The following is a 144,179-nucleotide window of genomic DNA, read 5'->3' as shown; positions in this document are numbered from 1 at the left end:
TGAAATTTAAAAAATAAAAAATAAAAAATAAGATTAAGTATCTTACATTACTATATTTCCTTATTTTCCTCCTATTTTGCATTTTATGTTGTTTTAAATTGTGAACTTATTGTACACGTGTCATCCTACATTACAATACTCCTCACTATGGTTATATGGCATACATGCTTAATGCGTTTTTAAATTTTGGACTTGTTGGATACTCTTTTTGCATTTTATTATTCTTTTATAATCTTATTCATGGCTTTTATACAAACATAATATTTTGTAAGTGACAATATGCACTTATTTACAAGATATACAAGAAATTTACCTAAATCTGCCTAGGCGCTAGGCGCTAGCCCGCTGCCCGACTTGCGCCTAGTGTTTTTTAGAACCTTGCTATATACCTACTTACAAATGTGGTTTTCCTATATGACGTTTTAGTTACTAAGCTCTGAGCCTATGGGCGAATGATACTTTTATATATGCCTTCGGGTGGGTGCTGTAGGAGCCTACGAGTGATTGATACTTCTATGGCTTCGGGTGGGTGTTGTAGGAGCCTACGGGCGATTGATATTTATATATGGCTTTGGTTAGGTGTTGTAGGAGACTGCGGGCGAATGAAGTGTTCTAAATGAAGTGTTCTATATGCCTTCGTGCGATACTGATACCACTACTTTGTATACTATATATAATATATGTTTCACGAATGTTTTATGGCATGCTAGGGTTTTTGGAAAACCTATTACATATTATACTATTGAGTTTTCATAAACTTTGAGGGTTAGTACGTTGATAAATAACTGTTTTAGTATTACTTATATATTAACTTGGTTTGCTCATGTTTTGTTTTGCGCCCCCTCAGGACTTAGAATCGAGCCGTACAATCATGGCGTCAAAACACTCCTGCGTCGACATCTTCGGGTCCTCTCAGTGTAGGACTCATCTCTTTGGTCGTTCAATTTTATATTATTCCTTTTTAATGTCTCAAATTAGTTGTATGCTTTGAACACGTTCCACAATTGCATAATCATTGTATTTAAATTTATAAGTTTTAATTATGTTTGTTACTTCTCATGCATGTTAGTATGGCTTCGTCAACTTCGGGTGTCGACCAGCGCGTGCCTACCCTAGTGTTTGGAGGATATCAGTGTTGAGCGTGTCAACAAGGTGAGTGGTTGAAGATGAATTTTAGACTCGTATTTCACACGACACGTCATGGGTTCGGCTCCTAGCGCTGGTGAATCGCATTATGTTGGTCATGGGAAGGCTGAAATACTTCTGTGAGTCTTTCCGGTCTCCAGAAGAGAGGACTGTAGTAGCAAGTGACGAACCTACCAGCTGGTCTTTTTTTTTTTTTTTTTATAAAAAAAATCGATATTTACTACATTAAAATAAATAAAAATTGGTCGTTGCAATTTTGCTTTTTTGTTGTAACATATAAATCACTTCCCATAACATCAAACATTGTTCTAATCTTTTTTTTAAAATTGTTTAAGTTATGTATTGTGGTTTAACTACAAATATAAAGTGGCACCATTTCTACTTCCTCATTGTGACAAACTAGGCGTGACACTATTGATACCTTTAGATTAAGAATTTAGTCACCGGAGTTTGTGCACTCATATTGGCACCGCTTGTAACCCATCTCTATTCATTCTTACCGGATCTTTGAGATGTCTTTGTGGAGAACACAATTGCAAATGTAATGGTCAAACTGCCCTCCTTCCCATGTTTTTCTGGTTTGGCTTTGAGTTATATACAGATTGAGGGTTTTCCAATCTCATCGTCCTGCTAATGCTTTATGAAATTATACCTTTCACATCTTGGCGGGAAACTTAGAGATGTCACCATTGAAAGCTTTTACTATTGAATATGTCGAGAAACTTCTTAATCTTAAAATCTGAGGGGGAGAAACGACGTTACAAGCGTTGAAAGATCATTGAGACTTGGTAGGCTATGAAAATGATTGCTTCCAACATCCAAAATTTCCAAAGAGATACCCTAGATCTTTATGGATTTCATCATCTGTTAAACAGCATCGGTTGACATCTAGCTTGCTTCAAGTACAATGATACCATCTCCTTTAACCCCTCAGACAATTCTCTAAGTTACAAGTGAAGAAGAGGAAATTGTAGTAATGATCTTTCAACTTTAACCCAATTGGACTAGTGCTCCCTCAACAAAAAATCCATAACCACTGGATTGTTTTCGTCAACTCCGTCAAAGCTTTCGTCAAAATGACTCATGTTAGAAGAATTATTGCTACAGTTGGGTTAAAATTGAGAGACTATTGCTCCAATTGGGTTAAAGTTGCAGGACAATTTCTCCAATTAGGTTAAAGTTGAGGGACAATTTCTACAATTTTCTCGTTTAGTTTTTCATATTTGCTTCTTGATACAGTCTCACGTGGGTGGCGCATAACTGATTTTCATGGAAGTTTTAACATAGTTGACGAAAAGAACCATAGATGCACGTTTTAATGAGTAAAGGACCATGGTCATGAATTTTTACTTGAGAGACCATTGCGCTCCAATTAGGTTAAAGTTGAGGGATTATTAGTACAATTTTCTGAAAGAAGAAACACCAATACACCATAGTAGTACTAAGGGCCAGTTTGATTGCTATGCTGTGAAAATAAATAGCTGTAAAATAAAGTTGTTAAGTGTTTGGTAAACTTTTATTTTATTTTATTTTTATTTTTTTATAAATTGATTTAAATATGTTAAATGACTAAAAAATGATACGATATTTATTGTGATATAATAATTGTCAAAGACAACAATGTAAGGGCAAATATTGTAATTTTGTAAAACATTTGGGGGTATATTTATCATTTGAAAATTTCATTACATAAGCATTGATTACTATGCTTTGAAAAAAAAAAACACGTTTTTTTAGAAGCATGATAGATCCTACTTTTGTTTTTTGTGCTTTTCTACTTTCATTGACGGTAGTTTAAAAAAAAACATTTCTTTTTTGTTTTACCAACACATTCAATATTCCAAATTTTTTAATAAGTTGTTTTTTTTAAGAGAACTTTAATGAAAAGCTCCAGGTACTGTTCACTTTAACGAAAAACCACATTTTTACACTAAAAAGTCAATCATATTACTATTCACTTTACCCTTTATTTTTTCTTTATCGTTAAAACTCAAAGTTTTCAAGCATTTTTCATTAGTTTTTTTTTTTTAAGCATTACAATCCCAAACCAACCCTAAATAGATATTAACTTTAATTTCAAATCACCAAAATTCCGAAAACAAAACTATAAAGAGCATATATGAGTTGAGGCCCAAATGACAAAGTTAAAGGTGCTAGTAAACCGTCTTGGAAAAGATGAAGGCCGAAGAATCCATCACACAGCCCCAAACTAAAGAGCCAGCCAAGGAGCCACCCAAAGAGCCGACTCCCATTGTCTTCCTTCCCGACTCGAGTCATCGGGTAAAACTCATCTTCTTCCCTGATTTTGACTTCTCTTTAACTCTTGACCTTCACCATGCAGTCACCAGCCTATCTGCCGAGCTATACCAGAAAGACATACCATTTTCTCATTAAGCTCATACATGTATTTAAATTTTTGCTGTGTTTTTCCAAAAATTAGTGAAAAAGTTTCAATCTTTTCCTTACCCACGTCAATGAAACTCGAAATAATTTGTGGGTTTCTTTTTTTTGTGTACTTTTATTTGCTGGGTTTGTTTCTTCGTTGATTTTTATTCAAAAATCAAAACAATTTTTGGTCTTTTGTTGTCTCTAAAAAAAGGTGAAAAAGTTTCAATTTTTCGATACTAGCATCAATGGAACTTGAAAACAAATTGTGGTTTTGTTCTTTTAGTGGATTTTAATTGTGGGTTTTTGATTTGCAGAATGCGGAAGACAATACGAAAAGGGGTTGAACCAACACTGGAATTTGTGATGACAAAGAAGGACATAACTGGGAGTGGAGCTCCGGCTACTCTGCTGGTTTTTAATACTGAGGTTGGATTTTCCATGAAGAATATGGACTCGATCTGTAGTGTAGGACGTTCTACAAAGAAGGGGAAGAGACATCAGGGCTTTATTGGAGAAAAAGGTAAATTAAAGGGTTATATATAAACTTATTTTCAATTTAAACGACATCCTATGTATTTTCATACTGCATGTGTGGGTAACCTCAAACAGATATGTCCAACATTTTTTTTTCTAAATTGTTGTAGTGTTTCCATTTTTTGGTGCAGAGCTCCACGATTGGCTAGCGTGAATCTTGGTATCTTCATATGCATGAAATGTTCAGGGATCCACATGGCTCCCATAGCAGGTTGCATATATCCAATGTAATTACCAATGCTGTTTTACCGGCTTCTTTCCATTCTGGTAGTAAGGTGATATCTCTGTCAAGCGAGGTCGTATTGAGAGTGAGAACACCAAGGGCACTCTCTCTTACCCTCACTGACCCACATTAAAAAAGAGGCACATTATGTTTGCACCCTATTTTCGCATATCTCTGTAAATTTAGGTATTTTTTACCCAAATTTTTTTTTCGTTAAGCTTTCATCTTGTTGTAAATTTAGGAGTTTTCTCTCTGTGTTGGTCCATCAGCTTAAACTTTTCAAATGTTGGTTCATCTTATGCAAATATTGATTTGTTTAACAGCCTGCTGACGACAACAGTGGCGGCAGAAGTGGAGGAAATGACGGTGGTAATTGAGGTGCAGTGGTAACAAGAGAGGTAGCAGGAGGCAGTGACCATGGCGGTGAAGACATTGTTGGTTGCAAAGTAAGTTTCTATTGAGTTTCTTGAGATGTATTGTAATTTGTATTTGTATAACACCATAACACTCCGGTGAGAATATTTAGCTACTAATAGATAGAGGGTAAATAATAGTGTCTCGATAACTGACTATAAATTTGATATCAAATCTAATGACGGATATTTTTTTCAGTCATTTAGCAAATTTTCGTTAATAATTGATTATAGTGTTGTCTGAGAGGTGAACGGTGTAAATTGACTTTAAGACAAACTCTAATCAATGAGATGGTAAAGATTGATTAAAATTCAGACTACGTAATAGGCTATACTAGCAAATTCAGTAATTAAGTACTAAAAGAGTGTTACTAAAATATTAGATGGATAAGATTGAGGATAGCCCGTGAACAAGATTTTAATTATTATTTTCTTCCAACTAATCTTCCAACTAACCTCTCACTTATTTTACTTTTGTATTGAATGGGGAAGCAAGAGGTCGCACTTGGTGCGATGGCAAGTGCCTTCGCCCATAAGCGGTAGGTCTCGGGTTCGAGACTTGGGAGCAGCCTCTCCATAAATGGGGGTAAGGCTAGCCGACATTCACCTCTCCCAGACCCTGTGTAAAGCGGGAGCCTTGTGCACTGGGTACGACCTATTGAATGGGGAAGCAGCATGTGATGAGTAAGACCAAATAAGGTTCAATTCTTTCAAATTTGTCTTAATTTTGGATTGCATCTGCTGAAGAATATTTGAGGCTAAGCTTAATACTAATCAATTTAGCTAAATTATTTTATTTTTAGTCTTCAAATTAAGATTAAAGATTTAACACCCTACAATATAGTTTCAATTGTTAAAGATAGTAGATTGAGGTTCTTTGAATCATGTTGGTATTGGTTTTTGGCTTTCATGAAAGAGAATAAAACTAGCAATTCCACCAATAATAATTTGTATCAAACTCGCCATTTCATAAGAGTCGAACCTCAGAGCTCTATGAAAAAGAATAAAATTGTACCATACCATTTTATTTATGTTTGATTACATTGGTTATTATTATTAATAGTTACATTTTGTGCATTTTAGGGAACTTATGCGATCTATTCTATTGTTTATATCATTAAACTTTCCTCTACTTTCCCTTTCTTACAGGGTTTTATTGAAAACAAACTTATACATCCCAACGCAAAAGGAGAGAGGAGGCAATGGCTGGCATTGTTGATAACGTGAGTAAATTTGTAAACAGGATTTCTAATAGTTTGCTAGCTGTAGAGTTATTTCTTCGTCTCCCACAAGGTTCAACTTTTTATATACACATTCATGATTTCTCCATTTCTCTTTTCAACTACTGAAGCAAAGAGATAGTGTATGTCTACCGAATTCAGAAAATCAATAATGTTTTACACAACTCTTTTAAACGGTTAATTGTTGAGCTATGTCAAATTAGTTGGAGAGTTGAAGATCGAAAATTTACTCATGTCAGTAATTCATCGTGTTCAATTTTCATGCTTTGCCATTCTTATCCACTTTATTACTTCTTTTGATGCAACCTGAATTATATATATATTTTTAATCTTCATCAGGCACTTCTCTTTGGAAAGAAACATGTTTGGTCTTCAATCCACCATTTACATGTGAAAGAGGAAGTTTCCCTCTCACATGGTTTGAGTCGTAGAGGTAAATGATTCTTTTTTCTTTGATCAAGTATTTGGTACTTTACCTTATGTCTAATGCCTTTTGTTGCTGTTTGTTTGTGTTAATTGATATTTTTGAATCTTTGGTAGTATTTTTATACTCTTTTGGAAAGAAATAATTTATTTCATCCTGTGCGATGGCAAGTGCCTTCGCCCATGAGCGGTAGGTCTCGGGTTCGAGACTTGGGAGCAGCCTCTCCATAAATGGGGGTAAGGCTAGCCGACATTCACCTCTCCCAGACCCTGCGTAAAGCGGGAGCCTTGTGCACTGGGTACGACCTTTTGTGTTTTTTTTTCCTCAAATAAATCCATGCTTTCTTAATTGTTAGCTTTTCTTTGCTCACTAAAGTAAGCCATCTTAATTAATTAAGGTCTCTTGCTGCTGTTTTTGTGATAATATTACTATCTTTATTTCATTTTCTTCTTTTCAGTACACATTGACTTCATGTTACTTTTTAAAATTGGTCCTTACTTGGCTGAGCCATGGTAAATTGTCCATAACTCACCTGCATACACTCTCGATTTTGAAGATTACTCAAATGAAATTTGTGATTAATTTTATTGAATTGTTTTTATTTAATTTTAATCTGTAATTTTTTAAAAATATGTAGGGGGAGTTCAAAGTCAAAGAGGAGGGGTGTAAGCACATATTAAGTTTTTGTATCTCAATCTGATTGTTTGATTTTGGGTGTATAGATCATGGGTTGAGTGATGCAGGTGAAGCTTTGTTTTAGGACCATCTTGGAGAAGTATTGTTTGTTGAGTTGCCAGAAAATGGTCACTCAGTCTCTCAAGGGGGCAGCTTTGGATTGCCTTTCCAGAATGTTGAGGAGGTCATATAAATTAAACTAATTGAAACATTATTTGATAATTTTGGCATATGAATTTGAATTGGTATTGATTTTTTTTCACAACTTTTGGAACGACGAGATGAGACTACCAAGTCCAGAGGTCGGATGGTCATCTAAGGTGCTGTTAGTCTTGCTCTCCAAATGACTCTCATGAATGTGAACCTTGATCAAACGTCCAGAATATTTGAGCATATTTGAGCAGATAGTTTATCCGGTAAAGGTTTCCACCTATTTTACTTTATAGATACACTTAATAGTCTTTATAAATCATTGATTTTTATAGAGTTGGTTGGGATGAAACCTTATGAAAATGAATCCAGAACGAAATCGCGCTAAAGCTAGGGCGTCACCCATAAGTGGCGCGCTGTGTGGCCTGAGCACAGTGATAAGTGAGCAAGGGTCGCTGTATCTCCATCGGCACCCGGATGCAGTGTTAAATGAGCAAGGGGGCTATAGAAACTTCTTTTCGAACGACTCCACTCAAAGTTGTTTTGGAGCATATGCTCCTATCAACTTTACACGGGACACACAAAAGAAGTACTTTGATCCTATTAGACGGGGAAGGGTGAAGAAGCTAGGACAGAAGGGTAGAGTTCAAGAGAGCAAAATGCGTTTAGGAACGTGGAATATAGGAACCTTGACGGGAAAATCTATGGAAGTAGTAGAAGTTATGGTGAGGAGAAGGATAAATATTATGTGCCTACAAGAAACTAAGTGGGTTGGTCGTAAGGCAAAGGATCTAGAAAACTCAGGGTTTAAACTATGGTATTCGGGCACAAATAGAACGAGAAACGGTGTTGGCATCATCGTGGACAAGACCTTGACACAAGATGTTGTAGATGTCAAGAGGGTAGGAGATAGAATCATGGCAATCAAGATTGTAATAGGACAAGAACTTATCAATGTGATTAGTGCGTACGCACCTCAAGTAGGGTTGGATACGAGTTCGAAGGAGAAATTTTGGGAAGACCTTGGAGACTTGGTGCAAGGAATTGTTCAGACAGAGAAGTTATTTATAGGAGGAGATTTAAATGGACACGTGGGCAGGGAGACAGGCAACTATGGAGGTTTTCATGGTGGCCATGGTTTTGGGGAGAGAAACGAGGATGGGGAAGCTATCTTGGATTTTGCAATGGCATATGATCTCTTCTTAGCCAACACCTTCTTTAAGAAGAGAGAAGAACATGTGATCACCTACAAGAGTGGGTCGTCAAAAACACAAATAGATTTTCTTCTAATGAGGAAAGGGGATCGTATAACTTGTAAGGATTGCAAAGTTATACCAGGAGAGAGCGTGGCTAATCAACATCGCTTGTTGGTGATGGATGTACATATCAAAAGAGTGAGAAAAAAGAACAAGACTTGGAAGTGCCCAAGGACTAGATGGTGGAATCTAAAAGAAGAAAAACAAGCCATTTTCAAAGAGAAAGTAATCACCCAGTGTGTGTGGGATAGAGAGGGGGAAGCTAACCAAATGTGGGATTGCATGGCTAGTTGTATCCGAAAAGTAGCAAAAGAGGTATTAGAAGAGTCCAAGGGCTTTGCCCCACACCAAAAGGAATCTTGGTGGTGGAATAAGGAGGTACAAGCAAAGGTGAAGGCTAAGAAGGAATGTTGTAAAGCCTTATACAAGGATAGGACCGATGAAAATGGTGAAAGGTATAGAAAAGCGAAGCAAGAGGCGAAGAAAGCTGTGAGAGAAGCTAAGTTAGCGGCTTATGACGATATGTATAAGCGACTAGATACCAAAGAAGGAGAGTTGGATATCTATAAACTAGCTAGAGCAAGGGACAAGAAGACAAGGGACCTAAACCAAGTGAGGTGCATCAAGGATGAGGATGGAAAGGTTCTTGCTACAGAGAACGCGGTTAAAGACAGATGGAAAGGTTATTTTCATAATCTTTTCAATGAAGGACATGAAATGAGTGCTTCTTTAGGGGAGTTGAGTAACTCAGAAGAGTGTAGAAACTACTCTTTTTATCGTAGAATCCGGAAGGAAGAAGTGGGTGTAGCTTTGAAGAAGATGAAGCATAGAAAAGCAGTAGGCCCAGACGATATACCAATCGAAGTGTGGAAAGTTTTGGGAGAGACAGGTATAACATGGCTCACTAACCTTTTCAATAGGATTTTGAAAACGAAGAAGATGCCAAATGAGTGGCGAATGAGCACTTTGGTGCCTATCTACAAGAATAAGGGCGATGTACAAAATTGCATTAACTATAGGGGTATTAAGCTAATGAGTCATACAATGAAGCTCTGGGAGAGAGTCATTGAGCATAGATTGAGGCAAGAGACACGGGTTTCGGACAACCAATTCGGGTTCATGCCAGGGCGCTCAACCATGGAGGCAATCTATCTCTTACGAAGATTGATGGAAAGATATAGAGATGGGAAAAAGGATTTACACATGGTCTTTATAGATTTGGAAAAAGCGTATGATAGGGTCCCAATAGACATTCTTTGGAGGATTTTAGAGAAGAAAGGAGTACGAGTAGCATATATCCAAGCTATACAGGATATGTATGAAGGAGCAAAGACTGCCGTAAGAACTCATGAAGGACAAACCGAAAGCTTTCCCATAACTGTAGGATTACATCAAGGCTCATCCTTAAGTCCTTACCTTTTTGCGTTGGTAATGGATGAGTTAACAGGACATATTCAAGGTGATATTCCTTGGTGTATGCTTTTCGCAGACGATATAGTGTTGATAGATGAAACTCAGGAAGGGGTAAATGCAAAGCTTAACCTTTGGAGAGAAGTGTTGGAATCTAAAGGTCTTCGCCTAAGCCGATCAAAGACAGAATATATGGAGTGCAAGTTCAGTGCAAATGGAGGCCAAAACGAGTTAGGGGTGAGGATCGGAGATCAAGAAATACCAAAGAGCGACCGTTTTCGTTACCTAGGATCTATCTTGCAAAAGAACGGAGAATTAGATGGAGATCTCAACCATAGAATACAAGCTGGATGGATGAAGTGGAAGAGTGCATCCGGCGTGTTGTGTGACCGCCGTATGCCACTGAAGCTTAAGGGAAAATTTTATAGGACGACAATAAGGCCGGCGATGCTGTATGGCACAGAATGTTGGGCGGTGAAGCATCAACACGTACACAAAATGGGTGTAGCGGAGATGAGGATGCTTCGTTGGATGTGTGGGCACACGAGAAAGGATAAGATTAGGAATGAGGATATCCGGGGTAAAGTAGGAGTAGCCGAAATTGAAGGAAAGATGAGAGAAAATCGGTTACGGTGGTTTGGACATGTGCAAAGAAGGCCTACTGACGCTCCGATTAGAAGATGCGACTATGGGACAGAGGTTCATGGCCGAAGGGGCAGAGGAAGACCTAGGAAAACTTTGGAAGAGACCCTAAGAAAAGACTTAGAGTACTTGGATCTAACGGAGGACATGACACAGGACAGAACACAATGGCGTTCTAAGATTCATATAGCCGATCCCACTCAGTGACTTGGATTTTCCAAGTCTTCAACCAAGAAGTTTTCCTCACTCGGGAAATTAAGGGAACACTACCTCAACCTATATGCTCCACTCACAAAGCTTCAACATACAAGCTTCAACAAAAGAAAATTCAAAGAACTTAGCGAAGAAGGCTTTGGTGTATTTAACACAATACGTTGAAATGAAGGAAAGCTTATTTATTGATATCCCCGATAAGTTACAAATATGTACATATACTTGAGTCAAAATAAACAAACAAGAGGGAGCCTTCACAAAGGTTGCTTAGGAGAAGTTTCAGCAGGCGGTAGAGCCCTAGAAAGAGAAGGCACCGGAGGAGGATCATTCGGAGCCTCAGTACTGGACAAAACCCTTGAAGGAGGAGGCATCAGAGGTTGATCATTTGGAGCTTCATTACGCGGTACAGCCCCAGAAGACGAAGGCAATAAATGCCTTTGGAACAAACCCACAAATCTCTGATGATCAAGTAAAACCTGACCATCAGATTCCTTCATCTGGTCAAGCTTCCTCTTCATGTTTGTAGCATAGTCATGTGCGAGCCGGTGCAACTGTTTATTCTCATGCTTGAGCCTTCTAATCTCCTGTTTGAGACTCATCACTTCAGCCGCCAATGATTCAACTTGGCGGGTTCGAGCAAATAGGCGTTGGGCCATATTAGACACAGAACCTGCACACTGAACACTGAGAGCCAGAGAATCCTTAACAGCCAACTCATCAGACCGTTTGGAAAGTAGTCTGTTATCTTTGGGAGTGAGAAGGTTCCTGGCCACTACCGCAGCGGTCATATCATTCTTCATCACGGAATCCCCAACGGTAAGAGGACCAGTAGGGGAGACGAAGGATGGGCGCCATATGTTGTCTGGAGAAGGCGGGGCTGCCTCTTCAACAAGGTTCAAGTCAAAACGACGGTCGGAGGGGCCAGACATTTTCAAAGGTGTTGAAGAGAGAAGAGGTCGGACAAATCAAGATCTTAGAAGTGCAAGAATGGAGCTTCTACTGGTGGATATTCAAGTGTGCTTTGGAATTTAATGTCAGCCCCTATAAAAATCTGCACTCGACGAAGCTTCAGAAATCGAAGAGGCGCCTGCTCAGAAATCGAAGAGGCGTTTGCTTTCTCAAAAGCTGGGCTGCTCAGAGACCACGAGGGTCGATCTCAGAAATCGAAGAGGCGTTTGCTTTCTCAAAAGCTGGGCTGCTCAAAGACCACGAAGGCCGATCTCAGAAATCGAAGAGGCTTGCTTTCTCAAAAGCTGGGATGCTCAGAGACCACGAGGGCCGATCTCAGAAATCGAAGAGGCACCTACTTTTCCAGCCTTGTCAGCACCTGTCACACGCACACTCAGGTTTGCGGAAATTATGGGCATTCTGTCGAAGATTTCTGACGAAGTAGAAAGCACATGAATCGTACTGTTCAATCACCCACTTCCCACACGCAACAGTAGCTCATGGGTACCACAGATAACTTTGCCAAAGTTCTCTGACAAAGTTGAGACACGTGAAGCTTGCAGCTCCCACTACATCGCTCTGACCAAGAAGGGTAAAAGAATTGCAAAGAAACAACACTAACAAAGTTTAAACACATAAATTTTGAAGGTCTAGCTACCATATTATTACCCACAAGGGTAAAGGAACAGTACCACTGCTGGATAATTGGAAAGTCCCGGTGTGTCAACCTCTGTGCTTCGTGGCAAGGTAGACTAGCAAACATGCCCAACCTGTACTCACATTCGAGAAAACACTCCCAACAAGATTGCTTGCTCCAAAATCGAAGAGGCACCGCCCTCCGAATCTCGAGAGCCAGACTCCCAACATGATTACTTTCTCAAAATCGAAGAGAGGGTAAAGGAACAGTACCACTGCTGGATAATTGGAAAGTCCATGTGTGTCAACCTTTGTGCTTCGTGGCAAGGTAGACCAGCAAACATGCCCAACCTTTACTCACATTCGAGAAAACACTCCCAACAAGATTGCTTGCTCCAAAATCGAAGAGGCACCGCCCTCCGAATCTCGAGAGCCAGACTCCCAACATGATTACTTTCTCAAAAATCGAAGAGAGGGTAAAGGAACAGTACCACTGCTGGATAATTGGAAAGTTCCTGTGTGTCAACCTCTGTGCTTCGTGGCAAGGTAGACTAGCAAACACGTCCAACCTTTACTCACATTCGAGAAAACACTCCCAACAAGATTGCTTGCTCCAAAATCGAAGAGGCACCGCCCTCCGAATCTCGAGAGCCAGACTCCCAACATGATTACTTTCTCAAAAATCGAAGAGACACCGCTCTCCGAATCTCGAGAGCCAAACCCCCAGCAGGATTGCTTTCTCAAAAATCGAAGAGGCATCGTTCTCCGAATCTCGAGAGCCAGATCCCCGACAGGATTGCTTGTTCGAAAATCGAAGAGGCACCACTTTCCCAACTTCAAGAGCTGGATCTCCTTGGATAAAGCTTGTCTGTAATCTTCACACGCAACATCAGCTTTCCAGATACCACAGACCACTTTTTCAAAGTGCTCTGACAGGGTTAAAACATGTGAAGCTGGCAGCTCCCACTACCGTGCTATAACCAAGCAGGGTAAAGGAATAGCATTATTACTTGATGTTAGGGAGACTCCTATATATGTCGACCTCCATCCCTAACGGACAGGCAGACCTGCAAAAATGCTCAACCCTTTCTCTTATCTGAGAGGGCACTCCCAACGAAGCCTTTCGAAATATTCAGCTTTCTTTCCCCCCGATAATACCTCTGTAAACAAGCTATACTAGAGCAAGAATATCTCATATCATCAGGGTTAAAAGCAAGAGTATCCCATATCATGCTTTTTCCCTGTCTTTTCCTTTGGCCTTGTTCTTACCTGCAAGACAAGGAGAAAGAGAGCAATCAGTCAGCACTTGGAATCAAGCTTCCAGCCAGGAACTGACTGCCTGGAACCTCTTACCTGATTACTTACCTGGCATTGCTCTCGAGTACTCATCTTCAACATCTTATGCTTCCAGGGAAGATACCGCATCTGCCTGAGGAACAAATAGGGCAAGTGAGAAGGATACAAGGAAGCATGTGGAGACAAGCGTAACAGCACACGTGCCGATACATCCACTACTTTGTCAAAAGCAAAAGCATCCCATATCAGCAGGGTCGAACGTACTCTAGATTTGATGGACTTGTTTTGACCCTCAAATTCTTCAGTCGGCCTTATACTCTGGAGGAAACCAGAAAACCCTCCAGCCCAGTTCAAGAATAAGCCTGTGGAAAGTTACTTCTTCAAAAGCAAAAGTATTCCATATCATCTCTCCTCATTTTTCTTCTCTTTATCCTTCATGCTGACTGCAAGATAGGGAGAATGTGAACAATCAGCCGGAGCTCTGATTGCTTACCTTGTCTGTCACCTCTTTCAGCAGATCCCCTAGCTCGGCGACTTGGGGGACTCCTACTACATGGTTTGTATCGCGCTTGACCAAGCATGAAACTACAAGTAAGCTTCAAGTGAAATTGATACATTACCTTGTGCATCTCCACCAGTTACAGATACCACCCCTGGATGGAGGAAGAGTACTTCCAGAGAAGATGCCACATCTACCTATGAGACAGATAAGGCAAGTCAAGACGATACCACACTCCGGTACTTAGAAGTTTCGTGGCTACGAGATCATTCTCCCACAATATTTCCTAATGTCATTTGTACTAAATCATTCACTTGTACTCACTAAAGGAGAGCTTGAACCTATGTACTTGTGTAAACCCTTCACAATTAATGAGAACTCCTCTATTCCGTGGACGTAGCCAATCTGGGTGAACCACGTACATCTTGTGTTTGCTTTTGTGTAAACCCTTCACAATTAATGAGAACTCCTCTATTCCGTGGACGTAGCCAATCTGGGTGAACCACGTACATCTTGTGTTTGCTTTCCTATCTCTATCCATTTATATACTTATCCACACTAATGACCGGAGCAATCTAGCGAAGATCACAAAAAGTGACCGTTTTCGCTACCTAGGATCTATCTTGCAAGAGAACGGAGAATTAGATGGAGATCTCAACCATAGAATACAAGCTGGATGGATGAAGTGTAAGAGTGCATCCGGCGTGTTGTGTGACCGTCGTAGGCCACTGAAGTTCAAGGGAAAATTTTATAGGACGGCAATAAGGCCAGCGATATTGTATGGCACAGAATGTTGGGCAGTGAAGCATCAACGTACACAAAATGGGTGTAGCGGAGATGAGGATGCTTCGTGGGATGTATGGGCACACGAGAAAGGATAAGATTGGGAATGAGGTTATCCGAGGTAAAGTAGGAGTAGCCAAAATTGAAGGAAATATGAGAGAAAATCGGTTCCGGTGGTTTGGACATGTGCAAAGAAGGCCTACTGACGCTCCGGTTCGAAAGTGACTACGGGACAGAGGTTCAGGGCCGAAGGGGTAGAGGAAGACATAGGAAAACTTTGGAAGAGACCCTAAGAAAAGACTTGAGTACTTGGATCTAACGGAGGACATGACACAAAACCGAGCGCAATGGCGTTCTAGGATTCATATAGCCGACCCCACTTAGTGGGAAAAGGCTTTGTTGTTGTTGTTGTTGTTGTTGTTGGTTGGGATGAAACCTGTTCTGAAACAACTTCTTTTGAAGGTTCTTTGAAATTTCTGCAGGTATTTTTGGAGAAAGAGTGATATGTCAGCATAGTCATGGTATATGACAATGATAATTTGAAGAACCGTTTAAAGTATTTTGGTAATCAGCATACTTAAATTTGAATGTGATATATCCGTTTAGTTTTTTATACACAATGACAATACTCAAGTATAATTTATATCATATATCTTTTGAAGTACATGAAACTATGAAGAAAAAACCCTAATTAATCTGATTATGGGGGTTTTGTTTTATATTAAGATATTGCAGCAGAAGGCAGACTTTGAAGAGTTCACGCTACACAGAAAGATGATGAAATGCTACCCATTGAATCCATCGTTGCTCCACTGGAGGCGAAGCTTAAGCTTGCTGCAGGAGGTATACTTCTGTTCTACATTATGACCCCTATAATTTGTTTGTACATGGGAGGTATAGAGTGTTCAATGTGTATTTGGTTTCCATATTGTTTATGGATCTATCGACTCATTTATTACATGAATAAATAATTATAACGAGTTAAATTTTTTTTACATGAGCACAATCAAGTTGTTTACACCTGAACTCATGATAAAATTTAGGGGTTTTTGAACATTAGTCCTTACAAAAGATTAAAATTTAAAAAAAACCTGATGCTAGATTAAATATTCAATTTAATCCCTTGAGTGTATTTTTATCAAAATTTACATTCAATTTTTCTTATTTAATGTGTATTTTTATTTAATCTCTCCATATTAAATTTTAATTTTATTAATATGCACATATTTAATTTTTTTAATTAGAAATGAACGTAAATGAGAAAATATTAAAAAAAATTTGTGATACAAAAATATATAGATACATAAGTGTACAGAAATGATTGTGCCAAAATATATAAAGTTGACTTTTTTGTACCAAAATATTTGTACCTACATGATTGTACCGAAATATATTATAATGAACCTAAATGTATGTACTAAAATGTATTATATTGAATTAATGTACCTAAATGTTAATACCGAAATGTATGTACCAAAATGTACGAACCTAAATATCAATACCGAAAATGTATGTACCTAAATATCAATACCAAAATGTATGTACCTAAATGTATTTACCGAAATAATAATTGAATTAATGTACCTAAAAGTCAATACTCAAATGTGTGTATCAAAGTGTGCGTAACGAAATGCATTATATTGATCAAAATGCATTATATTGAATCAATGTAACTACATGTTTGTACCGATAGATATACCAAAATATTCAAATGTATTAATGTACCTAAATGAAGAACATACAAAATTGTTATCGGAATATATATTATAAAAAATTTAGTTGCCTAAATGTAGACAATAAAATATATTATGATGAATGAAATAAAAATTAAATTTAAATGTAATTAATACATTAAAATAAAAATAAAAAGATAAAATAAAACATCAAAATACAACTAATAAATGATATGATTAAAAGTGCTAGGGACTAAAATTGGATTTTAATCTTACATATGGTTATAATCTAAAACTCATCTTTTTTAGGGATTAAAATGAAGTTTTCTATAAAATTTATGGACCTGCCATTATGTACACATGAATCTGCTAATAGTGTTCAGTTTTTTACTTGGTCTTTTCTTTTTATTAATTTGTAGATCAATTTTAGTTGCTAATCATTGTTGGAAAGGTTAATTAGTCCCATTATTTAAAAAGGAAAACTAATGAAAAGGGTTTGAAAACTTTGAGTTTTAATGATAAGGACAAAATAAAGGGTAAAGTGAATAGTACAAGGATTGACTTTTTAGTGTAAAAATGTGGTTTTTCGTTAAAGTGAACAGTACCGGATGTTTTTCGTTAAAGTTCCCTACTTAAAATGGGTGTGTTAAATTGTGGTTACGGTTTTAAACCTGCAGCAGAGAGCGGGTTTCTTTGCTTGTAGGGAAACGAAAACTAAAAGCGCTGATGATGATGCTAACCGCGGTGGCCTGGGTTGATCATGATGCAGCACTGCTAATTGTTCATCTTCATCATCTGTAGTACTAATCAATTCATTACTGAGATGATCAGATGCGTCATTGCTTGCTTCTGCATCATTATCACCACTCGACAAGCAGTCTGGATATCACTCAGAACCATAAATAAAAGGGTCATTAATAACCACATTTTCCTTGATAAGTTTGTCCCATATTATATTAACCCCTGTTTTCTTCACTCTCACAGAATAATCATCTGCAGTTTTGACCGACCAAACTTAAAAGTACTGTACACCAACCTTGTCCCCTCCCTACAAATTGAGTTTATCGTTTGATAACTGTCCCTGCCAAATTCTTCGTCTTTATGATGATAATTACCGTCATTGTATTTAGGACGATACTCGTCATCGAGGCATCTTGGTTTGATATATATTTGTTAACGAGGCTCGCAACACACTACATTTGGTAATATTTTTAACAGTAATGCCAAGAGGACACCAATCATCGTCAAATGTTGAGTAAATGTAGAACACGGCCAACTCATCAAAATTACGACCAAAACTTCAAGGAACATCAAAATGGACTACATCACCCTCTTCAACAAAGTCAAACCATTCAAGAACATATTTTCCACTAAAAAAATGCCACCAAACCCACAAGAAGTCCACCTCAATACAACATTGTAACTAGTGTCATATACACTTGAATGTGTGTTTGTGTGTGTAACATAGAGAGAGAGAGAGAGAGAGAGAGAGAGAGACCTATAGGATGTTCTTCCTAGAAGTGAGACACATGCACCCTTCCATACGAATCAATTGCATGGACTTTAATGACTTATCCAAGCCTAAGTCTAGAACTTCAGTGAGTTTGGGCGATCCATTACACTAGTAGGAAAAACTACTTACGCGACAACGAAAAAATCGTCGCGCAAGATAGTTTTGTACGATAGAAGAAGATATTAGTCGCACAAGAAAGGTCAACTTTGTGCGACACATAACTTTGTTGCGCAAAACAACTTTGCGCGACGAAAATAATATACTCATTGTGCAAAGTCAGTAAGAAAAAATGTGTGTAAATTTTTTGGCACGAAAAACATGCCCAACAAAGGGTGAAGCTTTGCGCGACGAATTCTTTGTCGCGCAAGTCACTGTTAGTTTTCCTCCAACAATTTAGTGCATGTGAATTAGAGGAATCAATACTGTATTTAGTGCAGATGTTTGCCCGACAAAGCCTTTGTCGCGCAAAGTCCCTGACATTCCTATAAATATGCGCTTTTGCTTTCCTTATTCTTCACAATTTTGTTCGTGGTCCTACTGTTGAGTGGTGTTCTTGGAAATATGTGCCTAAGAATGTCAAGAAGGTGGTGATGGATGAATTAGTGAGTATACTATTGATGGATCAATAATTAATTTTGTGAATTTTTTTGTTATATGTTGGAATTAATTATTTGCATATATGTTGAACAGTATAAGTATACTCTTGATGATGATAATACGAACGAAGAGTTGATGAAGTTGATGGAGGTAGCATTGGAGGGAGGTTACAACCGGTGGCGTTATGACGTTGAGCAGAATAGAGCACCATTGAAATAGTAGTTTTAAATTTATGTTATTCAGGACAATATTTAAATTTAAGGTTTTTTTTATATAAGTTATGTATTTGGACTTAATTAGGTTTTAATTTTTGTTTAAGTTTTTAAATAATGGAATGGATTAATTCAATTTATTTAAGGTTTTAATTATTTGTAGAATAAATATTATAACTGAAAATTTGTTTGTAATTATTTAAGGTTTAAATTATTTTGCGCAAAGGGTTTATTTATTTATTTTTCTTTTGATGTTTGCGCGACGAACAGTAGTAATCATCGCACAAGACGACTTTGCGAAATAAGGCTTTCATCATGCAAGACCACTTAGTGCGACGACTACTATTGTTTGTCGTGCAAACGGTCAGTCACGCATTAAATGCTCCCATTTACAGCGGCCAGTTATGACAACCTTGCGCGACCAAGGATTCGTCGTGCAAAGTGTGTCCAATTTTATATAAACATAGTTTCAGAACCCTATTTTGCAAAGATTTTATATCAAACGATGGCCGATTCAGTTTCAGAGTCAACAAAATGTTGGGAGGGAGAAGGCTCTTGTGAAGGGAAAGGTTAAAATAAAAAAAAAAAATAAAAATTATTGTTGAGTTAATTGTTTTACATTTGATATGGTTGAAATTATTGTTTTAATAGGCTATTACGTTTTAAATTTTTGTGGTAGGAAAAAAAAATAAAGAACGCTGTGGTGACATTAGAGAGGTACCGACGTAAACATTTAACCTCATTTGCTAACAAAAGTTTGGTTGAAGCGTACGTCAAACTTATTTGCAATATAGGGGGTTTGGTGCGGTAGAAGTGTTCTATTGAGTTTAACTCTTGGAAAATGATGTCTGTAGACATTAAGAACTCATGGTGCAGCATTTATCGGTAAGTTTATATTAAAGAATGTGTAATTGCTTTTGTTTACAAATAATATTTTTGCGATATTTGATTTAATTTTATTGCCATTACAGGTTGTTTGGGATGTTGATGAAACCGATGAGAAGCAGCAGAAGTATGTGGATGACTTTTTCAAGAAGCAGTTCCTGCAGTGGAAGTTTGATGTACAGTGGGCTGCAAAGCGCGCACAAGTTGACAATGCTGTTGTCAATGCCCCTCCTGATGACGCAGAGGAAGAGTGAACCAAATTTGATTTTTTTTATTTATGAAATAAAATTTATTTGAATGTTATGTTGGAGTTTATTTTTAAATTTTATGTTACATGCATGGAAGGCTTAAAGTTTACATTAGTTATAATATATATTTTAGTTAATAACATAGTTTTAATAAATATTTTGGCAATATATAATTTGGTTTGATAATTTTAATTGGATAAAAAAAATTTACATTAGTAAGAAAGAAAACAAAAGAAAAAAAATTAAATAAATAAATAATGTAACTTGCGCGATGAATATAGTGTTCATCGTGCAAATAGATTACATTATTAAATTATAAAGAAGATGTAAAAGAGAATTTTGGAAAGAAAAAAAAGACACTTGAGCGCGTGAAGGGAACTTGCGCTACAAATTCTATGTTCATCGCACAAAGTGGTTCTTCCAAAAGTAGTCTTTATAACTTGATGTTAGTTGCAGAGGGAGAAAACTGCAGTTTTCTGCAGATTTCTCCCCCTGCAATTTTTCCTTTCGATGATCTTCATTTTGGGTTCCGTCAGTCCCATTTTCTCTCAATTTCTTCCTCTAATCTTCATCCATCTAAATCTCTAGGTTGATCGAATTATTTCATTGTGTTTGGTAAGTGTTTTTGTTATTTTCATTTAAAATTATCAATGTCAATTCATACTAACACCGTAAAATTCGTTGTGTATAGGGATATTGTGTGTGACTAGCGCTCGGTGGATAACAATTTGGAAGGTATTTTCTTCGTTTTTTTTTTTAAAATATGAATGAGTTAAAGTATATTGAAATTATGTTGTTAAATTTGTTTATATTAAGTTGTTAAATTATATTAATTTTTATATTATAATTGTGTATAATGTTGAATTGTATATGTACAAATTTGTACGTGACGTACAAATATGTGTTGTGATGTATAGAGTTAATTGTAATTAACTTCATACTTGTTTTTTATAGTAAAACTTAGTTTCCCATTTGAGGATTAGTTGGATGTCACACATGGATGTGAAAGCATGATTGCAGTTCAATTGATTCTTGAATTGTCCCATTATTTGGAGAGTTTGGGAATGCAAAGTTATGCCGTGTAGTTTACGATTAAAGAATTAGGTTTCTGTCATGGGGATTTCGGTGTCATCTCTGTACGTTCTTCGGGTGGCACATAGGTATTTCATATCTATGCCGTGTACTTGAAAAACTGTACAAAGAAACTGCCAAAATTTATCCACGTCGAAATCTAATCCAAAGTAGCCATAAATTACGTGACATAATTTTGCATTCCCGAATGGGATATGGCCCTTACTGGAGGCATAAGGTGACAAGATCATGTAGAAGTTGTTGTGATTCTTGTACTGTTATTGTGGTTGTAGTAATGATGGATAGAACGTGGATGCATTACCTGAATAGATGCGCCAACGAATACTTGAACGAAATCGAGGATTTTATTGACTTTGCACATATACACAACCTATGTGCAACGAGAATTCGGTGTCCTTGTAGGAGGTGTAACAACACGTTAAGGGAAACTTTTGAAAATGTTCGATTTCATTTAGTAAGGAATGGAATGGTAGAGACATATAATATTTGGAACCATCATGGGGAACAATTACACAATGCTTCGTCTTTAAACGTGACAAGAGTGGGCAACGTTGAACCTAATATAGATCCTAAGGAACAAGTAATGGAAATCTTAAATGATGTTTTACCATTTGCGTCGACAAATACCAAATAGGAAGTGGAAGATGACGTGCCTACACCAATGGATATGGGAGAATTTGAAGAATATGAAAAATTATTAAAAAAAAATGCCAACCAAGAGTTATACCTGGGGTGTGAGGGATTTTCCATTCTCATAGCTATTGTGGAACTAATGCACGGGAAAATAAAGTATCGTATGTCGAACCAGTGTTTTGATTATTTTTTGGGGGTCTTCAAGAGAATGCAACCAAAGGACAATTGTTTGCCAAAAGACCATTGAAACACTTAAAAGGTGTTGAATGGTCTCGGATTGGGTTATAAAAAAATTTACCCTTGCAAAAACAATTGTGTATTATTCTATAAGGAGAATGAAGCTTTGGATAAATGTTCTGTATGCAATGAGTTGAGGTTCAAAATTACATCTCAGAATAGATCGATGAAGATCCCACAAAAAGTCATGTGTTATTTGCCTTTGAAGCCTACGTTGCAGCGGTTGTATATGTTAACACATACTACCACCGACATGAGATGGCATAAGGAAAAACGGGTAGATGACGATGTCCTGAGGCATCCTGCGGATGGAGAGGCATGAAAATAGTTCGATAGAACATTCCTTGATTTTACTTCTAATCCTCGGAACGTTAGATTAGGACTTGCCACTGACGGATTCAATCCATTCGGGGTTCTAAACCAACACCACAGTACTTGGCCAATTTTTGTATTTTTGTATAATTTGCCGCCATGGAAATGTATGAAAAAAGAATTCATGATGATGACTCTATTGATAACTGAGGATCCTGGTAGGTCAATCGATGTATACTTACAACCGTTGGTGAATGAGCTAAAGGATTTATGGACACATGATGTGCGCATATACGATAAGTGTACTGGCAAGATGTTCACTTTATGGGCAGCAGTGATGTGGACCGTGAATGATTTCCTTGCATATGCAATGGTTTCCGGGTGGAGCACTAGGAGTTATATGGCATGCCCTGTATGCAAGGAAGGCGTAACATCTAGTTGGCACGTCGAAAAAGTTTGTTACCTTGGTCATTGGAGATGGTTGCCATGCGACCATAAGTGGTGAGAGAAGGATAAAGAGTTTGACGGGGAAAAAAGGCATTGCCTCATACCCAGAGAATGGTCTGGTGGTCAGTTTTTGGAACAACTTAACCGTTTAGATTTTGCTCATTTCGGGACCAATGTCAGTAGGACCAGACCTTATACACATATGAACTGGATTCATAAGACTATGTTTTTTTAGCTCCCCTACTGGTCGAAACTAAAATTAAGACACAACCTTGATGTTATGCATGTTGAGAAAAATATATTTGACACATTGGTTGGCACAATTTTAGATATTAGGGGCAAGACAAAAGACACGATCAAAACTTGCCTTGATTTGGAATGAATGGGAATACGACGGGGTTTATGGATGAATAGGGACAGTGACAAAGCCAAAAGGGATCTTGCATTTTTTTCCCATAAAAAACGAATGACAAAAAAGAATTTTTAAAGTTTTTATTGTTTGTAAAGTTTCTCGATGGGTATGCTTTAAATATCACGCGTTGCATGAATGTTGACGGGGGTAAATTTGTTGGCCTAAAGAGTCATGACTGCCATGTGGTTTTGCAATGCCTACTTCCTGTTGGTATTCGACATCTCTTGCCAGCCGATGTAGTGCCGATGTAGTGAAACCAATAATGTTGTTGTCCATTTTTTTTTTCGCAATTAACGTCAAGAACGTTGCGAAAGACGGACGTTAATCAGTTGTGCCATGACAATGTGAAAGTTCTACGCAAGTTTGAGATGATATTTCCTCCAGCTTTCTTCACAAGTATGATCCACGTGATGGTTCACTTACCGGAGGAGACATTGCTTGCTAGACCAGTCAACTTTCGATGGATGTATCCAATAGAAAGTTATATATTCCTCGTCATTTTTATTAATCAATATCTTATGATTAGTAAAATTTGTATCATATCGTTTTATTTTGGCAAGCTTCTCAAAGACTTGAAGAAAAGTGTACGAAACAAAGCGAAACTCGAATGATCAATTATACAAGCTTTGGTGGCATATAAGGTGCTTACATTTTGAGGAATGTATTTAAAAGATGTTGAGACAACTTTCAATCGTCCTCCTCGCAATAATGACGGGGGTGTGAGAAAGGAGAAACTTTCAGTTTTTGCCCAAATCGCTCGATCATTTGGAGATCCGATACAAGGCGAGTTGTTTTCCAAGAAGGACATGGAGGTAACACATTGTTTCGTACTCAACAATTGTGATGAGACACTGTCATACCTAGACGAGCTTGAAGATATTATGAAGCAGGCACATCCTTCACATTTGTATGCCAAGAAACACTGTGAATTGTTTCTGTGGTGGTTTCTCGAATATGTAGGTTTGAAGTGTTTTGAATTGGACATATATATTGTACCAATTATTTTGCTCAAACTAACAAATTTAAGGGTTTGTGTAATATTAGTTGAATCAATTGAAAGCATCAAATTCCCTGGCGTACAGTGAAGAGTTATATAACTTGGCATTCGGACCGATACATGTTGAATTGTACTCGGGTTGCCATGTCAACGACGTCAAGGTCTTAGCAGGTGCATAAAATGACAAGTTGTGTACACAAAACAGTAATGTTCATGTCCCAGGTGGAGGAGAAAGTGCAGACATTGAATTTTATGGCAAACTAACAAGTGTCGTGCAATTGCTTTACAAAGACCGGTGCCAAGTGATCCTATTTAAGTGTCGATGGTTTGATACAAACGCAAATAGGCAGGGATGTGTGAAAAGAGATCATGGATTACTGTCAGTGAACACTACCAAAACTTGGTACGATGACGACCTTTACATTTTAGTAAACATGGAAAAACAAATTGTGTATCTAGATGACCCTAAAGCCGGGAGGGGTTGGAAAGTTGTTTAGAAGATGGATCATAGGAACGTGTATGCTTTACCAGAACAAGACCCTACTGATGATGACATTGACAATGTTGCTGACCAATGTCTAGAATCTTCGATGGAAATTGGTGCGGAAACGCTCTGAGATACTAATCTTATCCAAGAACCATTTTAGATAGAAGAAGTATCTTCAATCGAAATACCGGTGGTGACGTACCTATCGATGATGAGGAATGAGACACTGAAAATGATGATAGCGTCGAAAGTGAAAGTTATTATAGTTCGGATGAAGATTAATGCAATTTATTTGTAACTTTTTTTTTGTAAAACGCATTAAATGGTTAATGCATTATATACAGTGATGGAAAAAAATGGTATGAATGATTCCCATTTTCTATGTGAATTACTTTGTAAATAACTTTGTTTTATTTGTATTTTATAATAAATTGTAATCAAAATTAAAAAAAAAAACATTTTAAAACATAATTGTGCGATGCACAACAATATTTGGTTGTGCAAGCATTTTAATCTTACGCGGGAAGATTGAATTTTCAGACACTTGCACGACGAATACATATATTTCATCGCTCAAATAGCCTTTGCGCGACGAAATCTATGTATTTGTCGCGCAAGTGTCTGAAAATTCAATTAAGGCATTTTTTTTTCGCGAAAATTTTAAAAAACTTGCGAGATGAATTTTTTAACCTTGCGTGACAAAGCCTTCGTTGCGCAAGATTCTATAATTTAAACCTCGTGTGTCTCATTCCTCCCCTCACTTCCCTCTTCTTCCTTTTTTCCCCGCGCGATACCCTCTCTCTACTTCTTCTATCTCTCCGTCCCTCTCTCTTTCGCTCACCTCGTCTTTTTGTCCCTCTCTCTGGCCGTCGTGTCTTCGTCTCCAAAAGGTAATTTCCTCTTCATTTTTTTTTCAATTTTCTTTATTAACCATGTTAATTAGGGTTTATAGATTGAGGGTTTATTTTTTTTCAAATAGGGGGTTAGAATTAGGGCATGGGGTTACATTTTAGGGTTCGTAAATTGGGGGTTGCATTAAGGTTCTTAAATTGGGGGTTAGATTTTGGGCGCTTCATTGGGGGTTAGATTAAGGTTCTTAAAATAGGGGGTTTTTAATTTCAAATAAAGGGTTAGAATTAGGGCCGTCAACCTTTGGAAACTGGGGATTTGTTAATGTTTTCCTATGTTGTATGTCATAAAATGCTTGTTATAGAATAACGGCCACCTTTGGATACTTAGTTGATTTTGTTATGTGATAGTGTTTAAGCCACGGATTAAAGTGTAGGGTAAGAGACACGTATCACCCCTTTAGTTTCGTAACTGTTTTAAAGTTCCTGCTTTTCTAATATGAAGAAAATGTTAACCTCATGTCCTTAATCAGAATTCAATCGAGGAATTCACAATTGGGTTAGACTTCGGCAAAAAGTAAGTGATGAGTCATGCTTAACTATTCCTTATTCAAATTCAGATTGTATTTGTGTTTCTTCTTGTTTTTGTGTGTGTTTTTGCCTATATGCATGTGAATATGTACATAAATACATGCATATGTATATACATACATATTACATACATACCAAATTGCGAACACATATTACATGCGTGATCTTCCAATATGAACACATTTTTAATTTGAATTCGGTTTTTTATGTTCTTCCAATATGAACAAATCGCAGAGGAAAACAGTTTCTATAACTATCTATGTCCAATGAATTTAGTTTTTATGTTCTTCAAGTAAAGGGTTAGAATTAGGGCCGTGGGGGTTTTTTAATTTGAAGAACATAAATAGCTTAATCAGCCTACTGATGCTTCTCTCTCGAAGGTCTTCACTCCTAAATAGAGAGAAAGTGTTATTTGGTGCTAATCACTCTTTTCTAAATATATTGCATTGTACACAAAATGGGTGTAGCGGAGATGAGGATGCTTCGTTGGATGTGTGGGCACATGAGAAAGGATAAGATTAGGAATGAGGATATCCGAGGTAAAGTAGGAGTAGCCGAAATTGTAGGAAAGCTGAGAGAAAATCGGTTACGGTGGTTTGGACATGTGCAAAGAAGGCCTACTGACGCTCCGGTTAGAAGATGCGACTACGGGACAGAGGTTCAGGACCAAAGGGGTAGAGGAAGACCTAGGAAAACTTTGGAAGAGATTCTAAGAAAAGACTTAGAGTACTTGGATATAACGGAAGACATGACACATGACCGAGCACAATGGCGTTTTAAGATTCATATAGCCGACCCCACTCAGTGACTTGGATTTTTCAAGTCTCCAACCGAGAAGTTTTCCTCACTCGGGAAATTAAGGGAACATTACCTCAACCTACATGCTCCACTCACAAAACTTCAACATACAAGCTTCAACAAAAGAAAAATTCAAAGAACTTATTGATATCTCCGATAAGTTACAAATATGTACATATACATAAGTCAAAATAAACAAACAAGAGGGAGCCTTCACAAAGGTTGCTTAGGAGAAGTCTCAGTAGTCGGTAGAGCCCCAGAAAGAGAAGGCACCGGAGGGGGATCATTCGGAGCCTCAGTACTAGACAGAACCCTAGAAGGAGGATGCATCGGAGGTTGATCATTTGGAGCTTCATTACGCGGTACAGCCCCAGAAGACGAAGGCAATAAATGCCTTTGGAACAAACCCACAAACCTCTGATGATCAAGTAAAATCTGACCATCAGATTCCTTCATCTGGTCAAGCTTCCTCTTCATGTTTGTAGCATAGTCATGTGCGAGCCGGTGCAACTGTTTATTCTCATGCTTGAGCCCTATAATCTCCTGTTTAAGACTCATCACTTCAGCCACTAATGATTCAACTTGGTGGGTTCGAGCAAACAGGCGTTGGGCCATATTAGACACAGAACCTGCACATTGAACAATGAGAGCCAGAGAATCCTTAACAACCAACTCATCAGACCGTTTGGAAAGTAGTCTGTTATCTTTGGGAGTGAGAAGGTTCCTGGCCACCACCGCAGCAGTCATATCATTCTTCATCACGGAATCCCCAACGGTAAGAGGACCAGTAAGGGATAAGAAGGATGGGCGCCATATGTATTCTGGAGAAGGCGTGGCTGCCTTTTCAACAAGGTTCAAATCAAAACGACGGTCGGAAGGGCCAGACATTTTCAAAGGTGTTGAAGAGAGAAAAGGTCGGACAAATCAAGATATTAGAAATGCAAGAAGGGAGCTTCTACTGGTGGAGATTCAAGTGTGCTTTGGAACTTAATGCCAGCCTCTATAAAAATCTGCACTCGACGGAGCTTCAGAAATCGAAGAGGCGCCTGCTCAGAAATCGAAAAGGTGTTTGCTTTCTCAAAAGTTGGGCTGCTCAGAGACCACGAAGGCCGATCTTAGAAATTGAAAAGGCGTTTGTTTTCTCAAAAGCTGGGCTGCTCAAAGACCATGAAGGTCAATCTCAGAAATCGAAGAGGCGCTTGCGGTCTCAAAAGCTGGGCTGCTCAGAGACCACGAGGGCCGATCTCAGAAATCGAAGAGGCACCTGCTTTTTCAGCCTTGTCAGCACCTATCACATGCACACTTAGCTTTGCGAAAATTACGGGCATTTTGTCGAAGATTTCTGGTGAAGTAGAAAGCACGTGAATCTTACTGTTCACTCATCAATTTTCCACACGCAACATCAGCTCATGGGTACCACAGATAACTTTGCCAAAGATCTTTGACAAAGTTGAGACACGTGAAGCTTGCAGCTCCTATTACATCGTTATGACCAAGAAAGGTAAAAGAATAGCAAAGAAACAGCACTAACAAAGTTTAGACACAAATTTTGAAGGTCTAGCTACCATATTATTACCCACAAGGGTAAAGGAATAGGATCACTGCTGGATAATTGGAAAGTCCCTGTGTGTCAACCTCTGTGCTCCATGGCAAGGTAGACTAGCAAACATGTCCAACCTTTACTCACATTCGAGAAAACACTCCCAACAAGATTGCTTGTTCCAAGATCGAAGAGGCACCGCCCTCTGAATCTCGAGAGCCAGACTCCCAACATGATTACTTTCTCAAAAATTGAAGAGACACCGCTCTCCGAATCTCGAGAGCCAGACTCCCAGCATGATTGCTTTCTCAAAAATTGAAGAAGCACCGTTCTCCGAATCTCGAGAGCCAGACCTCTGACAGGATTGCTTGTTCGAAAACGAAGAGGCACCGCTTTCTCAACTTCGAGAGCCAGATCTCCTTGGATAAAGCTTGTCTGTAATCTTCACACGCAACATCAGCTTTCCAGATACCACATACCATTTTTTCAAAGTGCTCTGACAGAGTTAAAACACGTGAAGCTGGCAGCTCCCACTACCGTGCTATGACCAAGCAGGGTAAAGGAATAACATTACTACTTGTTGTTAGGGAGACTCCTATATATGTCGACCTCCATCCTCAACGGACAGGCAGACTTGCAAAAATGCTCAACCTTTCCTCATATTTGAGAGGGCACTCCCAACGAAGCCTCTCGAAATACTCAACTTTCTTTCCCCCCGATAATACCTCTACAAACAAGCTACATTAGAGCAAGAATATCTCATATCATCAGGGTTAAAAGCAAGAATATCCCATATCATGCTTTTTCCCTGTCTTTTCCTTTGCCCTTGTTCTTACCTGCAAAACAAGGAGAAAGAGAGCAATCAGTCAGCACTTGGAATCAAGCTTCTAGTCAGGAACTGACTGCCTGGAACCCCTTACCTGATTATTTACCTGGCATTGCTCTCGAGTACTCATCTTCAACATCTTATGCTTCCAGAGAAGATACCACATCTGCCTGAGGAATAGATAGGGCAAGTGAGAAGGATACAAGGAAGCATGTGGAGACAAGCGTAACAGAACACGTTCCGATACATCCACTACTTTGTCAACAGCAAAAGTATCCCATATCAGCAGGTCGAACGTACTCTAGATTTGATGGACTTGTTTTGACCCTCAAATTCTTTAGTCGGCCTTATACTCTGGAGGAAACCAGAAAACCCTCCAGCCCAGTTCAAGAATAAGCCTGTGGAAAGTTACTTCTTCAAAAGCAAAAGTATCTCATATCATCTCTTCTTCTTTTTCTTCTCTTTATCCTTCATGCTGCCTGCAAGATATGGAGAATGAGAACAATCAGCCGGAACTCGAAATCAAATTTTTGATCTGGGACTGATTGCTTGGAGCTCTGATTGCTTACCTTGTTTGTCACCTCTTTCAGCAGATCCCCTAACTCGGCGACTTGGGGGACTCATACTACATGGTTTGTATCGCGCTTGACCAAGCCTGAAACTACAAATAAGCTTCAAGTGAAATTGATACATTACCTTATGCATCTCCACCAGTTAAAGATACCACCCCTTGATGGAGGAAGAGTACTTCCAGAGAAGATGTAACATCTACTTATGAGACAGATAAGGCAAGTGAAGACGATACCACACTTCGGTACTTAGAAGTTTCGTGATTACGAGATCATTCTCCCACAATATTTCCAAATGTCATTTGTACTAAATCATTCACTTGTACTCACTAAAGGAGAGATTGAACCTATGTACTTATGTAAACCCTTCACAATTAATGAGAACTCCTCTACTCCGTGGACGTAGCCAATCTGGGTGAACCATGTACATCGTATGTTTGCTTTCCTGTCTCTATCCATTTACATACTTATCCACACTAATGACCGGAGCAATCTAGCGAAGATCACAAACTTAATACTTTCTGTTGTACCAAAGTCCTCACTGATTTTGTGCATCAACAATCCTTAAGTCCTTACCTTTTTGCGTTGGTAATGGATGAGTTAACAAGGACATATTCAAGATGATATTCCTTGGTGTATGCTTTTCGCAAACGATATAGTGTTGATAGATGAAACTCAGGAAGGGGTAAATGTGAAGCTTAACCTTTGGAGAGAAGTGTTAGAATCTAAAGGTCTTCGCTTAGGCCGATCAAAGACAGAATATATGGAGTGCAAGTTCCGTGCAAACGGAGGCCAAAATGAGTTAGGGGTGAGGATCGGAGATCAGGAAATACCAAAGAGCGACCGTTTTCGCTACCTAGGATCTATCTTGCAAAAGAACGGAGAATTAAATGGAGATCTCAACCATAGAATACAAGCTGGATGGATGAAGTGGAAGAGTGCATCCGGCGTGTTGTGTGACCGTTGTAGGCCACTGAAGCTCAAGGGAAAATTTTATAGGATGGCAATAAGGCCGGCGATGCTGTATGGCACAGAATGTTGGGCGGTGAAGCATCAACACGTACACAAAATGGGTGTAGCGGATATGAGGATGCTTCGTTGGATGTGTGGGCACACGAGAAATGATAAGATTAGGAATAAGGATATTTGAGGTAAAATAGGAGTAGCCGAAATTGAAGGAAAGATGAGAGAAAATCGGTTACGGTGGTTTGGACATGTGCAAAGAAGGCCTAATGACGCTTCGGTTTGAAGATGTGACTACGGGACAGAGGTTTAGGGTCGAAGGGGTAGAGGAAGACCTAGGAAAACTTTGGAAGAAACCCTAAGAAAAGACCTAGAGTACTTGGATCTTACGGAGGACATGACACAAAACCGAGCGTAATGGCGTTCTAGGATTCATATAGCCGACCCCACTTAGTGGGAAAAAGGCTTTGTTGTTGTTGTTGTTGTTAATTATTCCAGTTAGCAAGCTCTATTTATATCCAATAGGCATATGATTTCTATATGTAATTTGGATGTTTAAAGAGACCGAGAATCACTTTATATGGTCCATTTTCTTGTTACTACCTATGAAACTATTAAGTATTTATGGAGTTGGACTCTGGTGGAAACTGTTTGTATTTATGTTGTTTAGTACATACACACACAGCACACATGCACAACTTGCATACATCAACAAACACACACACACACGCACACAGAGTACATGGATACATAGTGAGCACACACAAAATTAGCACACATCAACACACACACACACACACACACACCCAAAATTAGCATACATGGACACACACACAGACATAGTACATACACACACCCACGCACATAGAGCACGTACATACATACAGACGCACATACACATATAGACTACATACCTATCAATTATTAGATCAAAATTCAACGATGGTAGAACAAATATTAGCTGAAATTCATATATATATATATATATATATATCAAATCCACATATTATTTCACCAAGCAGATTGTGATTTTATCTTTGCAAGTGAACAAATCTATTGTGATTTTAAATGGTTTAGACTTGATACTTCTTTATCAAAGTAAAAGCGTAGTAGCTGCTGCCTCAGAGCATATATATATATCAAATCCACATATTATATCACCAAGCAGATTGTGATTTTATCTTTGCAAGTGAACAAATCTGTTGTGATTTTAAATGGTTCAGACTTGATACCTCTTTATCAAAGTAAAAGCGTAGTAGCTGCTGCCTCAGAGCAATCGATTATACTATTGGTTGGGGATTAATATAGATACCTGCATATATGCATTTTATTATCTAACATATGGAACTATGTAAGTTCCATAAATTTGTATATTTCTTCATAAGATTCCCCATCATTGAAGATTGTCTTCAAATGTTCAAGATGTGCAACTTTTCTTGTTTTTCAACTCGACATTGCAGTTTTATGATTGTGACAGTTTTACGATTGTCTATGACATGCATACATTCTATTGTATCGAAAAGTATTAGTTCAACCTTTTCTATAGTACTCAAATTAGTATTAAACTACACACTCTTCATGATAAGCTGTTGAGCTATGATTTTGCCTCCAACTACTCCTTTATGCTAGTTTCTTCTTATAAGTTATAATTGTTGGGTCTATATCCTATCTGACATTGATTAGTTTGTGTATAGTAGATCAGTTTTAAGTTTTGTTTCAGCCAAACTTGAATTGGGTTTAGAATTAGGGTTTTTAAATTTCGTTTTAAATTTAAGTAGAAATTATTATGCATGTGTACGGTAATTTAAATCTTTGTAATCTAACAAATTTATTTCCAACACTACAAGAAAAATGAGCTTTGGGAACAAAACAAAGGGCACAATTGAGAATTTTGCGTCAGTTTGACCATCAAAAAGCTTAAATAGTTCCCATTCCATAGAGGGCACCATCTATTGTGCCCAATGATAAAAAAGCAGACACAAAACAGTAATGGGCACGAAAACCGTGCCGAGTGAGGTCAGACGACAACTTTTTTACTAAAGATGGGCACAAAAAACTTTTTGTGTCTATAAAAATTGTTCGTTAGCAATACTTTATTTGTTTTTTCGTTTGTCTTGACCTTTACCAGACCAAAAAAAATTAAATTTATAAAATTGTAGTAAATAATGGTATGGAGCTGTTTATTAGTGCAGTGTTATAGCCTCAAAATATGTTAGCAATACTGTTGTTCAAAATCGTTTTTGGCGACAACCGAATCTTAGATCTTTCACTTACAAGTAAATAGGAATACCACTATACCGTAGTACTAAGTGGCGTGTTTTATATTTACAATGGATCATTTCCATATGCAATGAATGTTTGTTAGATTCGTATCTTTTTGAACTGCTTTTTAGATTGTTAGCAAGTTTGTTTTGATACTTGGAGATATGGTTTATGACATTATCGTAAGTCTTTATTTTTTTTTACTGTATTAAAAGTCCTTCCTGCAGTAACACATAACCAATAATTGTGCCCTTAGGGTCATTGGTCTCCGTGCAAAAGTTAATTGGTCTTCAGATATACAAATGAGTTAATAATTATAAATTCCTTTTTTTGACACAAATCTTAGAAATTGTGTCTAGTAATAATTAATAAATAATAAATCACTGTACGTCCCATTGGGTCTTCAGATAGACAATATATCTTGGTAATTAAAAATTATTTTTTATGACACAAATGTTCGAAATTGTGTCCAGTGAATATTAATAAATAATAAATCACTCTATAGCAAAAGAATATGTTGGCACAATTATGCATTTGTGCCTTTCATCTTTGGTGGCTTTAATGTCAGCAATGAGATTTTTTTATTAATTTGCAATGACACTGTAATTGTAATTGTGTCATACAATTTAATATATTTAAAGTAAAGGTAGATTTTTTGTGCCCTTTGTTTAAAACAATGTTTTAAACAAAACACTTTCCAAAATCTTCACGCCTCACTCTCTCCTCATTTCCTTCATTCCACATCTCTGTGTTTCCCCATTCAAACCCAACCTCTCCACAATTCCTTCACCTCTCCTCTCTCTCTGACTTTCCCTTTCCCAATCGAACAGACTCTGCAAATCTTTCTCATTCACACAGAATCTGCAAATCAGTCGGCCTCAACTCTCATCTCATCCCCAGTTCCCCTTCAGTTCAGTGCCTGCATAATGCGATTCCTTCCTCTCCACTTTGTTCTAGGTAAAATGGTAACAATTTAGAACTTGTATTGGTTAATTTAGTTAATAATTTGTGATTAATTTTAGGGTTAGGGTTCGTTTGAAACACAAGGGAATTGAGCTTTTTTCTCTTTTGGGTTATAATCAAAAGAGGATTTGATATGGTTCAGATTCAAACAGACCCATTTTTGCTTTGAATGGAAAGTGACCTACTATCACTTCGAATAGGTTTACACTGGAAGGTGATTGGCTATTTTTATGAATTAAAAAATATTGAGTTGTATATGTACTAATTAATGTATTAGCCAATGGTATATTTGGCTTTGGAAAGCTGTTATTCAATTTGAAGCTTCTATATGTGACATGGTTTTTCGTAATTTTTACTATGCATTTGAGGGTTTATTGTTTTTTTATGTTACTTGGTTGATATAGGCAGCACAGATGAGTATTGGAAGAGGCAAGATGCAACACAAGTTATGGCTCTAGTTAAGTAGACGACTACCAATTTCAATCATTTGAGCAAGTCATTGATACGTCCTACTGTTGGTTTTTTAAATAAATACTTTTCCTCTCTTCGTAATGTTTCTGGTTTTCCCTGAGCTTATAAAGTTTAATAGAACAAACAACTCATGAGAATAAATTGGTGGCAATTTCTATGCTTGCAGTTAGTTTGGAAAGGACTTGGGCTTGGAGGGGGAGCTGTTGTTGGAAACTAGATCGGGTATATTGATTTTCATGAAAAGCTCATGTCTTTGTTTGCAATTTTAACCAAAGTTTGATGCTTCTCTAACTTCATTTTCTATATTATTGGCGCTCTAGGGAGAAGGATAAGAATAAAGTTCTTCTTGGATTAAGCGGTGGACATTATGCTCCTCAACATATGGATATTGTTCTGTAAGTTATAGTCACTTTACAGTTCGTCCATTTTCTTTCAAATATATAACATTGTTTTCTTAGTGGCAATGTGGCATGGCATCCAGCTTTATTCTTTGTTTCCTGAAAATTTAAATTTTTGCATTTCCTTAATTCAGTTTTAGTTTTTGTTTTAAATTTTGATTTTTTTTTATATTTAATTCTTGTTGGCACAATTATAATATAAAGGTCAATATGGCTGGAAAAGGTCTTCTGATAAAGTTGTCAGAAACAGGCACAAATAGTCCACTATTTGTGCCTGCCTCTTTGAGCACCAAACAGTGTATTGTGCCCTTTTAGCAATGGTGACGCCTATAGAGGGCACATATACAAATTTAGTTGCTGCACTGTTGCTATTGGTCTATGAGCACAATTGTTGGTGCTTGTTGGCCTCAAAGGGCACATATAATTTATTGTGCATAGTGACCATTTTTGTTGTAGTGCAATTTTGTAGATGTCATAGCTCATTAGAACCCGAAAGGCGATGACTTCTACACCTCGTTCAATGACTACACCTATTACTGCCACCACTGCTTCGGCAGATCCGGTGAATCTGGTTGACCCAATTGGTCCTCTAGTCCCACAAGTGCTGGCATCTTCAACTTCTTCGGTGGTGTTACCTGTTAGAGCCTGTCGTGCTCACCGACGCCTCCGCACTCCGGACCAGATGTCGCCATCGAGATCTACAACCGATGCCTCTGGTACATAGCCAGGTATATTATCCTAATTTACTCCCTTATTCCCATGTTAACTTAGTCGCATGTGGGGTTTCACATCCTCATAGAGACGTTGGACCAGACTTTCGGTCGAAGGCCAGGGACATATTGTTGGGGATGGGAAATGCCAGGCGGCAAGAGAGTGGAGCCTTTTCATCCTCACAGTCAAAGGGTGAGGTTACGACCTTGACGCAGGAAGTCGCTGGCCTAAGGAGTGAGCTTGCATTGTACAAGTCTCAAATGTCATTGTTTGTATAAGCCCTCAGTTCCTCCGGGATTGGTCTCCCCGGTTTTTCTGCGCCACTACCGTTAGAGTCCCTCCACCCCGAGAATCAGTCTCGTCGACCTCCGACTCCATCCCCAACCCCACCCCCTTCCAGCAACAAAATTACCAAGCACCTCCGAACGACTTGCCCATAAATTATTCCTCATTTTTTCGTAGTTTTTGTTCCCGTTTTTTTTTTTAAACTTTTTATTTGTACGTACATTTTTATTTATATTATAAATAATTTTTTTATTCATTAATTTGTTTTTTTTTGTCAATTGTATGAAATATATTTTTTAATAGTATTCCTTTTATTCTATTTATTTATTTTTTTATTAAAAACTACTCTTGCGTGACGCCAACATGTCGTCACGCAAAACCACACGTGTCTTACACATTTCGTTGTGCAAAATCACGCGCGTCTTACATTTTTGAGATGAATTATAGACGTCCCCAAAAATTTCTCGTTACAAAGCACACTTGTGTTGAGAGTTGTCCCACATTGGTGAGGGACAAGGTTTGCTATGTGCTTATATGATCTTGGGCTACTCCTCATATTGCCAATTGGTTTTATGGTGGAACCCCAATTTCATCAACTTGTACCCTTTTATATCATGCAATGAAAGCCTTTGTCCGTATACCCTTCGCGCAACGAGTACTAAAGTGTCTTGCAATCGTTTAGGTGCACGACGAATTCCACTTCTTTGTCGCCCAAGGTCTTTTTCACGACCTTTGCATGACAAATTCTGTGCAATGATTTGTGCGACCTGAAAATGCTTTGCGCGACAAAGAGTCCCTCGTCACGCAAAGTGTTTAATTTAGTAGTGTTGATATTCAGTTCTATCATATTGACATTTCCGAAAAGTCGGTAATTTTTTCCAATTCAGGAAAACCATTTGCATGCAAGAATTTCAAACTTGTTGGTAATTCGGGAACTGCACGAAGATCTTGGCTCCAACCTCAACATTTTTCAAGCTTTGAAAGACCATCAAGGCTTGGTAGTCTACGGAAACAATTAAATTGAAGACCCAAATTCTCTAAAAGAATTAGACTCCTAAGATCCTCTGGGATTGCATTATCAGTTAATTTGCAGCATGAGAGATCTAATTGCGTTAAAGAGTTTAAACCATGTAGTGAGGGCAACAAATGGCTTCTCGATGGTGACCCATACACGTACACATGCAAACCCCATAGAGATAAAGATTTGAGTTTCTTCAATCTTACTATGGAAGATGGTACTTTTCTTATGGTCGTGTAGTTTGCTTCAAGTGTTGTTAATGATACCATGGCAACTTCCTTAAGCGCTCAGGTAGCTCTGTGAATTGTGAACAACCATTAAGAAGAAGAATCTGAATCGATTTTGACTTATAGAAGCCCCCTGGAAGATCCTGAAGCATTGTGCAGCGGTCAAGATTAACGAAAGAAAGTCTTTCAAGACAACCAATGAATGGGTGAATCTTGAATAAACTTTAACAGTCTTCGAATATCAATTCTTAAGATTTGGAAGATTTACAAAGTCTGGTGATTTTGTTAGGTAATGGGAATGACTGAGATTAAGGATTTTAACTTCTCAAGTAACTGTTACACAAAACAAAAGGTCAAGAGAAATTAGATTCCAATACGAAGGTCTCGTAATAAACAAATTGTGTTGTGCATAAAATATGAAAGAGAGAAAACTAATAACTGGGAATTTGGGTTGTTATACCTTAAAACCCTCCCAAACTTGTGCTAGTTTGCTAAACTGCATGTCTATAGCAACTAGCTATGGTTGATTAAAAAGGTCATTTGGTATGGACGTTAAAGGAGAACCATGCCAGCACAACCATGTTAACTTTTTGGGAAGATATTTGTACTCTCCATCATCAAGCTCGACTTATATAGTTGAGTTGGAGCAATCTTAGTTTCTTCATAGTAGCAAATGCTTCTGTTACTGAAGCAAGCCTTGCCAGAGCCTTGAAAATCTAGAATTAGTCCTTCAATTTCTTCAGTTCCTTGTTAAAGAAAGTGGAGTGTAACTACTATTAGTGGCCTAAATTTTTATGTTTATTATTCACTTGTTTAGTGATAAAAGCGTATAATTGAGTTACTATTGTCATTAATCACAAAAGAGAGCTCTCAAATTTTGTATGGAAGGATATTAAAGTAAGATTTCGAAATTCGATTCACTCACATTGAGATCATCAATGTTTGGTCATTCACGTTAAGGAATGATTGTTTTTGGTAATTTAAATAGAATGGTGATACAAAATCAGTCTAATTTTCCTCAACCGTAGGATATTAAAGTCAGATTTCGAAATTCAATTCACTCGCATTGAGATCATGAATGTTTGGTCATCCACATTATAGAAGGATTGTTTTGGTAATTCAAATATAATGGTAATACAAAACCGGTCTATTTTTCCTAAACCCTAAACCATTCACGTACCATAACTAGAAGCTTGCGTCTCAAAGTCATCGGCGGTTTTCCATCTCCATTTATTTATTAAGAGAATTCTTATTGGCACATTAAAAAAAGTCATCACACAACTTCACATGTATATTTGTTCCTTTTTGTTTTCATTAAGAAGAAATGCACTATACCATTTTTAAAGTGTCAAAAACATCTTATTTTTAGAGTGTCAAAAACATCTTCCTTTATATATTTGAACCGAACTGCATTATTTTCGACAAAACAACAATACTTTTTTTATCAACAAATTCTCCCTTCATATATTTGAACCGAACTCTATCATTTTCGACAAAACAATAATGCTCTTTCATAAAAAGTTAAAGTTACGTAACTACACTAACCAATAAAAATTTTAAATTTACAAAACTTGTTTTTAAAAATCAAGATTAAACAAAAACAGAAAATGCTCCTCTCTTTTCTTAAACAAATACGTGAAACTGATATAATAGGTTAAACCAGGCACATCAACCAAACACACGTGCCAACGGAATCCGGTGAATTGATGTTGCTGAGGCAGCAGATAAGATTAAGCCACCAAACCCTAATACCAGATAGAGGTATTGAAGCCAACAGTTTTTCAAAACCGCCGTCCGCTTATTCTATAAAACTGAGGCAAACACTCCTCAGTTGGTGTGTGTACGAATCTGCCCACCTCTCTCTTTCTCTTATTTCTTATAAGATTTTCAGTTCAATATATCGGGGGAATGGTTTTGGTTTACGGGGCTTTGTGCGAAGCCCAAGATGAAGAGGAAGATGATGCTAAAAGACCGAAGAATTTGACTTATTATCGCATTCATGATTTACCAGAGGTATATACACATGAATTACCCTTTGATCCTTTTTCCAGCAACAATATATAGATCTATGATTCAGGTTTCGTTTTCCTGGTTATCAGATATATTCCCGTTCTATTTCGTCTTTAACCATTATATTTGATTTTGTTTTGTAGAACTTGTCCCAATCGAGTGACCACCAGGTACGAGGAAACGCTGAAAAGTGAAGGCTGCTCAAGTAATTAACCCTTCATATACCGATCTATTTTTTTTTATTTGTTTTTGTTTGGCATTGGCGAGAAACGACCGATGTGCTTTGGTTTGTTGGTAAATTGATCGATCTTCCATCGCTGCCAAATTTACTGAAAAAGGAAAATGAAAAACAGATCTGGAAAACCTTAGTTTTGACATAATTTGAGTGCTAGGGTTTCCTTATCATACGTCATATAATCTGATAATTTTCTCAAGAGCATAGATTTTTGTGCCTTTTCGTAATTCTTCCATGTTCCAAAAAACCGGTTAGCAATTTCGCTTTACAGACTTGTTATTGTGTCCGATATCACAGCTTTTCAAAAGAATGATCCCAATTCGTTGTTTTTCTACCGAGTGATAGCCAATGATTATGATCTCTGGTCCAAAATTTTTCTTAAGAAAATTGTTTTCTTATACCTGAAAAGCTCCCTACCTAGGTTTCTTTCATCTTAAACAAGCCATGTTTTAATTCAGTTTATTATGTTCAATACCTGGTGAGTAAATTGAAACCTGATAAACAAGCCAGATTTTGGTTTTTTTGCCAGCTTTTAATCCTTCTTATTTATTAAAGATAATTTATTTTTATTTGTTTTCCATGAGTGGATGTTTCAGTTTTTTAAATTTCGTAAATGAATTGATCTGCCAAATTTCTCAAAAAAATAAATAAATAAATAAATAAAACAAAAAATAAAAAGTAAAACAGATTTGACAAAGTTTTGATATGAACTTCTTGTGCTAGGGATTCCATATCACTGTTATGTGTCCTATATATATGCGTGGTTACGAATTTCAGAGCATTAATAAAAATTATGTTTGTGATCAACATTTTCAAACCCTAAAACTTTAACGTACTAACGCCCTCATTTCTGGTGCAGACGTTGCCTTCATCAAGACTTCCCTGTATATCCAAATCTTCAAGTACAGGGAGGTAAGATAAAACATTTTTCACTGAGTTGCCTAATTTCAGTGAAAACTTATAGACAAAATGGTGGTCCTCACAGCATATTTCGTTGGAAGAAACGAAAGTATGTGAGAAGAAGCACCACGGCATGACCCACTGGTTAGGAAAAATTTCAGGTTCAAATTTTACACAGTACATTCTGGGTTCGATTCCTGGTTTTGATGAATCACACGATGGTGACTAGGGGACTCTGAAATGCTTCTGTGAGTCTTCCCGAGCCCCGAAATGATGGACTGCAGTGGCGAAGCCACCAGCTGACCCCTTTTTAAAAGAGAAAAAAAAAGAAAAAAAGTATGCGAGAAGAAGATCATTTTGTTAATCACTTATCCTATCACTAACTCCTTGACACTTCGGCAACCCATTTGTACCAGGATACTTAATTTAGACATTTGTATCTCCATTTCAGTTAAAAATGAAAAAAGTATATATATAAACCCTTAGAATCTATTGTAAAAGCGTGAATGCACCAAAATTTTAGCGGTTGATATTTCAAATCTCGAATTCACAAATGAATGACAACAATTTTGCTATTGCAAAACCGTGAATGCACCAAAATTTTAGTATTTGATATTTCAAATCTCGATTTCACAAATGAATGACAACAATTTTGCATTTAACAGTAATCTCCCCCAATGATATATAATTGCCGTGCTGTCACAAATATCTAATTCCACTGTCAAAAAAACTTTATTTCAAGAGAAACAAACATATCCAAGAAGAAAATATTCAATACTGGAACACTTGTGCAAGAAACCTTATTCAATGAGGCAAAAGAAGCAACAAAATAAAAATCTCAGACTTAAATTCTCTATTCATCTATTGTTTACTTTTTCGTAACCAAATAGATGGTAATGTAAGGAAATCAAAATGTTTGAGAATACGTGGTAAAAGCTGAGCTACAACTCTGACGTGTGAGAGTGAAGCACAAGACAATACTTAATTACTTTTCAAATTCATTTGCCACTACAATTAACCGCACAAACTGTGAGTAATTACAAGGCGAAGTTATTTAGCTTTGCGTTTTCTTTTGGAGATGCTGCTCTAATATATTGGCAGTGAAGGCCAGCTTGTATCGTGGACGTATGATTGTGGAGATGCTGCTCTAATATAAAGGGGAGAGAGATTAGGAGGGAAGAGAATAAGATATCTCTGGAGTTGTTAGGACTGCGAACTCTTTGAGTTGATGTATCCTTTTGTTTAGCGTTCTTCTTGGGCATTGGGCATTGGCACCCCTTTGTACCTAAAAAATAATTAAGGAAAATTAGCCAAAAAAATAGAATGATTCAACCACGATCGTGGTGCAGAATTAAAAAAAAATAACTTAAAGACTTTGCTAGTTAGTATAGAAACTTTAAGAGCATGAAAAGTTGAAAAGCCCTTCCTTATAAACTCCTTGTGCAGCTTTTCTTTCACACTACCTGAGTTTCCTCTTTTTGTCGGTCTCAATCGCTCTTCTCTATCTAGGTCTCTCGCAACGCCTACTACCCACAAATCCTCTCCCAGTCTCTCTTATGGTTTTTCAAATGATCCAGTTAGGCAAATATATATATGCATAACCTATCAATTTTCCAATTGCAATTATTCCTCATTTGAAAAAGAATATTGGTCAATGGCCATTTGGTGGTGTTTGGAATTAATTCTACATAATTTCAAGAAAGAAGAAAGGGAGAAATCTTGGTAGGGAGATCTTTGTGCGACTTTGCCTCTCTCACCTAATCAAAGTCATTCTAACTTGTTTTGAGTTCAATTGTCAATCAATCTGAGTTCGTTCTTTGTGGATCCTCCAGCTTGCGATAACGAGCAAATTTTAGTTTATGGTAATAGCAACATGTAGTGGTGAGTGAACAATATTGTGAAAGTATATGTTAAGGAAGATATCTCAATTTAATTTTTGTTTTTTTAACAAAATCTCAAATTAATTAGTCAATATTGTAAATTGATCATGTTTAGTTATTTACCTCTTTGTTTAGCCTCTTATTAGCCTTGTTTGTAGGCAATAGTTTAGGATCATATTGTGAAAGTCATTGTATAAAGATGTAACCTTAGTTGATAAATATACTACGGAGAGTATATGAATGTTGATATGGCATTGGGCGTGCTGCTGACTTCTTGATCTTGCGACTACAGCCAAGGAAAACATCTTTGCCTTCGGGTTCTAGAGCCTGAAGGCAAAGCTACTAGTTCTGCGAAGTTCAATATCAAATTCGCCTTTCAGTGTGCCAAATGTAGTAACCTGGTAACATCTCACTTCACCAATAAGACTATGAGATGACCTCTTCCAACAAGGACTAGGAAATCCTTCATGGCCAAGACTTGCATAGGTAACCAATCAGTCTCGAAGCAGTGTTGTTTATCCAAACTAAAGGTGATCCTCGATCGGCTAATTTTACGACTCAAGTGCTGTTTATCCAAAATGAAGATGTTGCCGGTTGCCACCACAGTGCTGTTTATCTAAGCTGAAGGTGTGTTGGGAGGGCAAAAGGAAAATAAAAATCTTAAAGTCTTTGAAATGTTGTTTGCACAGGGCAATTGTGTGTTGATATGGAGGGGGTTTTGAATGATGTACTCCATTCTCTATTTATAGTAACAATTTCCCAAATAATTGAGTTAGAATTTCACTCGAACTAGAATTCCTTAACCCAATCTGATCAAGTCTCGACCAATTCTAACCCCCATATGATTCTGAATCAAGCTCTCTAATCACCCAAATTCAAACCTTGTCTTTCGACATCTTTTCTAATTCGAATCATCCTTAGCTTCTAAAGAATCCTTATTGTAATAGGATTCGACCACTTCACCCTTATCCAGATAAAACCATTTCTTGATAAGACTCGGCTGAACTCTACTGGGCTCGGCCTATGGTAAAGAATATTCCTGATATTCTTTATTGCACTGAGAACAATTTTGGGCTCGGTCCAAAGTGTTATTTGGGCCCAAACATTGCCCCCTTTCTTCTGAGGTCTTCGGCCTACAGCATCTGGTCGAACTGCGGCCTTAAAGAAGCGATTAGTTATCAACTAAAAATCAAACTTTTGGCCTACACTATACGGCCAAACAAATAATCCTTGCGAATATTCTCCATCCACCTACTTAGATGCATTTATTAGACATGATCTCCCACTCTACATGTCAGTCCTTACTAGTTGTGAATGTCTGACACGCGGTAGCTTCTTGTCATAACTGTCTAGCTTCAGTGATGTACATGCCCCATGTTTGAGGCATGTAGACATTGAAACGTCTTTTCATAATGATTGTACCTTATAATTCACCGTTACACGCAATCATGCAACCCCGATTTGCATGCTTTTCAGCCTCTTCACCTGGATTTTTTATTTTTATAGTGATTACAAAACATTTCAGTCGGATTTACCCCTCAACTTTTGAATTTAAAATCGTCGATCTTCTTCCCCAGTTGCCTATAAATACCAATTCCAGCCTCATTCCTCATTTACGCTTTCAAGAAATCTAAAGCTCTTGCCATTTTGCTTTTAATTGTTCAAAACCCAGAAAAACTTTTGAAACCCAGAAAACTTTCAACCTTTTCTCCAATGGCTTCCAACACCTTCATCACCAAACTCACTGAGGAGTGCAATAAATGTCAAGACTTCATTGACCACAATGCCGTCAAAACCCTCCATTATGAGGATGAAGCAGTCCTAACTCATCATGCTCTAGGACCTCTGTTCAAGGGTGCCATCCCAAAACCTATCACCGAGCTATTAAAGACCAATTGTCTAAATCCTCTATTCTAAGGCCACGGCTGGTTGAAATGGGATTCGGCCAAACCCTAAGGGGCATGGCCTTCTACCCTTGTGAACTGGGCCATTTGGCTCGACCGATTAGAACCTCACTTCGGTGCAGCTTGGAAAGAGCTTGGTATCTTTGACACCATCAAACTTTCAACCATTGAGATTAGTATGAATCAAGAGCTCTTGATGGTTGCTCTAAGTTTATTGTGTTCAGCCACGAACACCATGGTACTCCCTCTCAGCCTTATTAGGTCGACTATATTAGATGTAACGGCCTTCTCGGCACTTTGCTATCTGGCATTTTAATTGATACTGCCCTCTCTAGGTATTAATTCGACCTAGACCTAAAGACGGTCTTCGAGGAATATGCTTACAAGGTTCTGAAGAGAAATGACCAAGAAGTGCTAAATGACGAATACAAACTCCACAAGAATTTCTTCAATCACAACACGCTCATCACCCACTTTGCTGGTCAAAGTGGCCTCAAGAAAGGAGAACATAAGGCCTTTTTATTTTATTGGTACAATAAGTTCATCTTTTGTACCAAATCAAACAATTGCCTCGCCGAGAACATACCGGTTGACAAAGCCAATCTCACACACTGCCTCACTAAGGCCATGGTCGAGAAATCGACCCACACTAGAATGACCCACTATGGGTTTTCTACCTCGTCTTTGATTCTTTCGAAGCAATGGGTTTCCAACTAGCCTCTCGACCAACCCCAACCTACTCGGCTGAAGAAATATTCAAATACTTCTTCAGCCTAGACGACATTTCTGATGATGAATTCCTGATTTGTCATCGAATAAACCATCCCCCTTTCTATCCATCTCTTAACATTAGCTTGGGGAGAAACAGAAGACGTCGCTCTTTGGCAAAACTGGGGATCATTTCTGTTAACTCGTGACTTTCTATTTTGTTGCGACCCACATTGAGCTAGCTGGGAAGTGTACCATCCTCACTTCTTGGCTCGGCAGCTTGGTTACCTTTAGGGTTGCCCCTTGCCTTTGCTCACTTTTCACTCACTTCTGAGCCGAGAACGACTTTCTGGCTCCTCATAAAATGAGTGCAATGAAGCAAAGAAAGAACTCAAAGAACGGTATGCTAAATTTCGTCTTCAACCATATGCCCCTAAAATTCATGGCATTAGTACTTTCATTGACTGGTAAACCGCTTATATTAAGGACTTTGTCGACACACTGGTCAAAGAAAGAATAAAGCAAGCCTTTGGTGATCGGCCTAAAAAAGCTCATGTCTTGAAATCTAAAGAAGTGACTCAAGGTATTTTTCAATTGTTTTTTATATGTATTTTATGCATTCGATTGATTTCCTTCACTACTAATTTCTCATAAGTTTTTTCAGCTAGCCGTTCAATAAAATGGGTCGAAATGATTACGATGGTCGGGACCAAGAAAAAGCTTGCTCCTCCCTCAAAGAAGGTCATTGTTGTCACCGCCACCTCTCCTAAGATAACTTTGACCACCCCAACCCCATCGGATGTTGCTTTTGCGCAGGCCATTACCATTTTGATTGTTCCTCGCAAAGTGGCCTCATCTATGCCAAGTTTGACGGATATTGCTGATGGGTCAACGATAACGGGTAAACGGCCTCTTCCCTTGATCGAGACAACTGTCGACATCACACAACCCTTAAAACGAGTAAAGAAAAAGGCTAAGAAAAGGGTACGTGAGATTTTCGTCATCTCAAGCCAAGACACATAAGCGACCACTCCTAAAACCACTCATTCTCCTGTTACTGCTGAGGTACCCATGGGGACGCTACCGAATTCCTCGGTCCCGAATGTTAATCAAACAACCACTGCACAACCAATAGAAGAACCTGCCATCTTGGTTGAATAGTCAACACAAAATCCGACGGCCGAGGAACCTGTAATTCAACCTCCGGTCGATCCCTAACTTGACGCAGCTGTTGTTGGTCTAGAACCCGACGTCATTCCTGATGTGACAATGGTCGACTCGACCTCGACAGCTCCCTTATCCAATCCAAATATCATCATTGCACAGTTCGTTTTGGATGAGGAGGTATAAGAACGCCCTAGCATTTATCTCATATATCTCAATTGACTTCACTGAATTTTCCAACTCTTGTTATTAGGATGGAGACAACAAGTCGAGTTCTCTGGTGAGACGCTCTCGACCGGCTGGGCATCCGAGTGTTGTTCATTTTCTTCTGGATAAAGGCAAAGTTGTTGCATCTTTCATGCCCAGTCCAGGCCAGGGCAATACCCACTCACTGGCCGAGGTGACTAGCCGTATCGATCCTAAGACGGCCGTTGGAGGGCCAACCGCCTAACCGACAGTTTCTGTATAATAAAAAGAAATCGCAGAGACGCCAGTTCATGCACAAGACCAAGATCTTGGCATCCCTGCCCAAGACATCATCTCGGCCTTTGTAAGTTTCCTTTTATTTTGATTTTGACTTATCTTAGAACGCTAAAACGAAGTAAAATCGTTAATTGTCAGGTGCCCAATCGTTCATTTCATCAAAAATTCTATGCGCTGAAGAGCGTTGTCTATATTTTGTGGCTGCCTCGGTGGCCATCAAACATAGATAACTTCATCGGCCATATGAATTGAAGAGATGTCTTAAACATTGGCCTTGGCTATTGAGCTCTGTGGGTTCAACCAACAGTCCAGAAGATATGTTTGAAGTCACTTCTCGACAGGTCTAAAAACACTTTTCTTTTGTCATTCATTCTTTTAGATTTTCTCGTCTAACCTTACTATTTGTACAGCCTTCATGGGAAACCGAGCTCGACGCTTATCTCGCCAGCACATTTGGGACGATCGACCCTTTTGTAGCCCCGACCCAGTCTAATGCTCTAACCAAACTACAAGAAACTCTATCTCTCTCAACTTTGCAAGCTCTTTAGATGAAATGTCTTGACTCTATTGGAAAATGTCTGAATAACCTTTCAACTGACGGTCTGGTGAGCAATAAAAATGTTGTTTACTTGATGATCGTCTTGGAGCAAACTCGGCTATACTTTGATATTTTTTAAAAGGTTCTTCAAGCTAATGAAGATTTGAAAGCTGCAACGGCTGCTCAGGAGACTATCTTACCAAACCTAGAGGCCAATAAAGCGAAGAAAAAGAAAATGGCAGATCTCGACCGTCAAATCGCCGAGCTTCAATCCCAAAGATCTGCCATTGCTTCTGAGCTTGAGAAGGATTTTGAGGCAAACAAACTTCAGTTGGCAGAGTATGCAGTCAACGTAAAATGGATACAAGCGCTAAAGGGTGACAAGAAGACTCGGCGTGCCGAGATCACCATGGGTGAAGTAAAGTGGCTATAGTTAATAGCTACACTTGAAGCCTTTCTTCCTTTGACCCCATAGATTATGTTCCCAATGTCGACTTGTGGACTAGTTGACTTTTTATGTATATACATATGCACTTTTTGCATCTCCCAAGTAACTAGATAATACGTCTTTAAGAACTTCCCAATAATTGGCAACTTGTATATTAAACCAGTTCGATCTTTGAGATGGCATGCCTCCATACCGAGAACTTTGTGAAAGATAAAAGGTCTTTCCCAATTCGGTGACCATTTTCCAAACCTAGGATCCTTGATCCCAACTGGCAACACCATTTGCCATACCAAGTCACCTTCGTCGAACGTCTTTTGCTTTACTTGTTGATTATAAGCTCAATTGACAATCTTTTAATGTGTTACTAATATATTATAGGCATCAAGTTGAGTCTTCTCTAGATCCTCGAAATCTTGTCTCATTGCTTGGCTATATTCAGCACTAAACAAACTATTTTGTTCGATAATTCGCAATAAGTTTATACTCAACTCAATCGGCAAAATTGCATCGTGCCCACAGGTCAAAGCATATGGATCATCCCTATTGCTGTTCGAAGTGAAGTTCGATATGCCCATATGCCTCATTTAATCTTAAATGCCACATACCAGGTCTTTCCTTCACCATTTTCTCGAGAATACCGATCAAAACTTTGTTACTTGTTTCGGCTTACCCATTCACCTGTGGGTAATACAACATGGATTGTTCGAGCCGAATTTTCAAATTTGTTGTATAGTTTTTGAACCTATCAGCCGTTATCCGTGATAATCATTTCTGGAATGCCGAATCTTGTTACAATATTCTTTTCTATAATATCACAAACTTCTTTGGATGTTACTCGACATATGATTTTGCTTCGACCCACTTGGTGAAGTAATCTGTTTCTACAAGTATCCACGTGTGTTTTGATGATCTAGATGACGGTGTGATTTTGCCAATCACATCCATGGCCCATCCTCTTAATGGCCATAGTTTAGTGACTGAATGAAGCAATTCGGTAGAGACTCTTTGGATTTCGCCGTATAGTCTTTGAACCTATCAGCCGTGAAAATTATGCCATTATCCATGATAATCATTTCTGGAATGCCGAATCTTGTTCCAATATTCTCTTCTACGAAATCAAAACTTTCTTTGGATGTTAACTTGGTATATGATTTTGCTTCGACCCACTTGGTGAAGTAATATGTTGTTATAAGTATCTACATGTGTTTTGCTGATCTAGATGACGGTGTGATTTTACCAATCACATCAATGGCCCATCCTCTGAATGACCATGGTTTGGTGACCGAATGAAGCAATTCGGCCGAGACTCTTTGGATAAGTCTGTGGATTTGACATTGTACACAACTGCGTGCATATTCTATGCAATCCTTTAAAATACTTGGCCAAAAATATCCTTGTCACCGAATAAACCAACATATTTTTCGGCCGGATTGATGGGCACCGCATATTCCTTCATAAATTTCAGCAATCGCCTGAATTACCTTTTATAGGCCATGACATAGCAATAATAAACCATCATCACCCTTTTGGTACAACTTATTTTGATACACCACGTAATTGATTCCATGTACTCTTATCTTGCGGTCATGCTTGCCACTGGATCATCGAGATATCGTATGATCGATCTTCTCCAGTCATCTAGCAATGTTTCAATTGTGCAAATATCCATAAAAGCTTCTCGTTTAAGTAACGAAGGCAAAGAAATAACTCATGTCCAAATTACGTCATCTGGTTTAAGAGCTTGTTAATTAACTAGGGCTGGGCATGGACGCCGATCGACTAATATGACCCGGCATACCTTGCCCCTTAGGAGTTATGTTCTGGAGGCTATTTAAGCCAACTCAGCAACATCAGTATTCTGAATTCGAGAGATATGTTTAAATGTGATGCCTGCGAATGATTCGGCTAAATAGATGGAAACTATATGATAGGGTGCCAAAGTACAACTCATGCAACGGAAAATTCCGTTGAGTTGTTTAATCACAAGTTCTGAATCACTGAGGGCAAGTACGCAGGCTGCCTTCAAGTCTTGAAGAATATGAAGGCCGATAACAAGGGCTTCATATTTGGCCTAGTTGTTGGTACAGTCAAAATCTAACTTGAGAGAAATACCATTTGTTGTGGTCAGGTGATTGGATGAAAATGCCAACATTGGTCGAGGTCGTAGTCCTAGAACCATCAAAATACATCGTCCAATCATTCTCACGTGTTAACATCATATCGATTTTGACATTACCCCCAAATCCATAAGGAGAATGGTGTTGGGGAAAGGAATGCAATGACTTGAGTAACATATGTAATGCCGGAGTTTGGATGCAGCAAAGAATAAAGCCAAGCAAAGTTTCTCGACGGTCGAATAATTTATTCCAACCGAGTTGAGATTTCGGCTGAGGTAAAAGATGGCATGTTCCCGACCGGTATCGTGATCTTGTGCTAGAAGACAACCAATGGATTCTTCGGTAGCTGAGATAAACAACTTGAAAGGCTTGTCGCGCTAAGGCGGCATGAAAACATGAGGGCTAGTGAAAGAAACCTTAATTTGTGTAATGGCATCCTGATGTTCTTCTCACCATTTGCATCAGTTGGAATCTTTGAGTTTTAGGAGCGTGGAAAAAGCTTTCATTTTTCCCGCTGAATTAGAAATAAATCGACGAAGAAAACTGATCTTGCCGAGCAAGGATTGCAACTGCTTCTTTGTCGTTAAAGGTGGAATGTCGATAATCACACAAGCCTTGTTCTTTTGCACCTTGATTCCTCGATGATGCACAAGGAAACCCAAAAAATTTCCTATGGATAAGCCAAAGGCACATTTAGCAAGGTTCATTTTGAGTTTGTGATGGCGCCTGCAAAGAAAAGTTCGCTGAATATCCTCTAAATGTGTTTGACGGCATTTGGACTTGACTACGACATCGTCAAAGTATACTTCAAGAATTGTGCCAATCAGGTCATGAAAGATGGTATTCATGGCACATTAATATGTGGCACTGGCGTTCTTAAGTTCGAAAGGAGACCTATTCGTAGGTCCCTAATGCCCTAAGGCATTGAAAATCAGTTTTATAGACATCTGCCTAAGCGATGAAAATTTAATAGTAACCAACATGACTGTCCACGAAAGATAAAATCTTATGGTTTGTTGCAACGTCGATTAATAAATATGAAATTGGCATTGGGTGTTCATCTTTAGGGGTTGCCAGATTCAGATTACGAAAATCGATGCAAATGCACAAAGCATCACTTTTCTTCAAAATTGGGACAATATTCGCCAACCATTCGATGTATTGAGCTGTCCGAATAAAGCTGACTTTTAAAAGTCAAACAAGTTTGTCTTTGATGCCGAGCTGAACTTCGGTCGAGAATCTTCTTGGGGGTTGGCAGAAAGGTTTACATCTGGTTGTGATACGCAGCTTGTGTTCAACAGTGTTCATCAAGTTCAGGCATCTCATGGTAGCTTCAAGTAAAACAGTCTTTAAATTCCTCAAGTAATTTACAAAGTTCGCCTTTCATAGGCTGAGGCAACAAGGAACTAATAAATAAAGGTCGAGGTTCGTTGGCCATTCCAACATTTATCTTTTCAAAATGATCTTTGACTTCAGGCCGATTATCTTCGAGCTCGATCGGTACAACTTGAATTTTATCGAAAGACAACACTGAGCCGTTATTCCCTTTGGCAAGGAACTCCACTAAGTTCACGCTAGAATTCGGTTGCTTGGAAATGGTGTACCAGTGGGCCAGCAGCCATTCCATAGTAGATGAAACTGCGGCCTTGCGTTTGTCCCGTTGTGTTGTGTCAGTAATTAGGATAATCAACTAAGTCTGCCAATCCAAGTATTGCCGAATCCTATTGAATAGTTTCAGCGCCAACCTCGATAGGTTTTTGGACAGAGATTATGGTCGGCCTTCCTTCCTCATTAAAACCTTGCAAAATGATATAGCTGACATGGTTGTCATAATAACGAGCTTGAATCATGTTAGCCTCGAATGGTTGATTATCGGCCAAATGAACCACATCCGATTTGCCGTCCTAAAAGATAAGGACTTGGTTTAGCAAAGAAGGGATACAACTAGTCTAGTAAATTCAGTCATGACCAAGCAATGCATTGTACTCGGTCTTTGAATCAACTATAAAACAAGGGTCATATGATTTCGACATGCGATATTTACTTCCAAAGGTAGTACTTCTTTAGTCTGAGACTTATCGCCAACAAAGCTGTTCATGGTTACGTCGGATGGAAATAGATCATCTTTGGAGCGACGCAAAGCTTTCATTATAAACACAAGCATTATGTTGATCGTTGCTCCGCAATCAACAAAAACTTTGGAAATCAGGTATCATTCAATATGGGTAGTTACATACAACGACTTCAGATGATGAAGGTTGACGGCCGAGGAACGGGGTAATAACTCGAGTATGGCTGTTTTGAGCTTGTCCTACTTGATAATATGTTCGGCCTTTTTTATAGCCACAAAGTCAACTTGCGTGGTCTCTTCTGCAACCACATCACCATTCAAAAAGCTTGGTTAAGATGTGGTTGGTTTGAACTTTATAGAAAAGACATGGACCATGTTAATTTCCATGTTGTCGAGGACCGAGGGTCCTATTAAGTTACGATCCTTGTCCTCTGGGTCGTTTAGCAGAATATCTTGGTCATCGGCTGCACCAACTATGTCATTTGCAGCAACATATGTCAAAGAATGTTCACTTGGCTTGTCTGGCGTGGTTATTTTAGCTTCAACTTCAGCAACTAGTTCCAATAGCGCTGGGACTTAATCCTGTGTTTGTAGAGCCTTATGATTCCACTCTTGACATGAGATGCAAGCATCTCGTGTGTCTAGTTAGGCATCTAATCTCGTAACACATTCATTTTCTTGGGCCGTGATGCCAAATAGTAAAACGACTGAGAAAACCTCAAAATGATATCACAAATACTGCAGGTCATCTAAAGAAATTGGGAGGTGTGCAGGATCCAGATCAGTGTATAGGTCTACGTTGAAGCCGAGAACATTGGTTTTGCGAATGTGTTTGAATCTAGCATTCATTCCCAAATTTGACAATTTCTAGATGATTTGTTCGGCGTCGGGCCTGTTAAGGCTAAATCAATGACTCTTGACATGTAGTTGGGAGGTCGTATAGATCGTTGGCTGAATATTTCTTATGAAATTCTCATATGTACTCCAGAGCCTCATCTAAAAATGGTGGGTGTCGATTCTGCTTAACCTTGATCAATGGTTCCTACGGCGGCAATGGAGGGAATTTTCTTTCGGCCTCTTTTCCAAAATATTATATGTGAGCTTTCATTTCTCCAGGGTAAAGTCGATTTTTTTTCTTAGATTCTTCAATCTCAATTTTAAAGTTGCAATTAATTACCTTCTTCCCTTAAAGCAACTCAGTCATGATCACCGGAGTTTGTTAGTCATCCTTTTTTTTGCCGTCTCTTTAGGCTGTCATTTTGTGACTGACACTTTATGAGCAGTTCGTTAACGGGCCATGGAGTCTATTCTTTGTCGACGACGTTTTTAAGACTTGGATATAACGGTATATGCGTCGGTAAGGGAATTGTAACTATACCAACGGTGGTTTCATGGCTCATGAGGTTAGAAAGTTCGATGGGCCATAGATAAACTTAAACTTCCACAGTTGTGTACATAGTAATCCTCATCATAAAATGGCCTATTGAAGTCAAGTCGCCGTTTAACTGAAGGCGGTTTGTAGTTGTTGTTGAGGGCCGAGTCTATCGAAAACCCTTTGTTGGCGTTGACTCGAACCGAGCATTGATTGAGACTTTGCCGAAACTATAGGTGCGGGTTGTGGCAATTCAGCCAAAGGTTTCTTCAGTTTTGGCTTAACTATATCAACTTCAAATTATCATCTACTACGTAAGATCGTTTGGCTTTCAGATTTATCTGAACTGGAGTGTCAGACATTGGCTTGGCATAGACTGGATTGGAGAATAAACTAGGCGGTTCATTTTGGGATGAGAAATCAATCTTCAATCGTGGTTGAGAGTTCTGTTTTGGGATGTGGTACGTTGGAATGAACTCAACTTTTCCTTTTTTTTCTTATCTTTTGGCAGATGGGCATCTACCATGTTTACCTTTGACAAAGGAAAAGATCAGCATCAACCAGCATTTGTGTCTTCTCTGGGAACTTCAATTTGCCATTGTCAATCTAGCTTTGAATGGCATCACGGAATATGACGCAATTATTTGTCGTGTGCTTGTTCGAATTATGGTACTTGCAATATGTTTTCCCCTTTAAGTCTTTGGCTTTAGAAATGTCATGCCCTAGCCGAAGCTTGATAATCTTTGCAAGTTGTAACTGGTCTTGGTGATGTCGAAAGTGTATACCTTTGATGTCTTGACAGCTGTTTCAACAGAGGCCGAGCGTGTTTTGACGTTTTGGAACTAGCGTAAGCCAATGCTTTGCATACATAAGGTTTGTCAATTACTATCTCAGCCGTGTCAATACTGACATATTGGGATTCGTCACTCACAGCTAATATGTAGCTCACCATTGGATTCTTGTAAATTGTACCACGAGTTAGAGTTTTCGAGATTTTTTCTTCTCTGAGCAAATAAACATATTGCTCGACATGTTGTGCCAACTCATACAAATCTCGAAAATTTGCTTCCAAAAATTTCTTCTTGTATTCCATATCCAGACCATTTTGGGAGAGCCTAACAAATTTGACTTTATGGAGGGGTACCTTACACCAATTCCTGGCTGATTTAAACCTGGTAAGAAATTCCATTGGTGACTCATCGAACGACTAGGCCACTCTAGCCAAACAAGAAGTCGACACTTCTATTCTAGGTCAATAGAATTGCTCATGAAATTTTTTGACCATTTATTCCCAATTCTATATAGAATTCAGTTGAAGGTTGATGTACCACGCAAACGTCGTGCTCGTTAACGAGAAATAAAACAATCGTAGTTTGTGGAAATAGCTATTGTCATCTCCATATTGGGCAGTGAATCTAGCCACATGTTCCAATGAAGACAGGGATGATTCCCCAGTGAAGAGACTAAAATTTAGAATCTTGAAACCTCGGGGATACTCAAACCTTTCGACAAAGGCCGGATATGGATGGATAAACTTTGAGAATTTTGACCTTTTTTCAAAGCCGAATCGATCATTTTCGAGACTTCACCCATATCAATAAATGTCGTTTCTGTTGTTCGACCAAATTCGGCCTGAACTAGTGCTTGGCTCATCGTATGGTCTTTCGAGATCGATTGCCCTAGTTTGATTGAGTTCTATCTCGGCTTTCACTAGCGGCGGCCTTTCCCCTCCTAAGGGAGTATTCTTCTTTAAAAAGAGATTATGTCTGGGCTGATCGATGGGCCCATTCTCATGAGCTTTGTTAACTAGAATTTCAAGCAACTTATTAGTCACCGAGTTGCTCTTAAGCACCTTGTCATGTAGGCTTTTCACCTTTCAGCTAAAAACTTGCTCAAATTGCTGAGATTATTCTTGCAACCATCATTGAAAGAAAGATTTAGACGGTGCACCAGAGGTCTCATCGTCTTCGTTGTCATAATCATCTACCAAGCCTTCAATAAAACCATATTTTGCCACCTTGGTGGTTTGGGTGAAGACCACAGCATCATGGTTCTGTCCGCCAAGATTAATGTCTATTTCTCAAGGGATTGTGCTTATGGTTTCATGTGTTATGGCAACAGGGATATCATATGCTTGCGACACATTGCCTTGGACTGGACTTCGAACTATAGGTGCTAAACTAGTAGTCGATTTACCTATAGTTGTTTTCTTCTTGATTGACCTTGTTTCAATGGTCATGAACTTCTTAGCTTTAGCACTGAGTCCCAGTGGGCGTGCCAAAATGCTGACCCTAAAAACTACTTAGCCTATGTAGGCTCTAGGCTGAGTAACTAATGAGCTAACTACATCACTCGGTTGAATGCAGGGTGTACCAACTCGTCTGCCGAGCTTGATCGGAGAGTAAATGAATGTTGATGTGCCGTTGGGCGTGCTGCTGATTTCTTGATTTCACTACTGCAGCCGAGGAAGGAACACGCCTCGACCTTTGGGTTATAGAGCCTAAAGACAAGGCTGCTAGTTCTGCGAAGTTCAATATTAATTCGGCTTTCAGTGTGCCGAATGTAGTAATCTGGTAACACCTTACTTCGCCAAGAAGGCTAATGAGATGGCCTCTTCCAATAAGGACTTGAAAATCCTTGCTGGCGAGACTTGGATAGGTAGCCAATCGGTCTTGAAGTAGTGTTGTTTATCCAAACTGAAGGTGTTCCTCGATCAACTGATTCTACAGCTCTAGTGTTGTTTATCCAAACAGAAGATGTTGCCGGTTGCCTCCACAATGTTGTTTATCCAAACTGAAGATGTGTTAGCGAGAAAAAGGAAAATAAAAATCTCAAGGTCCTTGAAAGGTTGTTTGCGTAGGACAATTGTGTGTTGATTTGGAGGGGGTTTTGAATGATGCACTCCCTTCTCTATTTATAGTAGCAATTTCCCTAATGATCAAGTTAGAATTTAACTCGAACTAGAATTCCTTAGCCCAATCTAATCAGGTCATGACCAATCCTAACCCCCATAGGATTCAAAGCATCTTTAGCTTCTAAAGAATCCTTATTGTACTAGGATTCGACCACTTCACCCTTATCCATATAGAACCATTTCCTGATAGGACTCAGCCGAACTTTACTAGGCTCGGCCCATGGTAAAGAATATTCCCGATATTTCTTATTGGATTGAAAACAATTTTGGGTTCAGTCCGAAATGCTATTTTGGGCCCAAACAATTACAGAAAAAATCACCAAAAAATTAAAGAGAACTTTCTTTGCCGATTAATTGGTACCTATGGAAGGATATTAAAGTTAGATTTCGAATTTTGATTCACTCGTATTGGGATCATGAATGTTTGGTCATCCGTGTTAAGGAAGGATTGTTTTTGGTAATTTAAATAGAATGTTGATACAAAACCAGTCTATTTTTCCTAAACCCTAGGACATTAAAGTTAGATTTCGAAATTCGATTCACTCACATTGAAATCATGAATGTTTGGTCATCCATTTATAGAAGGATTGTTTTTGTTAATTCAAATAGAATGGTAATACAAAACCGATCTATATATTTTCCCTAAACCCTAAAACATTCACGTACCATAACTAGAAGCTGATCTTGCTCCTTCTCGAAGTCATCGGCCGGTATCCATCTCCATTTATTTATTAAGAGAATTGTTATTGGCACATTAAAAAAGTCATCACACATCTTTTCACATGTATATTTGTTCCCTTTTGTTATCATTAAGAAGAAATGCACTATGACATTTTTAGAGTGTCAAAAACATCCCCCTTCATATGTTTGAACCAAACAGTATTATTTTCGACAAAACAACAATGCTCTTTTTATCAACAAGTTCTCCCTTCGTATATTTGAACTGAACTCTATTATTTTCGACTAAACAACAATGCTCTTTCATAAAAAGTTAAAATTACGTAACTTACACTAAATAATTAAAATTTTAAATTTACAAAACTTGTTTTTAAAAATCAAAATTAAACAAAAACAGAAAATGCTCCTCTCTTTTCTTAAACAAATACGTGAAATTGATATAATAGCTTAAATCACGCGGATCAACCAAACACACGTGCCAAACGGAACCTGGTGAATTAACGTTGCTGAGGCAGCAGATAAGATTAAGCCACCAAACCCTAATACCAGACAGAGGTATTGAAGCCAATAGTTTTTCAAAACCGCCGTCCGCTTATTCTATAAAACTGAGGCAAACACTCCTCAGTTGATGTGTGTACGAATCTGCCCACCTTTCTCTTTCTCTTATTTCTAATTATTAGAATTTCGGTTCAATATATGGAGGGAATGGTTTTGGTTTACGGGACTTTGTGTGAAGGCCAGGATGAGGAGAAAGATGATGCTAAAAGACCGAAGAATTTGACCTATTATCGCATTCATGATTTACCAGAGGTATATACACATGAATTACCTTTTGATCTATTTTCCAGCAACAACATAGATCTGTGATTCAGGTTTCATTTTCCTGGTTATTAGATATATTGCCGTTCTATTTCGTCTTTAACCATTATATTTGATTTTGTTTTGTAGAACTTGTGCCATTCGAGTGACCACCAGGTACGAGGAAACGCTGAAAAGAAAAGGCTGCTCAAGTAATTAACCCTTCATATAACGATCTATTTTATTTTTTATTTGTTTTTGTTTGGCATTGGCGAGACAACGACCGTTGTGTTTTGGTTTGTTACATGGTAAATTGATCGATCTTCCATCGCTGCCAAATTTACTGAAAAGAAAGAAAAAAAAAAAACGGATCTGGAAGGTTTTGACATGTTCCAAAAAACCTATGAGCAATTTCGGTTTATAAATTTGTTATTGTGTCCGATATCACAGCTTTCCAAAAGAATGATCCCAATTCATTGTTTTTCTACCCTGAGTGATAGCCAATGGCTATGATCTCTGGCCCAAAAATTGTTTTCTTAAGAAAATTGTTTTCTTATACCTGAAAAGCTCCCTACCTAGGTTTTTTCCATCTTAAACAAGCCAGCTTTTAATTCAGTTTATTATGTTCAAGACCTGGTGAGTAAATTGAAACCTGATAAACAAGCCAACTTTTGATTTTTTGGCCAGCTTTTAATCCTTCTTATTTATTAAAGATAATTTCTTTTTAATGAAAATTAATGAAAATGGCTTGAAAACTTTGAGTTTTAACGATAAAGACAAAATAAAGGGTAAAGTGAATAGTCTCATGATTGACTTTTTAATGTAAAAATGTGATTTTTCGTTGAAGTAAACAGTACCAGAAGCTTTTCGTTAAAATTCCCTTCTTTTTATTTGTTATCCATGAGTGGAACGAGTAATGTGTTTCAGTTTTTTAAATTTTGTAAATGAATCGATCTGCCAAATTTCTCAAAAAAAAGAAAACAGATCTGACAAAGTTTTGATGTGAACTTGTTGTGTGCTAGGGATTCCTTATCACTGTTATGTGTTCTATATGGTTACGAGTTTCAGAGCAGTAATAAAAATTTAAGTTTGTCATCAACATTACTAACGTCCTCATTTCTGGTGCAGACGTTGCCTTTATCAAGACTTCCCTGTATATCCAAATCTTCAAGTACAGGGAGGTAAGATAAAACCTTTTTCACTGAGTTGCCTAATTTCAGCGAAAACTTACAGACAAAATGGTGGTGGTCATTTTGTTTATCACTTATCCTATCACTAACTCCTTGACGCTTTGGCAAACCCATTTGTACCACGATACTTAAGTTAGACATTAGTATGTACATTTCAGTTAAAATTGAAAATGTAAACTCTTTATGTAGCTCTACATATATATTGTCACTTAGATTCTATTGTAAAGAATGAATGCTCCAAAATTTTAGCATTTGATATTTTGATTTCATATCTCAAATTCAAAAATGAATGCCAACGATTTTGCATTTAACCGTAATCTCCCCGAATGATAATTTCCGTGCTGTCACAGATATCTAATTCCACTGCCAAGAAAACTTTATTTCAAGGGAAACAAACATATCTAAGTAAATATTCAATACTGGAACACTTGTGCAAGAAACCTTTATTCAATGAGGAAAAAGAAGCAACAAAATAAAAATCTCAGACTTAAATTCTCTATTCATCTATTGTTTACTTGGAAATTTTCTTCGTAACCAAACAGATGGTAATGTAAGGAAATCAAAAGTTTGAGAATACGTGGTAAAAGCTGAACTACCACTCTGACGTGTGAGAGTGAAGCACAAGACAATACTTTCTTTTCAAATTCATTTGCTACGTACAATTAACCGCACAAACTGTCAGTAATGACAAAGCGAAGTTATTTAGCTTCGCCTTTTCTGGTGGAGATATGCTGCTCTAATATATTGGCCGTGAAGGCCAGCTTGTATCGTGGATGTATGATTGTTGAGATGCTGCTCTAATATATTGGCAGTGAAGGCAAACTTTAGAGTGTCTAGTAAAATGTGTTTTGTGAAAAAACAGTTGTATTTGTTTTTCTTTCAAACTGTCCTGAGTTTCCTCTCTTTCTCGATCGATCTCGATCTCTCTTCTCTATCTAGGTCTCTCGCAACCCCTACTACCCACAAATTCTCTCCCAGTCTCTCTTATGGTTTTTCAAATGATCCAGTTAGGCATATATATAACTAACCTATCAATTTTACAATTGCAAATTATTCCTCTTTTGTAAAATAATATTGGTTGATGGCCATTCGGTGGTGTTTGGAATTAATTCTACATAATTTCAAGAAAAAGAAGAAAGCGAGAAATCATGGTAGGGAGATCTTTGTGCGACTTTTCCTCTCTCACCAATTAAAAGTCATTCTAACTCGTTCTGAGTTCAATTATCAATCGATCTGAGTTCGTTCTTTGTGGATGCTCCAGCTTGCGACAGCGAGCAAATTTTAGGTTATGGTAATAGCAACATGTGGTGGCGAGTGACCAATATCGTGAAAGTATATGTTAAAGAAGATATCTAAATTAAATTTTTTTAGAACAAAATCTCAAATTAATTAATCAATATTGTAAATTGATCATATTTAGTTATTTACTTCCTTGTTTAGTCTCTTAGGCAATAGTTTAGGATCATATTGTGAGAGTCATTGTATAAAGATGTAACCCTAGTTGATAAATATACTACGGAAATTATTCTCCCATTCTACGCTTCTTATGATGGTATCAGAGCATCCTTGCAATTGATGACACTCCCTGAGATTTCCTTCGACATGGATCCTAAGAGCCATGTCTTAACCAGATTGTTGCATCGATTCCATTGCTGCAATTCTTCAGGTTTATTTTCACTTGGCTTCTTGACTGTTCCATCAACAAGCCCTAGTTTGTTTTTGAACATTAAGGCCATGCTCATGGATTGAACCCATGTACTGTTATTGTCCTCCACCAGCGGTTGCGGCACAACATTGCACTATGTTGGTCCGAATGGTGGAGATAGAATCGGTGATTAGGGCATTCCCACTTTAGATGTGAAGTCATGCATGAAGAGGTTGAATTTTTGTCTACGTTGTCACACATGGTTGGGTTTGCTAGCGTTTGTATTTATGTTTGTATTTTGCTTTTCAATTTTCCCAGATCAATCACTTTGTTACCATCATAAGAAGCGTAGAATGGGAGAATAATTTCCGTAGTATTTCATCAACTAGATTTACATCTTTATACAATGACTTTCACAATATGATTTTAAACTATTGCCTAAAAACAAGGCAAATCAGAGACTAAATAATGAAGTAAATAACTAAATATTTCAAATTAATTAGTCACTATTGTAAATTGATATTTAGTTTTTTACTTCCTTGTTTAGTCTTTGATTAGCCTTGTTTGTAGGCAATAGTTTAGGATCATATTGTGAGAGATCATTGTATAAAGATGTAACCCTAGTTGATGAATATATCCTACGGAAATCATATTCTCCCATTCTACGCTACTTATGATGGTACCAGAGTAATTGGTCTGGGAAAATAAAAACACAAATACAAACCCTAGCAAACGTAGCCATGGGTGACAATGTAGACAACAAGTCAACCTTGTTAGGCATGATCTGAAGTGGGAAAGCCTTGATCACCTACTGTATCGCCACCATTCGGGCCAACTTTGTACAATGCTTGTGACGCAGCTGCTGGTGGAAGATAATTACACATGGGTTCATTCCATAGCCATGGCCTTAATGGTCAAAAACAAACTAGGGCTTGTTGATGGAACGGTCAAGAAGCCAAGTGAAGATAAACTTGAAGAATTGCAGCAATGGAATTGATGCAACAATCTGGTTAAGACGTGGCTCTTAGGATCCATGTCGAAGGAAATCTTAGGAAGTGTTAACTACAAGGATGCTATGAAACCATCATCAGAAAGCATGGAATGGGAGTCTTTGATTAGCCTTGTTTGTAGGCAATAGTTTAGGTTCATATTTTGAGAGGCATTGTATAAAGATGTAACCCTAGTTGTTGAATATACTACGGAAATTATTCTCCCATTCTACGGTTCTTTGAGTATATATGAGATATCCAACATATCAATAACTATCTATTACCATATCGACAACATTGTGAATATAGACATGGTTTACATACATTATAGATATCATATAAACAATATATATACTACATGCTAATAGCCTAATACTATATCTATGGTATATATCTAAGTTTTATCTATAAGCTTATGTACATAGGGTACTTCACAATTTCAATCTTTCAATACTATATGTTGTTCATGTCTTTCATGTCTTTCTTTCTATTTCAACAACCAAAGTTAGAAATCCTTCTATTTAGCTAATTCCCCCACCCCCCCCCCCCCCCAAAAAAGAAAAAAAAAGATAACGTGGAATTAACCTGGTGAATAGCTAAATACAGGCAGAGGAACCAAACACACGTGCCAAACTGAACATGAAGAATATAAACAATAAGACCAAGGGCGAAGCTAGAAAGTTAGCTCACTGGGGATGCATGACTATTCTCGTTGCATCCCAACAACAAGGCACACAATGCCAAAACCTTTCTCCCATGTTTTTGATGATGCATTTTGTCAGCACTTCACTGACCCATACCATTGTGTGCTTAGCGTACATAATATCCTCACTCTTTAGTGCTCTTTAATTGTGTCTTTTGGTCCATATTGTAATAGGTCAAACAAAGAGTAAAATCATAAATAGGGCCAAGAGATCATATTTATAAGACGAGTAGGCGGAGGGAGGTTAATTGGCCTTTTATTATTTTAAGGAAAAATGACTCTTTAAATTATCTAAAAAGGTGTTGTCTCACTAAATTCATACACGTTTTTTCCTTGGTGGCTATCTTGGATGAGGATCGAGTGATAGAGTTGCACTGGAGATATGTTGATGTTGTTTAGCTTTTGTTGAACTCGTCTGTTTCACGAAAAATGAATAAAAAATAGATATTTGAAGGTAGTTTTGACAAACTACTCAAAACTAAGTGTATTATTTAAACCCAAAAAATTGAGAGGGGCGCTTCATCAAATTCACCCCTAGATAAGACTGACCCATCAAACCCTAATACAAAAAGGGATGCAATATTCACACACCTTTTTTTACTTTCCACACCTTTATTTGCGACCATCGGATCAAATGAATTAAAAAATATCAAATGACATAAATTAACAAGGGTGTGTGAGAAGTAAAAAGGCGTTTGTGGATAACACACCTTATAGAATGTATTGAAGCCAATAGTTTTTCAAGACCGCCGTTCACTTATTCTAATGAATTGCAGTAAACACTCCTCAGTTTCTGTGTGTCAGAATCTGGCCACCATATCTTATTTCTTATTTGATTTTCGGTTCAATATATAGAGGGAATGGTTTTGGTTTACGAGGCTATATCTGCAGGCCAAGAAGAAGAAGATGGTGATCTTAAAAGACTGGAGAGAGTTGGACTTATTATTTAATTGATGATCTACCAGAGGTATATACATTTCAATAAACAACAATTATCCTTTGATCATTTTTCCACCAACAATGTATAGAGTTGTGCTTTAGGGTTTCATTTTCCTTGTTTATTAGACATATTTTTGTTCTATTTCTTCTTTAACAATTAGATTTGAGTTCGTTTTATTGAATTCTTGCCGATCGAATAGTATATGTGGGCAAGCAAGAGTATGACACTAAGGTTGCTCAGGTAGTCCTTCGTATTCATCAAATCTATTTCTTTTTTATTTCTTTGGCAAGAGTGGACAAACGATGTGTTTTAATTTCCTGAATTTAGCAAATCCATCGATCTTCCACTGCCTACTAAAATGTACAAAAAAAAAAAGATAAAAAAACCAATCTGGAACATCATTAGTTTTGATATAAGTTTTATCTTCTAGGGGATCCTTAATCACTGTCATACGTCATATATGGGCACTAGTACAAAAAATACTTTGCGCGACGTAGGACCGTCGTCGCGCAAAGTCAAAAATACGTCGCCCAAAAATTAGCCAAACGAACCTTCGTCGCGCAAGAACCGTCGCGCGAAGGCAGTGAAGGAAGGGTTTGCGCGACGTAGGTGCCTACCTGCGTCGCGCAAAGTAGCTTTGCGCGACGCAGGGATCTACGTCGCGCAAAGCAGCTTTGCGCGACGTAGGTAGGCACTACGTCGCTCAAAGCAGCTTTGCGCGACGTAGGTAGGCACTACGTCGCGCAAAGAAACTTTGCGCGACGCAGGGATCTACGTCGCGCAAAGCTACTTTGAGCGACGTAGTGCCTACCTACGTCGCGCAAAGTTTTATTTATTTATTTATTTTTTGTCATTTATATTTATTTTTTTAATTTTTAATAAATATTATAATTAAATTCTAAAAAATAATTAATAAACCAAGAAAAAGTAAATAATTATAGAATATATGAAAATGTATGTTTGTCCGAACAAAAAAATAAAAAACTACAAGTCTTCTAAGTTTAATACATCATGCTACTCGGTATCGTCTGGGCAAAATGGCTGGGAAGTCGAAGGTGGAGCAACATTAGGTGCTGGCATCGTCGGGATTTGGAGGCCGGACATCGCTAAGGCCTGAACAATCATATTCATCCTCTCGTCCTGGGCCCTAATGTGGTCGCCCTGGGCCGCAACCTGACCTCTTAGGGTTGTCACTTCCTCCTTCAAGGAATTGACCTCTCCTATGGACAATCTGGAAGAAGAGGCACCCGTTTCACGAACCCCCGCCTTCCCCGTACACCGAACAACCTTACCATGACGACGACCGAACTTCTGATCCAAGACCTCAGTCACAATCTGAACATCTGCATCCAAGGGTGGAAATTCAACCTTAAATCTTCTCACCAATACAAACTACATCATGGATGATGATCATAGAAATGTGAAGGAGAGGGAAAAACAAAGGTAGGTAAGACAGGCTACTAAGAATACAATAATGGTGATTCCAGAAAATGGTACTAAAAATTTAAAACGCAGTCGCATTTATATGTTTCTTTGCAAAATGATAAATTGAAATGGCAGGCATTTCATCATAATTAAGCTCATCTAAATATTAAATCCAAATATGAACCTCAACAAAGGTTTCTTCGCAACATAATTTGGACTTCAAACATAAGATGATGGCTGCAAGGAATAACTCTACACACCCACTTCACACTCTTTCACTGAGTCATGAGTACACTTATGAACACAGAATTTTTTCATTTTTTTTTTCTGTTTTAACAGATTAATATTGAATGGACAAAACGGATTGGGCATTCCAAATTGCAGTGGCAAACATTTTGCAATCCATCATCCAACCAACTAATCTTCCAATTATTTGCATATACATACATATATATACACACATATATATGCTTGGAATATGTATTTAATTATTGCAGAGAAGCAAAACGGAGAAACGAGAAAATTAAAGGGAAAAGGAAAAGGGGAGAAGAGAAAGAGAACTGAGCAATCTTTCTTCTTCCCCTGAAAAATTAACAAAGGTTTCAGAATGGTGCTGATAATGATTTCTACAGCTTGCAACTAGTGAACGATTGTGGCTGAATGTATAGAGAGAGTGTTCTCTTAAAAACAATTCTAAGAAATCAATTTCCACATCTTTCAATCAGTGCGAGCATATAGGAAATGGAAAAGACATATAATTTGTTTATACAGAGTTGACATCGGGAGGGCCACATTTTCGGCCTACCACTCCTCCGAATATTTGTGTAAAACGTGTAAGTTCAGGACATGCAGAGCATCAAGAAAGCATTCAACTCAACATCATTTCAAAGACAAACTTATCAGTAAGAAATTTAACAAAAGAATAGAAAACAAAAGGCGAAAGCATAAATCTTTTCTCGCTAAAGAGAAAGCAAAAGGCTTAAAGCATGCCACACAAAATGCTGAAAGAATACATTTTCAGCTTATATAATATTTGCTTAATGGAATATAGGATTTCAAGCTCAACCACCAAGTTCTTGATGAGAAATACGTACAAAAAGAAACCGTGCAAAGGTCTAATTAAACCAAGGTCATAACAATGAAACGAAAAGTTTCACATGCCGAAACTGAAACACACACACAACACTGCTACAACTTAGAAATTAAAATGCCAATTATCTAAAGCTAGTCAATTCTACTTCACATGGCATTGGACAATAACACAGATTTTTCCGACTAATGACAAGTCCGCTTCTAAATGTAATTGGTTTTCTCAAATCATCTTAAACACAGAATACTGAATGTACAATTACAGGGATTGTCGTACCTATGGACTCCTGCAGATGGGTAAGAATGACTTGCAGCAGGACGAGCTCTTTCAAAGGCCAAATGAGGTGAATGCAGCTGCCCTAGAGCTTCAGGCCCCCTATGTTGAAATAAAAATCAATAAGTTTTTAATATATAACGAAACCCAAATGCGCAATGGCTATTCAATGACAGGTGTTTATGCATAACTCAGGCACATTCATGCATCAATAATATATCACAACACTATATTCTTCTCTGATGTGTCATAAATTAAACATGTGCCACAAGAATGTGATCGCATTGAGACAGATACACACAGAAAAAAACATAAAACACTAAGTGAAACACATAATAATGAATTTATATGTTTAATTTACAAGGGTTGTCCTTACCCATGGACTCCTGCAGAAGGGTAAGGTTGACTCGCAGCAGGACGAACTCTTCCAAAGCCTAAAGGAAGAGAATACAGCTGCCCTGGAGCTTCAGGCCCCCTATGTTCAAATAAACCAATAAGTTTTTACCAAAGCCAAATGCTCAATGACCATTCAATCACAGGTTTTTATGCGGGACTCAGCACACTCATACATCAATGATATATCACAGCACCATATTTTTCTATGACATGTACATTAAACATACACCAAATAATTTTGTGATCGCATTGGGACTAATAACAAAGACAGAAATCATTTAACACCAATTGAAACACTTTTAAGGAATTTAAAAGTTTACAGTTCATGCTGTTGTCATTACCTTCGACAAAACATTTACAAAGCCTGTTTATTTCTTAAGAAAAATAAAGGTACGGTAGTTAAGCTTGGCAAGTCAGATTAACAATGCACATAGGATCCCCCCCCCCCCGGGGGAAGCCAGTGCTTAATTTCATGGTGAAGTTTGACATAAGTGCATCAAAGTCACTCCTAAGCCATAGATTATCCTAGTAAAATACATGAGCTTAACGCTTAATTGAGCAGAACGAGTAGCACTTAACGTAAGATAAATCAATTTTCTTCCAATATTAATTCATTCTGGAAATCGAATTTGGCTTCCAAAATTTTCTCACCAACCAAACAGAAAGAGATGGAAAAAGAAAATCTGTGAAATTCTCGCCAATGGAGCTCAACAGATCAACAAAATTGCAAAAACTTTAAACAATCAACTCGAATCACTTCACCGAAAAAGCAATTTGACAAAAACCCAACATGCAATTTGAGCCTAAACCCTAAATAACAAAAACCCATCGAAGATCAGAAACTCTCACCTTGATTTTGGGACTTGATTCGCGTCGGCTTCGAGATTCGCATGGCTGCCAGTCGTTTAGAACGAGAGGGAGAGAGACAACCAACAGAGTAGTGGTGGTGGTTGGATTCGAGATTGTGAAGAGGAAAGCTTGCGAACGAGAGGGAGATAGATGTCCACGGGAAAGAGAGAAGGAGAGATGAGCGAGAGGGAAGAGAGAGGTCTATACGGCAAAGAGGGAAGAGAGAGGTCTATTATACAGGAAAGAGGGAAAGCGGAGAGAGATGTCTACGGGCCGGGAAAGAGGTCCAAACTTAGGAAAATTGAAAAAAACCGCCTATTTTTCACTATTTTACCGCCATATTTATCATAACTTGCGCGACGTAGGTACACTTGCGTCGTGCAAAACTGTTTTGCGCGACGCATGTGTACCTACGTCGCGCAAAGTGTTTTTTTTTTTTTTTTTCTTTTGCTTTTCTCTTGCCCTTTTGCTTATGAGTATAAAATAAATAAATTAAAATATACTTACTAAATATATATACCATTGAACTTGATGGGAAATGCATTGTACGAAATTAGTTTCAACGATCAAACCGTCAAACTTGTTTGTATATACTTCGAGATCACATACGCCAAAAATAAAAATAAAAAAATATTCAGAGATCAAGTAACAGGACAAAACTTTTTTACGGTTATAAATGAAAAATCACGATTTAACGGTAGTTTTAACTTCGATTTTGATAATTTTTTAGAGCTACACTCCTTGACCCTATATTAATACAATGAACTAATTCGATCTTCAATTAAAATATTTACACTAGTGGACACCACAAAATCTTATGTTATAATTGATGAAAGTATAAATAAACTCTAAGTGATAGTGAATGTATTGTTTTGATGGGAGATGCATTGTACGAAACTAGTTTCAACGATCCAACCGTCAAACTTATTTGTATATGCTTCGAGATCGCGTACGCCAAAAATCGCAAAAAACAAACATTCAATGATTAAGTAACGGGACAAAACTTTTCGACGGTTATAAACGAAAAAGCACGATTTAACGATAGTTTTAACTCCGATTTTGATGATTTTTTAGAGCTACACTCCTTGACCCTATATGAATACAATGAACTAATTCGATCTTCAATTTAAAATATTTACACTAGTGGACACCACAAAATCTTATGTTATACTTGATGAAAATATAAATAAACTCCAAGTGTTAGTGAATGTATCGTTTTAATGGGATACACATTCTACGAAACTAGTTTCAACGATCCAACCGTCAAACATATTTGTATATGCTTTGAGATCGCGTACGCTAAAAATCACAAAAAACAAACATTCAGAGATCAAGTAACGAGACAAAACTTTTCGACGGTTATAAACGAAAAAGCACGATTTAACGGTAGTTTTAACTCCGATTTTGATGATTTTTTAGAGCTACACTCCTTGACCCTATATGAATACAATGAACTAATTCGATCTTCAATTTAAAATATTACACTAGTGGACACCACAAAATCTTATGTTATACTTGATGAAAATATAAATAAACTCCAAGTGTTAGTGAATGTATCGTTTTAATGGGATACACATTCTACGAAACTAGTTTCAACAATCCAACCGTCAAACATGTTTGTATATGCTTTGAGATCGCGTACGCTAAAAATCACAAAAAACAAACATTCAGAGATCAAGTAACGAGACAAAACTTTTCGACGGTTATAAACGAAAAAGCACGATTTAAAGGTAGTTTTAACTCCGATTTTGATGATTTTTTAGAGCTACACTCCTTGACCCTATATGAATACAATGAACTAATTCGATCTTCAATTTAAAATATTTACACTAGTGGACACCACAAAATCTTATGTTATACTTGATGAAAATATAAATAAACTCCAAGTGTTAGTGAATGTATCGTTTTAATGAGATACGCATTGTACGAAACTAGTTTCAACGATCCAACCGTCAAACGTGTTTGTATATGTTTTGAGATCGCGTACGCCAAAAATCGCAAAAAACAAACATTCAGAGATCAAGTAACGAGACAAAACTTTTCGACGGTTATAAACGAAAAAGCACGATTTAACGGTAGTTTTAACTCCGATTTTGATGATTTTTTAGAGCTACACTCCTTGACCCTATATGAATACAATGAACTAATTCGATCTTCAATTTAAAATATTACACTACTGGACACCACAAAATCTTATGTTATACTTGATGAAAATATAAATAAACTCCAAGTGTTAGTGAATGTATCGTTTTAATGAGATACGCATTGTACGAAACTAGTTTCAACGATCCAACCGTCAAACGTGTTTGTATATGCTTTGAGATCGCGTACGCCAAAAATCGCAAAAAACAAACATTCAGAGATCAAGTAACGAGACAAAACTTTTCGACGGTTATAAACGAAAAAACACGATTTAACGGTAGTTTTAACTCCGATTTTGATGATTTTTTAGAGCTACACTCCTTGACCCTATATGAATACAATGAACTAATTCGATCTTCAATTTAAAATATTACACTACTGGACACCACAAAATCTTATGTTATACTTGATGAAAATATAAATAAACTCCAAGTGTTAGTGAATGTATCGTTTTAATGAGATACGCATTGTACGAAACTAGTTTCAACGATCCAACCGTCAAACGTGTTTGTATATGCTTTGAGATCGCGTACGCCAAAAATCGCAAAAAACAAACATTCAGAGATCAAGTAACGGGACAAAACTTTTCGACGATTATAAACGAAAAAGCACGATTTAACGGTAGTTTTAACTCCGATTTTGATGATTTTTGAGAGCTACACTCTTTAACCCTATATGAATACAATGAACTAATTTGATCGTCAATTTAAAACATTTACACAAGTAGATACCACAATAGAAAAAGGCAATGCAAGAACCCCAAAAGAAGAGGAAAAAAAAAAAAAAAAACTTTGCGCGACGTAGGTACACCTACGTCGTGCAAAGCTGTTTTGTGCGACGCAGGTGTACCTACGTCGCGCAAAGTTTTTTTTTTTTTTTTTTCCCTCTTCTTAGCTTTTGTTTCCCTAAACCTATCAAAATCCTTCATACTCCTAGTCATTCATTCTACTCGTTCAATTGTTCAAAACCAAAACTCAACTTGTTAAAAATAAGCTAGCATTGACAAAGATAATTAAAGAAAAACATAAATACATAAAAATAAAAAAATCCAAACATAAATGTAATTAATAAATCAAATAAATACAATACTTGAAGGTGAAGATGGTGAAGGTTGAGAGAGGTAGAGAGTCTGAAAGAGAGTGAAGGAGAGAGGTTGAGTGTGAAGAAAAAGGCCCCTATGTGTGGTTATTTAAGAAAAAAAAGTCGTTGACTTTGCGCGACGCCACCCACGTCGCGCAAAGTATCTTTGTGCGACGGAACTTTACGCGACGAAGGAATGCGTCGCGCAAAGAGGTTTTGCGTGACGTAGGTGCACCTTCGTCGCGCAAAGCTGTTTTGCGCGACGCATTCCTTCGTCGCGCAAAGGTCCGTCGCGCAAAGATACTTTGCGCGACGTTTTGTGTTTAGCGTCGCGCAAAGATACTTTGCGCGACGAAATTTGCTGCGTCGCGCAAGTTTCCGTCGCGCAAACATGTTTTTGTACTAGTGGGGGCAGATAATCTTTTCAACTTTTCTGTAGTTAATTTTCCATTGTATATCTCGGTACCTTTTCTTAAATACTCTTCCCATGTTTCAAATAACCTATCGTCAAATTTGATGAGGCTTCGATTGTTGAGTCCCCTTCGAGCTCATTTGGTATTCTCCTATATCAGCGCTGTTTAATAATCCCAATTCAATGTTTTTCTTACCCAGATTGATAGCCAATGGAAATAATCCAGCTTTTAATTTAGTTTACTGCCTTTAATATCTGGTGAGTAAATGGAAACTGGAAAACTTATCGAGCCTTTGCCCTAGCAGTACAGTTGACCAAGTTATGGGTGAATGCAACTATACTCTATGGTGATGGATTAGTTATTTTCTTGTTTAGGTACTATGAATTTATAGATACTGCTTCATACTATTTCTTGGTGGCTAGTTCAACGACAGATTCTTTGAAACCAAACAACTTGGAATAAAAACGTTTTTAAAAGAGTTTTTACATAAATTTGTTGTGCTAGGGTTTCCGCATATATGGATCTGATAATTTTCTCAAGAACTTATTCTGTAGTTTATTATATATAGTGGTGCCCTTTGTAAGTCTTTCCCATGTCCAAATGTTGGTCATGATCTCAATGGAGTCCCTTTGAGGGGAGATCATCCTCGGTAGATTAATTTGGTAATTTATGTGTCTCCGATACCAGTGCTTTCCAAAAGAATGATCCCAATTCATTGTATTATTCCCTTGAGCAGCCGATGGCCATCATCATCTCTGACCCAAAAACTGTTTTCTTGTACCTGCAAAGATAGCTGGCTAGGCTTCTTCCTTCTCTCTACAAGCCAGCTATTAATTACTTTCTCTTTACTGGCATCATGATCTGGCGAGTAAATAGAAATGTGAGCTTCGTTTGCCAAGCTTACCTAGAACATCACATATTTGTATGTACAAATATCCACACATGCGTCTGCACGTAGATGAAACATTGTTAAATTGTTACTTGAGCACTCAGCTTTGCTCCATGGCTATGCGATTACTTTTCTTCCTCTCTAGGCACTATAAGTTCAATCATGCAGTTTTTTCTTCTTCAAAACGAACTTGGAAAAAAATGTTTTTTAAGGCAGTATGCTACACCTTAATACCTTTCAAAGACAGTTTATCCTTCAAGTTTCTGCTATTTATACTTCCGTCTTTTACAGATTGATAAATTTTGATGCATGATAAGAAACCAAATTTATGATTAAGTCGTGGTTGAGGTAAGGCCCGGTGTGCCTTTTCAAACTTTAATTTATCAATTAGTCAGGAGGCAAATGCCTTCGCCCATGAGCGTTAGGTCTCGGGTTCGAGACTTGGGAGCAGCCTCTCCATAAATGGGGTAAGGCTAGCCGACATTCACCTCTCCCAGACCCTGCGTAAAGCGGGAGTCTTGTGCACTGGGTACGACCTTTTTTTTTTTAGTCAGGATGTAGTCGTTACATATGATTCTTAGAATTTCCTTTCCCGTTTAATTTCAACAAGAAACGGCAATTGGCAGCGACAGTTGGCTAAACCTTTTAACAGTAAGTGCATTGCCTTTCAAATATCGATCTGTTCTGTTGTAGCATTTGACAGCGGCAGTTGGTTAAATCTTGTTGTCAAATTGTTCTAGTATTGTCACTACAATATAGAGTGACTAATTTCAAATACTGGTAAATATAGAGTGACTACTTTAGGAGCTTGCGAACTACACATGAAAATACATGAGCAATTGAGAAGTGGATAAACATCTGACATGCAAGCTCATTCGAACAGTTGCAAGTAATTATAGATTATGAGTAATATTCAATCATATGGCGTAGTATACTGTATGGTTAGTTAAAACTTCGCGTACGTAGTTATAATGATTTATGTTTTTCTGTTTTGGTTTACTTTTCTGCGAAAAATTTGCTAATAATTTGTAACTTAAGCTGATCTTTCTACAGTGCTGGTTGTCCCAAGAAGGGGAAGGAAACAGAGCAGATCTGGTCAGTCAGCTAGTGCTACCAGAGAGTACTCACATTGGATCCTAGACAATGCTTTGATGTTTTTCTAATGTTTTAGGCTTGCATCTGCAACTCCCCTTTTCAGGGGCTGGAGGCCTCCGTAGCAGTCAATGGCTCCAGGACCTGCCACTGCCTACCTCGATCGCTAATCTCGCCAAAAAGGCTACAACAAACAATCAAATTGTTTTTAAACAATGCCTCGAACAATTTATTCTTCCTTCAAGTTTCGTGGCTCTTCACTTGAATTCGGTCATAGTTAAAAGGATAAGAGTTTTTGTCATCGTCCGTATCTGCTATGGTACTGCTCTTAATTGCTTTTCTTTTCAATGGAACCGTTGACTTACCAGGATCATGTCAACCTTTTCAATGTATTTATTTGTAGATAACCCACAATTGTTGTATAATTGAAGTTAAAGAAACGTCTATGAAAGGCAGAATTATTTCCACAGAATACTGCATGCCGGTAACCAGGGCTTATTTGAAAGTGCATTTAAAATGTTGTTGGGTTTCAAAAATATTTTGGAAAGAAGCACATGACTTGTGCTTCTTTCACAAAGCACTTGATCAAGTGCTTTTTCAAAATTCACTTGTATTTTTATTAAGGATTGGTTCCAAAAATATTTTTATCAAAAGTGTTTTCAGTTTTTTTATTAAAGCATTTCCAATTCCAATTCTTATTCATGGAAATGGCTTTTAACTCTGGAATCCTGGAAACTGAAAGTATAGAAGGAATGCATGTAACATTAGGAGAAAAGAAAATTATGGCAATGATCCCTCAACTTTAACCCAATTGGAGCAATGGTCCCTTAACTAAAAATTCATGATCATTGATCCTTTAACTCATCAAAACGTGCAGCTATGGTCATTTTCATCAACTCTATCATAATTTTGTCAAAATGAGTCATGTTGGAATGACTATTGCTCCAATTGGACTAAAATTGAGGGATCATTGCTCCAATTGGGTTAAAGTTGAGAGATCATTTCTCCAATTGGGTTAAAGTTAAGAGACTATTGCTACAATTTTTCTCATTTGATTTTCCATATTAACCCCTTGATTTAGCCTCACGTGCATGGCACGTGACTCATCTTGACAGAAGTTCTAACGGAGTTGACGAAAATGATCATAATCGCATGTTATGATAAGTTAAGGGACCAATAATCATGGATTTTTAGTTAAGGGATCATTGCTCTAATTGAGTTAAAGTTGAGAAACTACTGCTACAATTTCCTTCTAAGAGAATTTTCATAAAATGCTAAAATACAGACCCAGATGCACACGTTTAGATCTCAAGCTAGCGCATCCTACCAAATCGCCCGATTGAAAAAAGGAACTAAAGACCGATACATTTTCTTATACAAACAATACTGAGGGATGACAAACAAAATTCAAGAATTAGATAAGGAAAAAAAAAACTCATACAATTAACTGTTATGTTGGCATCTCAAACACTAGGGACACACCCGACCCAGAATGTCTACCTAGACTCCGAATCGAGCTGTGTTGGCCTGTTTGCATTCAAAATATACCCATTTTTACTTATTTGGGCAATTTGGGTAAAATATGGCATTTGGAGGATTAATATGCAAGAAAGCTAAATTTGGAAAGATATTTGGCTTCAAGTGGAGGGGTTTGGCACTATAATATTGTTTCTCCCATTTGTTTGGGTGGTGGAGGTTTGCCAAGAGAATTGTTTAATCAAGATAAGTGCATGCTTTTTCATGCAAGTGGGTGGAAAGACACCATGCATGCTTTCGGGCAAGAATGTGTGATGAAAGAAGCCAACTAGCCAACTTGTTTTTTTTAAATGTTAGTTTATCACAAGTGGGAAAACATGTGCTAAAAACATGTGGTGGAGATGCAATTTCTCCTTTTAATATTGTTTCTACATGCAAGTTGGCAAAAGCAATGCAAGCTACCCAAGTAAGGAAATGTAAGCTGCCCAAGCTTCTTTCGGGCAAGTACAAAACCTCAGCATGAGGGTTTCCTCCAGACCTCTATAAAAAGGAGCAGATGCACAAGGATTATGGACACTCAAACAAACAAACAAAAGCACAAACTCTGCTCAAACCAGATTTGCCAAAAGCCTTCTTTTATCTAGTTTATTAGCTCTGCTGCTCACTTGCGGTATCGATCTCATTTGTAGCTTTTATGTACTCATTTCCAGTCATATAAATTCCAAGCAATCTGCAATATTAGTCACTTTCCTCTGTCATTTATATTTCCAAGCAACCTTGTCATTTACATATTGTTCTATCTCTCCATATAAGTAAAGTCCTTATTTTTAAGGCAAACAAAGAACCTTAATTTGAGCAACTCCCACTCAAATGGCACAATCTCTTGATTTGAAGTCAAAAGGCGCAACCTCAATCATTCAAATCCCGTCTACTAGCGGCATCTAGTAGTGGCACGCCCGCACCCACCAATCTCGTATGTGCAGTAAATCCCCGACTTGCCCGCAAGGCACCATGGCGGAATTAGGGAGCAAACATGGCCAATACCAATAAGGTGATAAATCCATAAAATGTAGTGATGTGAAAAATATGAGTAAATTTAAACCTAAAAGTGTTTAAATGCAAGAGTGCATATGTGAGTGGAAATGAACTCATTTCACAGTGATATCAAAGCATAAATAAAGTACAGTAAATGTAGAATAAGAAATATACCATCGAAGGTAACTCCTAATTCGATTCCACTTGTGCCTACGCATTCGTACTGCCGAGTACTTCGAGAATACGGTAGAATAATAACTCGTATGTGTCATGAAATGATAGTCAATGAAAGTCAACAATCTCACCACTAGGTGCATTTTCGTTAATTCACTCTTTTAAAATTAATAAAATCGTAAAATTAGGAATGAGTTGTTACTCTAGTGCATGTTATACATGGAGAAACATTTTCCAGTCACCGTAATTACAAGTTACAATAATATCAAGGAATCTGTACAACAAATATCCCATGCAAATAGAAAATCAATTACAAAGACAAAAAAACCTTGACGGTTTAAATCCCCCAAAGCCAGTTGTTGGTATGGATTTTAGACTGCTGATACCCCAAAAAGAAAAGCACAACAATCAGAGCAACCAAACGCAAGTGCTGCAGCAACTTCTTCCAATATTCATCCTTGTTATAGCCAACTGATTTATTACAGGCAATGGGTTCCACGACATGCAGTGCAGCGAGTACAAGTAGTATTAGGGCAAAGGCCACCAAACCCTCTCTCACTTCTCCAGGCTTATTGCAAATCGCCGATGAATATGTCGAGAATGCTACGCCCATAACGATGATTGTCGCCGGTAAAACAAGGCATGGCGGAAGTGCATGATCTGTAAACGCCCATAATGTTGGTCGAATTGAATGCTAATCGTAAGCAACCTTTGATCAACCAGTTTATAGCTTGGTGAAAATGATTGTTGAATTCTTTTATTGGAAATTAGTGTGGAGAATATAGAGGGGAAGGAAGTTTACGGACATTGATAGGAGAAGACGAGAAATCCTCCAGAGAAATGGAACTATTAACCATTTCGTATATGATTTTATTTGAGATGTGATATCCACACACCCTATTTTACTTCTCACACACATTTTTATTTTTCAGCCGTCCGATCGGATGAATTGAAGAATATCAACGGACAGAAATTATCAAGGGGTGTGTGAGAAGTAAAATGGGATGTGTGGATAGCACACCCCTATTTTTATGGCCGTTACTTTCTGTGCTTTTGTGCCTTACGCTACAAGGAATTAGTTACGCAGGATTTGAAAATTTGGTGGTTCAGTAAATTATACATCACCCGTTTTAAGGAAAATTTTCTTGTGTGCTTAAACACAACTCAGTACATCAAGTATCATAATACAAGTGAAGGAAATTATTTTTTAAAATATTCAACTATTGGTATTATAACTTGGTACCAAAAAATCTCTCTGTTTTAGGCCCACCAATTCTTATCTAAAAGATATATAGGCCCAATTTTATTGTTTCATCGGCCTCGGCCTACAAATTTCGCTTGATCATTTCGGGACTGGCTACTATTTTCGATTTTTAGCATGCCAATAATTAACCTCAAGCACTTATTGTTATAATTCTGACTCCCTCGGAATCTTGCTCTTTGATGTATTCGGTAATAGACTAAAACTTTGCAAAATAAAGAAAACTAGAAACACACAAGATTTATACTAGTTACGTCCAGTTGTGGTTTACATGCCTATTTTCTGATTAAGTTTCCTATTCTGTATGGAATGGGAAAATACATTTTCTTACTTGTTCCACTTAGACTTCTAGAATTCCTAGTCTAATTGTACAAGGAAACTTTTATTCGTTTTGGGCCAGCTACGAAGTATTGTTCAACAATATTTCTCAAAATCTGGACATCATTGAAAGATCGTCTCTGCAAAAGGTCATACATGTACAAGTTTTCCTAGTTACGTTGGCGAGGAGCAGCTTGTAACACAATTGTCTTCTTTAAACAAATCAATGGTCGAAGCCAGCCTCCTCAAGTTCACCTGTGTTTTCCTGATTCACAGCGCAAAACCCTAACGCACTGAACAAACTTCAAACAGCATAAGATTTATTGGTCGATCAACACCTATAACACTTCAACTTTTCGAAGAAAGGGAAAAACTCAATTCCTTCCATTGCATTCAAACTAATCTCACACAGCACGGTAGTCTACCACCCCAAGTGCCTTGAATCAAATACCCTATGACCAATTTCCGGATAATCGACAATGCCATTATATCACCCAACATAATTCAAGAGTTTATCTTCGCCAGCTAATTTGTTGTATGAAATCCATTGGCTAACCCAGTCCTTCTACATGAATGAACAGTTTGAACAAACCCAGATGATAATTGAACTTTTAACGGTACCAAAGTAGCAACTTCACAAGTCATGCAGTCAGCACTCATCTGAAAGAACAGAAAGCAAGATGGACACCTAATCTTACAAGGGCAAACTGAAATTCCAGGAGGAGGATCCAAATATCAATGCAACAGAGATCAGTGTGCTTTGATTAAAGTAAAAAAAAGTGAGACTTTCTCTTTTCATGAAATGCCCTGTGAATCAATTCCAACATTACAAGAGAATATAGGAACTACAGATGAAAGTTATATAGTCTCATGATTAATAAATTATACCAAGTGGTACATTTAATTATTTGCATTATTGAGAAACTAAAAAACCCATGCGTTTCATGAGTAATTAATTATGATAGATTTTTCATTATTCCATAATCAGACATAGTGAAACCAAATGCAAAATATAGTCAAGCTACCAAAATCAAAAAGAAAAAAAGAAAAAAAAACATTCATAAGGAGGGTGAGTAATCTTGCTTACTGCACCTCAATCTCATAATCGAGCATTTAGGCTAGTCTCACGTGATAGGTCTGGAGTCTGCTTGGAAGTGATTTTTGCTTCAGTTACAACCTTTCTGGATGCTGCACTCCCACTTGTTTCTTGAAAACAAAGGTAAGACAATGATTGCAGCCAAGAAACTAAAGTAGGCTTGCGAGTAACATCGTCAGATTCTGCAACCTGTGAATATAACTCATTTAGAATCATATTCTGGCCATCCTTTGGTAGTTGGGCTATTAGCTGTGCCAACTGCTTCATCAAGTCCGGTAGTACCTGAACAAGTAATCTTAATGTTCAGTAAGTTTAGACACCAAAGTTGAGAGAAAAGAAGGCATAACACCTTTATTCAAACATCAAAACTGATGCTCATGGTACATTGGAACTGACTCTCTCTCGAATTTTAATGATGTCACTAAATTACTTCTATATCAAGTGTTATGCAAACAAACTAGGGCTTGAAACCAGATTCCACGTGCAGAACACAAAATAAAGAGAAAAAACGTAGTAAAATTTCTGATGGAAACCAACCATATGAAGAAAAAGAAGCAAAATATTAGCTTACCTGTATATCAACTAGGGAAATCAGCCGTAAAAGTAAGTCTAGGATTTTCTTGCCAGGCTCTGACTCTCCTTGCCAGTTCTTCCACATATCAGCCTGGTGAGCGAAGTCTTCAATGCAAAGCCTTTTAGCTTTCTCGACAAGACAATGTATACAATAAAATATGGGTGGGCTTCCAGCAGGAAGATGTCGAACCAAGGCTGCAACTCCAGAAGCCATTCCCTCAAAAGGGGTAATTTCGGGATATTCCTGTGCTCATTTTACAGAGAAATCTTGCTGTTGGTACCCTTAATCGATGAAGCGCAAGTTTAACCAATATAGTCACTTTCTGCTTAACATACCTTTAGTGATCTTTGCATGTAGTAGAAAACAAGCTTCTCCTTTAATAACTCTCTTTCATCCTGATCAGAATCCTTCCCCGAAGATATGAATGCAGAAAACATAGAATGTGAGGCTCGAGGTACTTTTCCGTTAGGATGACCCATATATCTGATTAAATTTGTAATAAGGAGTTAAATTATTCATTATATTCTATATAAGTTCATAAAGATCAAGTTCTTCGGCATAGGATACAAGAACATAGTTGGAGCAACCACATCCCCAAATACAGGGCTAGGCAAACGTGCAATGCAAGTTGGTATGACCCGTAGGTAAAACAGAACGCGAGCAGTTTGAACCTCATCCTTGGTCCACACATATTCCATCTTTCGCAGGAAAGAAAAGTCTGATAAGCAACATTAGAAATCTATCAAATCAAAGTATCATAACAAAAATGAGAGGGTGACAAAACTAAAGACCTCATTCCAGAAAAGTCAAATGTTATATGAAATTTAGAGCTAAGACGGCAACTAAAGCATACCTGGGCCGTTCGTCAAGTCACCATAAGTGGGCATGGATCTTACAAAAGATACACAAGCAGAATCACTTTCCTGGACACTCACAACAATACCTCGAATTGTATCCATGTATTCTGGCAAACGAATGCGGCGGAAATACTCGAGACAAGAAAACGAAATAAGTATTCGTACTGATGTATCCATTTGAGTTTCTTGACTGAATTTTGAATTCAACTTGTGCTTTGTGACGGTCAATGCAAAAAGTACAACCATAAGAAAAGCAGATTCAGCAATTTTCTCCAAATCTCCAAGTACTTCATCCTCTTTACCACGAAGAACCAAAGCCACCTGTCGGTGCTCCATGTATATCTGTTGACAGTAATCCCACAGAAGATTCTCCACCATATGTTGGCTCTGTTCATCAACTGAAACATAGAGATTGCAGAAAACACCGGTTATGGCCCCTGCTTCCTTAAAAGTAAGACTTTCCAGGTGTTCCCTGACCTCATTAATCCTCGGTACAGCTGAACTGTCATGCATTGGTTTAAGTACCTTCATGTATAAACGTCTCAAGGGAAAGCTTTCAGTCAACAATGCAGAAGCAAGGCATATAAACAAAGGGGCACGAGCAGAGACCGCACCAGTTCGAGCCAATGCTATCGAAACAGACTGTAACAGAAGATTATCTGTGAGATCATTATCTGAGCTGGTAAACTCTATAGTTCTTGAAACTAACTCTCTTGCTACAGATTCTATCCGATCTTCTGCAGACCGTCTTAATCTGGAAATAGTGTCCATCCCAAGACCACTCACTATAGATCTACTTAACGCCCTCAGTACTCCAGCTGCAGCCATGACAACAGCAAACGGAACATAATTTGCTTTATCGGTCTCTAAAACCTCCCGGGAAAAGGTATCAACTTTTTCGACAGAGCGAAAACTGCTCAAACCAGACATTACCAATTCCATCAAATGCAGAATCATCAACCCATGACAAACACTGCCAGGAGGTCCACTTTCCTTACCCCAAACACTCAACACGAAATCCAAAACAGTAACAAAATGAACATTCACAGAAGAAGATAGAGCATACCCAATTCCGGCAAGCACGTCCGGAATCAATTCACCAAATGACCCAAGTACCTGGTAGTCCTCCGCCAACAGCCTACAGAGCAGCCCCAAGCAATCTTTTTTCGAGCTTTCGGAGGCCGAATGAGCGAAAGAGAAGGCACCCAGAAGGAGAACGCCTTCAGAAAAGAGGGCAGGACTCTTGTTTGATACATACTGGGTAAGGAAGAGAATAGAGAGAACTTCCACAGCCGAATCAATGAGACCCGAATTGGGCCGGGCGGATTTCCGGACCCAAATATAAAGCAGTCGGAGGAAGAGCGGATAGGACTGAGGAGGAAGAAAGAGGTCGGGAGAGGAGAGAATGGAGAGCAGAAGCTTGGCTTGGGGGTCGGCAACGTGGAGAGAAGTCTGGGAGTTGGCGAGGGTTTTGAGGGACTGGAGATGGCGGGATTGGAACGATTGGTGTTGGAGGCAGTCGCGGAGCTCGGCCCATGCCTGAATTATGGCTCTTGCGGATGAGGTGGATGAGTTTCTGGAGACGGCGGCGGAGGTGTTCCTGCTGCTGCCACCGCCGCTCACACTCCTCAGCCAATCTTCAAGGAAAAGGGGCGGAGCTGATTTTGCCGCCATTGTACCAGCTTCCAACTGTAAACCCTAAGTATTTATCTGAACATGTTATGTCAGTTCAACAGTCAACTTGAGCCATTTCTGGTAAATTGAGAAATGAAGGGGATTCAGAGGACATGGTTTCTACCGCGCGTTAACAAATGTCGTAGAAATAAATGATAAGATTTTATAAATAGGGAAAAGTTAAAGAAATAATCTTTGCTAAGAGTGAAAGCAAAGCGGGTGTAATAACATAATGATTGCAGGTAAAAAATAAATAGGAGAATTCTGAAAATATTCTAACTTATCTTTCTTCTCTTATTGCTTTTGTATCTGTGTGTTTTGAACACTGTAGTGCTCTGTTTATAGAGCAACTACCTTGAAAACTTATAAAAATTTCACTATTTAGTATATGAATCTTTACTGTATACATGTGGGCAAACATACCCACTGTTTACAACACTCCCCCTTGGATGCCCACATATCAACATCAGTTGCCTCGTTAAAACCTTGTTTGGAAAAACCCAATGGGAAAAAACCATAGCGACAGAAAAAGAGTACAACTTTATCCGGATTATTGATATGGTGTTAAGCATGCTTATGTTGCCTCGTTAAAACCTTGATAGGAAAACCCAGTGGAAAAAATCATAATCGAAGGAAAAAGAGTACAACATGCATGTATCATGGATGCTCCCCTTGAATTGTATCTCCCCCTGATTCCGCCTTCTTCAAATTTGTAAGCCAACGTAATCCGATTCCCTAAACTAACTTCTGAAATGTGCACTTTGGTAGAGATTTGGTGAACAAGTCTACCAAATTTTCATTGGAACAGATTTGTCTAGTTTCAATAACTTTAGCCTTCTGAAGCTCATGTGCACTGAAAAACCTTGGAGATATGTGTTTAGTTTTATCACCCTTGATGAATCCTTCATTCATCTGGGCAACACAAGCTGCATTATCTTCATGAATAATAGTGACAGTTGAAGTGTCTGTCTTTGAAGGTAGACCACATGAATTCCGGATGTGATGGATCATTGATCTTAACCAAGAACATTCACGACTTGCTTCATGTAAAGCAATTATTTCTGAGTGATTGGAAGATGTAGCAACTAATGTTTGCTTCGTTGAACGCCATGAAATTGATGTATCTCCATTAATGAACACATATCCAGTTTGTGAGCAGACTTTATGCAGATCGGAGAGAAACCAGTATCTGTGTATCCAATAAGGATATGGTCATTTGTGGACTTGTCTAAGTAGAAAAGACCCATGTTTGTTTTCCCACGAAGATATTGTAGAACATCTTTGACTCCCTTCCAATGATGAATTGTTGGAGTAGAGCTATACCTGGCTAACAAGTTTACTGAAAAAGCTATATCTGGTCTAGTGCATTGTGCTAAATACAATAAAGCACATATTGCACTCAAATATGGTACTTATGGACCAAGAATCAGTTCATCATCTTCTTTTGGACAAAATTGATCTTTCTTAATGTCCAAGGAACGAACGACCATTGGGGTGCTAAGTGAATAAGCTTTGTCCATGACAAATCGCTTCAGTATTTTTTCAATGTAAGCTGATTGATGGACCAAAATTCCATTAGCATAATGCTCGATCTGCAAGTCGAGACAATATTTTGTTTTCCCAAGGTCTTTCATTTCAAATTCGTTTTTCAAATACTCAGCAGTTTTATTGAGCTCTTCAAGAGTTCCAACTAGGTTCATATCATCAACATATACTACTACTATAGCAAAACCAGTATTTGATTTCTTAATGAACACATAAGGGTCAATGACATTGTTGGCATATCCTTCTTTGATCAAATACTCACTGAGACGATTATACCACATTCGCCCAGATTGTTTCAGCCCATTTAATGATCGCCTTAATTTGATTGAGAACATACCTCGTGGTTTGTCAGTGGTTTCATGCAACTTAAGTCCTTCTGGGACTTTCATACATAAGTCAGTATCTAATTCTCCATATAGATACGCAGTGATAACATCCATAAGTCGCATATCAAGTTTCTCTGAAACCACTAAACTTATTAAGTAACGAAACGTAATTGCGTCCATTACAGGAAAGAATGTCTTTTCATAATCAATTCCAGGTCTTTGTGAAAAACCCTGTAAAACGAGTCTTACTTTATATCTTGCAATCTCGTTTTTCTCGTTGTGTTTCCTTGTGAATACCTATTTGTAACCTACGGGGTTCACACCAGGCGGGGTTTTGACTACTGGTCCAAAAACACTTCGCCTTTCCAAGGAATTTAATAATGTCTGGATTGCATCTTTCCACTTAGGCCAATCATGTCTCTGTTTGCATTCATCAACAGAGCGGGGCTCAATGTCATCGCTTAATATGATTTCAATGGCTATTGTGAAAACAAACATATCGTTGATGATTACTTCATTTCGATCCCACAATTCATTAGTACATGCATAATTTATGGAGATTTCTTTCCTTTCATGTACTTCTGTCTCTTCAGGGACATGTGTCTCATCAATGACATTTTCTTTTTCAGAAAATTTAGAATCATGAATTGTGGATTTATCATTCGCTTTCTTTTCATGAATGATTTCATTTGGATTCAGCTGTGCCCTCATTTTTCTCTTTCGATGGGCTGAATCTTTTGAACATGGTGGTCTACCATGTTTCAAGGGTGCACCAAATGAATCATTCGCTACCATTTTATTTTGTCCAACAGGGACATCAATTCTTACAGGTACATTTACAGCTGGTATATATGACTTTGTCACTTTCGAAGCATCATTAAATGCATCTAGCATTTGATTAGCAATACTTTGAAGATGAACAATCCTTTTCACTTCATCTTCACATTGAGTGCTTCATAAACCAAAATGAGATAAAGTGAGAACAACCCATGTCAGTTCTTGTCGTTCTTCTGGAACGGTATTTTCTCCCCTTAACAACGGGAATACTAGCTCATCAAAGTGACAATCAGCAAAACGAGCTGTAAACATATCACCTGTTAAGGATTCCAAATATCTAATGATAGATGGTGAATCAAAACCTACATAATTTCCCAGTCTGCGCTGAGATCCCATTTTAATGCGTTGTGGCGATGTAATAGGGACTTAAACAGCACAACCAAAAACTCGTAAATGTGAAATGGTTGGTTGATGCCCAAACACGAGTTGTATTGATGAGTATTGGTAGTTGGCTATGAGTCTCAACCAAACCAATGATGCAACATGTAAAATGGCATGTCCCCATGCAAACATTGGCAATTTTGTTTTCATGAGTAGAGTGCAAGCTATTAATTAAAGCCGCTTGATAAATGCCTCTGCTAAGCCATTTTGAGTATGGACATGAAGAACAAAGTGTTTAACATTAATGCCCAGTGTTATGCAGTAATCATCAAAGGTTTGAGACGTAAATTCACTAGCATTATCAAGTCAGATTGACTTAATGGGATAATCTGGGAATTGTGCTCGCAACTTAATTATATGAGCAAGAAATCTTGCAAACGCTACATTTCGAGTAGACAATAGGCAAACATGTGACCATTGGGTAGATGCATCAACCAAAACCATAAAATATCGAAATGGTCCACAAGGTGGTTGAATAGGCCCACATATATCCCCTTGAATTCTTTGCAAAAATGATAGGGATTCATCATCAACCTTTATTTATGATGGTCTAATTACCATCTTCCCTTGAGAACAAGCCTTGCAAGGGTTATCATTTGAGACATCAATGTGTCTGCTCAATAATGGATGTCCACAGAGTTAGTAATGATTTTACGCATCATGGTAGATCCTGGTTCATGACAGTATATGCCTCAATTGTCTTTATGTATGTATAATACAATCCACTTGATAAACCACGCAACTTCTCCAATATATGCTTCTGGGTATCATTGGAGGTAATGCATAGATATTCCACATTTTATGCACTTTTTGTTTCAATGTGGTATCCATTTAGACGTATATTTTTAAAACTCAACAAATTTCAAGTGGATCGAGTAGCGTACAACGCATTTTGTATGAACAATATTGTTCCACTTGGTAACATGATCTGGGCTTTTCCTGAGTCTTCAATTACATCTGATTGCCTTGATATTGTTGTTATCTTTACTTTTGCAAGTATCAAGTTCGAGAAATACTTTCGATCTCGAAGTACTGTATGCATAGTTGCGTTGTCTGCAACACAAAAATCTCTACCATTGCTCTTGTTTTGAGAATAACCATAATTTTTATACATGCTCTCTGAGTAATGGAAATTACAGTTAAAAGTAGTTTATTCATACTAGAATACTACTTTTATTGAATTGAAAGTGCAAACATTAAATCACAAGTGCAAATAACAATAGTACATCAAACATAAATGATTTAATCGGACCCAAACACTTCATTCCCTCTTTTAATAATGAAGTCTGAAACATCCAGGTGGGTTGTGTTTAATTGTCCTGATAAATCGAACACTGGATCAGATATATCCATCTGTTTAGCCTGGTCGAGGAACTTGGTCTCAACACCCTTCTCCTTGAGGGAGGCTTGATACAGATCCACCAGATGTTTTGGGGTACGTGCCTAGTGCCCATTGCCACCACACATATGGCAAACTCCTTCAGGATTTCTATGAGTGTTCATATGAGCTTTGCCTTTCTGGCAATTTGCTTGTTAAAAGCTTGGGCCTGTATTATGCCTTGGAACCTGGTTAACTGGACATCATGGTTTTTGCCCTTTCGGCCTTGCTTGTGGCCACGTCCTCGTTTGTAATTATTATCATAAGATGTGGTATTCCTTTCAAGGGAAACAACATTCACTTCTGGGAATTGTGCTGATCCAATAGGGCGGGACTGATGATTCTTCATCAGAAGCTCATTGTTTTGCTCAGCTACAAGGAGCATAGATATCAACTGGTTGTACTGAGAAAAACCTCGCTCTCTATATTGTTGCTGCAGAAGCACGTTGAAGGCATGAAAAGTGCTGAAAGTCTTTTCCAACATGTCTTCCTCAGTAATGGGTTCTCCACAGAGCTTCAACTGGGAGGTAATTTTGAACATAGCAGAATTGTACTCATCCACCGTCTTAAAATCCTAGATCCTTGGGTAAGTCCACTCATAACGAGCCCTTGGAAGAATCATCATTTTCTGGTGATTGTATCTATTTTTCAATGCCTTATAGAGGGTCAGTGGATCTTCAACCATGAGGTACTCACTCTTCAGTCCCTCATCAAGGTGGTGACGGATAAAGATCATGGCATTTGCCCAATCTTGAGAGGATGCATTATTATCCTCCTTAATAGTTTCTTCAAGATTCGCTGTCTCCAGATGAATCTTGGCATCCATTACCCATGTAAGGTAATTCTTCCCAGTAATATCCAGGGCAACAAAATCAAGTTTTGCCAAGTTCGCCATTTTCTTTTCTGAAAGAAAAATGAGGTGTGTAAGAACTTGCAACAATGTGTATTCTGGAGGAATATATTGTTACAACTTCTGATTCTTACAAATTTTTCATTTTGATCTTCAGGCCAAAATGATAAGCATTCGAAACTTCAAGCTCGAGATTTACATGATGAATGAGGAGGGCGATTGTATAGCACCATTCTCATTGAATAGCATATGATAGGCAATTATTCCGCACAACTCAAGTAGTAGAAATTAAAATATGCAGAGCAAGGTGGGTGATTATACCACACCATCTAAAATTGCAATAAAATTAAATAGCAGGAAAATTTAAATATGCAAGGTAGGGTGGGCGATTATACCACTCCACCTAAAATTTGCAGTAAAATTAAATTTGCAGTCCAAAATAGGCGATGATACCGCACCATCTTTGATTGCAGCAAAGATAAATAAACATTGGGTTAGAAATTAGGAACTGCGCCAAACAAGAAATCAAAGATATAAGTAACTGTTATGTTGAGAACTAAAAGCAGGCATGGTGCGAATAGTAAGGTAAGGCAAAAGTTAGAGAAATAACATTTGCTAAGAGCGAGGAGAAGTGGGTGTAATATATCACACTATTTTGTTTATTAACTATAACAAAATGATTGCAGGTAAAAATGAAATAGGAGAATGTAGAAAATATTATAACTTATCTTTCTTCTCTTATTGCTTTTGTATCCATGTGTTTTGAATACTTGTAGTGCTCTATTTATAGAGCAACTACCTTGAAAACTTACAAAAACTTCATTATTTAGCATATGAATCTTTACTGTATACATGTGAGCAAACATACCCACTCTTTACAACATAAGAGTATTACTTTTGTTGCTCATATTGGTCAATTGGACCCAATGCTATTATTTTCATCTAACATCATTTATATTATCTTGGCTAAATAGCCAAAATGGTCTCTGAAATTTGTATAACTCATCACTTTAGTCCCTAACATTTCAAAATGATAAAAGTGGTCCTTAAGATTGTCCACCATCCATCAATTTGGTCCTTCCGTTAAAAACTCCGTTAAGTGTCCCAGAGCTCTTGGTCAGAAGTTTGGGCAATTTTCAAAACTTCGTAACTCAATCATTTTTTAACCAAATTCGACCCATAATATATATAAATGAAGATAGGAAAGTGTAAGATAAGATTATATTATTTGGAAGCCCAAGGGTTGCCAGAGATTGCCAGAAAATAGCCTCAAAGTTGACTGGTCCGAGAAAAAACTTGAAAATTCGCCGGAAACTGGGTAAACTTTAAACGTTCATAACTTCTTCAATAATCAACGAAATCAAGTAATTCAAAAACGAAAATCATAGTTCTCGACGAGGCAAAGAGAATAGTACCTTTTTAGATGGCTAACTCGCCATGTTTTGGCCGAAAAGCAGCTCAAAAGTGGCTGTCTTGGTCTCGAGTTAGCCACTTTCAAGCATTTTTCCGGCCAAACCACAATGATTTAGCGTCTTAAAAGGTATCATTCTCTTCATCTTGTCGAGAACTATGATTTTCATTTTTGAATCACTTGATTTCCTTGAGTATTGAAGAAGTTATGAACGTTTAAATTTTACCCAGTTTCCGGCGAGTTGTCCAATTTTCCCTCGGAACAGTCAACTTTGAGGCTCTTTTTAGGCCATCTCCGGCAACCATTGGGCTTTTAAATAGGTATAATCTTATTCTACACTTTCCTATCTTTATTTTGATATAATATGGGTCGAATTTGGTTAAGAAATGGTTGAGTTACAAAGTTTTGAAAATTGCTCAAACTTCCGGCCAAGAGCTCCGGGACACTTAATAGAGTTTTTAACGGAATGACCAAAATGATGGATGGTGGACAATCTCAGGGACCACCTTTATCGTTTTGAAATGTTAGGGACCAAGGTGATGAATTATGCAAATCTCAAAGACCTTTTTGGCTATTTAGCCTATTATCTTTCTAATAGAGAAAAAACTCACACACATTGACGGATTCTACTTTTATTAAGAAGATGATACATATAATATAATAGTAGAAATGAATAGTAAATATAGCACTACTAAAAATTTTATCAATGTCGTCTTTGAATATGAAAGTCGTACATCAATATAGTTATTATGTCAAAACTCTATAATATTGTGTTGTATGATGATATGCTTTAGGAGTGGGATCCACTTATCTAATAATGGAATATGATTCTCTCTCATTCTTTTATAGTCTTCTCTTATCACACTTTCTTTTTTTTTTTGTCTTTTTTTTTATATAAAAAATTTAAAATAAAACGTTGACGTAACTCAATCGTAATTGTTTAAATAAGAAGGGAGGGAATAAGAAGGGAGGGAAGAGGAGAAAGTCTATTCTAATAATAAGGGGTACATGGACTTCACAATATGGGATCCTCATTCCTCAACGTTATCCCCAGAGGAACCAACAGAGGAGGAGCCAAGCAAGAGCAAGCGAAGATGTCAGTGTCAGCTGTGTTGGGGTCTCATTTGGTGCCGGTGGGTGTGGCCGTGAAGAACCCACCTGCGATGACGTCGTTTGGAGTGACCAATTCAGCCCCATGGCACGGCTCAACCACCGGTAATGGTGGTGGTGGTGGTGGGTTGGTGATAGAGTGCTCGTCAAGGCCACAGAAGAAGGCGACTGCGCACCACCGGAAGACTCGGCCACGTAAAACGCAGCCGTGGGACGTTAAACGCAAGCCCACTGTGTACGCTTCCCTGCCTCCTCTCCCTGCAGAGTGGACCTTGCTCTCTAGTGCCGACGAAGCTGCTTCCGCTTCCGCATCTTCTCCGGAAGAGCCCTCCTCTGCTGAGTAGTCGGTCTCAGTCAGTAGAGCTTCTTATTTACCCCAATTAATTCATGTTTTCAGTTCGTTTAATTTAAATTAACATTTACTTGTTTAAAATGAATCGTCAGAATTTGCACTTATTTGTTTGGACATTATGAAACTTCGGATTTCAACTGGAGTGGGGGGCGAGAATTCCAGCCTTAACGGCCTTCATGTTGATGAACAGAGAAATTTCTTGGTAATTGAACTCCTTCAACCTTTTGATTCGCAGACAGGATTCTCATTCCTCTAAAGCCCGAGAACAAAATATATTCCATTTCGACGAGGAAGTTTAAGATTACCAAGAAATTTCAGAACCCAAAAGAAAGTTTAAGATTACTAAGAATTGTCAGAACCCAAATGATTCCTACAGAAACAATCGAGCCCCTCAAGTCACCGCGGTTCTCAAAATGATCAACTCCATAACTCGCCAAGAGGTACGCGACTTTGTTTTTCCAGAACCAGATACACGTCACGGCCTCAACAACCAACAGAAACCATACTGGGATCAAACTGGGGATGAGCAGCCGATTATCACCTGTGGATTGTCGGACTTATGTTCTCCCTGACCGTAAAATAATTGGCCGGGTTTCGATTTATCAGCATTGCTCCTTCTCTGTAGATTGCTTGGTCCTCCTGCAGTTGCTTCTTTATTTTATTATCCTTCATGCTGGCTTGTTTATGGTGCGAGCCTGGGCTGATTGGGTTCTGCGGCATGGTTACCCTTTTGCTCTGTTTTCCATGTTCCTTCTCAAAAAAAAAATTTGTAACTGAGGACATCAACAAAATCCCCATATCTTTCAGGAAATGATATCCTCACATATACATTTTTCACTCCTGTTATAGCACTTACCGGCTTTAGACAACATTTACATGATGACAACAGTTTCATTCGGAATTAGGCTGCACATTCAAAGTCGACTGGATTGGGGTCTGAAGACTCTGAACTTAGGTTTCCTCCACCAGCTGCGAAATCTGTTTCACCCAGATGGACAAAGAGATTGGGATTGGGACCGGTAAGCCGCTCTAAAACATATGCGCAGCTTGAAAGCTGCGGCACAGCACATGTTTCTGCACAACTGTAATACTAACAATAAAAAGTCTTTATGGAAACCTACTGAACAAATATACTCTCACAAAATTGTCTACCACCCCTCGGCCCTCGCTGATTTAAAATAGCTTGCTTTCTTTCTGAGCAACACATCAAATAATAAAATCACAGAGCACGCCTGATATACTATCAATTAACAAAACCATAAACAGAATTGCTGGATAACGATCATTAAAATAAATACTCACAGTTCACGTTGAAGATTTGGAGGAGTTCACCTCGCCTTCCACGAATGTAATCTACATTTATTGATCCACAAAACCATGCCACACCAGTTGCTACATCACTGCACACTTGTGATGGGAACGAGACATTTTAGAAGGTCAGTGCATGCAACGATACATTTTAGATGGCTTGACTTACATGACAATACACTTTCAGCCATCCATGTCAAGCAACCGAAGTCTGATTGATGCACTCTTTCTGCTTAAAAGTAAACTTCCACATAAGTCGTCATAACAGATCCAGGCGCATACCACAAACAATACAAGTTAATGTAAACAAAATACTTCAGTGTATCTTAACTAGCACGTAAACCCTCCCTTGAGAACAATCTACATTTGATCTTCTGATCTGCTTGATAAGTTACTCGAATAATCTTTTCAAATTCTGTATCTGACTGGAGCAACTGAACCTCTAATTGAAGTCTCAGTTTACTCTAATACAATGTGCTTAATCTTAATACCCAGACACAAGGTCCTAATATAGAAGCAACCAAAAGCTGTAAACACTGACCCATGTAAAACTGATGTCAACATAGAGGTCAGTGGGATGACTCTCCTAATAATCTACTTCTTTGAATTAGTGATAGAACAAATTCTCCCAAAATCTTAATACTCATTTGTTGAATTTAAAACGCTCGCGAGGCACCCACACAGCCCCACACACACACACAAAAACACAACCTTCTTCAATGAAAGAGAATATCGTAAGAAGATGCCATTCCAAATTGTGAATCAACATAAAGAACTTTTACAGCAATTTTGTAACAGCAGACATGGTTCACCACACAAATACACGCACATGAGCATAAGCTGTACAAGCATTCACAAACACAGGCCCACCAAGTGTCATACTTGACAACGTTTAAATTTCCGTACAACCTTTGATATAGAAAAACCAGTCTCAACCTCAATGCCAGCTTCATAGCTAAAAGGTGTAACTACTAAGTACAAAAGATGTAGGAACGCTCTTTGTTGAATTACATGCCAAGAAAACACAAGTACTAACAGACAATGAACACTGCCTTTTTTTTTTAAAAACAAACTAAACCGGAAGCATATTCGCTATATGTGTGATATGGTTGGGCATTTTCACACATAGTTTTTGCTCGTTTGTATGGTTGGGCATTTCACCCTAATCCTAGTAGACATTAACAAAGCGGTCAAACATGGTTCCATCAATTGTAAAGACCATGACAACACATTTATATATGCCTCCTAGCAAAACAAAACCTAAGAACCTTGCTTCTGGAGACGCAAGTCGTTAAGAGCAGATGCCATCAATTGCTCTCCGGTAACTGATCTACACTGTTTGACAAAATCATCCCTGGCCAGCTTTCCACCCTGCAACATTGAGAAATACCGAAAACATTTGATTCTTAGATGACATTTAATTGTTCATATATTTTATAATGCACAGAGAGACTATGAACCACAATTCTGAACCAGTGAAAGGAAGATTGCTCACCTTCAACTCGCATACCAAAGAGGAAAGTTCCTGAACTTTAGAAGGAGGAAGATAGCTCTTAATCTTCGAAATTAACATATCAACAGGGTATGCTCTTCGCACCGATTGAGCTGAAAATCCACAAAACAAAATCAGTTATATCATCAATGAAACAAAATATAACATAAATAAAACAGATGTAACAAAAAAGCATAGAAGAAACATACCTGGCACATAATTCGATTTGTAGCTCACAACACACTCCGGAAGCACGTGTCTATTCATGTTGGTAGACCATATGACATACCACTTAGGATTCTTAGGATCATCTGCACCGTTGTCGAATTCCACACCAGAAGGGTAACATTGCTTAGAACCTGCCTCAATTTTTTCAACATTGCCTAGTATAACCCGGCACAAAATAGCATATTTTTCGCCATTATCATCCTGCTCCGACTGCCCAGCACTGTAGAGTTCAGCCATTACAACATCAAATTATCAACAATTCAAAAAACTCAAAGCCCTTAAATTAAACCGCCAAAAAAAGGAAATGAAACACCAAATGAAAGTACCTTAGAAAAGGCACCGATAAATGCGAAAGATGAAGACCAACGCCATGCGACTGCGGCCCAGAAACCTTGCTGGGTGCGCCGAACCCATGTGTCAAAATGCCTTTCACATCGTTGCCCGACACTCCGCACCAGGCGTATATGACATTGGCCGAGCCCCGAGCCGCCGTGGTGATCTCAATTTGCTTCTGAAAGACCTCCAATCGAGCCTTATCCAACGGCCCGTCCCGAACGCACTGATGAACTGCCGTCACAGCAGCCGCGAGATCAACCTTCTTCATCCCGGCGAGAAACAAATTGCTGCAAACAGTGCAAACCCTCTCAGCTTCTCCCACCAACCTCACATTCGGCCACTCCGAACTCCGCGGCCTTATTGACGACGTCACTTCGTCCTCATCCATCGGCCGTTCCTCCGTCTGCCTCTTGCCCAATACCCGACCCGATACGTTGATCCGTTTGTTGATTTGGACCTTGGGACTATCCGACCCGTCCACCAAATCCTCGCTGACAAACGCCCTAGGGAAGAAGGGCCTGGCGTTCACGTCAATCCAAGCGATCGATCTCTGACTCCCAGCCCCCAAATCAATCTGCAACATTCGCACAAAGTCAAACAAAACCGTTGACCCCTCGATTTCAACGCTGACGACCGCCTTCCGCTCCGCGAAACCCGAACGCAGAAATTCGACGATCGGGGTCGGCAAGTCATTCCAGGAATCGTTCTGGAAGAACATAACACGGGCCGGGGCGGCGCTCCGCTTGAAATTGGAGGGGTAGTGCATCCGATTGGAGGGCCGATTGCAGAAGTTTTTAGAGCTCGCCGAAGAAGACGACGGCGAAAGCATCCCCTGAGGTACCCTAACGGTGACAGATTGGACAATTTTCTTGGGGGTGGGGGCGGCGCTGGAGGCCATGGATTCTACTGCGTAGAGCTTTCGAGCTAATGCGACGGCCTCACAGAACTCAAAGAAACTCGTAGAATCAGGTAAATTTGCGTTGGCGTACGGATTTATTGGGCGGAATATGGAGTGTGAATTACTAGAACGCCCCACTATGGCGGTGCTTTAGTTTGAGCTGATGAAAGGGTAAACTCGGTAATTCATGTGTGGGCGCTTTTTGTTCGAATAGTTCGAGTATGAAAGGGTAAACTTGGTTATGCGGCTGTCGTATCTGTTTACTTCGGCCCAAAGAAAATTATTTAGAGAGAGAGAGCGGGAGGAGAGATGAACCGTTGGAATGGGTTCGATGATGTGGATATTTGTTGTTTGGATGTGTTTTTTATAGTGCAAAAGGCAGAGCGAAATAAATCCCTCTCGCTGTAGGAAACACGAAATCCCATTCAGAGAAGGAAAGGAAACCCATCCTCACTGGGAAAATGAATAATAAACGGTTACATGTACACGTGCATGGCACGTGATAACGGAAATTATTGGGGTTTTTTTTTGGAACTTCAACTAAGCTCTCGGTATTGTCACTTTACCCTTTATTTTGTCCTTATCATTAAAACTCAAAATTTTCAAGCCATTTTCTTTAGTTTTTTTTTTTGAACAAATAATATATTATTCGCACGAATAAAGTAAAAGAATAAGTTGAAGAGGCTAATAATAATTTGATTCAAATTTGCCTTTAGCGATAATCAAATTTAGATCTCTCACTTACAAGTGAAGGAATACTACTAAATCTTCAATTCAATTAAGGTAAGGAACATAAGTAAACACATATTGTGCCTAGTACGGTTTAATGAAAAAATATTTATGGGCTAAGGGGATTTTTATTTTATTATGTGCTTAATTAAGGAAAGTACAGGTACATAAGAATTCCTAATGCGAATGACGCATCCAATTACTTTTTGGAGTAGGATTTTCCCTCCTAATCTCTCTCCCTTTCATTCTCTTCATATTTAAACGGTTACGATTAAGTCCCGTCAACATCTTGTATTGATTTTTGGAAAGAGATTTGAAGATGATATCTTCCACCAAAGCCCCCGAATTAAGTGATTTGGGCCCTTGAAATTTGATCAAATAGCTAAAAACAGAGACTATTTTTAAAAGTTGTAATAATTTTAGCCATTTAATCAAAATTTCAAGAGTTCGGATCACTTGATCCATGGGCTTTGGTGGAAGAGATTCGAAAAGAATCTCTTTCCCTGTTTTACAGAGAGAAAAAGATAAAAAGGAAAATGTGAAAGGAGGAGAGAGAATTATACTCCTTAATTTTTTCCCATTCTTTTAAAAAATTATATCCTATTAGGGTTATGTACTCTATGGGTTTGGCTTCTCTACTAATCAATTCCCTATTTTTATTTTAAATCCAACCTTTCGAAAGATCGTGGAGTAACTTCTCTTCAAATATTTCGTGGCTTATTCACAGAATTTTTGACACACCCCGTCCCGAAGGAGGGCGTGCTGGCCGTCACGTGAGAGTGACGTAACCATTTACACAGTTCGGAAGCTTTAAAAAAAATTCCAATTACTAAGATAACACACCCGAGGGTGAGTCCTACTTTTGTGAATTCTGTCAGAACACCGTTGGATTCCTCGTGGCCACCAAAGCTCTGCTAACTTGAACCTGGAGGGGCGCAAAACAAAATTGAGTGGGTCAGTAAAACAAAGTTTTTCGAAGACTTTTCATTTAAAACATTTATAACCCCTCACCGTAAAACCTGTATACTTTCCCAGAAAATAGCATATATATAACATATATATAAGCAAAAAGCTCAAATCTCAAACCTTTAACACTTTTCAGAAATATATATATATATATATATATATATATATATATATATAGATATATAACCATATGAAATCTCAAAGCTTGAATCCCAAATCTTTAACATTTTTCAAGAAAAACATGTCATGCCATAAATCAAAATATAAATCAGGTGAAATAAGGAATCAATCGGAGACCCTGCAGTTGGTCCTATACGATTAATTCAATAGCTCAATATCTCACTAAGCCGGAGTCACCACAGTGACCTATACGGCCCTACTCTGCACATCACTCGGAACTACGTAAGGTAGTCTATACGATGAAAGGTGTAAAATACGCTCTAGTGCTTCTCTCATCATATCATCAGCGCGCATATCTAAGGTCACCCACCAGTCGGAACCCCTCTAATGGTCTGTACGACTGGCATGTCGGAACCCTCACATGGTCTGTACGACATCCACCTACTTGGATCCAAGGCGAGCGTGCGGTGTGGTGAATAATATAAGCACTAACACCTAGGGTGCAGATTATGAGCTCAAACATCTCAACAACAACAATTCAATGAATAAACGAACTCACCTGACTTACCTGTGCCTCCACAGCACCATGCAACATGTATGCATCATATATCAATCATATAACTCATATGAAATTCACATTTTCCAAATAATTCTATGCATGGCATTTTCAAAACATAATTTCGCATAAAAGCATTTTTTCTGGGAAAAACAATAGTATATAGGTAATACGAAAACAAAACTGCCCACTCACCTGGAGTTCGCCCACAACTCCCTAGCACCGTACATCAAGGCGTCATGACGATTAGCGCCTAGAACAACAATCAAATCCAACCTCAGAAATTATGCCGATAGAATACATAACTTATATAAGACACGTCACTACGTAGTTCGATCCGGATGATCTGCAATTCAGATTTCAAATCCGTAACTTCCAGAGGTCCACAATATACCTCTAGGACAACATCCTAAAATTTCATTACCATCCAACGGTCGGATCTTCGTCAATTTCCAAAACTAAGTGACGGTTAACATTCTATTTTATGAACTTACAACTTCAATTCCAGAAGATCCGTAAATCGGATTCCCAATCCGTAAGTTCCTATAATCCTCAAATATTACGTATTACAACGTATCAAAGTTTGATGACGATCCAACGGTCGGATCGTCAATTCACATTTTCATCTAACCACGAATCGTAACCAACTTAGGTTCAATTATTCAATTTACGTCCATCAATTATCAAAACAGAACCTAGAACCTTAATCACAAGCTAATAATGACATTGGCGGGCCATTGGCCACGCGCCGCCGCGCGGGCCGCCGCGGGTGGCGGTTGGCCGCCCCCGGCTCGCCGGAAAATTCAACTATTTCCAAAAATTACCAAAATTTGCAGATTTGAAGATCTCAATGAGTAGAACAACTTTCATACCTGAGACCAAGGCCAATTTGGCCTGGAAGTGCTTCAATTTCACCAAAACCGTGAAGAACCCTAGAATTTGGGTGTTTCCAATTCGACCTTCAAACTTGTTCCAACGCCTCAATTACCTCTTGGGCTTTGTTCTAGGTCCTAAAGGAATGCTAAAGGTGTTAGTAATTGAAAGAAAACATTTCAAAATTTGGAGAATTTAAACAAAAGGGTCGCGGCACCCGTAGGGGTGTTCTTCGCGAAATCACAACGAAATTCAATGATTCTTGGGGTGAAACGTAAAGAGGGAAGGCCTAGATGATGATTAGGAGTGGTACCTTGACTCAATTCGTCGGAAATTTGGACGAAATCCATCGAATTTGGGCGTGGGCACCGCCGGGTCGAAACGACCCACGGGTTCTCCCCAACCCATTTCCTCTTTTCCTCCGCTTCTCACCCTCTCTCCCTTCCTCCTTTCCCTGTTCCGATTGGTCAGTTTCTTCCCCTCTCTGCCTCTGATTCGCTCTCTCTCCTTCTTCTCCGATTGGGCAGTTTTTGCCCAATCTCTCTTCCTCTTTTCTGTTTTCTGGTTCTTCCCACGCACACACCCACACAAAACTTTCATTTTTCTCATCCCAGCCATCCATTTCAAAATCCTTTAATCTGGGCCATCCAAATTTTAATAAAAGAATTTCTATATTTTACTAAAATTATAATTCCTTAAAATTCCAAATTTCAAACGTTAATAACTTCTTCGATATAACTCCAAATCACGAACCGTCTGCGCCCACGCGTCCGTAACGACGAGTACTACGAGGATATGTCAAGAAAACAAATCTTAGATGGCCCGACACAACGATTAACCTCGAATGATGTGCGTGCCTCAAAGGGCATTTTTGTAAAATCCTTTATTAAAACTTTAAAAATTCTTAAAATTAGGGACGGGCTGTCACAATCTACCCACCTTACAGAAATTTCGTCCTCAAAATTTACACAATCTTTACAATCCATCAATATCCATGAAACAGCCCGAAACACATCTCTCTCATTCGATTCTTTGATTTCTAAGTAGCTTCTTCCACTGAAAGATTCCTCCATAAACTTTCACCAAACTCATAGTCTTATTTCTCAGTACATCATCTTTCTAATACAAGATAGGCACTGGCTCCTCATCATACGTCAAATCCATATTGACTTCCAAAGGTTGAGAAGGTATCACTCGTGAAGGATATGAGGTTTAATGTCGAAGTATCGAAACATAAAACATATCATGCCCTTTCATCGGCTCTGGAGGCAACTCAGCCCGTACGTAACTTCACTGACTCGTTCAATGATCACAGATGGTCTGACGTATCTAGGACTTACTTGTTTTTCTTTTTTAAAACGAATCATACTTTTCCAAGGTGATAATTTCAAAATCATTCGATCACCTACATATACATCCGGTCAGTGGCATGTTTGTCTGCTAAGCTCTTCAGCCGATCCTGGCCCACTTCCAGGTTAGACTTAATTACTTGAATATTCCGAATAGTCTCATCCACTAACTCAGGGCCTTGAATACTATCCGTCCCCAATTCTAACAATTTCGAAACACAAGACATAGCTTTACACGGCCTTATGGCGTTACTCTAGGGAACAAACTGAAGGGACCAACATACCCAAGAAGTTTAACAGATCCCAAATCTCTTTTTCCATAAAACAAACAAATAAATGTTGCGCTTGTCTGGAAAGGTTGGTGTTCTCATACTGAAGTAACATACGTTGACGTCACCAGCCGATCAATTATTATTCAAATTCCAACCTAACTATTTTGTATACGAGGAAGCTTGTCCACGAAATCCATAGTAATATTCTCCCATTTCCACCGTGGAATGGGAAATGACTACATTATTCCAAAAGACTTATTTCTTTCTGCTTTAACCTGATGACTGATGATACGCCTACTAACATACTTCGCCATTCCTCTTTTCATACCCGTCAATAGTACATGAACGAATGGTATGATAAATCTTAGTACTTTTGGGATGCATTGTAGAAGTGGAATAATGTACATCGTCAAAATTGCTTTCTTTAATTCCACACCATTAGGCATAAACACTTTGTTCTTTTGCATAGGCTTGCCATCTGATTCTCTAACTCTAAGGTCCTTCTTTTTCCCGTTATTCCTTGCTTTAAATAAATTCTTGAATTTCTTCGTCAAACGCTCGAGTATCGAGTACGATCTACCAAATGGGTCCAACTTAGAAATTAGCAAGTAAGGCTTCTTCTCGATTTTTGATACTCAACTTTACTCCAGTAGATTTCAAATCCACAAGAAGATGAACATAGCAAGCGTACCAAGCATTAATTCTCACTGGGGTCTTCCTACTAAATGCATCAGCCACAACATTAGCTTGACCACCCTCGTCACACAATCATAATCACTAAGCAACTCATTCCACCTTTGTTGCCTAAGATTAAGATACCTCTGAATAAACAGATATTGGGTACTCTTTTGATTTGTAACAATCATGCACTTTTCTTCCCATAAAGACAATGTCTCCAAATTCTCAAAGCAAAGATGATAGCTGCTAATTCCAAATTATAATTAGGGTAATTCATCTTATGAGATCCCAATGGCCATGAAGCATAGGCAATCATCCTACCATGTTGCATCAACACGCATCCAAGTACATTCAAAGAAGTATTATTATAGACCACATAATTACCACTATCGTCTGGGAGTGTGAAAACAGATGCATGAGTGAGGGAATACTTTACTTGCTGAAGCTCTACTCACAATTTTTTTTTTTTTTTTATCCCACTCAAACTTAACCTCTTTTCTCATCAATCTCGCCAAGGGCGAAGCAATAATTAAAATCTTGGACGAACTATCGATAATATCCTGCTAATCCGAGAAAACTCTGAACCTCAGTCACAGTTCGCAATTGTTCCAAATTCTCAATCGTTGCTACTCTTTTAAGAATCCATTTGAATACCTTAAGTAGATATAATTAATTTATCCAACATTAGCATTTGCTAAACTTAGCATACATCAACGTTCCCTCAATCTTTGCAACACCAACTTTAAATATCTAGCATGCACTGCTCTAATCTTATCAATCTCGTCAATGGCAAACAATAACAACCCGGTCCAGATATCACTGGAATACTTCCTTCAGCAAACTCATAAAAGTAGCAGGTGCATTCGTCACTCCGTATGGCCTCCCAACTTGAAATGACCATAACGAGTCCTGGATTCAGTCTTATGAACATCCCCACTGTTAATCTTCAACTAATATCATTCAGACCTCAAGTCAATCTCAGAAAGTACCCAGGCGCCTCAGAGCTGATCAAATAATCATCAATACACAACAATGGATAACAGCTCTCAATCGTTACCCGATTCAATTACATAATATCAATGCCTAGCCTTAATGTCCATTTTCTTCCTCACAAATAACCCGGAGCTTTTCCAATGTGATATAATAAGTTGAATGGAACTTTTAACTCAACCTGAACCAATCTCTAACATAGGATTTGTACCTAAAAACAATTCAATAATAAAACCCACATCTCTGCCTGGCGGCAATCTAGGTAAGGCATCTGGGAATACACCAAGAAAATGTCTAACCATCTTTACATCTTCCATACTATTAGGATCAACATCATTTAGCACCATATGAACTCAATATCTTGGCAGCCTTTTGATAACAATCTTCTTTGCTCTCTCAACAGGAATAATGGCATAACTCACTCCACTTTACTTACCCCCAAAAGTAACCTCTGGTCATCCAGGTCAACAAAAATTAACTGATTCCCCATAGCAATCTAGCTTGACACAATTATACATTTCCTCTACCAGAGTCATCTTGTCTCAGAAATCTGGGATCACTAGTAAATCTATCACTTCGCCTCTGACCAGTGGCAGTAAAACTTAAGCTGGGAAAATTAGCTCTAATTTCACTTCCTTTGAAGCTCTGAGTCCTCCGAGGTCTTTGATATGACGAATCTTTAACTTTATCGTCTTATTCTGATTCTCATTCCTTTCTTATTCCTCTTTACTCTCGCTGATCATATTCTCAAAGTCTTCAAAGCCCAACAGCATCCCGTAAACTCTTGGTAAAAAGTACAATGGATAGTGATCGCCAAAGAACGCAACTTCTTCTTATCATCCAGCCAAAAACGACATAACACCTCGACCGAATTAACAACATCATCAGAATGGAAATAAGGCAAGTCTGTAAGCTTTCTATAATATTCATCCGTCGTCATTTTCCTCGTCTCACATTTGCAATTTCTTGTTTACTACCATCACAATATGCCGGGGGAATGAACTTTTCTTAAACAATTCTTTAAACAACTTCCAAACAGTTGTCCTTCCGATATTGTCGGATAACATTCCTATCTCCATCAAAATGCAGATTCATCACTCAAAAACTAGGTAATCATCTCGACCTACCTATCGGGAGGAAAATTCCCTTAACCTTGCATAATCTGAAACGCCTTTTCCCAATTGATTAAGCCATCAATCTGCTCCCTTAGGTCCTTCATATCCCTAAGGGATTCAAATTTAACTTATAACCAGTCTCAAAAGGTCCCTTTAGATAATAGACTGAATCACAATGGCAATAGTTTCCCCCCAAACTACTATATCAGGGAAATTAGGCTCATCCGAACTACGTGGCTCGCTACGAGGTGGTATAGTTCTGACAGAAGACACTAGGAAATTATCAAGATGTCCAGAATTGCAACCTAGGCTCTGATACCAACTGACACACCCCGTCCCGAAGGAGGGCGTGCTGGCCGTCACGTGAGAGTGACGTAACCATTTACACAGTTCGGAAGCTTTAAAAAAAATTCCAATTACTAAGATAACACACCCGAGGGTGAGTCCTACTTTTGTGAATTCTGTCAGAACACCGTTGGATTCCTCGTGGCCACCAAAGCTCTGCTAACTTGAACCTGGAGGGGCGCAAAACAAAATTGAGTGGGTCAGTAAAACAAAGTTTTTCGAAGACTTTTCATTTAAAACATTTATAACCCCTCACCGTAAAACCTGTATACTTTCCCAGAAAATAGCATATATATAACATATATATAAGCAAAAAGCTCAAATCTCAAACCTTTAACACTTTTCAGAAATATATATATATATATATATATATATATATATATATAGATATATAACCATATGAAATCTCAAAGCTTGAATCCCAAATCTTTAACATTTTTCAAGAAAAACATGTCATGCCATAAATCAAAATATAAATCAGGTGAAATAAGGAATCAATCGGAGACCCTGCAGTTGGTCCTATACGATTAATTCAATAGCTCAATATCTCACTAAGCCGGAGTCACCACAGTGACCTATACGGCCCTACTCTGCACATCACTCGGAACTACGTAAGGTAGTCTATACGATGAAAGGTGTAAAATACGCTCTAGTGCTTCTCTCATCATATCATCAGCGCGCATATCTAAGGTCACCCACCAGTCGGAACCCCTCTAATGGTCTGTACGACTGGCATGTCGGAACCCTCACATGGTCTGTACGACATCCACCTACTTGGATCCAAGGCGAGCGTGCGGTGTGGTGAATAATATAAGCACTAACACCTAGGGTGCAGATTATGAGCTCAAACATCTCAACAACAACAATTCAATGAATAAACGAACTCACCTGACTTACCTGTGCCTCCACAGCACCATGCAACATGTATGCATCATATATCAATCATATAACTCATATGAAATTCACATTTTCCAAATAATTCTATGCATGGCATTTTCAAAACATAATTTCGCATAAAAGCATTTTTTCTGGGAAAAACAATAGTATATAGGTAATACGAAAACAAAACTGCCCACTCACCTGGAGTTCGCCCACAACTCCCTAGCACCGTACATCAAGGCGTCATGACGATTAGCGCCTAGAACAACAATCAAATCCAACCTCAGAAATTATGCCGATAGAATACATAACTTATATAAGACACGTCACTACGTAGTTCGATCCGGATGATCTGCAATTCAGATTTCAAATCCGTAACTTCCAGAGGTCCACAATATACCTCTAGGACAACATCCTAAAATTTCATTACCATCCAACGGTCGGATCTTCGTCAATTTCCAAAACTAAGTGACGGTTAACATTCTATTTTATGAACTTACAACTTCAATTCCAGAAGATCCGTAAATCGGATTCCCAATCCGTAAGTTCCTATAATCCTCAAATATTACGTATTACAACGTATCAAAGTTTGATGACGATCCAACGGTCGGATCGTCAATTCACATTTTCATCTAACCACGAATCGTAACCAACTTAGGTTCAATTATTCAATTTACGTCCATCAATTATCAAAACAGAACCTAGAACCTTAATCACAAGCTAATAATGACATTGGCGGGCCATTGGCCACGCGCCGCCGCGCGGGCCGCCGCGGGTGGCGGTTGGCCGCCCCCGGCTCGCCGGAAAATTCAACTATTTCCAAAAATTACCAAAATTTGCAGATTTGAAGATCTCAATGAGTAGAACAACTTTCATACCTGAGACCAAGGCCAATTTGGCCTGGAAGTGCTTCAATTTCACCAAAACCGTGAAGAACCCTAGAATTTGGGTGTTTCCAATTCGACCTTCAAACTTGTTCCAACGCCTCAATTACCTCTTGGGCTTTGTTCTAGGTCCTAAAGGAATGCTAAAGGTGTTAGTAATTGAAAGAAAACATTTCAAAATTTGGAGAATTTAAACAAAAGGGTCGCGGCACCCGTAGGGGTGTTCTTCGCGAAATCACAACGAAATTCAATGATTCTTGGGGTGAAACGTAAAGAGGGAAGGCCTAGATGATGATTAGGAGTGGTACCTTGACTCAATTCGTCGGAAATTTGGACGAAATCCATCGAATTTGGGCGTGGGCACCGCCGGGTCGAAACGACCCACGGGTTCTCCCCAACCCATTTCCTCTTTTCCTCCGCTTCTCACCCTCTCTCCCTTCCTCCTTTCCCTGTTCCGATTGGTCAGTTTCTTCCCCTCTCTGCCTCTGATTCGCTCTCTCTCCTTCTTCTCCGATTGGGCAGTTTTTGCCCAATCTCTCTTCCTCTTTTCTGTTTTCTGGTTCTTCCCACGCACACACCCACACAAAACTTTCATTTTTCTCATCCCAGCCATCCATTTCAAAATCCTTTAATCTGGGCCATCCAAATTTTAATAAAAGAATTTCTATATTTTACTAAAATTATAATTCCTTAAAATTCCAAATTTCAAACGTTAATAACTTCTTCGATATAACTCCAAATCACGAACCGTCTGCGCCCACGCGTCCGTAACGACGAGTACTACGAGGATATGTCAAGAAAACAAATCTTAGATGGCCCGACACAACGATTAACCTCGAATGATGTGCGTGCCTCAAAGGGCATTTTTGTAAAATCCTTTATTAAAACTTTAAAAATTCTTAAAATTAGGGACGGGCTGTCACAATTTTTGTGTTTATAATCGAAATTGTTCATATTATAAATCATTCTGTAAGGATATTTTCTGTAAAAATAATATTATTTAGTCATCGAATTGTATAAAAACACACAAACGAATATGATAGATACATTACAAACCATCTAATTTATATGCGATAATTGGTCGATTAATTTTAATTGATTTTTTTTTTTGTAGAGATGATTTTTATAAAATGATTTGAAATGCAAACGCTTTCTACCATAAACACAAAGTTTTGTAATTAAAATGTTTTGATGAAAACTCTTTCTTAACCTTAAGGAATTAAGCTCTTCTCTTTGGATCGAAGTATTTATTTTCTTTTTTTTTATTAGAAAAACTCAGTTATGGATCGAGGGTTTCTCGGTTATATTGGTTTTCAGTGCAACAATAAACAACCTTCTGGGCCGGGTCATCTTTACCAAACCCGGTTCACTTGTACTAGGGATTTCATGCTTTTGGCTTCCCAAAACCAAAGCAATCGTTCATCGGAAGAAGTAAGCAAAATCAATGTCCAGGAGTTGAACAAATTCTGTCATCCGACCAAACTGAAACCCCTGCTTCTTCCGGACCCACCACAACCGGTGAGTCTACCTTTGTCAATCAGTCTCTCATGTTCTCTTGTCTCTTCATTTCATTTTCCAAAGACAATTTTTGTTTTTTTTTGCAATTTGGGGGCTGAACTCTAGTGTTTTGCAATTTGGGGCAGATGAGGGAACTTTCGTTGTACCTACATTTTCCTGGCTGCCAAACAAAAAATATTAGTGGTTATGTTACGTCTGCTGGCTTTTGCATCATTGCTGGTAAAAGATTAGAAGTGTTTGCAACTGGGATAAGGATTATTATTTTTTTGTTTATTTTTATCCAAGCGATAGTCGAATCTAATCTAAACTACGAGGAGGGGGATTCGAACCGGGATATGTTAGTGTAGATTTAATGTTTCAGTGGAAGACATTTTGAGACTGTTTTCGGAGGATCCGAATATTAGATTTTCTTATGTTTTATTGTTTTTGTGTTATATGCAAATGGCAGTGCTGTTGGTCTGCTATAATTTTGGGTGGAAATGTCGGCTCCATTGACGCCGTCGAAGAGACCACATGAGGAGAGCCTTGCGGAGACTAATGGGAAGGGGAAGTTGCAGAAGTCTGGAAATCAAGCTTCTGAACTCTCCCCTGGCAATGTTGCTTTCCGGGTACTGTGCCCTGCGTCCAAAGTTGATAATGTCACTGGGGAAGGTGGCTCTGTCATATCACAGATTTTTCAAGAAACTCTTGTAAAGGTCAGAATTGAGGAAGCTGTCCCGGGATGCGATGAAAGAGTTATTGTCGTGGGTTCTGATGGAGAGAATGATGTTGGTAGCGAGCATAGAAAGGAGGATGGTGTTGAAGAGGCAAATGTGGATGAAAAGCATGATGGTACTAAGGAGCCAAGAGAAAGGGATGAAACTCGGGAATCGGTTCCTATTGAAGATTCAAAATCTGATCTTGAAGATTCGAAATCTGATAATCTATCTCCATCTTTGCTGAGGGCTCTGAAACTTGTTTTTGAGAGAATGGTTGAAGGGGAAACAGAGAGCGATGGAGCGGATGAAGAAAGTAATGTGTCTTTGACATTTGTTTGCAGATTACTAGTCCTTTCATCCCAAGTGGGTTGCCTCTTGGGAAAGGGTGGTAGTGTTATCAAACAAATGTCATCTGAAAGTGGGGCACAAATCCGGATCCTTCCCAGAGATAAACTTCCGTCATGTGCGGCAGTTTGCGATGAACTAGTTCAGGTAACTTCAAATATCACTATATATTATGTAATACTATCAACCATTGCTGCAGAATACCTTATTTTATTTCAGTCAAGATATGAATAAGTGAGTCGTGCCTACTCTAACGTGTTCGTCACTCAGGTTTTATTTAATCAGCAGGGTTGTCAAAATGCTCATGCAATGCAATAGTGCGGATGTAATATTTACGCATTGTATGTAATCTTTAAGCATTGGAAATTTGCACAGTGCACTAGAATTTGGTTTACGTTTATATGTTGATGATTCTGATGCATAAATTTCTATTTGGACATCGTATTTTGATAATTATGCTGCAGATTTCGGGGAACATTGATGCAGTTGGGAAAGCTATTGAATATGTTTGCCGGCGCTTCAGTTGATGAAGAAGTTGTTCAGGTGTGTTTTCCTTAGTGCATGCGTGGTTCTTTGAGTCTGAAAAGGTTGGCCATATCTCTATCTTGGGTATCATTTTGTGAAGTGGCTGCTTTTGCTTCTCGGTTTAGTTGCTGTAAACTTTATGTGGATTTGTGCATGTTGTTGATATTAATAGTCCAGGAATGCTGTCTTTGTTTGCATGCAAGTGTTCCGTGTTTTATCATATTTAACAAACACGGCCTTTTTTTTTCTAATCAGCTGTGCTTGCTGCTAAACGGTTCCTCTTATTACAGATAAATGGAGAATTTGAGGCCGTTAAAGATGCTCTTCTGCAGATTACCACTAGGTTGCGGCATCACTTTTTTCGTGATGCATTTCCTTCTATACATTATCATCAAAATCCTGCGTTTTTGGATCAACCTCCATTTCAATCATATCTGAGGAGGGACTTCTCACCTCCAGGAATGCATTCTAATTTAGGCCCATCGTTGCACAAGTTTGATGCTGTTGGTGGCCTGCCCCCTCATGGTAGTTTTCATCCTCACGACGATCGTGCTCCCTTTGTGCACAATATTCATAGGTTAGGTGCCCGCCCACATTTATCCGAGAGAAGACCTTGGGGCCCTCAGGTATTTAGTTGTTATAGACACTTTTACTTATAGTTCTGCTTTAGATGGTTTCTGTATTTCTCCACATACATCTGTTTCAACTTTTGTTGATTTTTTCAGTCAGGTGCTTCAAACTTTTTCATCATATGCTTGTTTCATCTTGAGATAATTATATGTGTGGAAATTGATCTTCACTGTATGTTAGTTTGAAACGGGCAAGTTTAATTGTACGTAAGTTGCTGATTTACGTTTGTATCCCAAACTTGTCCACAGGGACTTCATGAAGGTGGTGGTCCACCAGGCTTGCCAAACTTTCCAAGGTGCTCCTCAAAGAAGAATTCCAGGGTTTGGAGGAAGCCAACCAGCAATAGTTACCAGCACCACTGTTGAAGTTGTTTGCCTAGTTCCCTTGTTCCTATTATAAATGGAGAAGATGGTGAATGCTTGAAGCAAATACGTCAGGTACATTCTTGATCTGACCATGTTGGCATAAAGGAAGAAAACATGGATTTGTAACATATTATTAAATAGAGGGCTGTGAGGATATTTGGAAATGGAATGAAATACATGACCTTGCTTCCCTTTTAGTTATAAAATTTAATTAATTACTGAGAACCCTGTAAGCATATGGGGTAGTGTACATCTGCTCAGAAAAACTGCTCCCACCTGATTGACGTTTGCTTGTTCATAATCGCCCTTCCCCATGACTCCTAATTCCACAAAATTAGGTCACCAATTTTTTCTATTGCATTTGCACAATGTTAATTAGAGAATATATGTTCGTCACTTCATACATAGTCTACTTATGTATAGAATCGAATTAATTGTCAGGATACACCAGTTGAACTAAAACCAATTGAGTGGCATAGATAGATAGAAATATGGAGAAAGAAGGGAGGTGAAATTAAGAAAGAAAGAGGGCCGCGAGAGAGGACAGAAGAGGGTAGTCTAGGATTTCAATATTCTTCAATTGTTTGCATAATCAAGTTTAAATTTGTACGCTACATTAAGTGGATCTCACTATGCTGGGTGTTATATGCGACAGGCCTTGCCTTGCCTTGTGCTTGGAAATAAATTGAGCTGTTTGCAATATGCCAATTATCGTTATTATTTTTGTAAAAAAACCTCAAATTCGATTGGCCTGTCCTTTGCTTACTGTGTGCTTGGTTTTCATTGCATGATAAAGTTCAACTTACAATTTTATTGGAATTTGGAAGCGTATATATAGATACATATATTTAATTGTTTATGACTCTACAGTTCCATTTAGTCAGAACATGCTTTGTTGCATAGCATTTACACTTCTAATATGACCAACACTGTTCCAGATTTCTGATGCAAAAGTTACCATTACCGAGCCCAAGCCTGGAGCAGTTGAAACTGTTATTATAATATCCGGAACACCTGAACAAACGCACGCTGCGCAGAGCCTTATTCAAGCATTTGTGATGAGTGAGACCGAATCTTCTTGATTTAGGGTAATACTTTTCTTCTTCTTAATTTGGTCATCATAACTGGGTATATTTATAGCACAAATAGCACAATATATAGAAGTTGGTATTATATAAAATACACTGTAGCACAATAATATCAAATTATGCTTTTGTTATTGTTTTGTTATAAGTCAGGTCTCTCATGCTCTTGCTCAGTTGCATGAAAAAACACTCCATATAGTTGGTAACGTCTGCTATTTGAAAACAGTTTGTCAGCTGAAGACTTTAAAGATTTAGATCCCCAGAACCATAATGTTGCAGTCCCAATAATCGTGAGATTTCTGAACCTAACAGTGCAAATTTGTTGGTCCATACATGAAGAGTGTTCCTCCTTCTCAAGTTATCCGAGGATCCCTTTTGGCATCCATGAAAGTTGAAGAAAAGACTGGCTTGGATAATGAGGTTGTAGTAAGTTTCGAGAAAGTTCTAATATCACATTCTAACCTGTCTTGTGTATCTGATAATCTGAGCATGTGTGAAACTTTTATATAAAATGTTAGATAACCTTGCCATGTCAATTTTAAGGTAAATCCAGTCTAAACTATTTTTTTCTCGAAAGGAAATAAAAAAAAAATTCAGAAAGCATGACAACTTTGTCTTTCATTCACTTCTGTGTGCGTCTGCGCAATGAAACATGCCTTACCATTACTTCCTAGTACATGCTGAACTATCCTTTTTCAGTAGGACTCCAATTAATGACTTTAATGTTAATATCAGAACAGTAAACAAACCCGGTCCATGTCAGGTGCTTAGATGAGTTTAGATATTTACTCTTGTGTTTGGCAAACATTTGGTTACCTTGTTTTGAAGTGAATGTCTTGATTAGAACAGTTTTAGTTAAGGTTCAGGTTTGTATGCTGTCTTTCGTACTCGGCTTCTTTTTCTCTCTAACTATAGATTGTAACATGCAACATAGAATCTATAACCTCCATTGTGCCTATACTGAAATTCTGATTAATTACAGAGGCAAGTTGTTGCATGTCTTAACCTTGGATCCATGTTGACAATACAGTGGATGGTGTTGCGTAATTATTTTCTTTTATTTTGTGCTTAAATATTCTTGTTTAAATATAATGTCTTATTTATTTCTGGTAGGGTAAACATTTTTATGTTATGATCAGCATAAATCACAACATAGTGTTTAAAGTTTGACCCATCTGACTCATCTGTCGTTGCCATTTATAGAGAAACTAGCTCAGTTTCGTTTACCTATTGTGAAAATTCAGTGGTATCGAAACCCCTGGGGATAGTGGTGAGACCTCTGAGGATAAGTGGGAAAAAGAATTAGGTTTAGGCTAGGTTACTTGCCCTACCGAAAAGCCTTCATAAATGAATTAAGAGTAACCGGAGGGTGTGTTATAGTATATAGTACTATCTTGTTAGCTTAAAGATATAAGCATTTACGAAACTGTTTGTTCTCAAATATTGTTTCCCTAATCCACATTCCTTTATTTTGGTTGTTCCTTCCATTTACTTTTTCTCTTGTTTGAGAAATACATTGCAACCCTGACCAGTTTGATAGCTTCAAACTTTAGGAGATATTGAAAATTACAGACTTTATTACTGTTAGGGTTTTGCTGCAAACAATTAATCACACACTACTCAAACCTATATTTAAGATATATATATATATATATCTATATATCTATATATATATAAGATATATATATCTATATATATATATGTTATATAAATAGGGAAAAGGGACTACTATTGCTCAGTGTGGAAGGGCTTGTATTTCTTGACGTCGGTTGCCAGACCTTGAATGGATGCAGCAGCTGCAACAAGCGAAATCACCAAGCACACCCAGCTCAGAATCTTCATCCAAGTCCAGGTGAAAGTGAACTTGGGCATTTTTGTCCTTGCCATGTACATCTCTATCGGGAAGTAGACTGTCAGCGGCCAGAACGAGGCTGCTCCGAGCAATCCCAGGAAGTCGTTGAAGAACGGGAACAACATGGCCAAGATTGCGGTCATCACCACGTATGCAGTCCTCCACACCAATCTGAAGGAGTTGACGCATAATTGACCGCAAAACGGAATGTTAATGGGGTACTCACTGTTGATGAAGTTGCTATCCGGCCACCGTTTGGCGCATTTGCTTTCCACGAACCCGAATATGGGCTGGCAGAAGACCTGAAGAAGATGATCATGTCATGCACGCGGTCTTGTATAAGAAACAGTAAGAGTATTGTTATTTATACCATCGCAACTGCCAATTGTATTGTGTACCATCTCTCTAATACAGGTACATTTCATTTAGATGTGTAGTTGCATGGGTAGATCAGAAATGTGCCAATTTAGATTTTGAATTATTAAGCGATTAAAAATTACGTCCATAAACTCTTGTTTTGGAAACATCGGCCCTTAAACTAATTAAAATATGTCAGTTACATCCCTAATATAAGATTTGAAGCTATTATATTCAATTTTTAGTCAATTAAGTTGCGTGACTTGCACGTGATACACTCTGGAGGGTATATGTCTGTTTTTCATCAGTCTAAGGAATTAATAAGTTTTTTGAAGAAAAGAGTAAAGAGAGTTAACTTTGGCGGATAAACAAAAAATTAGATTTGCAACTAATATGCAATGGACTCATAGGCAAGAAAATAATAGTTTTGAATATATTATTAAGGATGAAACTAGTAGTTTTTAATGAGTTTTGTGACCTATTTTACAGAGATAATAGTTTAGAGATTTAATTTTACTCGGTTGATAATTCAATGACTAAATCGACAATTCACCTTAGATAGATAGATTATTCCACCTCTACTAGAACGATGGTACCCAACATAGTCATGGTTAATAAGGGCTTAATTACCTGGTAAGCACAGATTAAGTGGATGGCGATGCAAATGTTGGCGATATCAACAAGCCAAAAGGGTTCATAGAATCCGAAACCGGTGAGAAAGTTTCCGGGTGCATGATTCCCAAACGCTGCATAACCAACGCAACCGCAGAGAACATAGAACAGGGTGGTGGTCGCAATGCCAATGCTAGTTGCCCTCTTCATGGCTTTGTTCTCTGCCGGGGGTGATTTCAGTGTGTCCTGCAATTAGGCCAATTCCATGAGCCACAACCATAATCTTTTAGGATTATTCTTACTCCACAACCTATAAATTTTCACTTTCAGCAGCGTCTCTAGTAATTAATACGGGAGATGATTTTCATACATCTCTTTCAGGGTTATCTTTTGTCATCGGATTGAGTAAATTAAACGGAAGCAACAAATAAGATTAAAAATGATTGTGTAGAAACTAGATAAATAGTTTGTGTTATTATTTTAAATACACATCACCTCTTTTGTAAGGAGAAAATGACTTGCCTAGCAAATCACTTCGATGATGATCACCCACCCCTTGTTTTAGACTCTTTTGGTGTGAAACTACTCGCTTTTTATTATAATATATCACCGTTTTTATTAAAAATTCCAACCCAAAAATGTATAAAGTTTTTCTGTCAAACTTAATAAGAAATGTTCTTTTTTAAAATTATCATAAGCACTTTTACTCAATTCAAAAGCAATTTTCTAACAAGTCACTAAGTGTAGGAATAGCCACAAATAAACCAAATTTTCTTCTATAATACATACCACTGAGTGATATAGAAAATTAAAACAGTTAGATGTTACAATAGGAGTGGTCCAAAAGAAAAAAGCTAAGGAGACCATCTACAAAATATAGTTTAAGTAGATGGTCTCTCTAGCATCACCCGGTTCATAAATACAATAGTTAAATCTTGTATAAAACTTGTATCACAGAGTGGTATATGTAACTGAACCCAAAATCAAAGAATCAAACAATCATGCCAAAAACAATCAAAACAAAAAGAAAATAAAGACATGATATGCACATTTTCCTTTAATCTTTATTATGGTATAGAATTTAAGAAATGAAAATGGTTTGAAAACTTTGAGTTTTAACGATAAAGATAAAATACATGGTAAAGTGAATAGTACCATAATTGACTTTTTAATGTAAAAATATGATTTTTTATTAAAATAAATAATACTTTGAACTTTTCGTTAAAATTCCTTAAAATTTATGTCCAATTTTAAGATGCTGAGTTCCGTTCTATAATGGAACAACTTTAAGGAGATTTGACGAAACCACGATTCACTAATTCATATTTCATGTCTCATATTTTCGGAGGAGAAAGACGTGACAAATGACAACGACCTAACTTATTTTATATAAAGAAGAAAGGATGGACGACAAGAAAAGTAGAAAGAATTTCATATCTTTTTATTTTTTATTTTTTTATAAGGTCCACCTTATTTGATGGCCCAAATTTTGCCTTTGTGGACCACCTTTGATGATGGTCCTCTTGGAATCTTTTATAAAGTGGGCTGTACGGTTAAAAGAGTTAAATAAAAACATAATATATATATACACACACATACATACTCGAATAACAAAATTAAAAACATGCTTTTAGTGAGATGTGATTTTTTTTAATTATTTATAATTTTTAGATTGAATAAACTAAGAAAAAATAAACAAAATTAGCATAAAGAAGGAGAAAATGAGTTCGCAGAAATCTTTTTTCTATAGTCGTATGTAGCAGGCTATATATTAGATTAGAAGAAATTAACATGTTTTAACTTTTGACTCTTCATTTTCTTACAAAATGATACCGTATTTTACAAACAAGGACATCAAGCATAAGGTCCTAAGCATTTCATTTTGTTTATAAGATAATATTTTAAAGTACTATAATTTATGAAAATGAGACTCTAATACAAGAAAATAAATGGTACTTACGACAACTGATTTAAGCATGTCGCTTTAACTTTTCATTTAAAGGTATATAATCTTCTGGGAAATTTGAACCATTTAACTTTTTGGTTACCTACAACGTAAGGCTTCCAAATTATGTTCCATTTTGGGGATGCAAAAACAAAATTTTTTTGTAACATTTATTAATTGTCTTTTTGTTAGAATGGAGAGGTTACCGGACCACTTCCATTCCAAAACAGTTTCTCACTTTAGGTCCGTATCACTTTAAGTTATCGGACCACATTTACGTTTTTATCTGGCTAACTTCGGATAAAACCTAAATCCAAGTTGCCACTTGCTTAATTATTGAGTAAATTATCAAGAAAGATCCATGCAGAAAACCAGACACTCCATGCTTCCATGTTTCTATACAAAAAGATGGATTTTATATATATCTAGTAAAAGAAATATCTCGACGCACTAAATTGACATACTTATTAACACGAACTTTAAAATAGATGGATCATACTAATGCATGTGAGATTCATTTGTATTTAAAAAAAATGCGTAAACAAACATTGTAGTTTTGTGTGTTCAAATTCTCGATTTTTAAAACGATAATTATGAAGAGTAATCATAGATAAAATCGAGATATGAGTTAAGATAAGATAGGAAATGAACATATTTAATATCCGACCTACATCTGGACTCTATATATCGACCCTATCTTAATTTTTAAAGGAATTTTAACAAAAAAACTTCTGGTACTATTCACTTTAATGAAAAATTATATTTTTACACTAAAAAGTCAATCGTGATATTATTTTCTTTACCCTTTATTTTGTCATTATCGTTAAAATTCAAAGTTTTCAAGCTATTTTCATTAGTTTTCCTAATTTTTTATAGGTGTATATATATATATAAGTGTTATTGGCACTCTAAAAATCTCATTCTGCACTCCTTATAAGTGTATTTTTCTTTCTAAATATAAAAAGTATGAAACGTAGATAAAAATTTTTGAAGTAACAATTCCCTTCTATATATATATATATATAAACTAGCACAGTTGTGTCTCCCCCAACATTTAACAAGGCACACATATCAAGTTGCACACGTAAAAGGATATGCGATATGGTGCCAAGATATTTTGTTTCGATTGGTAAGGACAAAACAAGCCATGCTGCATGCATGTGAGATATACATACCTAAATAATCGATATCTGACAAACGTACACGCCCTGGCAAGCCGCGTGTTCGTATTGTTTTGTTCATTTGCGCTTCCCGCTAAACAATTAGCAACGTTGCTAGCTAATTGAGATTATGTTTTGAGAACATTCTAATACGTGAATTAGTAATATTTATAGTATAAGTGTAACTGTTGCACTTAAAAGTTTTCTAAGACCTACATAAGTACCTAGTGATGCTTAAGTAGTATCAATAAACTTGTCACTACAAAGATTTGTTGAGTTAAAATTTTGTCCGTTAAGTGTTACTAATCTTATCTCTTACAATTAACATAGAACACCTTTCTAATAAAAGTAAAATTTTTGTAAAATAAGTTGATTTACTTCTAGTGGGCACAATACGGTAGGGTTTATAGATTAGGTTTTTGTGTGTGTATGGATATGTAATATTACGATGATAAGGTGAAGATATATAGGTAAGGAGTGACTTGCCTGTATTTCCACAAGAACGGTAGAGTATGCATAAGCAAAGGCAATGTCTCCAATGGCTTGGAATGTCTTCCAAACTTTCTCGGAGGCCGACACATCTATCCCGACTGTAGTTCCGGTTAAAGTTGTCCTTGCATGTGGTCCACCTAATTCATTTTCCATACAATAACAAGTTTTATTATCTATTTATATACACATTAGATATATATACATATATCATCTGTACATATTTGAATATATTAGGGAATTAGGGTTAAATATTACCTATAACTTTTGCTATGGAGAGGCCAAGGCCTATTAATGAATAGGCAAATGACATGACGGCTGCAAGTATTGAGAGCCACGAGAGTTTATGAAAGTTCTGTATTTGGCTGAGAAAGAGTTGGATGCAAGCAAAGATTATCATGAAAGGGTTATTTGATGTGTGACACTTGACATGATGACCATGCTTGTGAAAACAATTCGACCTCTTCACCGCCCTGCATTATTACAAAACCTCAAAGTTAATTTCACTCAAAAATATGAAAACAAAAGAAAGAAAGGTTATTGCAATCTTGATTATCGTTTTACAATAAAATCTGTTTTATTAAAGAAAGAGCGGTATATATAGAACCATCGTAAGTACCAAAATTCGTTTAGAACCTCTTAAATATTTCACTGTTTTCTTTATTTGTTATAAAATATAAGAGTTTTTCACAATTAAAGGTCTTATCGTCTAATTTTTGCTATAATGAACCGAGATTCTAATTAAAAATGGCTTACACACAACCAAATATTGTATTTCAATAATATTTTATACTGAACTAATCTAAAATACAGATATCATTGGCTACCTATCTCATTTTATGGTCAAATTATGAAGCCCGAGTTTATTATTTGTATATATAAATAAATATATTAACACATAGATAGATAGGTTAGTGCGCATGATTTGGTGAACAAATTCTGCGAATCTATCTCGTGTCGTTGAAAAAGTAGAAAAGAAATAGAGATCCTTTTCACATAAATACTAAGTAAGTCAAAAAAGTAGTAGTCATTTGTTGAATATCTAAGCTAATGCGAGCGGCTGCGGCTGCGGCTACTTACACCATGCTGATGGATGCAGTAATTGTGTAACCGATAGTAACACCAATCAGATTTCCATACTGAGCCAATCCACACAGCAACACTTTTTTGCCTCCTGCTCAAACAAAACCCGACAAAAATAGCCAGATTAATTACGTGACCTTTGATTAATATAATACAAACTAATAAATTAATAATATAATTACGTAAATAAGAGGATAATATATATATATATTACCTAGATTGGCTCGTACGACATCCATGTAGGTGTAGTTTCTTTTGCCGCTGACAGGGTCGGGAGACCTGTAACAGTCGGCGAGCAGAGTGGAGGTGAAGTAGGTGATGAAAGAGAAGGCCATGAGAACGGCAGGCCCTGCAACCCATCCCAACTGAGCTATTGCCCATGCCAGAGACAACACCCCGGACCCTATCACAGCCGTTATGATATGTGCACTAGCAGTCATCCATGTCCCTTCAAAATTTCACAAAACCACAAAGTCACGTAAGTATATATGTGAATACATGCATATATTTCATATTAAACAGCTGAACGAGATTCTCAGTTCAAATCTCTTGGACGACAACTGTGTATATATACATACCGGTTCTTTTGGGACGGCCATCGTCGTCCACGTTCTTGCGAAAGTCACCGTTTTCGATTATTGCAGGGTTGTGCTCTATGTACATGCTAGTCTTCTGAAACTGGCCTGCCATCTCTTCTCTCTCTCTCTCTCTCGATTTGTAGCTCTTAGTTTTGGTTGCAGCGGAGTTGAGAGAGAAATGGCACCAAAAGGGTTTGGTACTTGGGTGGTTATAGAGAGAAATGGGGAGTGAGGAGAGTATATATGAACAGTGAAGATGAAGAGGGGTGGGTGGGGGGAATATTTAAAAGGTGATTGGGGGAGATAAAATACTACAATGAAGGGTGAGGACCAAAGTCAAAACGAAAACTTGTACAAAAGCAAAACATGTGTAGTCAAAGACTCGAAATGGTAGGTAGGGAATTGAAACATTTATGAACCGAATTTACTTTAAAATGCAAATAAAGCAAAAAATAATGTTAGAGTATCACACACACACATACATACATACATACATATATATATATATATATCATATTAGTGTTTTATAGCATGCGATAAATTAGGCATAAAATAAATACTTAATAGATAAATTCACTAAGGATATTAGGGAGAGCCTTACCATTTAGTACTACGGTCTAATGATATTTTTCTTTCACTTGTAAGTGAGAGGTCTTAGGTTCGATTCTCGCGAAAGACAATTTTGAACCACATTAGTGCTAGCCCATTGTGAGGCTAAGCATACTCCATTCCCCTTAGTATATATAATATTGTTTGTTAAAAAATAAAAAAAAATAAAATAAGGGGAGCCCCTTGGAGATGAGCTCATTCACCTCTTGGAAATAATGTATCTTGACCATACTACTTTTATAATCGGAATCATTTAATTTCTTAATCTTCATTGAAAAATCATCTCTATAATATGAATTATTTAGTAATTCAAATGGGTAGAACAACCGACGGTGTGGGTATTAAGTAATATATTCATGATGAGTCTTTCATGTATTTGATATGTTTAGATGATTAAATGATCTGTATTTGGAATGATTTTTTGTAGGATTGATTGTCAAATAAAGATTAATAAATTGAACAATTATGATCGTTGATTTTATTAAGTGAAAATACATTATTTGCAAATATATGAACGTAGTTTCTCTAATCTTTTCCTAACAGGAAACAAAAAATGGCTATAATAATAGGGGTTTTGAGAGCCTAGGCTAAATGGTTGGGTTGGAAATTGTCCAAATTATTATTAGGGTTTAGTGTGCCTGTGCACCTTTGATAGTGGTAAGCTTAAATTAAGGTCCCCACATGCGGTGGTGTTTTTGGATTTGGTCCATCCATTTGGAGGGTTTGAAATTGAATGGTACCCATTGATTGTGGATTTTGAAAGTTAGTGTGAGAAAGAACTCTCTCTCTCTCTCTCTCTCTCTCTATGCATTTGTGTAATCTCATCTATCTCATACACCTGTGCTTTAGGGCGGCCCCCCTCTGCTTGCGACTTGGGTTGGTCTCAGAGAGTCCACCATTCTACATCAAGACCTTGAAAATAGCACGGAATTATTTTGTTTTAGCACATACTTTCCTTTCTGGATTCGACAATATATTTCATTGACCTCCATTGAATTGTTTACGATTATCATAATGTTTGCTGGCCCTGCGGCTGCCGACTATATTTCATCAAGACCTTAACACATAATATTGTACCTTATTAGTTTGCCACATACTAATAAGGTACAATATTATGTGTCTGCTCAAATAATAATTAATTAAAATTGATTCAAACTCTTCGCGTAGTTCTCAAATCTACTTTAGTGGTTATATTTTTTTTAGTACATCTATATTTTTACATTAGGGGGATGGAGAGTTCGGCTAAGCCACACAATGAGCAACCTAATTTGGTATCGAATTCGCCATCCACGAGATTCGAACCTAAGACCTCTCACTTCTAAGCGAAGAGGAATACCACCAAACCGTAGTACTGAGTGGCTAGTGGTTAGATTTTTAAAGAGTTATAAATTCATGGAGTTTGATGGAATACAATGTGAACTCCCATAAGTTTTATGTGAAATTTGAGTTTATTTAAAATTTGATAGAGAGGCATGAATATTCGAACATACATTATGAAAAATCTCCAAATCCATCAAAATCCTTCCATTTTTAATATCTTTAAAATCAAATCATGATTAAATAAACTCATATTTTTATATACTTGCTAATTAAATTCTTAATTGAAAACACCAATATTTACATAGACTTTTATAAATTTCTTTAAAATTCGCTAGATTTCTTAAATTCATGTTAAATTCTAATTAAATATAGATTTTTAAACTCTTTTAAATCCCTGAAAATTTTAATTAAATACATCCATGTAAAGTAGTTCTAGATTTTGCTAGCTAGTTTGAAAATTTCCATATCAATTTACACTATAAACTTAAACAATTTATGATTTAATTAATTAATGAGTAATATAAATATATATTATAATATTATACATATCTGTTTTATTATGTAACATGTTGGATTATATAATTAGAGTATTCGGATATAAAAAAATTACACGCTTACTGACCTCAGTAGTACATGTGAATTCCACATACAATGATAAGCTCAACCTCAATTAAAGAGTGTGCCAACAAGTGTGTTACTTTTCATTTGTTTTTTTTGTTTTTTAACAAATGATAGCTTTAATGAGTTAAATTGTTAAATGTTACGCGGCCGGAAAGAGATCAATAGGAGTTGAACCAACATCAAGATACATATGCATTATTGCTTATTGCATCACTTTTGTATGTTTAATGTAGAGTAATATATATAGAAGCGCTCAAACTCTAATTAGTTGATAACTTAGTACGGCGTGCATCCCTCATCTAAGCTTGCTCCACAATATTTTTTGTAATCTTAAATGACCATCTTTAGATTATCACTTAACGATCATACTTGCAAAATTTCATGAAATTGGAAGATGCTTAGTTATCTTCTTGTAATATGATAACTCAAACGAATATAATGTTCTTGATAAACAATAAAATTTCACAATGATAATATAAGGGCTAAGCCTTTTTAGATTTGAGTGGATTTTTACAAGAATGATGTATGAATGAGAATAAAAGGAGATGTTAAGGAAAGTATCTCCACAGATTAGTCAATATTATTAATTGATATTGTTGTTATTTACTTCCTTGTTTAGTCCTTGACGATCCTTGTGTCTAGGCTTTAGTTTAGGATCTTGTTCACTGTATTCTTGTATATAAGGTGTAAACCTAGTTGGAGAAATATATAATGAAAGCTATATTCCATTATACGTTTTCTATGATGGTACCAGAGTGATTGATATCTGGGCAAACAAAAAGCAAACACACAAACAAACCCTAGCAAAACGCAGCCATGGGTGATAGAGAAAAGAAGTCAACCTCCGCAGGCATGACCTCGCATTCGAAGTGGGAGAATCCTAATCACCCACTTTATCTCCATCATTCGGACCAACCTGGTGCAGTGCTTGTGCCTCAGCCACTGGTGGAAGACAATTACAGTACATGGGTTCAATCCATGACCATGGCTTTAACAGTCAAAAATAAACTAGGGCTTGTCGATGGAACAGTCGAGAAGCCTACTGAAGACAAACATGAAGAACTGCAGCAGTGGAATCGGTGTAATAATCTGGTTAAGACGTGACTCCTAGGATCTATGTCCAAAGAAATCTCAAGTAGTGTCATCCACTGTAAAGATGCAAGGCAGATGTGGCTTGATTTGCAAGAAAGGTTTTCCCATGTGAACATTGTTCAATTGTTTCACATAGAAAATGAGATCCATGGCTGTGTACAAGGCAACATGACGGTGAGTTCGTACTTCACTAAATTAAAAGGGCTTTGGGACGAACGTGATGTACTGTGTTCTATCCCTGCATGTAGTTGCGACACGAAAAAGGAGATTATTTCTTATGTTGAAACCCAGAAAACCATGAAGTTTCTCATGGGTTTAAACGATTCATATTCCACCGTTCGAAGTAATACTCTCCTCCTTGAGCCTTTACCAACAGTGAACAAGGCCTATTCCCTTGTTCTTCGTCATGAGAGGCAGGCAGAAGTCTCAACTGGAAAGCATCTTTCTCAACCTGAAGCGGCAGTCTTTGCCGTGAAAAATGGTGGCCGAGAAAATGAACAAGAAGACGGAAATCTTCGTTGCGGGAAATGTAACAAGACGAACCATATTACCAAGCACTGCCGAGCACACCTCAAGTGCACTTTTTGTGGATGGAAAGGTCATTCATTCGAATATTGTCGCAAGCGCAAAGCAGCTGCTGAACCTGAACAAAATCGCCCATCTTCTGCTAAGGGTAATCATGTTGCAGTGCATGACAAGAAGGACGGGATGCCCAATTTTCCCTTCTCTCAGGAGGATTGCAAACAGATACTTGCGATGTTAAACAAGAACAAGTCATCCTTTGCGAATCACGTTGGTAATTCATCAAACAATGAAAAACTCTCAGGTAAAGCTTTTTCATGCATGCACAATGGTATTACAACTGTTTGGATCTTGGATAGTGGTGCAACGGACCACATCGTTTGCAGCCCTAATTCTCTCACATCATCGAGGCCTGTTTCTAACCATACTGTTGAACTACCCACTGGTTCTCTTGCCACGGTCACCCACATTGGACAAGTCGTTTTCTCACCCACATTGGTGCTTGATCATGTTTTGTGTGTACCATTTTTCACGTTAAATGTAATATCCATTAGTAAGCTCGCCCATGATTCTTTCTATATTACCATTTTTCTCAGACAAATTTGTGTTATACAGGACCTACGCTCGGGGAAGATGATTGGGATGGGATTTAAGCGAGAGGGGCTATACTACCTCGATCCACCACAGAAAAGAACATGCAATGTCATTCAAGCTTCCAACCCTTGTCTTTGGCATCAACGTCTAGGCCATCCATCCCAAACTGTTTCCATGTTATTTCCCTTCTTGAATAATAAACCTTGTGATTCTAATAAGTGCTTTATTTGTCCATTAGCCAAACAAACCAGAGCACCATTTTCATTAAGTTCTATATCCACTAAATCTTGTTTTGAACTGATTCATATTGACATTTGGGGGGGGGGGGGGTATCACGTTCCTTCTCTTTCTGGTGCACGATACTTTCTCACAATTGTTGATGACTACACTCGAAGCACATGGATTTACTTGATGAAACATAAATCTGATACACGGGATCTCCTTGTGCAATTTATTCATTTGGTTGAAACACAATTCACCACCAAGGTCAAAATGATTAGAAGTGATAATGGGCCCGAATTTCGTCTTGACAATTTTTATGCTCAGAACGGCATCGTCCATCAAACGAGTTGCGTCAACACACCACAACAAAATGGTGTTGCTGAACGTAAGCATCGTCACTTATTAAATGTTGCCCGAGCCCTCCTTTTTCAAGCTAAAATGCCACAACGTTTTTGGGGGGACGCCATCCTTGCTGCAGCCTACCTTATCAATCGCACCCCCACACCCGTTCTTAAAGGCAAGACACCTTATGAAAAACTGTTTAACAAAATTCCCCACTATTCACACTTACGCGTATTTGGTTGTTTGTGTTTTGCTTCCACTCATCCACTTAAACCTTCCAAATTTGATCCCCGTGCCCGTCGCTGTGTATTTCTGGGATATCCCTATGGGCAAAAAGGCTATCGTTTACTTGATCTTCAACTTAATAAAGTTTTTGTCTCCCGTGATGTCATTTTCTTTGAAGATCAGTTCCCCTTAGACACTTCCGATGCCCCTGACAACTCCCATGCCCTTGCCAACTCACCCACCACATCCCACCCACTTTTCCACTTTGACATGGCTTCTTTTCCTGACACACCTCCCATGCCTTCCGCACCCTCTGACCCTCCATCACATGCATTATCCTCATCTGACCCTACACCACAAGCCTTATCTTCACCTGACTCTCCTACCAACCCTGCACCGTCCACCACTAACCTCCTCTCTGACCCTACATCTCCAGATCCTTTACCTTCTCCCATTCCAAATGCTTCGCCCACCCCTCCACCCCGACGTGGAACTCGTCCTACTAAACCTTCCACTTTTTTGCAGGATTTTCATATCGAGGTTCCTCTCCCGTCTCGGCCTGATCCCATGTCTTCTCTGAACGTCGTCCAGTCATCGTCAGGTACTTCTCATCCTCTCTCCCATTACTTAACATATGATCGTCTTTCACCTCACCATAAAGCTTACACTGCCACACTCACCCTCCTCAAAGAACCCACCAGCTTTTCCCAAGCTGTCCGAGATCCACACTGGCGTGATGCCATGCAGCGTGAAATCGCTGCTCTTCAAGCCAACCATACATGGACACTTGTGCCTTTGCCGTTGCATAAACGTCCCATTGGTTGTAAATGGGTTTACAAGATTAAGCTCAAACCTGATGGCACAATCGAACGGTACAAGGCGCGCCTCGTTGCCAAGGGCTACAGTCAAATTGAAGGTGTTGATTACCAAGAAACCTTTGCTCCAGTTGCTAAATTAACCACAGTTCGCGTGCTTCTTAGTGTTGCGGCTGTGCAAGGGTGGCATCTCCATCAACTAGACGTGAACAATGCGTTCTTACATGGTGATCTTGACGAAGATGTTTACATGAATTTACCTCCTGGTTTCGGACGAAAGGGGGAGAATCGAGTATGTAAGTTGAATAAATCCCTATATGGCTTAAAGCAAGCTTCCAGGCAGTGGTTCATTAAGCTATCCAATGCCCTCATGGCTGCTGGGTTCCATCAATCACGGTCTGATTATTCACTATTCGTCCGAAGTCATCATGGTAACTTTGTTGCTTTATTAGTCTATGTTGACGATGTGATACTGGCGGGGAATCATCTGCATGAAATTGAAGAGACTAAGCAGTTCCTCTCTCAACGGTTCAAGCTGAAAGACTTGGGACAACTCAAGTATTTTTTGGGAATAGAAGTTGCACGCTCAAAACGTGGAATCACTCTATGCCAGCGCAAATACGCACTAGAGATATTGGATGATGCTGGTTTTCTAGGAGTTAAGCCTTCCAGGTTTCCTATGGATCAAAATTTGTCTCTCACACAAATGGAAGGAAAGGAGTTGAAAGATCCTTCGTCATATAGACGACTTGTGGGCAGGTTAATTTACTTGACCATAACGAGACCTGATTTAGCATATGCCGTCCACATACTAAGTCAGTTCATGGAGAAACCACGACACCCACATCTTGAGGCAGCACATAAAGTTCTCAAGTACATCAAACAAGCACCAGGACAAGGAATCTTTCTTCCTTCCACAGGATCACTGGAATTACAAGCGTTTTGTGATGCTGATTGGGCTAGATGTAGAGATACTCGAAGGTCGATAACTGGCTACTGTATTTTGCTTGGTCAAGCGCCCATTTCCTGGAAGACTAAGAAACAATATATCTCGTTCTAGTGCAGAGGCTGAATACCGTTCCATGGCCACCACATGTTGTGAAATCATATGGTTGAAGAATATTTTGAAAGATCTGAAAGTGAGTGACTCACAACCTGCTAAGTTGTTTTGTGACAATCAAGCAGCATTACACATTGCCTCCAATCCCGTTTTCCATGAGCGAACGAAGCATATAGAGATTGATTGTCACCTAGTACGAGAGAAGATTCAGGAAGGGATGATACGTACGGCGTACGTGAGGACAAGTGATCAACCGGCTGACATATTCACCAAGCCATTGAGTTCAACACAGTTTGAAGGATTACTTAGCAAGTTGGGTGTCATTAACATACACTCCAACTTGAGGGGGAGTGTTAAGGAAAGTATCTCCACAGATTAGTCAATATTATTAATTGATATTGTTGTTATTTACTTCCTTGTTTAGTCCTTGACGATCCTTGTGTCTAGGCTTTAGTTTAGGATCTTGTTCACTGTATTCTTGTATATAAGGTGTAAACCTAGTTGGAGAAATATATAATGAAAGCTATATTCCATTATACGTTTTCTATGATGGTATCATAAATGGTCTTTGCAAGCATACTGCCTTTTATTCCAGAATCAGTAGCAGTTTTAAGAGAGAGTAACGCGCTCCACGATAAGAGCCTATCATCTCTATGCGAATTTTGACCCAGCTTTTCGTCTTTGGTTAGTATTTAAAATTTGCATATGTCAGTTCCATTAAGACCACATGATGCAGGATTCCCATATTCTCATCGATCCTTGGAAGACAAAATTAGTAGAGAATAATAATGTGCATTTTTTCCATTGCTGGTGGCGCATCAACAAAGCATTAATGTACTAATTATTTTAAAGAACTCCTCCTCTTTGTCAGTCATATGCTTAATAGAATGGTTGGAATTCTGACATGTGTTTATTCTCAAACTCAATCACGAAATTCATTTATTTCTTCCTTTCTACCCTTGTGAATGCATCATTTTCTTCCTTTTTTAATTCATATCCACGTTGCGGTTAAGAACGAGTATGATTCTCTCTCCTCGTAATATCTTCCCCTTTATTTCTCTCATATTTAAACGGTTATGATTAAGCCATGTTAATATCTTGTTTTGAATATTTTATATAGAGAAAAAGACAAAAAGGAAAATGTGATTAAAAGGAAGGGAAGACAATGGTAATAGAATGGGAGAGAATCATATTCCATCCAAAACGAGTGGAAAAGAGAGAATTTTGGTTTTGCAAGCCAGACGCAGGTCAAGATAACTTCTGAAAAAAAGATTTATGCTGGAGTTTTAGAATTATTCTTGCACCTTTTTTGAGTCCTAATTTGGTATATATGTTCTGGGCTTTCCTAGTTTCCTTTGATTTTAAATAACATGTCCTACCATGGATGCTTATAGATACACCTTTTTATGCATTAATTAGCTTCATTTGTAACTTAGCTGTGTTAACATGGCAGATATATGCAAGAAAATGACGTCTTCAGACTCCACAATTAGTAATAACGAGAGACAAAATTTATTTAAAACACGTCATGAGTGACCCGGGATTTTGTAGGCGTTTACCATTATTGCTTAAACATTTTAACATGTAAGTTTTGCATGCAGATAAGGATGCAATATTGTATTAGATCAGCAAATCTTGTCCCGACCTTGATGAGTGACCAATATAACTACCAAAGAGTAAATTTTTTTAACACCAGTTTCAGGAAGATTACAGCATTTGTCTAATCCAGTAGTAGTTTTAAAATCTTATCGGCTAGTACTAGTTTGATGATCCGTGAACTAGATTTACCCTACTTGTCAATGTTAGGCATGATATATACCCGAAATATCAGCGGTGCAAAAAATCTCAGTATATAATTAAAAGAACTAGCTTGGTAACTAGCTGCATGTGTGAATGGAAGATGGTGGGTGGACAGTGAAGAGACAAATACTTGATGAATAACAAACGAATAAACTTTGCATGTATGGTTGGTCCATAGAATGATCGACCCCAGTTGACGGTATATAGGGCGAAGCTACAGAGGAGCAAGGAGGGGCGGTTGCCCCTCCTCTCGCTGGAAAAGAAGCCCAAAAACAGGTAGCTGCCCCTCTAGTCAGTCGGAAAACCTGTAAACGCCCTTTGGTTCCTCTGCTACTGTACATCATCCGTTGTGCGTAGGCCTTCATTTATTTTTAAATCCCAACTACTATTGGCGAATAGTGAAGAAATAAGACGAAATATGGCCATTTCCGGTGCGCGCCGGAGCTGCGTTGCAGAAGCGGCGGTTCAAATGATTTGCAAGGAAGAAGAAGGGGCCCAGCTATTTAAGTTGAAACGCACAGTTTCATTTTTTGTTGTGGCTACCAATGAAAATACAGTTGCAAGCCACTTCTGATTGTTTTCTTATTTTTTTATAATTATTTTTTAATATTAACAAAAGATTTCAGAGCATTAATTTTATTAATTTATAGTTTAGAGTTTTATAAAAAATAATAACTCACTATAAGAAGTGTACTTTTCTCATACTATCATATTCACTAAATTATTAAAATAAAAATTTTGATAATTTTGAATGTTATATGTTAAATAATAAGCTTAATTAAATATAAAATTGAAGCTTCAATACAAGTATAATTTTTTAAGGTGTAAGACACTTGTGTATATGATATATACATAATAAATTTACTCAAATACGTCTAGGTTCCCGCCTAGGCGTTAGATGATATATAAATAAATTTACTTAAATTTGTCTAGGCGCTAGGCTTCAGTTTGCCGCCTGCTTAGACCTAGCGTCTTTTAGAACCTTTAACCTTAATTATGAATGACATTAATATTGCCTACAATTTAAAAGGATTTGATTGTCTACAATTTTTTGGGACCTTTTACGGTTTTAAATTCCGCCCCTCCTCCCGACTATTTCTGGCTTCGCCACTTTTCAGATCACAAAATTCACCTGTGTGTTGTAGGGAAAGTTTAGAGAGAGAGGAGGGAGGGAGAGAAGGACGGCAGGAAAGAGTAAGGGGCATTAAGAATTTTTTATTTGTGTGTTTTTCTTGCATAGTGCCTTTCTTTATACTAATATTAAATATTAATCCAAGATAGAGTTTATTTGTTCTACAATAATTACAAAAGTACATGATACTAGTTCATTTTTAACCCTACCTTTTTTTTTCCTAATTTACACAATCATACTTATAAATAAATATTATTTACAACAATCTTTCACAATTCTGTCTAATTATAGGCCTAATTGGATTATTAGTTCCTGTGGTGATTAGGTTAGCTGGAAGATAACTCATGTGGTAAAAAAAAATAGGATTTAAGCCCCTGTGATGAAATATGTTAGGATTTAAGTCATGATGATTAATAATCCAATTAAACCATAAATATATATCGAGATTTCTCTTTATTTTTTCTTTATTTTTTCCCCATTTTAGCCACTACAAGTTTCTAAAGCCAACTAATTAAAACAATCATTTTCGGATGTTCGAGAATACCCACCTCGCAGGTTGAGGTTGAGGACGGCTTCCTCAGGAGAGTGCGACTGCGACATGTTACCCGTAAGGGGTGTGATATCCACACACCATATTTTACTTCTCACACACCTTTTTAATTTTCGGTCGTCGAATCAGATGAATTGAAGAAGATCAACGGACAGAAATCATCAAAGGGTGTGTGAGAAGTAAAATGGGGTGTGTGGATAGCACACCCCTACCCGTAACTTACAAGCCACCCATGACGACCCATCCTATCTTCTTTCTATCCGCCCCACCATTTTTATCAGATTAGGTTTGATCATTAGACGGCATGATTATCGACAAACATGGTTGACCTAGAACATTAATGTAACAAAGATATAGATAAAAATATAACAATAAAATTGTTAATTTCTTGGGGTGCAAAGAAATTAATGGTGAAATTAGTAATGTGAAGGTGACTTGAAGTAACAATCACACGGAAAATAATGGTGGCCGGAAGTGATTATGATTATGACATAAGAATAGAGATGGCAATTCTAACCATTAAACCCGATAACCATGAATAACCGTCCGAATGGATTGGATTTGGGTATGGAAATTCAGGTATATTTTGGGTATGGGGAAAAACCATGAATATTATTCGGTTATTGTTTTGGATATGGTTATAGGGGTCCCCAATTCATATCCGTACCCAAATCCGAACCGAATAATATATAATATAATTATCTATAATATTAAAGTATTATATAATATATATGTGTGTATATATATTCATTATTCACCGAATCCATTACCTTGAGAATACAAAAAGAGTGATGTTATTTCCACCCTAATGTCTTATCTGTGGAGCCAAAAATAATCACAAGGTGACACGTCGATTTTTGGGTGAAGATGACAAATTTACCCTCGAGGCATACCGGATCTCCTACACGCGAGCAGTGGAGAATCATCCATCAACCAAATCAGGAGTACCCAAAATAGGTAACAAGTTCAAATTGTCTCATCCATCCTCATTCCATAACCTTCAAAACCTTCCATACAAATTAATGGATTAATTCCTAATTAATCCATTAATCACCAAATTAATCACCATTTTCACACAAAATCCTCTAAGGGCCGGTCACCTCATTCCCTATATATTGGACCCTATTTCTTCTAAAAAGCTAAGTCCAAACTCTTGCAAAAACTTCCAAAAACTCTCCAAATACTTTTCTCTCTAAATTCTAATTTTGGCATCGGAGGTTCTTCGGCCAAAGTACCCCCCAATTCATCGTGGGCCCGTGAGGCTCTTGGCCTTGACCTAAGGTATTAATTGTTTTGTAGGTGCAATTTTGTCCAAGAAGAAGAAGACGGAAATTTGCATCCACATTATCTTTCCACCCACATTTTAATGAATTTTTTTAATTACAAATTTGTCCATTTGCAAAAAGACTAATAAGGACATTAATTATCTTGCTTTGCTTAGTTTTAAAATAATAATAATAAAAAAAAAGGTTGAGCGTGGGAGATGATTTGTCTACCTTAAACCCTAACTCATATTTTCATTTCCTTTCATTTTGAGAAAGTAAAAAAAATATTAATGGACTTAGAAGATGACTTTTTCATTGAACAGGTGGAAGATGATGCTTCTACGGAAGAGGTAGAAGATTATGTTTCCATTGAAAAGGTAGAAGAATAATTTGTGTGTAGGTCAATTAAATTTGTCCATCGTATTTTTACATTGTCGAATTCTTTTGAATTTAGATACCTCTGTTGTTTCCATTTGAATTTGTAGACCTTAATAGTTTTCATTTACATATTATTTGTTATATTTTTTAAGAGACAATTTTTATAATTTCATATGTATGTATATATTAAAGGTTATTTTAGGAATAATAGTGGGTGGGGAGATAGCATTTTAATTTTTTAACTTTTTAAGGTGGGTGAGATTATGACATGGGTGGGAAAATAAGACAATATGGTGGGTCTAGTTGCTCTCATACAAAAATTGCATTGTGTGAGTTGCATTTTATGGCAAAGTTCAATAGTTTTGATATAAATCAAAATCTATTAGAATTTAATGGTATTTATGGGCGATATCAAAAATCAACCAACAATGTTTAGTTTTAATTTTCATGCTCCACTAGATCCATTAATTAAATCATTTTATACATCAAATATTTAATGACGAAATTAATATTTACTAAATTATCATGCGTCAATTGGGCGAATATATTTTTCGTATTAACAAAGATGGATATAACCGTTAACCGATGGAGAATCCGTTATCCGGTGAGTATGGTTATGGATAATACCCTATGGTTAATTTGCGGTTATGGATATGATTAATTTTCGTGGTTATGTGGATAGATATAGCATTTCTGTCACCAAACCGATATGTTGTCATCCCTACTTAAGAAATGCTATTCAGTCGAGGTTGGAGGAGCTATAACAAAGAAAGAAATTAGTTCAGAACCAATTAGCAATAACCCTGCTCCTTATTATAAGTTAGTTTGAAGTTCCTTAAGTGTTTGCACTAAACTTAACATTGTACTTATAAAAATAAATATATGTTTTTACTTAGAAAGTAAGTATATAAAGTGGATGAAAAGCTTAATTCAATTAGGATTGGTGCTTACATGGGAAAAGAATAGATCCGTTTGTTAAACAGATCAATCAATGCTATGTTTTCTTAGTTCATAAGAACATCTCATTGACCTAAACTCTACACCGATCGATATCGAAGTTGGTCGTGATACTTACATGAAATTTTATAGTAGGAGAAAATTAAGGAATATTATAAGACGTAAGGTTACATTAAGAGCTTAAGATGCATCTTGAATGGACCAAGAGTATAACGATCGTAGCCACTTAGTACTACGGTTGAGTGGTATTCCTCTCTCACTTGTAAGTGAGATGTCTTAGGTTCGATTCTCGCCAAAGACGAATTTGAACCATATTATTGTTAGCTCATTGTGAGGCTAAACCACATTCCCCCTCTTGGTGTAAATAATATCATTTGTTAAAAAAAAAAAAAGAATATAACAAGTGTATGGTTACATTAAAAGCCTAAGACGCATGTCGAACAAATATTAGTGATGGAGATTAATGTGACTAAAATTTGATGTACATGCACGCTTCATCTTCACCATGGTCCATGCAGTGACCGAACAAAAGTTACTGCTAGAGACGACTCCATTATATATATTCTTGCATGTGGCTTTTCGTTATCGTTTTCTTTTTTCTTTCTTTTTTTTTAATTTTTCTAGTTTCATCTCATTTTTAATTTGTTTTTATTTTCTGAAAGGGACCGGTTGGCAAGTTCCTGTCGAATTTTGGAATAATGTACGGTTTATTCAAATTCACTTTATGTCACCCAATAACAAAATGCCGACCTAATCCAAAAGGCAGAGTCACAATCCTCAAATTGAGATATGTTTTTTTTCTTCTTCAGTTTGAGAGACGTGTATTGAGTTAATTCATAATATTGATCGTTTTGACATGAAATATTAAGAGAAACTAGCCTTAGATATTATTTGCACGAATAATATTTTTATTTCCTCACTTGCTAATAATGTATTTTTATTATAGAAATTTTATAATCAGGACCATTTAATGTTTTAATCTTCATTTGGAAACCATTCATTCAAAAAATCATTCGAATCGAAAATCATTTAGTCACTCAAATGTGTATTATTCTATTTGCACGTAGCATCATGGCTTGGTTTTGGTTTGTGTTTTGGCTAAATTTGCCTCCTATGTACACTAACAATGAGATCTTTTTTTTTTTTTTTTTTTTTTTTGGAGAACATTATTGAAAACTTTTTTTTTCTCTTTCTTTTTTGGTTGGGCTGGGCAAAACAAAGTACAAGATATCGAGTTATCGAAAAAAAAAATACTCTTACCTACTTTGAGTTACCATTATTTACACATTTTATTTACACAATGAGGCATTTGCGAGTAATATGTTTAACATTACAAAGAAAGAAATTTTTTGAAGTGATACGTGATCCAAGTAAACATCTTTCTTTTTTCTATATAAGAATTGATGACATTTTATACCAAGTATCAAAATAAAGTTGGTCACAAAATTTGTTCTATAGTCAAATGCGCAGCTTATAAGTAATTGACAAAATGAACACAAAATCCATTCTAGACTCAAATTGTGATAATCTTTTATGAAGAGAACAATTTCTAATACCATATCTCGCCGGAAATGTCATTCATTTCTAGATTAGATGTCCCATTACAACTACTTTCAACATGTGGGTAAGGGATTAAAAGAAGTAGGGCAAGGATACAGAGTACATACCCTCCATGTTAGAAGTATGTCATCAAAACTAATTAGGTTGTAATTGGTTTTGGAAAATACTTCAAAATGTTATGGCCTATATTTAGCTGGAGGAGGGAAATAGGGGTGCTGAGGGAGAGAGAAAGAGAAAGAGAAAAAGAGGCTCGGGGAAATTGTGTGATGATATTTCCTCATGCCTTATGCCTTTATTTATAGTAAACAGCTTAATTACCCTACAAGTAACACAAAGTCCAAAAGGAAATTATCTACAACATCACATAGGATTCCTAAATAATTTTTTTTTTTCTAATACATTTGATATTATCTACACTAAGGAGTGGAAGAGTGGGCTATCCATAATAATTTGGTTCGAATTCGCTTTTAACGAGAATCGAATCTAAGACCTCTCATTTACAAGTGAAGAGAAATATCACTAGACCGTAATATTAAGTGACAAGATTCCTAAACATAATATTTACAAGGATTTATACAATCACACATGTGTTATAATTCTAACTACAACACTCCCCCTTGATTGTGTAAATGCTTAAGTAGTCAGCACATCAGATCTTCATGAATGATGTAGAAGAAGTTAATGAAGTCATCTCATCTAGTCGACACAAGTAGCAAACACTAGTCTCAAATAGGGAATGCATGTAGGAATAATTCTGACAAAATCTGGCTATGGTAAAACTCAACGAAACAACCCATAGTATAACAAAAAAAGTGAGTTAATATAATCAGTCAAAACTTAACATCTTTAGGACGTAAGAAGAATGCACACAAGGGATATGATCCCAGAATGAGTGTCTCGTCAAAACCTTGTCTGTTAATAAAAACCCAAAGGGAAAAACGTTCTTATACTAAGGAAAAATGAGTATACTTCAGGATTAACCCATGAGTTTGACAAAACCCCATGAGAACTAAAGCGTTGCAAATCAGGCACTTTACGCACACTACTTTCTTGAACAGGCTTTTGGAAGGTTGACTTTGGTAGTGACTTGGTGAAGAGATCAGCAAGGTTGTCCTGTGATGGGATTTGTTTGACTTTAATCTTTTGATTCTCTTGTTGCTGATGTGAGAAAAAGAATTATGACTGGTGTTGTCTCCTTTAATGTATCATTTCTTGATATGTGTTAGGGTTTAGGCGCAATATGCTTGGTGTTGTCTCATTTGATGTAACATTTCTTGATATGGTCGATACATGAGGTGTTGTCTTCATAGATCGTTGTGGGGACATTAACGATGAAAAAGGTCTACAAGTCATTAGAATATGCTCTACAACAACTCTTAGCCAAATCATTCACGTGTGGCCTCGTGAAGGGCGATAATTGATAGGATTTTACTACACACGAAAACTAAGTCAAAATCACACAAAATACTTGTAAGAGTAGAATTGTAGTATAAATGTTCATGCAAGGTCATTCTCCACAAGATTATTGAAATAATTTATATTTAAAACCAACTCTTGACTAATTATTCAAAACAAAGTTTAGAAGAAGAATAAAAATTGTGACTTAAAATATAAAAATAAATTAAGTAAAATCAGTTAAAGAAATCGGCAAGATAAAGAAAATAAAAGAAAATGGTTTTGAGAATATCTAATCTAATTAAAAGACACTAGGATTCCATAGTCACCTTAACAATCTTACATAGTTCTTCCAATTATTTATGACTTATACATACATATTTTGAAAATTAGGTTTTCCTAAATTATGCTCTACTTGGACCTCCAAACTAGAATATATATATCAAACATGCAACTTGTCCAGACATTTGGATCAAATCTGAACATGCAAGACTCATTAAGTTTTATAAAAACCCTTTGAAAAATCATGCAACCCTTAAGATGTGGTATTCATTTTAAGCGAAATTACAATTAACAATTACAAAAAGCCTTAGTCAAGGACAACCCTCCAACCAAAATTGCATCAAATTACTTTTCTAAATATCCTAATGGTGGCAAATCATCAAGACATATAGATAGTTTAAACATTGTGATTAATAATTCAAAACATGCATGCATAATATTCTAAGAAAATTGAAAAGAAACTATATATTCTTGCTAAAACTCATGGCCTCGCCCTAGCAAAGAGAGTTAGTTACACATATTCATAATTAAAAACAAAGAAAATATCATTTAGAAGAAAAAGAGGAAAACACCTTGTATTAAAGAAACAATCTTAAAAAACCTATGCCAAATTCTCTCAAAGTCTGGTGCCTAGAGTATCCCCTGATGGTAACATAAATCCTTCCTAGAAAAAGGTCTTCTAAAAACTAGGAAACAAAATATAGGAAACAATCTCCTACACTAAGAATCTGCTAGTTTACAAATCTACCACGTTCATGGGCTAACCAGCTTAAAAACTGGCCCAAGAGATCTTGTTTTAGAGCTTGAGTCATCCTGAACATCTTTGTAGAAGATCCAATGCCAAAAGTGTCATCATCGACGCCAAAAAGCCCAAATAAGCAAGAAACATCACTTGACAGCTTTGCGTGCTGGTTCGTTATTTATTCACTATAAATTAACGGCTTGACATAAAAATCTGAAACTTTGACACAAACAAGTTGAAAGACTCACGAATGCCCTCCAATTAGAATCACTTCCAAATTCGTAGTTTTAACACTTTTTGCTGAAGAGGAAGTCGCATGTCCTACATTTAAAATCTCACCAAAACAAATACCAATATATACTAAGAATAAGGTAAAATATATAATATAAAATCGACTCATCAAGAATTTTAGCATGGTTCTAAGAAGTTGCAACTAAGGTCAGTTTGGTTGATTTCCAAGATATTGCGTTATCTCCAACATTAAAGACACAACTCATTTGAGAATATACTTTGTGACGATCAGAAAAACATGTGTCAGCATTACGAACAAAGAAATCATCATTTTAAAAACCAAGGAGGTGTGTTCTATTCTGAGATGCATAAGAATAAAATAAGCCCAAATCTGTAGTACCTTTAAGGTAATGGAGGATATCTTTAACAACATTCCAATGTCAGGTGTTGGATCTTGCCAAAAGATTAACGGCAAAGAGATGTCTGGTTTAGTGCATTGAGCTTTATCTGCTATTTGATTAGTGTTTAGGCCCACATGTTTTTCTTGTTTGCACACCACTTTGTTGTTGCATAGATATATTGATGTCATTAGGTTTTTGTGGCTACTACTGCGAGATACATTGAGAAGTCTAAGTGCAGAATTATTTTATAACAGCACGTATATACACAAATGCACTGAGAGCAGCATCATATCGTAATTTTTGTTTTTATTTTATGCTGCCATATGTATTGATGTTTTCATTGTTAGCATCCAACTTGGCAATAAAGTTTAACCAAGTCAGCCAATTCGGCAAAACTAATATCATACTAACATCCAATTCGACAAACAAAGGCTATATTTACTCCCAAAATCAACCTAATTCAGAAAAAATAAATAAATTAAACAATAAATAAGAGAACTGTAATCAGTAGCTGAGAAAATGAAGGAACACAACAAAAAACATAGAAAATAAACTTTTTAACAATTCGTCGTTTTAGATCCAAAGCACAACTTCCTCATCTCAACTATAACAAGATTTATTGAGAAGATTGCGAAGATAAATGGATCTTGTTTCAAATAATAGACTCAAATGAATATAAATGAATGAGTCATTAGGCACAAATCTATGAATACATGCTTACAAAATTTGATTCAAATTATGAAAGTTTATCTTCTTCATTGTTATAAAGCTCAATGGAGGGTAGTGGCTTGTGTGGTACTGATTGGTTTAATCGTCTGTTCTCTGGCAACAAACGGGAGTGACAGCGAGAGAGAAGAGTTTGAATGTTGCTGAAAATATTATTATCGTTCGTATAGTACGCGTTGATATGAGCCCTTATAAGAGAATGGCCAGTTGTTTCATGGATCAAATGTTTCGATTCCAGCAACGACCAACCTAGTTTTTTTTTTAGCACACTCTGTTTCATTTTAGGGTTGCATTAAATTGGTATAATTACCATCAAGTATAATAGTTATTTAACAATAAAACCAGAATTTGTCAACAAACCCAACCCATATCATCTAGAAGCTGAAGATGTGTAACAATACCTTTGCATATCCTTAACGAGCGATTCTCACATGGCTCAGGTAACGTGTATGCTTGGCACCTAGGCATACTATTACTGCATGGTATTCCTCTAACATCAAATGTAATCAGACACTAACTACAAATAAGTGCAATGAAATTGCCGAGTCCTTAAAATTACATATTAATTAAAACGCCAATGATTTTAGAAAAATGCTTTTTAGCCAAAATGGTCCATGAGATTTGCATAACACATCACTTTAGTCCATAAGATTTGAAATCAATAGAAGTGGTTTCTGAGATTGTCCACCATCAATCATTTTGATCATTCTGTGCAAAATTATGTTAAATAAGGATTAAAATGATAAATATACCATCAATTTAATAGACAATAGGCCAAAATGATTTGACAAAAATTAAGGGTATTTTGGTCATTTTATTTTTATTTAATGGAGGTTTTCCATGAAAGGACCAAAATGATTGATGGTGGACAATCTCAGGGACCAATTCTATTAATTCAAATCTCAGGAGCCAAAGTGATGAGTTATGTAAATCTTATAGACCATTTTGACTAAAAAGCCTTTAGAAAACTGTTTGGAATTATCATGTATGAACTTTTGAAATGGCAGAAGTTGCATGCAATTGAAAATGTAAACACAAGGTTCCTATTTGAGAAGATTGAGAAGGAATCTATCAAGTACGATGGATCCCAGGAGGAGGGGATGATTTGTTTGACATGGTCATGCAAGGCAACTTGGGCATTACCAAATTCGCATAGCACTGCAGACGAAATAGTTGTGCAAGTGTGATGACTTGTAAGAAAGCAAATAATCATATTTAGACCTTAAGTACCGATTAAGTTAGTAAGCAATATTAATACTCAAGTAGGGTGGGCAAGAGAATAAACAAAGAGTATGCGTTACATGAATGAATTGCGTTACCAAAGATGTGCCTTAGATGAGGTTATTTCTACTAGTAGGGAGATAGTCTTTTAGGATAGCGAATCCGTATTAAATTGGGAGAATCCAAAAAAATATCTAGGCCTAGATATTGTTTCCTCTTAGGAATGTGATTACTTGCGTTACGAGCCAATCCTTAAATTGTAAGAATATCTAAGAATATAGGAAAGTTGTCCGATCCCCAATCAGATCAGGCTTCCGTGCCTTGTAGAAAAAGAATCGTTAATTTTAGTGAACTCGGCACACTTCGCCTACCCCCTTTCCGGATTACAGCAGGATGTGGTGGCATTGCTAGTTCGTTTGAGCAGTTTAATCCGATCAGAGCTGTTAAGTCCATGACCGAACTTCTGAGGTACACGTATTCTAATCTGCCTTACTCCAGCCCTTGAAAATTCATGGTTCCACAAATGCCCTGACCATGTATCTAACAAGGTGTTATGCTTGAAGATAGATAATTATCTAAAGACTATGTCTTTCGAAGTAAATTGAAATAGCTAATGTTCGATATTCTTTGACACTTGGCAATTTGGTCTTATTATCGTTGGAAGGTAATGAGACGTTCCGGATTTAGGCGTGTGATCTCAAGAGTCATGCCATAAAGATATCAATGATGAGAGATGTCACTTCATGTGTGCACGAGAAAGGTGGAGCTTCTTTGTGTTATTAAGTGATTTCAACCATCGAATGCACAAATCTCAAGATGGGACGTTCCAGATTCAACAACGAGACGATTCCAAAAATATCTCCTATAAATATCTTGGATTTTTCTTCTTCATTTCGTATGCTTTCAAAGAATCTCTAAGTATAAGAAATCTTGGAATATATCCAAACCTCTCCCAACTTCAACTTTTTCGACTTTTGTTTTCAATTTTCCTATCAAAGAAATCGCATCTTCAAGTGCAAAGCCAGTGTCATCAATCAACTACGATATCCATTACGAGCCTCCGATGATCTGGGTGCACAGCTAGAGGACCGTGACACTTTCATCTGCTATCGCCAAGATCTTATGAACGGATGCAAAATTAGATGGAAAACTGGTGCATACATTTTGGCACCATTGATGGAATCCTCTGACCCAGAGTGCAATGTACTAGAATCCACCCTTAGTACCTGGATTTAGGCTTGAAATTTCCTATTTCAAGCCATTTAACACTACGGTTTAGTGATATTTCTCTTTATTGGGAGGCTAAGGTCATCCCGCTCTCTTTAATATAGATAATATCGTTTGTTCTAAAGAAAGAGTCTTCTAAAGTAGATCTTAATCTACTACCACCCCTCTTTCTCTGCAATCTCAGGACGACATAGTTTCCAATCCACCTTAATCTTTTAAAATCTTAATTAAATACTCTGAATTTGTTAAAAAATACTAAAAATCCCTCGTAAGATGACAAAAATACCAATTTTGAAGCTCTTGAATTTGCAAAAAGAAGTAAAAAGCTCGTAAGATAACAGAAGTAGCAATTTTGATCGACAATGGGTTTGGTCGCCAAGGACAATATTGTAAAAGAGCAGAAGCAAAATTAGCGCATTGGATTGCTCGTGTTGATGAGGTCCGTGATATTTTCTTCCCTTCTCTTACTTTTTTCTCTGACTACAAATGATGAATGCCATATTGTACGAACCCTAGCTGCCAGTGCCAATTGTCCCACTCACAATCGCTCGCTGATTGAACTTTCCTACTTGCCCACACAGTCACATTTCTTCGTCGGCGGCACATTCGGGTCAATTTCAACGTAATCGGGTCAATTCCGCCATGAAATGGAGCTCCTGAGATGGTGATATTTGCTGAGGATTAGGGCGGGAAGCTGGAGCTGAAATCGGAAGTGTTTGTGGACTAGGGATGCAAATTTTGGGGAGTGGTGTTACGCATGTTTCGGCATTTGGGGTGGCTTGTGGGTCTGAACAATAAATCATCATCGTCATCAGCAAAGAGGTTGCCAGATGCCAAGCCTCCCCCGGCTGAGATTAAGCCGGTGGCTATGTTGGACGCCGTTCAAGAGATTGCTGTTTACATTCACAGATTTCACAATCTCGACCTTTTCCAGCAAGGGTATGTTTGTTTCCATCTGTATTTTGTGAATTCAGGGTGCGTTTTGAACCCGGGACGCAATGGGTTTTGGAGGAAAGCGGTATCCCATTGGGTGCAATCCACCATTTGATGTTAATTGGTGTATTTTGACCTTGCTTGTGTTTGTTTTTGTTTAGTTGATTTTATGGGAATTTGTTAACTTTTCTGTATTTTGCTTGTTTAGATGGTACCAAATTAAGATTACAATGAGATGGGAGGACAGTGAATATACTTCTGTGGGGACTCCAGCAAGAGTTGTGCAATATGAAGGTAACTTACTTTCATTGGAGTTGTTATGGCTGCTTTCTGATTAATCACTCTTCTAGTCTACAGTACAATCATGAATATATGTGAAGTTCCTTGCTTGTAAGTTGTAAGTATATATATGTAAATACGGGGCGCGGCTTGGTGGTATGAAAGCTTTTGCTAAGTTATTTATGGGTTAAGCCAAAATGTTGTAATGCAGCATGAAATTTACAAGTTTTACCTTGTTATATGTTGCAATGATGGTTTTAAGTAAAATTTGAAACCTGGTTCTTGAAATATCTTAAACTGCCCTAGAAGTTTTGACAATTCCCTTTTACACTGAAAGTGTATATGTTCGTTCAATGGTCAATGGATTCTCCTTTTCAATTTTCTCAATTTATCACAAGTTGGTTGCTGCTGTTTAAGAGCTAGGTTTTCATTGTTTGTTTTGTAGTGTTATTCTTTCTTTGGTTTATATTTCAAATGATAGACGGTGTAGAGTCAAAACTTTACATGACCTACTCTGGTCCATCTATTTTTGCCAACATATCATTGGATATCCTCATGGTTTAGAAATAACCCTTGAACAAAGTTAAAACAGTTAATAGAAAAGTAAAGAAGAATCCACCCACAGTTTCCTTCTTTGTTCCCCATATTGACCATTGGGTGTTGTTTTGGGAGAGCCTTCTAGTTTGCTCTCTTTGTATTGGTTTCTCTGTTTTTGTAGTGGTCCCCTCGACTCCTGCATCCGTTTTGTAGTTTTATTCCATCTGTTTGCGAGCAAATGTCTCTTTCTCACAAGTTAAAAAAACATAAATAGTGGCCACTGGGTGGACCACTTTTTTAATATTTACATGATTAAATGTTTTTATACCATGTTATCAGGCACCGAGATATGTTTTGCTTCATTAAATAAAAATTTCAATAAGTTTGTGGCATTTAAGTAATGCTCTGTTCATAAACTAAAGAGGCAAGAGCTTAGAGATAATTATATTGTTTGACTGGCAGCTCCTGATCTGGGTTCTGATGATGTATATGGAGTATGGAGGATTGATGATACAGACAACAGCTTCTCAACTCAGCCATTTCGTATCAAATATGCCAGGCAGGACGTTTTTTTATCAATCATGATATCGTTCAATCTATCTCTTGCTGGACATGAGGTAATTTAATCTCTCTCCCACTCCCTCTCTGTGTGCATCTATGTGTGTTTGCATGCATTTGTGACGTATAAGGATTTTATTGAAGATAGTAGCCCTCATAACATGTCTGGTATCTGGGTTAGCTACCTACATTCATTACAACATTGACAACTAGCCTTAGCTTTTATTTGGCCTTATCTTATTTCCTCTGAATGCTGAAAGGTCCCATTTGCATTCTTAGGCAAGCAGGTCAAATTCTTAAAAATAACAAAAAAAATACTGTTTTGTGAAAGAATTAGATTACTTTTCAAGAATCTTTGTTGGGAAAAATGTGTTGCAACTTGACGATTATATATTTGATTTTGGCCAGTAGAATGTAGAAATGTTTATATAAAGTATTCATTTATAGTGTATACTTTTCAGGGTATATCATCATCTCCTATTATTTTGAAGTTTGAGCTTCTGCATGCCCCCATATTGGGAAATAGGTGAGTTGACATGGTTCATATTTTTTCTTTTTCTTTTTCTTTTTCTTTTTCTTTTCTTACATGATTTAGTTTGCAATGGAAATTGGAGTTCGTGATTGTATTGTATAATTGCAGGTCTGACTTGCAGGCTTCTCTAGATGCTAGCCCTGCCGCTGTCCATGAATTTCGAATTCCTTCTAAAGCTCTTCTGGGTTTGCATTCATATTGTCCTGTTCATTTTGATGCATTCCATGCGGTGCTTGTTGATGTTAGTGTACACATCAGTCTACTGAAAGCTGTCTCGTATACACACCCATCGAAGGTACCCAGGTTTGTCACATATTCTAGTCTATAAGGTAGTTTGGCATTCATTTTGGGGATTAGTACTCTTGTGATATTGGAAACTAATTCTTGTGCACAATTTATTTGTAGCATTAACTCGATATTTGAATTATTTCAGTGATTCTTCCGCTGCTGAAGATGTTGATGGAGAAGGTCTTTCTGGGTTAAATCGAGTACGTTGTTACCCATTAAATTCTACTAGATCCTTTTTCTGGCCCTAGGGAAGCTTGGCAGCATTCACTCTTGAATTTTTATCTCTTTTAACAGTGTGTTCTTATGGGTTGTTTGTCATCTTTCCTTCTCTCTTTCACGTACTTCGTATTGACAATATCAACAACATGTGCATACACATGCACTTCCCAAGGGCCTTCACACAATACCAGAACACAAACATTGTACGATTGGGCACATGTATGCACACGCAATTCTGCATGGTTGTGGGACCTATGGATATGCTTTGGTATACACATTGCAGTTTTTAGGAATTGACATTAATTTTATGTTTTCAGGTTAGAGAACTTTATGAGTCATTTCCCTAGTTACAACAATTTGAATTACTTTCACTGTCCATAATTTATCCAATATCCTTGGAGCTTTTTTCTTACAGATATCCTTAGCGTTTGCTTATTATATAAATTGTCATAAACATTCATTTGAAAGAGCTTCGTTCTGGATCAGGATACCATTCAGTGGAAGTCCTTCACATTATATTAAGATCCACATCATATAATATAAATGTCAATTAATGACTTTTTGTTTGATGCAAAAAGACTTAAACAAATTAACTGAGCGGACTTGACTAATGTACAGGCTATATCTACTTTTTTGGGATTGCATGATCTGAGAAGCGCTAATACGTAATTACAAAATGGTTATGATATGGATTTACAAAATAACCTGTCTTGGAAAGTAGAAAAGTACACATCTATTGTCTGCAAAGTGATATCAATGAAGAAAAGTAAAATCTAAACTTTGTTCAAGGTTGAGTAAAAGTTCTTGGCCTGCTGTTCTCACCAGATAGGTACTAAACAAGCCATGCATTTAGGAAAAGGGTGAATGAATAACAAAAACCTTCTGTGATATGCAAGATTTAGTAGTGTTTTCAAGGTTTTAAAGTTACGTGGATAAGTACATTGAAAATAAATGGTGCTGAGCACAATATAAAATATAGATGGGTGATTGAAACAAAGTACTTAAATTTAAAAAAAAAAAATGTACTAGTATCTGGACATATTGCAGCACATATGTACTTAACATGGGATATGAAAGGTTTTGAGTATTCTCAATCTGTTTTTTTACGTTTTATTTGCTCTTTTCTTCAGAGGCTGTTTGATTATATACTTACAGTTTAAAATTTGTTACTGACTAGGCATCAACACAGGCGGCTGCTGCAGTTGTGAATGACATTATTCGTGCTAAATCATTGTTAAATGCTCGTGACATACTGCTTGAAGAGCTCCAGAAACTTAGCAAGGCTATTGACCAAGCAATTGATTTGACTGATTTTATATCTAAAATTGATGACACAAAGTTTGATTTCCTGCAAGAAAATTTGGTTGCAGCAGATGACCAAGTTTCAGGACAAGGCAAGCCACAAAATGGTCTTCAGGTCCTTTATTTATTTCATACAGCACAATGTTCTTATCCTATTTTTTTTTTTTGGAATTTCTACGCTTTAAGGTTCATATTTTTCCTTACTTTATCTGTTTTTGACAGAAAGTAAATGGCACATCAAAGTTTGGAAGTGGTGAATTGGTACGCCCCTTATCGAGGGATGCCCTTCAGAGTTCTTTTTATTCGTTGGGCGATCAAGTTTTATATTTATGGAACACTTTTTTGAAGTTCCACAGGTTCGCTTACTTTGACAATGTTATTATGGTTTTATGGGTTTTTTTATTTATTGTTTTTTAAGTACTGGATGACGGTCCCAATCATAGACTTGTACACTTGAATATTTTTGTATAGATTTTCATATGTACATGATACACGTGTGTGTCTGTCCAAAATTTATAAATGGACCTGTGATTTGCTATAATTGTCAACTTAGTAATGTGGTTTCCATTTTGTAAATATGGCCGTTGTGGTTAACGTTTGTTGTCTTTAGTCAAAGTAAGGGTATTTAGTCTTTTCAATCCACCTGGAACACTAGCCCAGAACCCCCCATCCCACTTCCCCTGATCTATCCCGCCTGACCACACCACACCTCCCAAATCAGTCTCACCCCAGCTTCAACACCCCCCCCCCCCCCCAACAAAAAAAAAGACAAAAATGGCATAATGAACAACAACATCAATCATCGGGCAAATAACAGCATAGCAAATAAGGAGTCTGTAATTAGAATGTGGAGTGTACACGGTGTGCCTTCAACACCAAGGGCAAGTTGTGAGAGTTGTGAATCCGGATTCTCTTTGTGAGGATTTCGGGGATCCATATATATATATATATATCATCTATGTATACCGAAACAGGCATACTCTCCAAGAGAAAGGGCCCCCGTATGAGGGTCTAGAGTGGATGCCCCTTTATTTAATTGACGGACATGCAATACCAATAAGGTGTTATTGTCAATATAGCCTTTGATTAATCTCTTATTCGTACCCACAATAAATAAAGGGAAGACTAGCTCCTCTTGATCTAATTTCCAGATCTTCTGTACTTGTTTGTATGGTGATATTTATTCATTGCAGGTTTAACAAAACAAAGATACTGGAATACTTGCATGACACATGGGCTAAGGATAGAAAAGCTGAATGGTCAATATGGATGGTTTACTCTAAGGTTGAGATGCCTCATCATTTTCTAAATAGTAGTGGGGGTGAAGAGTCTTCCCACAATGGCGGCCATAAAAGGGTTTTAACGACATGGAAATTAACCGATGATGTAAGTATTCCACATGATTTGTTAGTGATGAAATAAAAAGGGAATTGTTATTAGCACTCTAAAAATCTCATTTTGCACTCCGAAGTTTCTATAAATAGAAAGAAAAATTCACTTGTGAGGAGTGTAGAATGAGATTTTTGGAGTGCTAATAACAGTTCCCAATGAAAATTGTCCAACCTGTTCTGAGAAATGTCAAGGGGGTGTTCAATCTTCCTTGTGCAGAGTTCAGTTATGAGCCAAATTTAGATTCCAATGCATCTTTTAGAGATCTAACTTTTGTTCTGTACAGCCTGCCCAGACTGCTGCTACCCGTGCTGAGCTTCATCGGCGAAGTATTGCGCAAATGAAGGTGAGTCGTTGCTTTCAGATGAAGTGACGTATTGTCTGTCCTCTTGGATTTTTTCTCTAAATCAGATTTTTCAATGCAGATTAACAATCGGTCAATTCAAGACATGCATATATTTGGAGATACATCAAGCATTCCTATTGTTATTGTGGAGCGTGTGTTGAATG

General features: G+C 37.5%; 8 protein-coding genes, 7 long non-coding RNA genes and 1 pseudogene across 19 annotated transcripts in view; 7 read left to right on the top strand and 9 right to left on the bottom strand.

Annotated features, from left to right (window-relative positions):
* The first annotated feature begins 3,289 nt into the window (after positions 1-3,289).
* Positions 3,290-15,872, top strand: LOC108171225 (uncharacterized). Of its 2 annotated transcripts, none has more exons than XR_011576610.1 (10): positions 3,290-3,426; positions 3,849-4,054; positions 4,200-4,295; positions 4,615-4,737; positions 5,201-5,388; positions 5,854-5,927; positions 6,285-6,378; positions 7,113-7,460; positions 15,360-15,441; positions 15,604-15,872. It is a non-coding gene; the product is annotated as an uncharacterized lncRNA (long non-coding RNA). The 2 variants fall into 2 exon arrangements; XR_011576609.1 differs by having other exon boundaries at positions 5,201-5,403; positions 7,092-7,460.
* LOC139192439 (uncharacterized) lies at positions 13,447-13,984 on the bottom strand. Its single transcript, XR_011576611.1, has 3 exons — positions 13,860-13,984; positions 13,653-13,728; positions 13,447-13,568 (listed from the first exon to the last, which is right to left on the bottom strand). It is a non-coding gene; the product is annotated as an uncharacterized lncRNA (long non-coding RNA).
* A 23,038-nt stretch (positions 15,873-38,910) lies between the features above and the next one.
* LOC114821802 (uncharacterized) lies at positions 38,911-40,899 on the top strand. The gene is made up of 3 exons (XR_003769620.2): positions 38,911-39,105; positions 39,246-39,307; positions 40,197-40,899. It is a non-coding gene; the product is annotated as an uncharacterized lncRNA (long non-coding RNA).
* A 16,158-nt stretch (positions 40,900-57,057) lies between these two features.
* Positions 57,058-58,721, top strand: LOC108172236 (uncharacterized). Its single transcript, XM_008340841.4, has 3 exons — positions 57,058-57,324; positions 57,463-57,524; positions 58,441-58,721. Exons 1-3 carry the CDS (start codon positions 57,211-57,213, stop codon positions 58,589-58,591), a joined length of 327 nt encoding a protein of 108 aa, XP_008339063.2. The 5' UTR covers positions 57,058-57,210; the 3' UTR covers positions 58,592-58,721.
* Positions 58,722-63,704: 4,983 nt separating this feature from the next.
* On the bottom strand, positions 63,705-67,101 carry LOC139192284 (uncharacterized). 2 transcript variants are annotated; one of them, XR_011576331.1, is made up of 4 exons: positions 66,813-67,101; positions 65,944-66,042; positions 65,571-65,669; positions 63,705-64,122 (listed from the first exon to the last, which is right to left on the bottom strand). It is a non-coding gene; the product is annotated as an uncharacterized lncRNA (long non-coding RNA). The 2 variants fall into 2 exon arrangements; XR_011576332.1 differs by having other exon boundaries at positions 63,705-64,171; positions 66,813-67,083.
* Positions 67,102-76,797: 9,696 nt separating this feature from the next.
* LOC103425288 (uncharacterized) lies at positions 76,798-81,035 on the bottom strand. Of its 2 annotated transcripts, none has more exons than XM_008363373.4 (6): positions 79,216-81,035; positions 78,930-79,080; positions 78,698-78,845; positions 78,360-78,605; positions 77,785-78,070; positions 76,798-77,352 (listed from the first exon to the last, which is right to left on the bottom strand). In XM_008363373.4, exons 1-5 carry the CDS (start codon positions 80,891-80,893, stop codon positions 77,792-77,794), a joined length of 2,502 nt encoding a protein of 833 aa, XP_008361595.2. In that variant the 5' UTR covers positions 80,894-81,035; the 3' UTR covers positions 76,798-77,352; positions 77,785-77,791. The 2 variants fall into 2 exon arrangements, with proteins under 2 accessions (XP_008361595.2, XP_070669776.1); XM_070813675.1 differs by having other exon boundaries at positions 76,798-76,957.
* A 4,446-nt stretch (positions 81,036-85,481) lies between these two features.
* Positions 85,482-86,255, bottom strand: LOC103425290 (uncharacterized). The gene is made up of 2 exons (XM_008363377.2): positions 86,016-86,255; positions 85,482-85,880 (listed from the first exon to the last, which is right to left on the bottom strand). The coding sequence occupies exons 1-2, from the start codon at positions 86,253-86,255 to the stop codon at positions 85,482-85,484; spliced, it is 639 nt and encodes a 212-aa protein (XP_008361599.2).
* A 2,388-nt stretch (positions 86,256-88,643) lies between these two features.
* On the top strand, positions 88,644-89,075 carry LOC139191989 (large ribosomal subunit protein cL38-like). The gene has a single exon (XM_070813029.1). The coding sequence runs from the start codon at positions 88,644-88,646 to the stop codon at positions 89,073-89,075; it is 432 nt and encodes a 143-aa protein (XP_070669130.1).
* A 320-nt stretch (positions 89,076-89,395) lies between these two features.
* On the bottom strand, positions 89,396-90,681 carry LOC139192079 (uncharacterized). Its single transcript, XR_011575882.1, has 4 exons — positions 90,561-90,681; positions 90,386-90,490; positions 89,940-90,165; positions 89,396-89,836 (listed from the first exon to the last, which is right to left on the bottom strand). It is a non-coding gene; the product is annotated as an uncharacterized lncRNA (long non-coding RNA).
* A 641-nt stretch (positions 90,682-91,322) lies between these two features.
* LOC139192078 (probable inactive poly [ADP-ribose] polymerase SRO3) lies at positions 91,323-93,681 on the bottom strand. Its single transcript, XM_070813330.1, has 4 exons — positions 92,438-93,681; positions 92,093-92,331; positions 91,887-91,996; positions 91,323-91,762 (listed from the first exon to the last, which is right to left on the bottom strand). Exons 1-4 carry the CDS (start codon positions 93,343-93,345, stop codon positions 91,652-91,654), a joined length of 1,368 nt encoding a protein of 455 aa, XP_070669431.1. The 5' UTR covers positions 93,346-93,681; the 3' UTR covers positions 91,323-91,651.
* Positions 93,682-94,791: 1,110 nt separating this feature from the next.
* LOC139192438 (uncharacterized) lies at positions 94,792-97,204 on the bottom strand. Its single transcript, XR_011576608.1, has 4 exons — positions 96,903-97,204; positions 96,589-96,726; positions 95,912-95,969; positions 94,792-94,999 (listed from the first exon to the last, which is right to left on the bottom strand). It is a non-coding gene; the product is annotated as an uncharacterized lncRNA (long non-coding RNA).
* A 2,178-nt stretch (positions 97,205-99,382) lies between these two features.
* Positions 99,383-103,711, bottom strand: LOC139192437 (uncharacterized). The gene is made up of 4 exons (XR_011576607.1): positions 103,410-103,711; positions 103,096-103,233; positions 102,419-102,476; positions 99,383-101,508 (listed from the first exon to the last, which is right to left on the bottom strand). It is a non-coding gene; the product is annotated as an uncharacterized lncRNA (long non-coding RNA).
* A 766-nt stretch (positions 103,712-104,477) lies between these two features.
* LOC139192436 (KH domain-containing protein HEN4-like) lies at positions 104,478-110,547 on the top strand (annotated as a pseudogene).
* LOC139192435 (amino acid permease 6-like) lies at positions 109,697-116,735 on the bottom strand. The gene is made up of 7 exons (XM_070814548.1): positions 116,344-116,735; positions 115,980-116,213; positions 115,763-115,856; positions 114,941-115,155; positions 114,680-114,822; positions 111,107-111,334; positions 109,697-110,421 (listed from the first exon to the last, which is right to left on the bottom strand). Exons 1-7 carry the CDS (start codon positions 116,453-116,455, stop codon positions 109,996-109,998), a joined length of 1,452 nt encoding a protein of 483 aa, XP_070670649.1. The 5' UTR covers positions 116,456-116,735; the 3' UTR covers positions 109,697-109,995.
* A 3,274-nt stretch (positions 116,736-120,009) lies between these two features.
* On the top strand, positions 120,010-121,160 carry LOC108169507 (uncharacterized). Its single transcript, XM_029108755.2, has 2 exons — positions 120,010-120,811; positions 121,123-121,160. Exons 1-2 carry the CDS (start codon positions 120,010-120,012, stop codon positions 121,158-121,160), a joined length of 840 nt encoding a protein of 279 aa, XP_028964588.2.
* Positions 121,161-137,566: 16,406 nt separating this feature from the next.
* The window catches only part of LOC103402096 (uncharacterized), a 9,719-nt gene continuing 3,106 nt past the window's right edge, over positions 137,567-144,179 (top strand). Inside the window, exons 1-12 of one of the 2 annotated variants that reach the window (XM_029094969.2) lie at positions 137,567-138,071; positions 138,214-138,571; positions 138,774-138,859; positions 139,844-139,998; positions 140,401-140,465; positions 140,580-140,774; positions 140,905-140,959; positions 142,156-142,395; positions 142,503-142,636; positions 143,474-143,666; positions 143,956-144,015; positions 144,095-144,179. The exon at positions 144,095-144,179 is cut by the window's right edge and continues 170 nt beyond it. In XM_029094969.2, coding sequence (XP_028950802.2) covers positions 138,390-138,571; positions 138,774-138,859; positions 139,844-139,998; positions 140,401-140,465; positions 140,580-140,774; positions 140,905-140,959; positions 142,156-142,395; positions 142,503-142,636; positions 143,474-143,666; positions 143,956-144,015; positions 144,095-144,179 — 1,450 coding nt within the window. In that variant the 5' untranslated portion in view covers positions 137,567-138,071; positions 138,214-138,389. The other variant, XM_008340835.4, reaches the window with a different exon arrangement.

This window comes from Malus domestica, chromosome 15 (genome assembly GCF_042453785.1).
Source record: "Malus domestica chromosome 15, GDT2T_hap1".
In the NCBI taxonomy this organism is placed as follows: Eukaryota; Viridiplantae; Streptophyta; class Magnoliopsida; order Rosales; family Rosaceae; genus Malus; species Malus domestica.
Note: the sequence above shows the minus strand (reverse complement) of the source record. Positions and strands in the feature narration are given on the sequence as shown.

What these genes read in the sequence shown, in the direction of transcription:
- LOC108172236 (XM_008340841.4), top strand. Translation starts at nt 57,211, where the DNA reads ATGGAGGGAATGGTTTTGGTTTACGGGACTTTGTGTGAAGGCCAGGAT. An exon ending in GCATTCATGATTTACCAGAG is followed by an intron (nt 57,325 to 57,462) that starts GTATATACACAT and finishes TTTGTTTTGTAG; the next exon opens with AACTTGTGCCATTCGAGTGA. An exon ending in GAAAAGAAAAGGCTGCTCAA is followed by an intron (nt 57,525 to 58,440) that starts GTAATTAACCCT and finishes TTTCTGGTGCAG; the next exon opens with ACGTTGCCTTTATCAAGACT.
- LOC103425288 (XM_008363373.4), bottom strand. Translation starts at nt 80,893, where the DNA reads ATGGCGGCAAAATCAGCTCCGCCCCTTTTCCTTGAAGATTGGCTGAGG. An exon ending in TGACTTGACGAACGGCCCAG is followed by an intron (nt 79,081 to 79,215) that starts GTATGCTTTAGT and finishes GTTGCTTATCAG; the next exon opens with ACTTTTCTTTCCTGCGAAAG. An exon ending in TTTCCCTAGTTGATATACAG is followed by an intron (nt 78,071 to 78,359) that starts GTAAGCTAATAT and finishes TTACTTGTTCAG; the next exon opens with GTACTACCGGACTTGATGAA.
- LOC103425290 (XM_008363377.2), bottom strand. Translation starts at nt 86,255, where the DNA reads ATGGCGAACTTGGCAAAACTTGATTTTGTTGCCCTGGATATTACTGGG. An exon ending in ATCCACTGACCCTCTATAAG is followed by an intron (nt 85,881 to 86,015) that starts GCATTGAAAAAT and finishes ATTACCTCCCAG; the next exon opens with TTGAAGCTCTGTGGAGAACC.
- LOC139191989 (XM_070813029.1), top strand. Translation starts at nt 88,644, where the DNA reads ATGGGATCCTCATTCCTCAACGTTATCCCCAGAGGAACCAACAGAGGA.
- LOC139192078 (XM_070813330.1), bottom strand. Translation starts at nt 93,345, where the DNA reads ATGGCCTCCAGCGCCGCCCCCACCCCCAAGAAAATTGTCCAATCTGTC. An exon ending in TTATCGGTGCCTTTTCTAAG is followed by an intron (nt 92,332 to 92,437) that starts GTACTTTCATTT and finishes TGAACTCTACAG; the next exon opens with TGCTGGGCAGTCGGAGCAGG. An exon ending in CTTTGGTATGCGAGTTGAAG is followed by an intron (nt 91,763 to 91,886) that starts GTGAGCAATCTT and finishes TCAATGTTGCAG; the next exon opens with GGTGGAAAGCTGGCCAGGGA.
- LOC139192435 (XM_070814548.1), bottom strand. Translation starts at nt 116,455, where the DNA reads ATGGCAGGCCAGTTTCAGAAGACTAGCATGTACATAGAGCACAACCCT. An exon ending in TGGCCGTCCCAAAAGAACCG is followed by an intron (nt 116,214 to 116,343) that starts GTATGTATATAT and finishes GAAATTTTGAAG; the next exon opens with GGACATGGATGACTGCTAGT. An exon ending in TGTCGTACGAGCCAATCTAG is followed by an intron (nt 115,857 to 115,979) that starts GTAATATATATA and finishes TTGTTTGAGCAG; the next exon opens with GAGGCAAAAAAGTGTTGCTG.
- LOC108169507 (XM_029108755.2), top strand. Translation starts at nt 120,010, where the DNA reads ATGTCCAAAGAAATCTCAAGTAGTGTCATCCACTGTAAAGATGCAAGG. An exon ending in AAACAATGAAAAACTCTCAG is followed by an intron (nt 120,812 to 121,122) that starts GTAAAGCTTTTT and finishes TGTGTTATACAG; the next exon opens with GACCTACGCTCGGGGAAGAT.